We start from the raw sequence: 144,179 nt of genomic DNA, 5'->3' as shown, positions 1-144,179 counted from the left end.
TCTGAGCTTGCACCTTGGAAGGTGACTCTGGCTTGTCTGTTTTGCATGTATCCTTTGACCCATGCTAACAGGTTACCCTTAACTCTTTTGTCCACCAAGGTAGCAAGGATGATGGCGGCGCTGGCTAGTTCGTAGGCTTTTTCTAAATCGAGAAAGACTACAATTGATTTTCTGTTGTTTATTGTTGCCATTACATCTGCTAGGCATTCTTGTGTGCCTATTCCTTCTTTGTAACCATATAGGCGATGATGTAGTGGTCCTGTTTTATCCAGGCAGTTTATATAGCGGCCCACTGACGCCGGCCCGCGAGAGACAATGGAATTGACTGTGACCTGAGGTCGAAACAATAAACAATAATATGCAGTGAACGAGTACAAATTACAATACAAAACATACAGAACTACAATATGGATACAGTCTTGATGCCTGTGAATGAAGAAACATGTGATACACAATGTGTGACATTCGTATAAATACGCATAAAGTAAAAATGGTTAAAAATGCGTGACCTGGCACGTTTTAGGCGTGACTAATTGAGTTTGAAGAAAATGGGAAGTCACCAAAGAAAACATGCTCAGCGGAAACTTAATTAATGGCGCCGCCGAAACACTATGCTGGCGCCGATGTGGTGACTTTACGTCCATGCTCGCTCCTTTGACCCCTTACTGGAGTGGGGTACTCGCGTCAGTACGCACTTTCGTGCGCCGTGTGGTTCCGCTAGTGACGTTGGTGGGGTACGCCGACGAGAGTCAGCACGCTCAAACGCTGGTTACAGTGCCGTGTTTAGGCCGCTAAGAGCGTTTTGGAGAAATCCTGGAGCCAAGACTAAGTCGCCGTGTCGGTCCGTTAATGGCTCCGGGATACTCGGGGGGTCACCACTGTAAGGTGTCAAAGAAACGAGCAGGTAAAAGTTACTGCTACTTTATTACAGATCCAGGCAGTTTATATAGCGGCCCACTGACGCCGGCCCGCGAGAGACGATGGAATTGACTGTGACCTGAGGTCGAAACAATAAACAATAATATGCAGTGAACGAGTACAAATTACAATACAAAACATACAGAACTACAATATGGATACAGTCTTGATGCCTGTGAATGAAGAAACATGTGATACACAATGTGTGACATTCGTATAAATACGCATAAAGTAAAAATGGTTAAAAATGCGTGACCTGGCACGTTTTAGGCGTGACTAATTGAGTTTGAAGAAAATGGGAAGTCACCAAAGAAAACATGCTCAGCGGAGACTTAATTAATGGCGCCGCCGAAACACTACGCTGGCGCCGATGTGGTGACTTTACACCTACCCTGTCAAATACGCCTCTAAACTAAACTTTCTACCTCCTCTTCTGACGGTTGGTGCTTTTGGAAAAACAACCCTGTTCGCTTGCTTCCCTCCCTAGAATGCTTTACAAAGAGAAAGCTTTGGTTTTTTCTTTTTATATTTCAAGTTAACTGATGAAAAATTACATAACGCTGATTGTGTGAGAAAGATATTGATTCTAACCAAATCATTAACGCTGATATTTAGCATTAAAATAGTAGATTTGCATTTGATAAAATAAGTTATAAAATCCTAATAATGTAGCCTGTTGAAATTAAAATACTTCTTGTCATAGGTGATGCTGCCAAGTTTTGAAGATCATCCGAAATGTCTGTATTTTTCTCTCAGTTATTACATTTAAATGGCAGTTGTGGACATTTGGCAATTATATATATTTGCTTATATATATTGGCCTCCATGAATTCATAAATGTAACTGATTTCTCCTCCAGTGAGAAACACGATTATCCTGTAAAGGGCAGTTAGCCCCTTCTCCTCACTGTCTATACAGTATATTAGCATTTTCAAATTTCTGCTGGGTCGCTCCCATTCTTACAAAATATGTGCCCAACCATGGAAATTGTCATTTCGGACGGTGCTCACTCAGTGCTCTAAGTTACGGTCGCGAGACCTCTTCGATGCCCTTCAGGCTTACGACCTTTGACTCTTCTCATGCGATCATACTTGCATCGTTAGTCAGCTGGCCTTCCATTTTCAGCAGACGATATAAACGATGGCTGCTCTGTTTGCAGCCTGTCTCTTCCTCAGAATTAATATATATATATATATATATATATATATATATATATATATATATATATATATATATATATATATCACAAAAGACCCACACGACTTTACTGTGTACAAATATTCATACTACCTAATGAGGAAGACTGATGTCCTCGAAAGCTAGTACTTTGTAAATTAAGGAATCTGGCATCTAAACCATCCCGTCTTAGTGAAGCCTAAAACGAGTAAATATATATATATATATATATATATATATATATATATATATATATATATATATATATATATATATATATATATACAATATATATATATATATATATATATATATATATATATATATATATATATATATATATGTATGTGTGTGTGTAATATAGTCTAACAGTTTCCTCTGACGAGTTGGCCAAGACTATCTTCGCCAGAAGTGTGTTGCACCACTGGAAACACACACACACACACACACACACACACACACACACACACACACACACACACACACACACTCTCTGCATCATTGACCTCTTATCTTGCCAGCACTCTCTTGCTTCCTGGTTGAGGTCCTTTCTTTCCAATTTCTCTTCCACGCCATCAGTCCACCACTTTCTGGGTCTTTCTTTCCAACTTCCTCCTTCCGCAAAACTTCTGAAAATACTATGATCCTTTAACCATTCCACGGTTCTCGACATTTTTCACCCATTTAATTCTTCTCTTTACACATTTACTAGGCAACAGTATGATTCTTCTCTGCAGCTTCAGCTTCTGTTCTTTCAGTCGTATTCAACATCTACACTTCCCTTCCATGAAGGAGGGGTGGCTCAATAATTCATTCATACATTCTAACTTTGGCTTCCTCAAACACACATCCTGCTACCTTTCTTGATTTACCTATTCCGTGACGCCTTTTCTCTCATCTTGCCGTTATCCAATATATTTTCTACCAAATACATACACTGATTAATTGCTTCTGTGTTTCCATTCTTCCATTGTCCGTAACTTTTATTGCTTCATCTTCTTGGGTTCCATTTACCCTCATAACCTCTCTCTCTCTCTCTCTCTCTCTCTCTCTCTCTCTCTCTCTCTCTCTCTCTCTCTCTCTATATATATATATATATATATATATATATATATATATATATATATATATATATATATATATATATAGATTGATAGATATAAATACTGTTGACCAATCCAATGGTCTGCTGTGTCGTTAGCATTAATCACTTTCGGAATTTGATAAAAAATATGATGAATAAATAATCTAAAAGCGAAGTATGTGAGGTGACAGCATAGATGTCCCACGCGTTTCGTAATCGTGGTTTTCCGTCCATCTAAAAATACTCACATTTTATAAGATGTGCTCATAATATATTCACACAGGCGTTTTCAGCTATGTAAGGTGATGTAACTATTTTCCTGTTGGAATGATACCTGAATTACAATTTATGTACAGAGAAAGATTCGAATGAAGTAACGTATCGTTACTTTAAGTAGTGTGGAACAGTGATTACGTATTGTTACTTTAAGTAGTGTGGAACTGTGATTCTACTTTACTTTTAAAGGGACTCAAACTTTCAAAATAAGACACGACTGACGATGTCTTTACCAATTTGGGAGAGAGGAATTGTAGTTGCATGGGAAATTACCGTTTCTCTCTCTCTCTCTCTCTCTCTCTCATTTGCCTATCGTTATCTCCTTCATCTACTTAACTAGGTAAATACGAAAAGAAATTGTATCATTTTTTCCAAGGGAAAGAATGCTTGGAAAGAACCGATTAAGAAATCAATTATTCTCCAGCCACGAGTTGAATTTGTCAAGTGGAAAGTTGCACGTCTGACAACAGAAATGAAAAAACTTCCTGCGAAAAAAGGGGGAGGAGCGTATCTCGTGGGATGAGATAAATCATCTTCATTTTAATGAATGAAAATCGAGTTTCATATGATCGTGATGAAAGGGTTTTCGGTAAAGGAAAGTCAGGCCACCTTTTCTTTCTTCCTTTTCATTTTTTTTTTTTTTTTTGCTCTTAAGGAATTAGTATAAATTCAGTCAAATGGAAAATGCATAGGTTTTCACAACACCAGTATTGAATCGCGTCATCAGCCCTGCATCTGTCAGCATTATTAGTCTTTTGAGCTTGGTCAACAATGTCATAATTAATGAACTAATAATGGATATTGACACTGAATAATAAAGCTGGATTATGTAATGGGTGCCTGCGACCCTTAATTATTATGCGGATTAATTGTCATGCTAATAATTGGTGAGATTCTTATCGGTGATTTTTCTGTTGATTCATATTTATTCATTTCGTGGTCTCACTATACCTGCTTGGGAAATCGTGAATTTGTACACATTGGTGTTCATTCATGCAACCTTCTAATATTGATCATAATTTTCCAATAAATTTCAAACAAACCTTCCAATACATTCATATACATCATTTTGATATTAGTCTTACATTCTTAGTACCGTCCTTTAGAAACACTTTAACTGCAAGGTTTCAGCAGAACTTAATAGAGACCTTTCATTGCTTTTAGCTAATGGACAGGAAACAAACAAAATGTCTCCAAGGGAGGGAGGAAGGAAGGAAAGAATCCTTCCGCAGAAAAAAAAAGAAAAAACAGGCGTTGTCAAAATAAGAGGCGGGAGGAGTGGGTGAATCCGAAGAGAGAACGCAGCGCAAAACTGACAAGGGCCTTTCTTTTCTTGCAGCAGCTTACCGCCTCACCAGCTGTCTTCCAGCGCTCTGATACCGGACACCCCCGAGACAGAGCCTGGTCTGGGAAGCATGGATATGTCAGCGGCCGACCTCATGAGAGCACGCCAGCCTCCTCCTTCTGTCTGGGACTGTTTGGTCACCTGCCACAACAGATTAGGACAGAGGCTTGCCAGGAAGCGGGTAAGTTTCTCCGCCGCTCTCTGGAATTCCGTCATTCTTTTTCGTTAGGGCCATTCCGCCAGGGTTGCACTGCGGTCTGGTCAAACATCAAGGTTTACTATTTACTTTTATTTATTTTATTATTATTATTATTATTATTATTATTATTATTATTATTATTATTATTATTGGTGGTTGATTGTTACAGCTATGTCTCTTGAATTAATTTTATGAAGATTCTTTCTACTACTAAGGTATTATTATTATTATTATTATTATTATTATTATTATTATTATTATTATTATTATTATTATTAATGTGTCCATGTTATTTTGTAATTGCAAGTACATTTTCCAGTATTTTTTTTCAATGTAACTTTAGGTACGATTTTCATGCTTACGTAACCGTATCTATTCTGACTACAGATGCTGTTTTTGAAGTGTTGTTGGTATTGTTCAACTTGTTATTTTAGTTTGAATTGCTCCAGTCCAGGTCGTTTATTTCTGTTTTTTATTTGTTCTTTAGCAGCTTATTAATAACCTTATACGTCAGTTTATCGTGATGTCATCGTATTGGGTTTATGAGTATTATTCATATTTATTTTACTAAACTTCTCTTTGGTGATTTTCTTTTTCTAAATATGCTCATTTTCTTCTGTGGTATGCATGAGGGAATGTTACGTAAACACTTTAGTTACATTAAGTAATAATATTTACAGAAAAGAATCCAAAGGAAAATGGTTAAATGAATTATTAGGAGGCTTGCAACGCCTGAAGGTTTGATTTTTTTTTTTTTTTTTTGGCTTGCTTATTCCTTATGAATATTCTTAATTTTTTTCCTTTTTAAGTCATTACTTATGTCCAATTCGCTACTGTAGTACAATTTCAGACGGAAAATTCAGCTCCAAGTAACAGCTTCAATACCATGGTGATTTTGTCATTATTTTGACGCTATTGATTTTTTTTAACAATTCGCACGTACTCTTTATCCTCAACTTTCTATTCCCCGAAGATGTGTTTTATTAAGCTTACGGCATTTAATGGTGTTACCGTCTTAATTTTTTAACGGACATTGTCATTTTACTTTCACACTTTTCATATACCGTATTTCCCTTTCTTGACAACATGAAATAATCCTTAGCATTTCATATTTTTGTATTAAAAAGATGGTAATATCATTTCGATTTCTAGCATAAAATTTCTCCCCATTTTCTTTACCAATAAAAAGATTTCGTGTTTACCTGTCATTATACAGCAATCTTAGTTCCAGTGAAGCATCTCATTTTTTAGACTAAGGTTGGTGCTTCGCTGTTCTTGAAATTACTACCTTAACGCGTTTGTAAATATCGTGGATTTTATTTTCAACTTTATATTACAAATAAGAAAAATACTTTATTCTATAGTATTCATAACTTCATAAAGCGAACTCAAAATTAATGACAACAGAGTATACAGGTGTTTTAACGCCAATTTACAGAAATTATTCAGTTATCCAGTTGAATATAACCATTCTCCAGAATTCTCGATCCTTGAAAACGGTTCCACGGGAAAAAAGAAATGTAAGGAAAAGAAACTCAACGCGACGTCACTCATATGAATATCGTATATCCATAGCGCGTCGCCCGCTATGATAGGATCCAAATAATGTCATGGGGAAGAAAAGCGGCGGTGAAAATACAAGCGCCGGAATATGTGGAAGCGTGTGACAGCCTCTTGGAAGGCAGTAGCCGCCGAAAAAGCTTGCGTTCACGTACCAAACACTTTCATGCTATTGTCGAAGTGAATATAAGGAAATTGAAACACACAAGTGTTTGGGGACTGCAAAATGTGACATCTCTTTTTCCTCCTCTTTTGTGTCGGCGCTGCGTGAGTTCACACATACACACACGTCAACGAAGTGTGTTTATTCCTACAGTTGTTCCAGCTTTTTGGTTAGTTTTGTTTCGCATGATCCTTGGTATTTTTAAGCTCTTCGTTGGGAGAGTCGGTAGAGCTGTGGACTAGCACTCGCTAGGCCCGAGTTCGAGTCTCCGGCCGGCTGATGAAGTGTTAGAGAAATTTATTTCTGGTGATAGAAATTCATTTTTCGCTATAATGTGGTTCGGATTCCACAATAAGCTGTAGGTCCCGTTGCTAAGTAACCAATTGGTTCCTAGCCACGTAAAATAAGGCTAAGCCTTCGGGCCAGCCCTAGGAGAGCTGTTAATCAGCTCAGTGGTCTGATAAAACTAAGGTATACTCTCTCTCTTGTAGCGTTACAGGTTTTTATAGGAATGTTAGGGTACTTCATCTCTCTAATAAGAATTTCATTTTCATAATAGATGCATCTACAGTATATATTTTAATGGGTGGTTACATATTTTTTCATGTATATCGTCTATAATTTTAGAACTTGCTTTCGTTGTCAGGTGTGGCTTTTCTAATTTCTCACAAGAAATTCCTGCATTAAGAAGGCTCAAGTGCAGGTCAAAACGGTAACCGTCCTTGACAGTCACTTTTTCAGGTATACACTGTTTATGGTAGCCTGTCCAGTTAATTTTCTCCGACCTTCTTTGAATACACTATGTAAGATTTTTATTGGCAATTTGCAGTCGTTAATAGCGGAGTTGAGCTGTCTAAATTGAATGTTGAATATTCGTTCGAAGTTCATGTGTTACAGTTAGTATAATCATGAGTAGAATACCGTACTGCTTACTGGATGAATAATGTAGAATCGAGCCAGTCACTCAGTAAAAGTAAGGGAAAGTAATACTTGATGCGCAGAAAGAGCGGGTTAGTAGGTCGGGCCCAAAGTGGATGACGTGCTGACTGGTGCCGCTCCCTGCCAACGTTTGCTTGTCCCGTGGATCGCTTGCTGCCTACCACCTACTAGTCCATTCAGTTGTAAATGTGTATCAACATCTGCTAAGGTCAAGGAAATAGATTTTTTGAGAACCTGTAAGGCTTCACCTTCTGATGCCATCCCTCTCAAAGGAAAATGGCGTATGGTTAGGGAAAAATATATATATGTAATTCTTAGTGTGTAAAGGTACGTACATCCATTTGTATAATACACAAAAGACGCAGAAAAATGGTGCTTCCAAAAAATATCTGAAACTGCCCAATGGGAGAGGAATTAACGCCAGCAGATTTGTCATTTTATGTTACGATAAGTTTCGTCTTAAAATTATGCTAAAAAAAAAAGGAAAAAAAAACGCTCCATTAGAATTCAGCTTGAATTTCTGTCGCTGCGGCTGGCTCTCGTGACTCAGAATGGTTTACTCTTTGCGGCGTCTTTAGTAATAGGTCAAAAGAACGACTGACAAGTTGGGATGTCCATTTATTATTTGCCTATTATCAAGGCGTGATTTCGGGGAATTAATACGACCTCGCAGTTTGTTCAAATGAATGCAATTTTACGTGGATGATTTACTAAGAGAATTCTAGCTGTTCAATCTTTCCCTTTTGAAGGAAAATGCATATTTTGCCTTCGTGGCCAGTCATAATTGATGAAAGCGAAGAAATTTGATGTATTTTTTAATACTCTTTTGTTGTTCAATAATTTCCGGTGCCGAATCATAATTGACGTAAACTTAAAATGTTAAGGCATATATGAAGTTTACTTTAAAAATAATAGTCAAGAACGTTAGTCTGTTTCTTAAAATAGTACTCAAGAACATTAGTACAAATTGAAGTATCAAATATCCACCATCGCCGGGAGGTACTTTCTGATTTCAACATCTCCCAAGGAAAGAACAATCAAGAACACTAAGGTAAACCTCTAGCCAATCCTAGTCTTACCATTACACCAATCAACATATTCTTCCAAGACATCAAAATCTAATCTCCTATTCTACGTCAAATGCGCTTACGAAAATTCTCTTTTTAACACCACCTATTTATAGTAATGGAACTCACTCTATAGAAATGGTGGGTTTTGTAATGGATTTTGTAAGTTAAAGACAAACAGTTACATACTAAAAGGAAAGGAGTAGGAAAGTTAGGGAGAAACTGAAAGCCAGTTAAATGCTTTGGGGAAAATTGAGGCAAGTTTATTAGTGAAAGATAAGTTCCTCTCGAGGCTTGTGAATGAAAAGAGGAAGGCCATGAGTATATAAATAATCAGATGAAAGCTTCAAGTGAAGAGATACGACTCAGGGGAAATAAAGTTTTACATCGGTGAATGTGTCAGTCATTCTCTCTCTCTCTCTCTTTATGAAGTGAATTTAAAGATTTTGTCTAAAGAATATTGTTGGCTCCGAAGTAATGTTACTTTGTCTGTTTTTATTATTACTATATTCTCTCTCTCTCTCTTCTCTCTCTCTCTCTCTCTCTCTCTCTCTCTCTCTCTCTCTCTCTCTCTCTCTCTCTCTCTGTCAACACGGGAATGGCATTTCTAGAATTTAAAAATGTTTTCACATACCTGCTTGAATTCTGAAGGATGCTCACTTTCCTTTCATTTTCATTTGGGATTTTCGTGTGATGTCTATAAAACTCAAAAAAGTAGATATAGCTTTTCGTATCTTCTGCTCACTCTTCTAATATATTTCCGTACAGCACTCATCAGGTTCACAATCACAGAAAAACAGGTAAACATAATTTGATATTTTATCCCAAGAGTCAAACCGGAAATTACATCAGGAGTTTAAAATGTTTTATTTATTCAGACTGAATTGCAGATTGCCTCGTATTTTGTAGTAACTTTCATAATCAAGTCATAGCAGAGCTTGTCTTTTGCCAGAGGCATTGATAATAGTTACACTTAAAATTGTGTTCCGTATCAATCTGGACGGCCAGTTCGTGGAAACATCGTTCATTTTAAATGGGTCTTAAGCGAGGTAGCTGTTTCATCTTCATGGAAGACAAATGAAAATTTACCAGCTTTGTCGGATGAAACATACATACATGAAGAGAGAGAGGGAGATGATGTTCCTCGCATGCTGCCTGGAGGGAGAGCAAGCGAGAATTATTCTCACAACAGTCGAGAGATATCTTGCGTTTTTCAGTTAGCAATTATTCTTGCAATGCTCTCCCCATTTTTGATGAAAGATGATAAGAATATTAACTTACCGTTTTCTTCCGTCATAATGGATATCGTTTTGCCAGGCTATATAACTTGTGGAATGTAGTTCTGGTATTTGTTTAATAAATTTGCCGTTTTGTGATATTTTTAGTCTATTCTGTGTTTTAATTTACACCACCGAAAATCATTTAGTCACTTTATAATTAGCAATCGATTACAGTGGACTAAAATTTTATTACACGTCCAAATACGTAAAATTAAAGTCAAAACTGGACATAATAACATGTGGAAAATCCTTTAATATGAACTGAATGTTTGGCCACTAGTAAAAATTAGCTAATGATGGTCTGGGATCCTTTTTATATCTTAAATATTGTCAGAGCAACTAATGTTGTCAGATAAAATGAAAAAGTTAAGTATATCTTAGTTTAACCAGACCACTGAGCTGATTAACAGCTCTCCTAAGGCTGGCCCGGAGGATTAAATTTATTTTACGTGGCTAAGAACCAACTGGTTACCTAGCAACGGGACCTACAGGTTATTGTGGAATCCGAACCACATTATGACGAGAAATGAATTTCTATCACCAGAAATAAATTCCTCTAATTCTTCATTGGCCGATCGGGGAGTCGAACGCTGGGCCAACAGCGTGCTAGCCGAGAGCTCTACCCATCCCTCCAATGAAGAACTACAAAGCCATATCTTTCTACAATATGGGAGGTAAAGGTTATCAGTTGAAAGGTTCAGCTACGTTTGGTGTTTAGATAACCCTATTACTTTGAGTGTCTTTTTTGTTTTTGTTTTTATTCCTTCAGTTTTTTCAAAGGAATACGGTAACTCATGGGATTCACCGTATGCCGACAAATTCTTTGGTTGAGAACATTGTCGAAAATTATATTTTTTATTCAGATGTTGAGTATAATTTTTTTTATATATAAAATGCTATTGTATCTGAAAAAACACACCAGCAGTTATGTATGGGGTATGTGTATTAAAGCAGCAAGCTTTCTCTTCTACACATACAGTACTTTCCAGTTAAAGATTCTAGAGATTCTATCATTTATTTTATCTCATGTTGCCTTCTGGTGGATGTAGTATATCTTTTCTCGAAATAATGAAGTATTTAGCCGAGGTTTTTTAGAATCATTTTCTTTTCTTTCTCTATTCTTATAATGAACGCAACTCAATTATCTTGGCATAATTGCTATAATTGCTCATTTTCTTACAAGATGCCCCCATTTTGAGGAAATTCTCACAATGTTGTGTCTGCTGTTAATGACACAGTTGTCCTTGCTCTTTTATTTTCTGTTGAAGCAGGTGTATTGATTTCTGTGGCTTGTAATTTTTGGAACTGCTGTTACTTGATTCAGTACGAATAACAACACTTTTTAAGATAATTAGGTCCCTTGTGCCATTTTTTACAAAAAAAAATAAACTCTCTATGTAGAATCAAACAATACAAGAGGAATATTTTTAATTTCTACTTAGAGTCAAACAAGGTCAATATTATCTGGTTTTAGTGATTTCAGAAAATATCTCCGCACTCTCGGGTTTTACACGTATTTTGACCTACCCATCCCCTATCCCTCCCCAGCCACAAATAATGAAAGAGGAAAGCGTATATTTTGAACTATTGCAGAGAAAATTACGCCCCTGGAAGGAAGCAATGGCCTGGGAAAAATGTAAGAATTTGCGAACGGGTCTGCAGCTGCGACAGCTGTGTAAGACACGTAAGCGATTATTTTTAAAACAGAATTCACTTAAACATTTTCAAAGTAGTAGCTCTCTCTCTCTCTCTCTCTCTCTCTCTCTCTCTCTCTCTCTCTCTCTCTCTCTCTCTCATTTACAAGATATCCTCGTAAATCAACCTCATACATTAACTTCAACTTATGTGAGCAGAGCAGAATGATAAATTGGGAAAGCTGTGTTCAAGTTATAACCTGTACGAAGATGATTTTGAATTTCGACTTGATTATATAATCATTATAACGCATTATGAAGTGTAATGATGAAGAAATGCGGCAGAGAGAGTGACTGACCCATAATTAAATGCGTAAATGACAGTTATTAGAAATTTACCTTAAGTACAAATAGGTATATGAACAGAAGAGGAATGAAATGGGGAATGAAGAAGCATTACTGATAGTAAACGAACGACGACGAGTCTTTCTGTGTAGCGTTGCTCCAATACTGGCTTTGTTTATCGCTGTGAGTAATTTGATAAGAACCGTAACATAATGAGAGACGTACTGTAGCTCCCCTCATTCTAAAACCAATATTCGAGAAAGGGGACTCTCCGTCCGCTTTCCCCCTCATTAATAACAAAGAGGAAATTCTGTAATCTTAGTCTATACTAATTGGAATGCGATGAAATTGCCCTCTTTTTTTTCATACCCTCCAGTTTCATTGTGGAGTTTGGGAGTATTATCTAGTGTAATTATTATTTCTATTGAATTTAAGTTGGATGTAAGTTACATCATGAATTGCGTCTGAATTTCTACGTGCGCTCTCTCTCTCTCTCTCTCTCTCTCTCTCTCTCTCTCTCTCTCTCTCTCTCTCTCTCTCTCCTTCTTCTTCTTCTTCTTCTTCTTCTTCACCTAAATGGAGGCCATATATACAGTATATAAATATACAGTGTATATATGTGTGTATACATGTGTATGCATATATACATATATTGCTACGAATGTCCGAGGGATACTTACTTGATTCTGGGCGGCAACAGATGAACGCAGGGAGTTCCTTACATTATCAAGAAATCTACTGGACTTATTACACATGTGACTCAATATTAGGACAACTTCGTAGACAAACAAAGGAAAACCTGTGGCTTGGGCCTTCTTCATGTGAGGGAAAATTATGTAAACTCAAGGGTTCTCTTAACTAGTTATATTTACATAACAAACACAGAGCAGAGGAATGACGAATTACTGGGCAGGTAATAATAAGGACCTGCTAAATGAATGAATCCTACACAGAATAAATATTCTATGCCGATGATGTCTTCATAACAGGAAACATTGCAGTGGGGTAGAAGGGGGACTGCACATGAATAGAGCCGACTGGTTCCACAGTCGAGGCCTATCTGCAAGATGTATGCACGATGGTTACTTGCAAGAGTAATAAGATGCTCAAAGGGGACTGAGGGATGCACAGATGGTGCCAAATAACTCAGTTCACCACTAAATGCATAATTACATTAACACCGAATGCTCCAACACAAATTACTGAAGGTGATCGCACATTACCTTCGTCAATCTGACGGTGTCCTCGTTCGATAGGGTGCTGGGGATGGAGGAGCGAATTAAAATGCCACTACAAAGGTATACTGGTTCGAACCTCGGGGTCGAACATGTGGAAGTTCGAGGGTCAGGCAAGGTTAAGGACATCTGTCCTGGGTGGTGTTCTGAGCGCTTCTCTCTCTTGATTTCTGTTGCATCGTCTGTAAATAACCTGTGGAGATTACGCATGGCGTCTAACATAGGGGGTGCAAAGGTCAATCTTTGCCATGTTTCCTATATAGGCCACATGGCAGCAGTCAACCTCGTGGAGGGTTAACATAGCAGGCGGCGCCGGCTTTCTCTCTCTCTTTTTTTTTTTTTTTTCCCCCTGGTCGCTGCTTGATGCCAAGAAGGTACGACAGTCATCTGGAAGCAAGGCCTTAGGCAGTCATTTTGAACAGAGAGAAGGGTTAGGCTTAACCATTTTGGGGAATGAAGGCTGAGAGTTTATGAAGGGGCGAGTGGAAACCCACAGTTCTAGTAATTAAAAAAATTTAAATTCATTTTATTTCTTTCTCTGCTATGTTACAGATGTAAAAACAGACACAGGCTTGGAAAGAGGTTCCATCCGTCAATAATATATATATATATATATATATATATATATATATATATATATATATATATATATATATATATATATATGTGTGTGTGTGTGTGTGTGTGTGTGTAATATATATATATATATATATATATATATATATATATATATATATATATATATATTGTATATATATATATATATATTGTATGTATATATATATATATATGTATATTTATAAATATTTATATATATATATATATATATATATATATATATATATATATATATATATATATATATAATAGATGAAATGGTAGTGTGAGTACGGGTGTACAAAGAGGGAAGAACAAAGAAGTCTTGAGACGAAGGTAGCTGGAACGTATAATGTTAAAGAAGTATAGCACTTGCAGTGTATGGAAGACTATTTGAACCTGTGAAATAATACTTTAGTTCAAGGATTGTACGGATAGATTGAGTGTGGCAGGAATAAAAGTTGTGATAGTGTATGTGGTCCAGAAATGGAAAATAGTGAAAATGAGATAGGATGTTTTCATGAGTCTGAATTTGGATATGAAGAATATGAAAAGATGGCTGCACTAGATGGTTTAAATGCAAAAGTAGAGGACAGGGAAGATATATTATTGTTGAATGTGGGGATTTCTTGGAGTATATAACGGAGAGTCGTGTGGAAATATTTTTGGAAATTGTAAGTGTAATGTTTCCGGAGAACACGTGCCATAAGAACAATTAGGAAAGAGTATGCGGAGTTAGTGCAGCGTACCTTGAAAATGTGGAAAGTACTCGGTACTTAGTTTTTCATTTTTTCCTCCTTGTGGCAAACCTGCAAATTTGATATCAAAGTACAGTATTATGATTCTTCTGCAGTACATAGTATATGAAAGGACAAGATGATGGATGTGATGGTGAGAAGAGGAGTGGCCGGAGGTTTTGTGACCATTATTTTTTGCAATTGGTAGCACGAAAGGTATATTAAAAAATCGTACATTAACTCTTAAAGTATGGCAGTATACTATATCTCCAACACCATTATAGTACGACATAGCGTTTGACCTTTAGACTGCTGCGCATTTTCTGGATTAAGCTCAAATGAATTTGTCGGATATAATTAATTTGGACGTTTTTTCCCTTATAAGAGGTTTACTTTAGAGGACCATGTAGATTCAAGTGTGCATTAGAGGTTCACACGAATTTATATGTTTTTCTTGCTTTTGTTAAATTTTTTCGATAGTCACGAAATTTGGGTTTTTGGCAGTCTTTCTCAGGAACTCTTTGAATCTTCTTTTATTGCAGCTGCATATAATTTGGCCAAGTGGCCCATGCAGAAAAAGCTCTGCTTCCGTTTTTCTTTAAGCGCTCAGGGTCGCTTTTATTCCAAAATATATTTCTACTTTTCTAAAATCTTAAAACAGACGCTTTTGAGTCATCTCAATATAAATGCAAGAAAGATTTTCGATTTTATGGCTGAAAAGGGATGAGGCTTTTCACAGTCAGATTACGTATCGCATTATTATTCAGTAGATGAAACCTATTCATATGGAACAAGCCTACCAAAGAGGCCATTGTCTTGAAATTCAAGCTTCCAAAGAATATGGTTTTCATTAGGAAGAAGTAAAGAGGAAGTAAAGGGAAATACAGAAAGAAGAGATCCCACTTATTAAAAAAGAAAAAAAATTAATAAATAGATAGATAGATAAAAATGTATTAAACTGCAAGAAGAATAGCATTAGGGTAGCAATACATTGCATTTTTGCTTGAACTTCTGAAATTCCAACTGTACGACATTCTCTGGGAGGCGGTTCCACAGTCCAACGGTGTGAGGAATAAAGGACCTCTGGAACTGAGAAGTTCGACATCGGGGCACATTTACTGTATATAGGTGCTACTATTCAGAGAATATGGTTGCTCTCGGCAGATAAAGGGGATCGGGGATTAATTGCGAATGTGAAAGATCTCTGTTGCAGTGCAGCTTATAAAAAAGCGACAAACAAGAGACCGTCCGCCGATGGTCCAAGTCATAACTGCTATTATTAGGAAACAGAAACCTACCACCACGAACCACAATATCTAAAAGAGATAAATCACCGGCAGAAGCAGACATCCACACCGGAGAACAGTATTCCAGTGAAGGAAGTACAAATGACCTAAAACAGGTTGCATTTATTTCATCAATGTTATAACATTTAACATTCTAAACGTAAGGTATATTTGATCAATGTTTGGTTGAAGAAACATTCGAGGGATATATATATATATATATATATATATATATATATATATATATATATATATATATATATATATATATATTATATATATACATAACATAATTCTAGTGAGTTAGTCTAGGCTACCCCAAGGGCTAAGACAAAGCTTTTCTTAATTCCAAAGGTAGCTCCAAAAATAACTAGGCAAATTGAGACCTAATAATTATAAATATACTTGTACACAGATGTTCATCCATGGTGTCAAAAGTAGGCATGTAAATCAGTGAATTTAAGACATTTATAGCCGATTATAGCTTTTTACTTTTGCAAGTATAATCACTCTAAATCGTCATTTTCAAGTGCCACTGCAAATACGTATGATCTTTATATAACGAATTATCATCATGAAATTTAATTCCATTTCACTGAGGTTCATTATAGTGAATTATTCAGAATTAAAACAGTGGGTGAATGAAGTGGATAATTATTAATTAAATTATGCGAACTGGGCAGCGCCCTGTGTCCAGAGCTCATCTACCATAATTGCATTCGTTCGGTCATGAATGGAATACGGCGTTTTGATGATAAAAATAAGCATAATGTCATGAGGAGAAATATGTCATTCTTCACCGCGTTCCATCATATTTCGTGTAGTTCATGTCCGTCAGACTTACACTACAGCAGAGTAAAATGTAGAGGGTTACAAACGAACACATTTATAAATGCAGGTGATCTTACTTAAGTATCGTACAATAATTTATCCTTTGTCTGTCATACCATGCATATTTATGCACGTATGCATGCACGAATATAAGACACATTTTATGCTATAATGGCGTCTACGCCAAAAGATAGAGAAGCATTCCTTTGTAATTGCTTCGTTTTGCTAACCATCCATCACAAGAGGGAAGGAAAGATGTGGCACGAAATTGAGATTAAAGATGATGTATTCAGTCAAGCATTTGTTGTAAGAATCCTCCCTCCTCCAGGTCGCCGCCGTCCTCTTATGTTTTCGGTACCGAGACTCAAATGACCGAGATATGTTCCACCACTCCCAGTGAGAATGTTGAACGGCTTGCCTTCACAGCATAATGACAAATTCCTTCGTACCAACAGTGGATTTCTTTTATCTCTTTCTTTTTGTGCTTCGTCTTGTATATGCGTGTTTTCTGCTAAACATCATAACTGGAATGATCCCTCAGTTCCTGCATTACTAACTACTGTAGATACTGGGAATGACGATGGTTATTGCTATTAATAACTAACCAAAGAAATTATGTATAAATGCATAAATCTGTGGCTGGGATTAGAACATAGCCAAACAAGTAGTTGAAAAAGCAACTCGCTTGCATCCACGTATTTTTAGGTAGCCCAATCCTTGAAAGGTTAGCTTGCATTTGTTGGCTGTAATTCTAATTATTTGTCATCATGCACAAAACTTACAGAATTGCAGGGGAAAGAAGATGCCCTCAATTCGAATTCTGGCAAGAAATGGGTAGTATGGGAATGCTCTGTTGAAATCAGGTCTGTAGGTTGTCCTTAGCAATGAATTATATATGTGGTTGTTTGTCGACTGTTGTGGGTTGCAGCCAGGTTGGAGAATGGCATGGGGATTGCAACCTCATTCTAAAATATTACCTGAAAACGGGAAGGGAAACCCTGTCTAAGTGGGAAAGATATATATATATATATATATATATATATATATATATATATATATATATATATATATATATATATATATATATATATACATTATATATAGGTTTGTGGTGTGTGCGTTCATTATGATCTTTCATACGTGAGAATATACGTGCGTAAACAACTCGTACATTTGTGACGGCTTTTGCCAGTGCCTATATGTTAATTTTGTCTGAGAAATCGTATGCTAAACCTGTAGTTCTTGAAAATTCAAAGCCATTTCCATGAATACGACAAAGAATAGAGCTACAGCAAATAGATTAATATAGAAAATTATACGATCGGTTGCCTCAATAAAGGCCAGCACGGGTTCACGAAAACTTAAACCTACTTAACCAAAGTTATCTGTCATAAATTCTGAGAAATTCATGCACAGATGCGTCTAACGAGTACTTTTATGTTGGTTTTTGTATGCTTGTAATATTCCTCTCTCTCTCTCTCTCTCTCTCTCTCTCTCTCTCTCTCTCTCTCTCTCTCTCTCTCTCTCTCTCTCTCTCTCTCTCAGGACATGCGTGTGTGTGTGTGTATATATATATATATATATATATATATATATATATATATATATATATATATATATATATATATATATATATATATATATATATATATATATATATATATATATATATATATATATATATATAGTGTGAGTGCATTTGTGTCGGGTTCAGTATGTATCAGTGTAGTCTCGGAAACGAGCTTATATGATAATAGTAATAAAGGTAACTGTGACGATAAGTTTATTATAACGAAGCGCGTGAAACAAGAATCTGTCTGCAACTGATATGCCTAATGTTTCAGTACAAGCATTTACATAAAGAAAAACAAGAAATTAAAAAGTTTCCAAAACAAATGTCAACCTACTAATAAAACTTTAGAAAGGTTCCGCGCATGAAACCGAGAAGCGGAGGTAGGAGGAGGAAGTCATTGTATTAAAGTGTCAGTCCAGTAATTCATTTATGATTACAAAGACAGTCACCTAGCCTCGTAATCGATGAATTTTAGTACTCACTGCACTCCTCTCAAATGTGGTTGTTAGTATTTCCCTATGTGTAAAGGACTCTTGTACAGTTTTCGTGTAATTTTGAGTAATAATTGTCCTGATATACTGCTTAACTATTTTAGCGATGCACAAGAGAGATCAGTAGATAGCTTACCTCAGCAAGGTTACATAATGAGCATATTTAATACCCTGCTTCACTACGTTTCTTTCTCAAATGCTAGAAAATTCCCACCTTCCTTATATCCATATCAGTGGCAATAACTTAAAAGATTGTTTCCACTGAGACAACCGGTTAAAGTTTTATTGATGCCCACCAGAAGTTAATCATCCGGAGCTGGTACTTGGACAAATATTTCCTCCCACTTTCATCAGAATCTGTGCATCCGTTCTCATATTCAGCTAATAGACCTATTACATACACACTGGTGAAAACATATTTCCCCTGAGTTTCGTAGGTAGAGCTAATAAACGATGATGTATGGCAAGCCATAAGCGAGTTAAATTATTTTTTTTGTGTGTTTTGTTTACCAGCCTAAATTCATATCTAAGAAAGCCACCTCGTAGATCTATAATATAATATCCCAATGGCTTATTTTGTTTCACCGACATACTGGAAAACTTTAGCACCTTCATGGTACTACCAGCATGATATTTGTTAGCGTTGCTTTAAAGTTTCGTCATCTTTGTTTTAAAAAATCGGAAAATGTTTTCGTCACCGTTTCCAGGACATTTTCATTTTGCAGATTTTCCAAGCATTTTAGGAACGGTGCTGGGGACTCCTAAAAATCCAAAAGATAAGTTCGAAGCGTATGTAAATGTTCTTTCTTAGTGTGTTTGTCCGCTATTAGAAATCCACCCTCGTCTTTTCCTCTCCTTGCTTATAGCTCACCTCTTCTCTGCCACACTTCTTTTCACCACACGAGACGGAACTCTGGTAGACATTAATATTAGACGCGCATGAAAATTTTCGGGTCCGCCGTTTTGCCTGCTAAGATATTGGTTCTTTTTTCCACCGCGCGACCGCGTTATGAACTTCGACAGTTTTCCCTTGTTAGTTACATATATATATATATATATATATATATATATATATATATATATATATATATATATATATATATATATATATATATATCTATATATACACACACACACACACATATATATATATATATATATAGCTTAATGATAAATAATATTGCCAAGACCAGGAAGAACATTCTTTATTGTACAAGCTTTTATAAAACCTCATCATCAGGCTGAAAAGACCGACAAGGATGAGAATCAATAAAATTACAATAAAATGAATTGTCATAATAAATCTTCAGCAAAAATACTAACGAAATATATAAAATGAACAAGTAAATACAAACTAAAAGGGTGAGACGTAAAATAACGAAAAATTAAAAACACAAACATAAAAATATGAAAATAAAACTAAAGTGAAATGTAAACAAACTACCACTCACAAAGTAAAATATTTAACGACCTAATTGAGTACCTACTATGAAATTACACGATAGCTAGTTGAATACCAGACGAGTTGTTGTTCAATTCCGGCTTCATCTTTTAATAGTCAGCGACTCCGAAATTAAAGGTCCAGTCTATTTGAACAAAAAGACAGTACCCGAAAATCCAGGTCAGTGAAAGGATGGTCTTGTGTTAAACTGTGTTCTCTAATGGCAGAAAAGGGTGGTTTGGAAGGGGAAACCTAGTTCTAATAGAAAGACCTCTGTGTTCCAAAATTCTGTGTTTAGATCCCACGTATCAGACCACACTGCGAACAAGTGAACAAGTAAACGACACAGGAATTAAGGTCCACAGGCAGAGTAGGCTTCTCTCTCAAAAGTGATCTTATTGTAAAGGATTACAGAAAACAAACCGGAAACTGATCTGAGGGAAACAACGCTTAAGTATTTCTTGCAACTTTTTCGGACCATATAGCTACTATGACCAAGGTAAGGCAATTTAATGTACTTTACATCTTTACTAGCAGTACTGTACACCGGTCTGGGACAAAACTTTTCATTTAAAAAATTTTTCAGAACTTTGTAAAATACAAAAAATGGGATATGAGTTTTCAGAAAAATAATTCTGGAGGAAAACCATATCTTGATGAAATAAATTAAAATCACAACAAACATTGTAGGCTCTATTAATCAAAGTGCGTATTGAGTTCACATGTGTGTGTATATATATGGTAAAAGAATTAATATGGGCTAAAGACTGGACCAGAGCTTTTTAACAATATTTACTGTCTTTTGTTTTCTCAGGAGCTGCGCTTTGTTAGAGGAAACAGCTTCATTATGCGCGCATGCACACATATATATAACCATATCTATCTACACATACTCACATTGAGAAAACAAAAGACAGTAAATATTGTTAAAGAGCTCTGGTCCAGTCTTTAGCCCATATTAATTCTTTTACTACTCCTACATTTCACAGCATTGCTCACCCTTTCATGTCTTCTTTTGCCCCATTTACTACATAAACAATTCATCGCTACAGCTTACGCATTTTTTCTTTATTTGTATTCAACATTCATACTTTATTTCCTTAGAGGAGAACTGGCTCAAAGATCCTTTTCTACATTCCAACATTGGCGTCCATAGACACAAGTTTCCTCCCAGTAAAAATTTATTTGTCAAAAAGAAGTGATCAGAGATTGTGTGTTTGCATAACGTATATGAAAAGTGTGTATTTGTGTAATTAACATATAATTTTGTAATCTTTAGGTGATTTGGGATGAGAGGGAAATTCGGAAAATATGTATTTTGGAGTATCGAAGGTGGCAGAGAGAAAGCGCCTCCATATAAAAATACAGTACTAGTGTATGCAGCTGACAAGAGTTAAAGCCGGTGGGATATTGGTGCAAGTTCATGAAGCTACTTTTAAACCAAAGAAAATCAGAGTCCATGATTTTATACTTGCCTTAGCATTTAGGTAATAAGTATGGTAAACATTTCTGGCCATACTCTTTTCCCCAAGTCCCAATCTTACCCCTTTTCCGTGAGGTCATTACTTGAAAAATTAAGTCTGTGTAAAATAATGCTAGGAAACCTCTCTTCTTTTCCACAGGTCGAACAGGGAGTGCGATTATATAATCAGCAAAAGCACTTGGCAGCCGTGAAAAAGTGGAAGCAAGCACTTAGGCGCATTAACAAGGACAACGATCGATTCATCACTTTGGGTTATCTCAGTCAAGCCCATCTCGATTGGGGCCGGTACAGGTATGGCAATTAGACTTCACTCTCTCCTAGTTTTGTGCTTGTTCCTATCAGCCCAGAGAAGAAAAGGACATTTGGTTGTATTCCTAGCAAATACCAGAGATGACATATATTCTGTAATGAAATGAATGTCGATGAAAATGCTTGTTTCTTAGTGCATGAAAATTGCAGTTGCAGGTTGTAACTAGATTTGGCATCTATAAATTCCTAAGTTTAAATATTACACTTTCTAATTTAGTTATGGAATATACACGATAGATTTCTTCCACTTACTTTTTTAGCTTTTCTGTTAATACCCCTTTGTGGTAAAATTCGACCGTTATCACGTGCCTGTAACAAGCATAACCTGTGCATTACCTGGATCAACATTAAAACTATTTCCTTTCCTCCTTTATTTGTTGCTTGTTTTATCTTCTCAGTGCATGTTACTGCGGTAAGGCAATAAAACTTGGTCCCTTTGGGCGTACCCAAGAACTCGTTGCATCCTCTTTCTCTCGACGTACCCATGCAGAATCGTCGTCCTTCCTCTCAACGTACCTTGCTTTGTACCCCATCTTTCTAGGCTAACGGCCTCATCTCTCTCTCTCTCTCTCTCTTTCCCTCTCCCTCTCCCTCCCTTTCTCTCTCAACACCCTTTCCCCCCGCTCTCTCGCTTGACCCAGATATTCGGAAGCAAAATGGCACCCAGAGTTGGCCCACTGCCAGCTTTGATTTACATCTTCTCGATGTGGTGTAAATATCTCAAATTTACACCCCCTTCCGGATCATGTTCCTTTTACATAAAAGAGATGAGCAGTGATGCTCCGGACGGAAGCCGCGAAAGAATTGCCTTTTTTTTTCCTTGTTAGATTTACGACGCAAAAACCTAATCAACTAAGTCCTTTTTCCTTTTAGTAATTGTAAATTAATCCTAACGTGCATGTTTTTCATTATGATTATTTTTCTGTCTCATTAGTAAAGAATTCTCTCACGGAAAGGTTAAAGGATTATGTTACCGTGGTTGACACATGCAAATAAATTGTAAGGTTTTTAGGCATGGACCTTAAAGATGGCAGGTGAGTTTGTCAGACTTTTTCATTTCTGTTGTATTTAATTTTCTTCTTGCCATGCTCTCTCTCTAAATATTTGGTTACGCATTAAAAAAAACTATTCTCAAAAGAGATCTTTAATCTAATGAATTAAGAAAATAGATTGGTTTTATTTGCTTGTGACCCAGCTGTGCATTACAGCGAGGAGCTTCTGAACAGGGGAACTGTCTGTGAATTAGGGTATAAAAGAATGAACATTTTGCGGTCTTAATTTATTTTACATTTAATTATTAGATAAAATATTCAGAGAATGCTTAAATATGCATGCATAATAAATGATAGTGTTAGTCATCAATATAACAAAAGTACGTATATATATTCATATTTAATGTGGGTGCATTTACTCAACACCGATGTAATCATTAAACAGTTATAATCAGATATATGTGCGTGTATGTATATGTATGTATGTATGTATATATATGTATATATATATATATATATATATATATATATATATATATATATATGTGTGTGTGTGTGTGTGTGTGTGTATGTATATAGGCTATAATGTGTGTGTATAAGTTCATTATATTAGTGAAAACTGGAAGACTGGAAAAAGAGCAAAGAGACAGAAGAAAGGAAACTATAATTATGAGCAAATAGAAAAGAAGTGTACCAAAAGAAAAAAAAAATTACATCCAAAAAACTTCAAATTTTCATAATGTAAAAACATCAGAATTCTCTTTAGCTACATATTCATAAACCTGGCTTAACTACTTCATCTTTTATTTATTTAGAATTTTTCCATGATAAGAACCGCTAGTAGTGGCCGTGCAACGTACGTTTCTCCAGATATCTTGAGGCATTTTGGAGTTAATATTGTATGAAGAATGCTTGTGTATCGGCAACGGTGGAATTATGCAACGCGGGCTTCAAATGCAAATGTAAGTCAACTTTTACGTGAAGAGAATGAAGCTGAGGGCCATTCAAGCGAGAAGACGAGCATCATCTGTGCCGTTGAAGATGTCTTTTCTTAAAGAAGGGAGATGAGTGTCGTTTAGAGAAAAAGCGTCCGTGTTATTTTTAGACTCGAACATGTTTGCTGTTTTGCTTTGGGAGCTACGAGGCAATGAACACAAACGTATTATTTGTACAAAGTAAAAAAAAAAAAAAAAAAAACAGTAGCATCTTAAATTTCGCAGTTACATTTGTAACAAAATCAACATACAGTGTACTATTAAAAAAAGAGCAAATGTTTTCATGCTTGCAATGAATCCCTCGCCCCCCTCCCCCCAACACTTGATCTTCGTGCAGTTACAGTAAAGGCTGACGTTTTCCAATTTTTTTTTCTTGTTTCTGAAGTGTACGTTCTTATTGTCTCTGAAATTGCTTAGGTATTCTTTGGTTCTTTCAAAACACCGTAATGTAATTTCATTTTCCAAGGCCCAAACGTCCTCACGACATTCACATAACGATCCATTATTTTTTTTTATAAAAAATGTGAGGATCTTATCGACCAATGTTTTTTTGTTTTGTTTAATGCGAATAATATAGTATGCCGTCAAATTCGTACCAGATTCGCTTACAAAAAATACATATGAATCCCTAGATGTGCGGTGTTAGCACTCACGTTTTTTTCTGTTTTCCAGTGGTTGCACTTAATGCATTTTATATCATAGTCGTTTTCCTTGTCCGTTTTGTCTATCGACCATCGGCTCCAATTGTTATTATTCAATGAGAAACAATATTATTTATGTACGTGTTACTTTTTTTCCTGGTATAGTTTACCTAATGTCCTTTCTGTGGTTGGAGATAAACCGTTCTAAAAAAATGGAAAAATTGTAAATCTTTAACACATTCTTTTTGAAAACGCAGGCTGTATTTATTTTGGAATTCTTCATTTAGGCCTACTGACCTCACCATATTTTACAGAGAGATGCTAGACTTCGGCTTCCAGCAGCTAGACATTGCTAACGAAATGGATTCGCCCATGTTACGCGCCGAAGCCTACTTAACACTGGCTCGTGGCAATGAGCGGTTAGGCAACCTTGAAAAGGCTGTTTCCTACTGTCGTCATTCTCTGTACAACCAGTGTGATCAGTCGCGTACTACAGGGTATGTCCATCTCACTCTAGGCAACACCTACCTCGTTTACTCCAGCTTCAGCAAGTCGATCGAACATTACGAGCTAGCCCTGAAAGTCTCTAGAAGCATCCACGACACAGCCCTGGAACTCCAGGTGTACTGTGGCCTTGGGAGCACCTTCTGTCTCCTGCAGGATTATGAAAAATCCCTCTCGTTTAGTGCCAAGGCCTTTGAGCTCTCGAAAAGCTTTCATATTGCAGATCTGAATGCCAGGTTTCAAAGGCTCTCTTTAGTTACTCTCGCTACACCCCTTAGGAAGCTCGGGAGACTTCACGAAGCAAAGGACTGCTGCCAGGTAAGCTATTTCGAAAGAAAATTCATTTGTAGAATATTCAATTAATAACTTTATTGGTGACATTATCAGTCGGTAACTATATGTTATAAATGTATGGTAAGCATTTCCTTGATACATTTTAGTTAATAATGCTTCATTGCATATTGTTATTGCCAAAGGTACTATAACACTGAGCCAAGCTCCAGTATTGACTAATTAAGTTCTTCAAACCTGTTTGATTTTGCCAGAAAAGTTATTCAAATTTCGAATGTGGGCAATGGAAAGCAAACGGAAACTCATGGTATTTTGTGTGATATTTGCAGGATGCTCTGAAAATGGCTCTAACAGCAGGAGACCGGCCCACCCAGGCAAGATGCATGACCATCCTTGCCGATATACATCGCCAGTGTCTAGATGTTCAGGTAAATTAAGAACGGGCAATTATCTGTTTTAGTTACTGCAGATCATAGTAAAGACGTCTATTATTCTTATGGAACCAACTTTCTTTAACTCATTTCGTTTACCAGCGTGTCACTATCATTTTATACAAATTTCCATCAGAATACAAAGGTATTGATATGACTTTAAGCAATCAGCAATCATTGGGTAACATCAAAGTTTTGGGTGTTGCTGCATTAAGTAAATGCTGAAAAAGTTGGTTTAGTTTATCGACAGTTGATGTGTAGAGACAATATTACAGTTAAATCTTCTGAAGGCCGGTTCTCTGAATGTTTTTTAGCCATTTTATTTTGACCACATAAACTCCTGTCTTCAGTAGATGACCACATAAGACGCATTAAAAAAGTATTTTAATAAAATTTAATGCAGAAAGCATTTTGTTTTTAAAAAAAAGAGCATTTTGTTTTGAAAAAAGTTTAAAAAGCAATTTTAAATATACATATCTAGATTTGTTGAGCAATCGCTGTCAGTTCATGAGTTCTTTAGCCCCTTTTAATGTGGTTACAAATAAGTTTTTAAAATATTTCTTAAAGTCTGAGCCCAAGATCTAAAGACTGACATGGCAAACCATCATCTCTCAGCGTGAAATTCTGAGTAAAATGTCCATAAGTATGCATACTTTTTAGTTCTTGTTTCGAAACGATCCTGTAATTTGGTTGATCTTCACTGGTATGAGGAGCTATGTCGAGATTAATCAAACTGCCGTTTAAAAGCAAAGTCGTCCTTATACTTTTAAATATTTCTGTTCTTGTGGGCAGTCTCCTCAGTATCTTGCCAGTAGGAAATTTCTGGTCTTAAATACAAGATACATATACCTTTGACATAGATAATTAGTGAGAAGTTCAGGTGCCTGAAGCTGACCAGTATTGTATTATACCATAATATTAATTGTTTTGAAGAATTAAAGCACAGTGTTAGCTGATGGTGGCAAAATAAAATTTTGTGTGAGAGAGAGAGAGAGAGAGAGAGAGAGAGAGAGAGAGAGAGAGAGAGAGAGAGAGAGAGAGAGAGAGAGAGAGAGAGAGCTGTTTTATGAAAATTTTCCACATCTCAAACATTGCAGAGAGCTTACAAGCGTTATGAAGCAAGTATGCAACTGATGGCCCATCTGGAAGACCGTTATGGGCAACTTATTGCCCTTAATGGTATGGCCAAGACCCTCGGACTGATGAGGAGGCAGTCCAAAATATGTGACTGTCGGCCTCTGGAGATCAACAACAAGGTCATCGACCTGGCTTCTACCCTTGGATGCAAAGTAAGACCACATAAGTCTTGGTGTCATTTGGATATCATTTACCTGCAGTTTGTTAATTACAGGCAATTCCAAATGGTTTTCTGCTATTTAGCCTCTTTCATGTTAGTTTTGTATTCCTTAGAGTACTAGCCAAGAATATATGTGTTTCGACATACAGCCACTTCCCCCAATAGGAGATGGCCCAAAGAAAACAAATAGCACAATGGTCAGTGAATGAACTGTGATTGAACCTCTTGTGTGGTAACATTTCTCAGAATTAGCCAGTTTATACCTACACAAAAGGCAAATGATTTACATGTACTGTTCCATTCATTTCCATCTGTCATGCACTCTAGTGCCTGCATGGATATTAAGGCCATTCCATAGCAGTACTTCATAACTCCATCTACCTATCACTTTCTAGGTCATCCTCTTCCTTCTTGCTCTTATTGAATGGATTGGAATATAAAATTTATGCAAAAGGCCAAGTGGTGGGACCTAGAGGGTCATTCATAGCTGAAAGGAAAATGGGGGGAGACAGGTTTTAAAGGTGTAATAGGAGGAAAATCTCGTAGTTACTTGAAACAATTTTTATGGAAGGGTGGAAAGTAAGAACCTTCCTCTTTTCCAGGTTATGCACTTTTCATCAACCCATCCTCCTCCATTCTTTCAACAAGACCAAAACAACCTCAAAACAAGCCATTCTTTAACCTGCACTAACCTTTCACCATTTTTAATTATTTTCACATTTCTCATCCTTTCAATTTTCTTGCACTACATATACTGCACAAATAATTCATCTTGGTCGCATCAAGTTTTGTGCACAGGGGTTTCATCCTTGATTCAGCAGTTAGTGTCAGTAACATCATGAGATTAATTGCTCTGGAACACCTTCCATCCCATTCGGAAGGTTTATTGTTGGAAAAGAGGCTTTATAAATACCTCAACTGTTTAGATATGCCTCTTGTCTGTACTTGAACTTCATAACCTCTTCACAATTTCTTTCCATTCACGAAGGACTGAATTATCTTCTGACAGCTTCTCTCCATTTGGACTTTTTATTTCAAGTGTTATTTGCTTATTAATTTTTTCTGCAATTACTTCCCTTCAGTACAACTGTACTCTATTGCAAATACAGTCTATATATTTATTTTAACAATTAATTTGAAAAATTTACACTATATACAGTAAATACAGGTGATGTTTGGTGCAACAAGTTGACATTTTCCAGCTTGTTGAGCTAATGATAGGATATTGTTGACCAAACCTAAGGACAAAGCAGAGCTACTCTGTAATGCCTTGGAGGCTAAACAATCTTTTAACATAAACATTTTATTTTAGGGATATTAACACGAACCTGAATAACCTAGTATTGCTGTTTGCCCTTCTCACAGGATTAAATTACCTACAGAAGCAAGATTTCATATTAAGTCTAATACTATTTTTATTACCATGTAGACATGAGTCATGGTAAAACCAGGAGACTCCTGCCTATCTAAAAGATTTTGTTGATTTTACATAAGCTTTAAGTACATAGGAGCCAGAAGCCAGGATAGTTTGAAATTATAATGTAATGGAATTACAGAAGTTCCATATGTAGATGAAGTGGAATGGAGTGGAATATAAAATTTTGCTAAAGATCTAGTGTAAGCAGTGATCAAGGAACTGATCGATCCATTCGGGGGTGTTGCCATCAGTGTCCCTCATCAGGTGCACTGTAGGCACTACTAAAGAGTTTTTGCTGGGTCCCTTTGTTCGAGTTGCATCCACTTTTTACCCTTTACTTTACCTTCATTTCTGCTTCCTTTCCTCAGTTTTCTTGTCCAATACCTTTAACTGTTACTTCTTAGTGCAACTGTGGGTTTTCTCCCAGTTCCACCCTTAGAACCTCGTACTTCATTCCCTATATTTTCAGGATCTCTGTATCTTGCTGTCCAACCACTCCAACTCCCTCTTTTCACTGTTTTAAGTGCTGAATGGCTGAGAGTACCCTACAGCTTCTTGATAGCCTAAATTTCATAAATCAGTTGAAATCATAGAACTGGTCATAGGTTGAGATGAAGGAAGACAAGAGACTATAGGTGAAAGAAGACAGGAGACTATAGGCTTACATGTCTCACAGAGACTAGGGGAGGACCATTGGGCAAACAGCTCAAGAATTTTAAGTAAAATTTGAGTGGCCAAGATAGCAGACCCATGAGAAGTCAAGTTTTGGGGCTTATAGGTACAGACTTTGCAGGCAGAGGTATTACTGGAAAGATGAGCCACAGCATGTGGAGATACCAGTAGAGACGTAGGAACTGAGGGCAAGGAAGTTGGGGTCATTGTGGCATAGACACCAAAGTGACTGCAGTACTTAGTGAAGGTAAGGGAACTGAAGCTGAATACAACAGGACAGGGCAATGGGCAAGGCTGGGGAAGCTGCACTGTTTGAGGAAACAAGATTATACGTGTAAAACAGACTGACAAAATTACCTTGAAAAAATGAAGAGAAAGGAGGCAAGAATATAGAGTTGCTGAAGTTTAAGGGTTGTCCACAGAAGCTGGAAGACTGAGTACACAAGAACAGTTAAAAACTCAGGAACACTAGGGTACATGGAGGCAGTCAAGCACAAGGGCAAACTGTCGTATGCAGTGGTGTAGAAAACACACGAGCATTTGATGATGTCTAGTATGCTGAAATGACTAAGGCCATGGGAGCTCCAGCATTCCTAACATAGCAGCAGCAGGTGTGAGAACAATAAGTTGAGACCACAAGTACAGTGATGCTTGTGGCAGGGACTAACTCTTGAACCTTTGAGTCAATGGGGGAAAGGATTGTCCCTGAAGATCAGTAACGTGAGACCGTAACCTCAGCCAAAGGCCTGAAAGTTGAGGTGGAAGAGGGGGTGACTTGCGCAAGAGGAGAGAGTAGGTAGATGGGTGGCATGAAGGCAGAGGCAACAAAGACACCAAACAAAGAATCTAGCTGGTCCCTACCAGTGACAGTCAGGAAGCCATGTGGTTAGGGGGACATCAGTGGAGGGAAAACTCATATGGAGAGTAAACAGTCCTGAGTACACAAGTGATAGTTGACAAGGGCAAGAAAGTCCATAAACAGTTGTATGTAGAAGGAGGAAGCCTTGTTTAGAAGACACCTGTAGTCTTAGAGCAGTGAGCTTGCCCTGATGACATACCAGCAGAGGAATAAGAATACCATATTGCTGGTAGAAATGGTGTTGCCCAAATTACCATCTTTGTTCTTCAGGCCCATATGCACATTGCACATGTAAAAGCCAACACTTGGCCCATGAGTCTTTCTCCATAGACAACATAAAAGTGCTGCAGGACTTGCCATCAGCACTAGTGTTTGAAGCATAATGCCAATGGGAATAAAATACCAAAAAACACATAAATAAAATTAAATACAAACAAAACCACACCATACCCTGAGTACAAATGTTGAAAAAGAGGTAACTGTTACTGTGAAAGAGGCAAAAAGGAAGTGATTGCACAAAGCAAACATTTCTGTGAAAACATAAGGGTAGGGGAAAAAAGTTTGGTAACATCCCCAAAAACAAAAATACAGTAAGCAGAACTCAACAGGAGCTGTAACAGAACAAGGAACTGAGATGGTGGTCACGGTAAAACTCAAAGCAGCAGCTAGTTAGAACATTTGATTTGATAATGGCAAAATTGCCCCTGAAGATTGCACCTTGACAATAACCATGCCAAAACATCCTTATCCATGGGTGAGAAAGAGGATTTGGAAGAAAAAGGGCCAACTGGAGAAGGTGGGGAGGTCATACAGAGAGATAGCATAAAGATGGAAACAGCAGATGAAGGCTCTGGCAGATCACTCCCAGGGGTACGCATGAAGCCTTAGGGTGAAGGAGGTATCAGTGAAGAGAACGCATCTAAAGAATAAACAGTCAAAAAAGACATGGACATTGGTCTACAAGGGCAAAATGATTTAGTAGTAGTACAAGGCAGCACGGAAGAGGAGGAAGCCTTGTTCAAAGACAATAGTGATTTGCCCCTCGCAGTCAGGAGGCAATGAGTCAAGCATGATGACTCATCAACAGAGAAGGAGGAACATTGATTTCTTGTTGACATGACATTGCCCAAAATTGTTCTTTAGGCCAGACCTTGCAAACTGCAAAGATAAGGGTAGGAGAATGGCATCTATAAGAAGGGCATTGCAAAAGGGTCCTTCCCAAGGACAATATAGGTGTTGCAAGATTTACCATTTCTTGTGGCACAAGTATGTTGAGGTATGATGACTAGGGAATGAAATGACACACTCGCCATTAAACAAAGAAAATCATGTAATAAGCTGAAAAAAAAGTACAGAACAAGAGGTAACTCTTATCGGGAAAAGGGAAAAAAGGAAATGAATAGACTTTGCAAATACTTGAACCATGATCTGAACAAGGCAAGGGAAAAAGTTAAGACAAGAACCCCAAAAACTACTAAAATTATTTGAACATTATCAGCCAGTGATAAAACACCAAAAACTAAGTTGCCAAAAGTTATATGGCTTAGGAAAGACTGTCAAAAACAAAATTGAAGAGCACGAAGCTACTTAAAGTAACAATGGGGTAACACATCAGTTGCCAGCTGAGAGGTAATGCACTTAGACAAAACACTAAGTATTATAAGCACATCACACAAAACAAAAATGAAATGTCAAAACTGAAATTGAAATCCTGCCAATGACACTTTGGTAAACAGTAAAAAAAAAAAAATCACTGGCAAACCGTGAAGCAAACCAAGGTACTGTACTCGGAAGAGTAAGTATTAGTAGACTACATACAAGGATCCAGGAGTTAACTGGAATCATTGCCTTAGAAATCCTTTGCTTGTTCACCAGGATGCATTCTGTGTAGTGAGTTTTTATAAAAACATGAATGTAAAATCAGAAATTCAGTAAAAATGAATGAAAAATACAAAAAACATAAATGAAATGGCTTTATAGATATTATCAAGTAGCTTAACCTTTCGCTGTGAGCCTGTTATCGTCACTAGTGACAAGATCAGTGGCCTGCTAATTGTGTAACTGGCTGATTTTCCCCCTTTTATATTTATACTCCAATGCTTTGTTAGTTTTATGACATAATATTTCACTGTCATATTATTATAATGTTTTATTATACAGTGATAATACTGTATATGCAAATATGTAGGTAATTATTCAAATACTGAATCATGTAGCTTTTATTGGTGATTCATTTCAGTGTGATACCTCTCAAAGCATGGAGTAAAGTAATGCCATTTTTGTTATTTGGTTTGAAAATCTTTATCACAAACCTTGAACACTTGCTCTTGGACAAAAATTTCACATGGGGAACCTCACAAAAAAAATAAAGAGACTTGACATTCTGTAGAAAATGTGAATATATCTCCAATAAAAGTTTCAGGGCACTGATTTTTTACGAACTGAATTTTCAGTAGTCTTCCATTCACAAATTTTATCACGATTCTTTGTTTACTCACACACCACCACTGGTGCTTGACAAATCTGTCTGTCTTCCTCTCTGATTCATGATCATCTGTCATTCCCTCTGATTCATGATCATCTTTGATAAAACCTCAAGTCTAAAAATTATCTACCTAAGGTAGGTTTGTGTATAACTACAATGTAATAAACATCACCATGTTCACTACTGTTAATATCAGAAGTATCTGGTAGTTCAGGTCTACTACTGTCAATGTCATTTCCAAACAAAATCCATCAAGTGAAAACCCCTCCCTCTATGGCATTTTGACGGTTACTGAAGGTCCCTTGTCTCAAGATTATCCTGTAAGTTGGAAATCAAATATTGCCATTTGTTGCTAGAATATAGACAATAGCTCATTAAAATGATGAGGGGAAATGGGCCACCTATTACAAGCTGCCTAACTAGAACCAAAAGCATGACTGAGGAGATCAGTCCCATGCAGTGAAAGGGGTAACTAAGTCCCCAATCACACTAGATGAAGATGAATGCTTATATGTAATGTATACAGGTCAAAAAGTTTTTATAGAACAGTATAGTCTCACAATTTAAAATTAAGAAATTGATCTAATGTCATGTTCATTGGTTGTCACTTTGAAAGATCTCATGACACAACAGGGAATGTTTGAGATAAATGTACTTCACAGTCATATTTTAAAATGCTATAAATCTTGTTTGTACTTGTATTCTTGTTACATGGGTTTGATTATGAAGCAGGAATTTTGTCCAAGCACTTCTTGTTACTAGTAATCTTGATAAAAGCAGATTGTGAAATTTGTAAAAGTTGTCTTCATTGATAAATAATTTACTGTACTTTTAATAGTTCCCACAATTGACTGAGGTATGCATGAGCTTTAAATTTGTGTTTCCTTTAGCATTGTGAAACATTATTAAACTTAAACCAGATTTTCTCCTTTCATGTTACTCCATAATTTTGACAACATGCTTTCCCCATAGGATACTGTTATTACAACAAATATAAAAACCGTACATGTTCTCATGAATTTTTCTATACTTTCTATGAAATATTTGGTTACACAGTAAGTAGGTGTTGTCTTCTAAGTTGTCAGAAATCATCAATTTATGCTCAATAATACAAGTAATTTGGTTGGTAATACAGACTTGTATGCATGTAAAGAAATTTTTTACTTTAAATATTAAAGGTATCTCATCATGCTCTGTCTGTACAGCTATTACATAAATCTTCAGACATTACATTCATTTTCACATTGTTTTCAATTTTTGTATAGCTTATCATGCGATCAGCACATGTGCGTCTTGGTGAATTGTATCGTGTTTTGAATGACGAGGAAAACCACTCCCTCCAAGAGCGTCTCGCCAGCTGCTTGACAGATGAAATGGAGCTAGTGTGTGGCGTCTGCAAGGAGCGCTATGGTGATCAAGGTGGCAACTCCCTCGATGCTTTACCCTGCTCCCACATCTTCCATGCCAAGTAGGTTCCCTTTACCCCACCACACCTCGGAGACCGTTCCATCAATATTGGAGAATTTTACGTAGTCTTCATCTATTGCCTCTCCTGTGGACCTTTTACTAAGTGTAACACACCTTTTTGCCCAAAGAACTAGGGCAATTCCCCTTGGATGTTTATGCACTAAGTAGAATTCTTTAGAAAGTATCCAGGTGCTTCATAATAGAAATACATATCATTAAAAGTGTGAATTGAAACTCATTTTTGTTTTCCACCTTGAGGAGTATTGTACCCTTGTTCTCATTTCAGATGTGTTAGGGACCTGATGGCATCTGGAGATCGCAAAAAGAAAAAACGTATCTGCCCAGACTGTCGCAAATCGCTCAATTCCCGTCTGATGCTCATATGCTATGATGAGTTGAAGGCAGCTTATAATGATGGTCGGGCCCCAACTTTTCCACGCTACCAACCATCCCCCTCTTCAGATGACCAGCCCCTCTGATATTCAACCATTTACTCTCCTCTTACATTGAAAGATGACATATGCTTTTGGCTCATTTGTTGTACATGAGGACTTCAGTCACACAACCACTGTTTTAAATTTATTCTTCAAGAGGTGAAAAAATAACAGCATTTGAAGTGAGTTGGCTCACTTTCAGGAAAGCTGGCATCAGTATAACTTACATAGTATAGCAAAGTGGTAACAATGATGCAATCAAGGTGCAAATCTGATCTCTGTTTTGAGCTTCAGTTATTCCCAGGTGCCCACAAGTACTGAAACCATGTTATTGAAGACTAAATGGCCCTTCTTATTTCCTTTTGATCCCTCCAAAGTTAGTCATAATTGTTGCTGCAAGTACAGTACTCCTTCCTCTAATGAGGATAATTGATTGTATGTTCATAAGTAGCACATTTCCTAAGTGAAAATCTGATAGTAAGTTGGATGGTGCCATTGTGCTGGCAGTCATTGTGAGGTCACTTTTGGAACTGAAGGCATTTGGCTGGCATTTAGTAGAATGTAGACATATCGCTCCATGCCACTCACCATAGATTGATGGTCAAAGGCAGAAATAAAATAGGATGAAAATCCCAAATAGCCCAGCCCACTGAATGCAACACGGGCTGACTAGTACTCGCAAACATGATTTTGTTCTTTTGGATGTTTTTGTAACAATACAGTATCTTAACATTAAACATTCAATAGATTCAGAAAATATAAGGGTACAGAACCTGTATTGATAATGATTACTGCCACAAGTCACAGCTGTGTGATAAATAGGAATTTGATACTTCCTGACTATCCAGTGTCTTTCACTGTGGTATTACTATCACATACCCCTGGACACGTGAACAGTACTGTATCATTCATTTTTCTTCACCTGCCAAGGTCTGTTAGTGTTATTTATGATGGTATACAAAGGAAAAGTCTATTGAAATTGTATACTAACTTTAGTGATGATTTTAATAATTAACTGTGACCATTATTGGAACTCAGTATAGTACAGTATTTGGGTGTATCAATACAAGGGTTGAAAATTACTGTACTTTGTAAATAAAAAGTTAAAAAAATATCGTGAAATGTTGTTACATACTGTTATGGCTACCAACAGTGAAAAAACAATACTGTTATAGTGAACTTTGTAAGTCATTTTATACTTTGGTGATTACTCTGAAAAAATGAATACATTACATTGTAAAATAATAAATCCAGAAAAGCACCTTATAAAATAGTATATTCATTGGATGCTCAGTCAGTACAGCAATGACAATCACAAATTTTTATCATTTAACAGGAAAAATTTCACTAATAGACTACCATTTTCGTCTGGAAAAAATTATTTAATATTAAACTTATAAAAACCAGAAGCTTTCAAAATGTAGAGCTTAGGAATGGAGACAGTTTCGATAAGGATCATAATACAATACAGTACTTGAAAATATTTTTCAGTAATCCATTGTGAGTGTGGAACCATCTATTAGTAAGGAAATAATATATCCTGAGCTTCTAAACATTTTTTGTGCATGTTTACCTGCTTATCTTAACATATTCTTGGACCCTTTAAGTTGAAGTTAGGGGTCAAGCCTAATCAATTCATCATCTTTTGTATTCCACTGCTGTCAGTGGGTTTTGTAAACTGCTCTTTCAACTTATACCAATGAAAGAATTTATGTATGACTGTAAATTATTTAACATAATTTTAGGAGTTCAAGGTGTCTTTGTCAATCTGTCTAATTGTAAAAACACTGAATACGACTCAAATATCAGCTCCTTGTAAGGTAGGGTAGGGTACATTATCAAGGTGCCAGATATTTTTTTACATGCATAGCTAAAAGTAGTGATTTTTTGTTTAACAAATTAGTGATATAAATGCCACATATTCAAATAAATTCAGACACAAATATTCACATCATACAAACTTCATTGTATGAGGCAGAAAAAAAAATACTTTGGTACTAAGAAGTAGCTTCTGATTTAGAGTGAAATAAAGTATTTCATTTTCCACTGTGTTGATAATTTATTCTAAACATCAGAATAACTCATCAACACAAACTTCTTACAAACAGCTTTAACAGAAATAACCTATTAAATATTTTTTCAGTGAAGTTGACAAGTTTTCATGAAAACCTATAACAGAAAACAAAGGACTAAAATTTTAACACTTAAATTCTACCATGTGTTCCTTTGAATTAATACATAAACTTAGAATGTTTTCTACAACAGTGAACTGGTTAATGTAAGAAAAGATTTTAAATCTAATAGCAAATGTTACCATCTTTAAAAAATTAATAACCCTGCATGCAATTGTAGTCAAAATTTATTGAGAATTTTTTTTTTTTTTTATCAAAATCATACTTACTAAATATAGACAGATTTTCTAAGGCCATTACATAGTAGTTGATCAACAAAACTCTGGCAGTTAAATATAATGTCATATCATTTCATGTAAACATTAGCAAATTAGCAGAATTGTGAAACAAACACTCCAGTGATCATTACTACTGGTATATGAGATGAAAATGGGAAGTCCCAAAACAAAACTAAAATACCTTAATATCTTCTTTTATCATAGATTTTGTTTAGAAACTTTTATCAATACAGGCAGTCCCCGGTTATCGGCGATCCGGTTTTTCGGTGCTTGTCTAGCAGTTAAAAAAAAAGGCTATTTTCAGTGTCGATATGTGCCAATTTCCACTTATCGGCGCTGATACATACCTAACAGAGGCGCCGATCTCCGGTTATTGGCACCGATACTCGGTTATCAGTGCCGATAATCGCCGATCTTCGGTTATTGGCAATTTTTGCTTATCGTCACGCCATCAGAACGGAACCCCCACCAATAACCAAGGACTACCTGTACTAATTTCAGTATCTAGAAATTTACCTAATATATGAGATTACTTATCAGTATTAAAAACTTAAAGAATTCCAAGATATACAGATCGGACATCAAACAGGATATCTTTTCTTTAAAAATAACAGATCACTAATACATCTAGAAGTGATGATATGCAAGTCTTCCATCCATATGGTTAATTAAAAATTGACAAAATAATTACAAATACAAAACTTCATCTTAAATTTACTATTAGTAATGTTAATTTTTCATGTTTGCAAAATGTAACAAGATCATGTGGCAGTGCAGTATATGGTGTATTAAAATCAAATCTGTTTAACATACAATTACCATGACATCCAAGCTTATTAGTAGAGGTAGCATGTAGAACTAACTATTTTTTTATAATCCAGCTGATATCATTATCCAACATTCCATGGTCACGCCTTTTTAAAATATCTCTATTTTCCTTGTCAGTGCCCTTGTTTCTGCTGCATAGAGTAGTACAAGTGTTTTGTACCAATAGTAAGTCTTTTTCTTCTCTACTTACGGGACTTTTTATTTACCAATAGTCTAGCAAAGCATTTCATCCATGCAGCAGCTACTCTCTTAGTGTTCCTTTTAAAATCCAGTGTAGTACACAGTTTAGAGTTCAACCCCACACCTTTACCACAACAACTACTTGGCCATTTTCCTGACTGTACTTTTTCATTTTCCCTTGGCTTCCTTTCCAGTCACCAAAGGCTTGGTTTAATTACACTGATTTTCAATCCTCTCCACTTCACTTCACTTCAATCCTACACTTTAAACACCACCTCTGCCTCAGGTTCTGCTATTAGCACTACAGCATTTCCATGCAGCAGCTACCAAGAACCTCCTTTTTTGAACTCCCTAGTAGCTTCTTCCATTACTAAGATAAACAGCAAAGGGCTCAGTGTTGATCTCTGAGGGACACCAAGAGTTATCTCAAATTCTTCTGATGCACCTGCCACTGTCTTCACTCTAGAGCTGCTGCTATGGTTAGAGGTACATCACTAGCTTAAGGGTATCGGCGGGGTTGGGGATTAATTTTGAGTGACGGTGTTCAAACTTCCACAGGTGTTACCTCTAGTTTGACCGAAGATGCATACAAAATTTCAGGTGTATTGGATGAAAACTTTTTTTTTAATGAATATTTTTCTTTTAAACATAACATTTTTTGTGTTTTTTTAAAGTACATCTCCTTCTTTATTTATCATTCAATTTAAAAACACAAGTAACAGCAGAAAGTTTATTCCTATCAAATAAAACGGCAAACTCAAAAATCTAATATGCGATGTATGCTATTTTAAAAAAAATATTTTAAAAAGTGCAATAAAAAATACCATAAAATTATATATTAAATCTTGGTAAAAAAATTTTTTTAGAGAAAAAAGAAAAATAAATTTGCCGATGTGTTCTCTCACTATCTTTGTTCAAATTGCTTTTTAGATTTTTAAAATCCATTCATAAATAAGGGAGTTTTTGGAATTTGAATGTAGAAAAAATAAGTTTTGAGAAAAATGCAGTTAAAGTTTTGCTAACCATTTATTTTGCTTTTAGAAGCATATAAAGTTTCTTGGAAAAGCCTACATGGCACTTGTTCCCCTCTCTTTTATAAGAGATATATTATTCCCTTTAAAAAAAAACATTTATCACTTAAAGAAAATAGTTTATATTATTTTTGGGGATAATCATAGAATGCCATTCGACTCTTGTGCTGCCAGGTTTTTAAGAGGCTAATGAGCCCCTCCTTCATATCCTCCTTTTGATGTTCTTTGCTTCTTTTGCTTTCTTGAATGCATAGCATACATTCGTTTCCTAGTCTTCTCTTTCATCTGAAGGCCTTTCAGGCTTTCTCCTGTCATTTTTCTCATACTAGGCAGCAATGAACTTGCTGCACAGCTGATATCATGTTCCAGTCTTTATGACTGTGCTATCACTCAATTTACTGAGTCCTCCAAGCTCACTCCTAAACATAACTTTGTTTGTTGCTGTTACATATTTCGAAACATATTGTGTATCTTTTTCAAGGCCATAAGACAAAAGACAATCCTCTTCCGAACGTGGTTTATGCATTCCTCCTTGAGCACTGGATATGGAGTGCCTTAAGGACCAGTGCCCTCATTCAAACTACATACTCCTTTATATGCTGTCGAATCCCCTTCACCAACAAATACTTTATAATATATGAATTCCCTGTCTAGTGATCTTTGCCACAATGCGAGAGCACCAGCAGCTTCAATATCTCCAGAAGCTATGTCAGGGACAGCAATTACATCTTGAAAATGCTCATTCTCTTCCTCCTCCCTCTCCTCATCATCAGATAACTTCAAAACAAAGTCGTCGGTGCCATCATCATCATCATCTTGATATATTTTTGCAAGGGAATAATAGATTTCACTCGGAGCGGGCTTAGTAATAGGAAGTACTTGGCATCTCCTCAGCACACGTGGTTGGTGGCAACTTGTGAGAAGCCACAACATTAGCTGTGTCTATACTTTTAGCTTCAAGATAAGTTTTGATATTGTGAGAGCTTGCTTCCCTTTGGTTACTAAACTTCTTTTTTGGCATGTTGGTAATATATATAATACACAATTGACGTCGAAAAGTCCGAGGAAGTGTTGCAATGGATTGAAAATAACAAATTCACGATTACAACAACGAAATATAAGAATTCTCTCTCGGGACAACTGGCTCGCGTTATTCAGTCCTGGGAAGCATTGCCATCTCTGTCAGGAAAACATATTGTACGGCGTACGAAAGAATACGCAATGAAAAGAAATACAAATACCTGAAGAATGAATGCAAAATGAAATAATAAAACCACCCCTAACCAGACCTTTAATTCTCTACTTGGGTGTGGCCTTTAAATTGGCCTTTAAACCGTTTAAAAGGCTTCATATTGATATTATCTTACGCGTGGCAATGGCTGGGACCCAGATCTGTGGAAATATGACGATAACTAATTTTCACGAATTTGAGCCAATATCACCAAAATCGCAGGCCACCGATACCCTTAATGAATCTCTCTGGTACCCTCTGCCTTTGTGATGCACTTTCAATTACTTGTCTCTGTAGTCCATCAAATGTCTTTCCAAGGTCCACAAATACACCGTACACTTATTTCTTCTTTGTGTGGCACTAGTAAAACTTGTGCTTGACATTTCAGTGATCAATTTGAGCTAGTACATAAAAAGATAACATATTAACAAAACCACATGTAGAAATACAATAAAATAAAATTTTTTTCAATGATTGTTATGAATCAGACTCATGTCTTACAGTTTGTAAACTGGAATTTCTTTTCAAAGAAAGTTTCGCTTTGTAGATCGAAACCATTGTCAAACTAGAGCACACAGCCTAGGAGGGCAATGATTTTGACGTTCAAGTACACCTAGTACATCTGATCTGTAACAGATATGTTCCTACCCTGCTTGCTATTTAAAAAATGAATAAACTAAGCCTTGTTAATATCTGGTACACATTAGTTATGAACAGTTTTACCACTTACTCTGCTATTTAATGTTTCAATACCATGAGATGATTTAGCATAAAATTAAGTGATCTGTGAGCTTATATAACAAACTTATATGTATACATGCTTCATGAAATTATGTTGAAGAATGGGAGCACTTTACATAAAAAAGATGCATTAATCTTCATGAGCAACCATCAAGGAAAATATTCCTAAGCAAAATTAGTAGATTCTTATTGTAGAATCTGAGACATTGACAGAGACACCAAATGCTTCTTTAGGATCTTTATAGGATAGTTTGCTTCTGTAGCTTATTTAGTAGAGTATGGTAATGAGTCAATATCTTTTAATCATATTTAAAGTCTTTTAAAAATTCTACTTTAATAATTAAGACTGTTTGTTAATCAACATAGCTGATCAGTCCTGTGAAAGACCTAGAAACATTTTATGGCAAGTTGTATTATTATAATTTGTACTGCTGAAGTATTTAACATTAACAATGTAAGTCAACTTTTTACTAATTGAGTCACAATACACTCACAAAGTCTCAGCCCTTATTTCTTTAAGGTAAAAAAAGGCTTGTAACAATACAACTTTCAGTAGTTTGAATGTGAAAAGAGAACAAAAATTTAATAATGGATTTGTGAGAGATACTCACAAGTGACTAATGAGTGAATTTGTTCCTATTGCACCTGTAGATGACAGGCTTTTAAATATACTGTAATACAGTTTTCCAAGTATGGATGGAAGGTAGCCTCATATTTAGGGTTCCAGGTATGTTGAGTTGTCAAACATAAAATTATTCCAGAGCTGCAGGGAACAAATTTTTTTATTTTCTGCAGTGGCCTTAATATGAAGATATACCCTGAATTTGTAATGTTGCATCTTGAATGTATTTTCATATATTTTCATACACATTAAAAATCAGAACAATTTTAGAAGTCACACAATTACTGTAACTGCCAAATATCACCTTGTGCTGTCAATTCATACTTTATCTGGTAACTCTGTGTGAATGCTCATTTCCTCCATGCTGCAGCTCAATAGTAGGGGAAATACGTACATAGGGGCATTATATAGGGTTTTTGATGTAGGAAAAGGCATATTTGTAAACTCTTAGTTAAGAAAGCTCACCATATTTCCAAATTCCATTAATGGTCAGAATTTTTAAGATTTAGAAAATTCCTCATCCACGGAATATCTACACCTCATTAATATAAACTGTGACAATGTAACGCAACCAATAAACAAATTTAGTTTTGTTATTCAATGTCCATGAGTTCTCTGACATTGTTACTAATTGTACATAGTTATTTGTATAAAAAATATGAACATTTTTCTATAAATTATTCATATGCATTCAAATACAAACACAGGCTGCTATACTAGTCTCATAGGGCAAATTAAAATATTTTAAATACAATAAAATGCAAAAACAGTGGCATTTGTAGTTAAAAAACATTCCATAGAAACAAATTCTTATGGAACAATCAAGATTCAAACCAAAACTTGTCACCAAAGGAGGTAATTTTCTAAAGAGTACTTTTGATTTGGTCTTCTTTTGAGTATTCTCAACATTAATGTTTTGTGCTGCAATGGTGAGCCTTCAATTGATTATGAAGTCCTGTTCTACATCGAACTTCAAGTGCCGATGTGACTCCTAATCCTGTAAAGGAGGTTGTGGCAGCTACAGTGTTCTTATAAGACTATCCACAGAAAATGGAACAATGATATATTTTCTACATTCAGTTAAGGCAAGTAATTTTACAATGAAAACTGAAAATGTGCATAGAATATTACAGCTACTACATCAGTTATAGTACCAATTGTGTAATACCAGGTAATATAAAGAAACATGAAACTTTTGCACTGTACAGAGAATCATTTGATATTTTGCCAAGTTTTATAAAACCACATATGATTGCCAGAAAGTCTTGGTGATCAGCCAACAGTGCTCAAACTGCTGTGTTCAGCACTTTTGTATTGATAGAAGTAAATGGCTAAAATACCTCATGGTATGCATTCCCTATATATTCAATAATTTGTGATCAAGTTATATCAAAAAATTAAGAAAAATCAAGTTTTATACAGTACATGGACAGTTTATCAACTCTAAAAATTGGTTAGTTTAAAAATTAAAGATATAACACTGATTTCAGCTTTACCCAGCTTTTTTCTTGTGCTTTACAAAAATTCACAGGTATGAGGATTTAATTTTTTTTTTACTTATAACCATGGGAAAACTTTACACATTTACTGTTGACTGTCTTGTGCTTACTATAAATATTTCCGGTTCTTCAGAACACACACTACTAAACAGTACAACTAACATAATGTGTGAATAATGAACACTGTACTCAACAAGTAAGACTTTTCACCTGCCGAGAAGTAAATTTAAATCATTGCATATTTGTTCACAAGTTTGTTATTTCAAGATTTTAATCACCTTTTTATTATGAATATGCTAAGAAATTTTTTTAAAAGTATTTTAGACGATTGAAAGTCAACTGGGAGTCATATGAATATATAATACTTATAAAAATAACTTCTTTGATTTCACTGTCAAATATTAATTTCAATGAAATTTTAATTTGGCTGCTGTGATTATGAAGGGTGTACAACACAGCTCAAAACAATCCTAACACTAATCTTAAATTTTTTTTTTTTTTTTTTTGCACAAATCAATGTTCTTGGTGATTCTATATTTATGCAAACATTTGTTTTTATATTCAAGTTGTGTACCTTTCCTTCCTACACTTGCAATATTTAACAATATATTTACATAGCTAGGTACTACTCAACTGTGCTTACAAAGCAGTAAACAAGTAAAGTTTATCATGTGCTTTTTATGTCAACTACCAGTTAATGACAGAGGTTGTTTCTGAAGAATTCTTGATATGAAAAATTTTCTCAAAGGTGCTATTGGTTTTAACTGAAGGATAGTCAGACTTTATGATAATCTATTTAACATTCACAGTACTGTATGTTACATGAACTGAAGCTTTAAAATGGAACAAGACAATTACTTAATGAATGCAAATTCTGTGCAGTTAATACATTTAAATGCAGGCAAAAATTTTCATTTTTAACAAAATTATTTTAGATATTTTTATTATCTAGGTGCATAATAAACGCTGTACTAACACCTCTGTGTAACTATGTATGATCACCATATAATGGCAATTTTTTACCATACTAATAGTGTGATGGCTTGAGTATTTTCTATATAAATATATACTGTATATGCAACAGTTATCATCTCTAAATATTAATGTGTGGTGTATAAGAAAGGTCACTTCTCATAGTCACCGGCTGCTTTCTAGTCGATTCATGTCAAGCCTTTCTTATTCAGTAAGAGCTATAACAGGCATAAAACTATGTCTACTTAGTATGACAGTCTGTTACTGTTTGAAGTGACTGGCATTTCAGTGGTGATCTTTTCGTACAGAAGAGTACGCGACATCACACAGCTGCAGCTATTACTTTAAGTCATAGGGTACTAATTTATTAGTATACCGGAGAGACTACGGGTGAAGTTTCTGACACATTTGTAGGCAATGACTTCATGAAATGCAATTTATAGCTTCATGGAAATCTTACTTTTAAGATTTACCATGAATGTTTTCAAAACTTTGTCTTATAACATGTGTCCCAATAATGGTTTTGTAAGTTAATTGTATCTAATAATTAAGCTGAAACAGTATAAATGTGAAGTCATGCATAACTGTAGTTACAATAATAACTAACTTAAAACCACAGGACACTATTCAGTAATGTAAGGAAAGTCAGGCTCCTAAAATAAATCCACATGAAAAACATATACACTACAATTTGAGAACTGATCATGAAAATTAAGCAATATACTTCAGCCTATTTACCAGCCCTTTACTAGTCACATGAATAGCGAACTCATATATTTACTTTTTACTCATATATGAGTAAGATCTTTGTGAAAATAATTTTGAATGAATTATAGGGGTCTTCATCTGACATTCCTGAATGGATGCCTTGATGTGAGAGATTATATCTCACCACATATGCTTACCCAACTCACACCAATTGAGTTCTTTTGTGCACTGTCGGCGTACAATCAAATATTCCCTGCATATCATATCTTTCGTTAAGGGTAATGCTCCTGTCTGCCAAGTCATTCAGGTTAGTTTGTTCCTGCATGCAGGTGTGCTTAGGGTTGAATAACCCATATGGAAAGCCTCTGTGTCTGTGATCTACCTTTAGTTATAAAACAAAATAAAAAGAGGTAAAGTATTGTGTGTTTGCTCAAAGCAAGCATAATTAATGGTTTTATGGCATGGAAAAATGACTAAGGTTTTACGTTTGCTGTTGTTAAATTGCCTCTAGACGGATCACCAAGTTGAGCATACCCCTCCCTGATGCCTTTGTAAATTCTCACACAGTTTATGTCCTATATTAGAAATCCCTGCTCTGCCATTTACTCTGGTATAGAACTTATCTCGGAAATATTTTCTAAATCTTCAGGAGTTTTCCTGAATATTATGTGCACATTTTGAATCTGTGAAAATGGATATCCTGTAATCTTCAGCCTTTCATATGTTCAAGGGTGTAGCTTTATAGAAAAAAAATTATGGGTAATACACGAGTTTTCTTTAACCTCATGCAATTTCAGATTGAACAAGATAAATAAAATGACATTTTCATAATAAAATTAAGTTTTATATATACTTACAAAGCTAATGTATCTACCTTGCATGGCAACTTCTTTGAATTTAGCAGTAGCACTTCTTTTGTTTACATGTAGGTGAACCCATCCCCCTGCCCACTACTGGGGGAAGTAGTAACAACTTGGCAGCCATTAACCAATTTGGTTGTGGCCTTATGTCCATAAGGGGGGAGGAGGGTGGGCTCTGATTCTGTAATTACTTGGTAAGTATACATAAAACTTAATTTTATTATGAAAATGTCATTTTCATATAAGTAACTTACCAAGTAATTACATAGCTGAATCCCACATTGAATGGAGTTGGGACACATGGACACAGTCTACTCCAAAACATTACAGCATGATAATGAATTTGAAACAGAAAATTCTGCCAGCAGTGTATGCAATGCTTGTTGTTTCCTTATGTGGTGAGAGCTACTGCATGTGGATACTGCCTCTGGTTGGTGCTCATCTTAACCTGTAGTAGCTTGGCTGTTGAGCTGTGGAGCACCTCCTCTTAAGTGGAGCTTTGTAGCGGAAGGTATGCCTGATGGCTAACAAATATAATAAGGTGCCCTTTCCCTGGGTGCATTACCAACATTAAAAAAACCAGACAATGCTGTCACTTACTCTGAAAAAACTTATTAAAAACCACAACCTATCCACTAAGACTGGTGGATACTCCAAGTATCCTGTACACCCAGGCTCCCCAAAAATCGAAAAAGAGTGCTTCCCTATGATTTTTCACCTTATGCCATGCCAGCCACCAAGAAGAGACCCAAGGTACTACAAGCATTAAACACTGTTTCTACTTCCTTTAAATAGTGAGAAGCAAAAATGGACTTGCACCTCCAGTAGGTAGACTGGGTAATGGAGGTCAAATACATGTTATGTCTAAAAGCCAAGGAAGTAGACACTACTCTGATATCGTGCACTCTCACTTTAAAGTTTGGTAAAATGTCCCCCTGGATCTGGGAAAGTGCTTTTTTTTTAATTAAATCTCTTAGGAAGAACAACATGGCATTCTTTGAAAGAGGACAAGATGGGTTCTTTAATGAACGCCAAAGATTACTGGATGGGCCCCTGATGTTTTCTGTCCTATTCAGGTAGTATCTCAATGCTCTGACCGGACACACTACTCTCCCTTCTTCCCCTTGACTAAGAAATTTCATTAAGTTCTTCACAGTAAATGAGCGAGGCCATTGGACAGGTCCTCGTTCTTGGCCAGTAAGCCTAGGGTGAAGGAGCAAACGGCATCTCCCTGAGAAAAAACCCACTCTTTTGTCGATAGTTTGCATTTCGCTGATGTGCTTGGCCACAGCTAAGGCAAAGAGTTTACGCATCAGATTCCGAAGAGCAGAGTGAAGGGGCTCAAAAGATGGGCTCGTCAACCATTTCAGGACCACATCCAGATTCCACAAGACCAAAGTGTTCCATCGTATCACACGACTTTACCAGGTCTTTAATGTCTGAGATCGATGAGAGATCCAGGTCTCTATGCTTGAAAATGGAGCAAAGCATTACCCAATAGCCTTTAATGCTAGAGAAAGACAAGTTCTTGGTATTCCTCAGAAAAAAGAGAAAATCTGCAACTTGTGCCAAATTGGTCTCAGAAGATGAGACACTGTGGTTGTGGCACCACCGTCGGTGGACTGACCATTGGCATGATAGACGAGGCTAGAAGACTTCCTTCTGCACTTTGCAATAGCCTCTGAAGCTTCCCATGAAAAACACTTCTCTCTGACAAGCTTATGGACAGACTGGAGCCTGTCTCAGCGAGAGTGGGCAACCAGTCTTGGGTAGTCCACCAACAGACGTAGGAGGTCCAGGAACCACTCCCCCAGAGGCCAAAACAGGGCTATGAGGGTCAAGGTCGCATTGTGGTGCATCTTCAACTTGTTCAATACTTCCCTGACCATGCTGAAGGGTGGGAAGGCGTAATGGTCCAGGTTTGACCAATCCTGTAACATGGCGTCCTTGGCCCATGTAAGAGGATCCGGGGCTGGCGAGCAAAACAGTGAAAGATGATGGTTTCTGGAGGTGGTAAACAGGTCTATTATTGGCTTGCCTTGCAACTTCCACAGGTCTAGACATACCAGGGGATCCAGGGTCCACTTGGTGGGAAGGACCTGCTTTGACGGCTCAGCTCATCCACCATCATATTCAACTTTTATTGGATAAAGCAAGTAACAAGAGTAACTCGTTTTGGTTTGCTCACAGCAGTAATTCTCTTGTGGCTTGATACAGAGGGAAGGAATGGGTAACACCTTGTTGCAGGCTAGGTACAGTAAACCCCACGATTCGCGGGGAATGTGTACCGCAACCCCCCATGAATAGCTAAGATCCGCGAATACTTAAAACCCCTCTAAAAACACTTAGAACTGCCCATTAAGATAGTTTAAACAAACGAAAAACCCTCTAAAAATGCTTATAACTAAGTATTTTAATAGTTTTATCACAAAAAGTGCATTTAGTCATGAAAATTATATGAAAATACAGTAATTAGTGAATATATCTCAGTGAAAAATACCAGGAATGGGCGAATTTTCCACGAATAATGGGTAGATACGTTCCACTGAGAAATCCACAAATACGGGGGGTTTACTTTATAAAATTGTGAAGGCCAAGCTGAACTGCCTTCAGTTCTCTTACATTGATATGTAAGTTGTGTTGTTCTGGAGTCCATGTCCCCGAGTCCTCTTTACCGTTTAGAAGGGCTCCTCAGCCTATATCTGAGGCATCGGAAGAGAAGTCTGGGTCAGGGTTCAGTAGATGAAGGGCCTTCCTTTTCGACAGCTTTTCTTCTCATAGCCACCACTGCAAGTCATATTTTATCTCCGGGGTGATCGGAAAAACATACCTGTCTGGCTGTGTCTTCTTTCATTCTGCCAAGGCTGATGAACATTTCCATGGAAGCCAGAGGACCCAGTAGACTCATCCATTGTTGAGCCGAACAAGACGATAATGTTAGAAAACTCCAGGACTGTTTGAAAGTAGCTAGATATCCTCTTGGGGGACAGAAAAACCGAAAAACCCCAAGAGTTCAGTGTCATCCCCAGATAGAGGATTTCTCGAGAAGGGCTCCACTGGGACTTCTGGCGATTTATAAGAGGGCTCAGATCCTGGACCAGAAGAATCTTGCGTGTGTCCTCCATGCACTTGTCCTTCAACGGGGATCGGAGAAGCCAGTTATGTTGCTACTTCCTTCATCTAAGTAATGACTGACACTGATTCCCACTAAGTGGAGCTATTTTGATAATGGAGGCAGGACTCAAGTGAACACTTGAGGGACTGCTGAAAGACCAAAGCAAAGAGTCCGAAACTGGTAAATATTGTCTTGGAAGACAAACCTTGATACTTTCTAGCACTTGGATGAATGGGGATACGAAAGTAAGCATCTTGCATATCTAAGGTTACCATCCAGTCGCCTTGGTGAATACATGCCAGGACTGAGTGGTTTGTCTCCATCTTGAACTCTGTCTTCAAGACAAAGTGATTGAGGGCACTTACATCGAGGACTGGTCTCCAACCTCCCGATGCCTTTGGTGCCACAACGAGACGACTGTAAACATCCCTCTGAGCTGGTGTCCTGAAGCTCTTCTGCGGCCCTTTTGTGTATGAGGGAGGTGACTTCCTCCCATAGGGCTGAATGTATCTCGGAGCCTACTGAGTAAGCTGTGGATGTGATGGGAGAGGTAACTGGGGGGGGCTCTTTGAGAATGGAATGATGTAGCCCTCCTTTAAAACACTGGTAATCCAGGGCTCCGCTTCTCTTATCAGCCACCTCTCCCAAAACTCTAGTAAGCTGGCTCTTACAGGCGCATGACAGACTTCTGTCCCCCTTCGTATGTGGTTTGGAAGAGCTTTTCTTGATGGCTCCGGATGAAAAGCAGACAATAATGGGACTTGAATGGCATCCAAGATCTCCCTCCACAAAAAGGCTGTTGCTGGATGGGAGAGGTGGTCCTAGCTTGAAAAGGATAAGAGTCCGTGGGACGCCTAGATGACCATATCAGCAAGTCTTGAGTCATACTCTTCTAAAAGTTCGATGCTATCTCTTTCTTGAAGCAAGATCTTGATGATCCTCAATTTTCTTGACCAATGCACCCACAACCCAATCAAGGAAACTGAAGACTTCAAATACTCTGAATATGTCCTTAACCAGATGATTCAATCCTGCAGACATATACATGATTTTGACTGATGAAAAAACAGATCAAGATGAGCCAATAAAACTGGAGAAATCCCCTTGGGGGGAGGCAGCTACTCCCAAAGAGGGAACCTACTCAGTGACATAGGACAAGTGCCTCCTCCATACAAAACAAGAAAGAGGAAAAGTTAAAGACACTTTATGCTGCTCTCCTTTAGTGGAAAGCCAGTCTTCTATGAAAGGACCATCTTGGGGAGGCGTGTCCTGTCATCCAGCTGGTTCCTTACTAGAATGTTGAGGCAGGCAAAGAAGGAGTAGCTGGGGCGAAAAAGGGAGGAAAATTTGCCATCAAGCACTGCAGCAGGGCAGCATATGCCAAAGGAGAAGCAAGCTCAGGGTGAATCTCCTATACACGAAAAAAGGAGACAGTGGTCATCCTGAAGCAGAAGGAGCTTTCATAAGCACGTACATAATCAGGGCCAGCTGTTGTTTTTATATGAAATACAATAATTTATCATAATATAACTTATAACATAAGTAATAGGACGAAAAAAAGCAATGGGCACTCAGGAGCAGACGCCGGGTCTCAGGTGGGGGCACCGGGCACTTGGAAGCAGGCACCGAGTGCTTAGGTAAGATGGTCTCCGGACTGTTCCAGGGGGAGACAGGTGGGCGGTGATGGATGGGCAGGAACAGAATGGAAAAGGAGAGGCTACAAGATAGTCTGGGACAGAATGTCTGGATGCCAACCATGGTCTTCAGAATGGTACTTAGGGGCCAGGAAAAGTCTAGATAATGTTTGTGGTGTTTCTTGTCCTTACCATAGTTGTCTGAAAAGCTGAAGGACAACAAAAGTATCTCCTTGGACAAGCCTTTCCAGTTATAATAGGCAACTACCTATGGGCAAACCCCATCGGCCTCCTTTGGAACGGGGTATGTCTTCTCCCAGGTTTGGGGGAGCAGGACAGGGACCTTGGCCTCGGCAAACTGACAGAACGGATAGTGATTCCTTCACTTGCACACCTTGGACAAGTCTTTCCAGTGGCTGTCTGCCGACACCTGGGAGTGGACAACAGGTATGGCTAAGGGGGCAACTATCCGTGGGTAAACCCCATCGGCCTCCCTTGGACCTTTGGTACACCTTCTCCCAGGTTTGGGGGAGCAATACAGGGACCTCAGTCTAAGAGAACTGACAGGACGGGTAGCCACCTCCTCCACTTGCACTGCATTATCACTTTGCACTTTCTCTGCAAACATTCTCTTTATAACCATTCCAGTCTTCAAATCAGCAACAGTACTTACTAGTAGATTAAACTTTTTATCAAATCTAGACTTAAGACTGGGAATGGCATTGGGATCGGAAGCATGGGAGCCAGGCAAGGGATGAGAAGGTTGTCTAGTACGAGGGCAAGCACAGTAGTAATAGGAGTAGAAGGGAGAGCAACAGAGATAACCTCTAAACTAGCTTTTGGTGTAGGCTAGCCTCTAAACTATAGGAGTGTTTTTCAGCTTTAGAAGCTGCTTTCCTCTTTCTATCTCTCTCTTTACATGTTTGTGAACATTACATTCTTGGCTCCTATACTTAGCACAGATTGTATGATGAACACAACAAGCTTTAGTAAGCCTCGACTTGCAGCCTAACTCGGCACAGTAGTGAATACTAGAATTCTGACAGTTCTAATAATTCACTGAAAACCAGTAAAAACTGCAAAAAAAATAAATTGCCTAAGCACTGTCTAGCATTACAGCAACCAAAACAAAACAACTGTACTTCACAAAACACGAATGAGCTACAGGTAATACAAAAAAAGCTGCTGCAAATGGCATGATGTTTATATAATGACCAGCAGAAACAAACTGGTTAATGGCCGCCAAGTTGTTCCTACTTCCCCCGGTAGTGGGCAGAGGGTCACCTACATGTAAGCAAAAGAAGCGCTACCGCTAAATTAAAAAAAGCTGCTGTGCGAGGTAGACACATTAGCTATGTAATTATTAGGTAAGTTACTTATATGAAACTGTAATTTTAAAAATTCTGCTTATCTTCTTCTAAATGACTGTTCTGCCAGTTAAAATCTATGCCTAATACAGTATTAAGAGCGAGAAAAGTTTATAAGAACTTTTTACAACTTCATTTGAATGACTGGACATAGAAGAAAAATAGGAGCTGGAAGGATTTGGTGGCATCACCAGGGGAGTGCTACCCCCAGAGAAACTGGTGGATGTTTCTCATTCTTCTTCCTCCTCTTACCTTACTTTTCCTATTGAAAGCAGACCGGGATGCACGTTCCAGGGTAAGGCTCACGTATGATCCTTACTCCTACAATAAGAAACAAATCTCATGGGTCTACTGACTTGGGAGACACGAAGCAATCAAATGGTCGCCAACAACTCCTGCACTAGCATTGGTAATGTTTCTTCTCCACAACACAACCAAGAACAAACACGACAAAGAGACTTAATAATGCAATGTAAAGCCACAAAGCATAAAAAGAAGCAAACAAGGTTGCAAATGAACAAGGGCAGCAAGCTACTTATCCAAAATCCAATGAGCAAAAGGTAAGAAAGAATAGGTAAGTCTTCTTCTAATGGCCAAAAAAAAAAAAATGTGTGACAAGGTTGGGCAACTGAAGGATATACCCCCCTCTCACACCCTCAATTTCCACCAGTTAACTACCTTATTACCAAGATACTGATATATCTAAAAGGCAATGTTTGTATCCCTGTAGGAACAAATAATGTTTACATCAGGGATGTCAGGCATTATTTTCCCATATATATTTTAATATTCAAATGAAATTTCACATTTCTATCATGTTTTTTCTTTTAATCATGTACAATTAAACGTCCACAATGGCCTCACTCATTCAAACCAAAGTGTAACTTAACATACATCCATTTGTTAAAGAGTAAACGTGCAGTAGACACAGGGAAGGACTAATTTTTTTTTTTAGAGGAGTCTAAGAATTTTGTGATACTAAAAAATGGTGAATATGATTTGGAAGTCAGACACTAAAACTTCACATGAATGTCAGACTAAACATAATTCTAGTATGACTTGTAATGCTATACAGACATGAATCATATTACAAAAATGTAACCAGATCTGACAAATTTTGATGATTTCAGAATAAGCTGTAAAAGGAATATTATGGCTTAGATGGCATAACTGAGTCAGAAAAGATACCATGAGGGAAAATAGGACAGTTCCCTATGTCCATGAGACAATGATGCAAGGGAGATGGAGACGGCCTGGACATGTCCTTTGCACAATCTCTGGGAGAACAGTACATGATGGTGTCAGCTGGGTTCCTTTGGGCACCAGAAGAGTTAAAAGACCCAAACCTACTTGGATGAGAATTCTGAGAAGGGAATTGCAACTTGAGTGGAGATTTTAGAGTGATAAAGCACAGGAAAGACATGAGTAGCAGAATTCCATAGAGGCCCCTGTATCCTGAGAGGGGTTGGAAGTAATGATGATGGCTGCAATATAAAGCAGAACAGTATGCTGTAATTTCCAAGTTCATACATCAACAAAAGTGTGGAAAATGTGAAATTCTCAAAGAAATTTATAAATCTTGGGAAATGTGAGATTCTCAAAGAAATTTAATCTTGGGAAATGTGAAATTCTCAGAAATTTATAAATCTAAAATAATTTTGATCTATAAATAAAAACTTTTACTTACATCATCCTTCCAGAAACAGGAATTGCCATCAACACGGTATCAAAGAACAGAGCCTAAATTTGTCAAGTCTTGCCACACAAATCTGCAAAACTGCCTGTATAGATTGTAAAACAAATGCTGCACATGTTTGGGAGCCAAAGATCAGCATCTCCACTTATGTGGATTGAAGTGCAAAAAACTGTCCAATACCTTCTCCAAATGACAGCAATACAAAAGAAACCAACACAATGGAAGAATTATTAATCTTCAAATGCTGATATTTATAATAATTTTTTTCATAAGAGTCCTACAATCATATACTGCCTGAATAAGACAATGTATCAGGAGGCCAAACTGCTGCTTGCCCACATTATACATATATGTGTAAGATCCATGAGAGAACCTGGGACCTGTTAAGAATCAAATACCAAAGCTATGTTGTTCATAGTAAGGATGAAACCATAAAAGTATATATCAATTCATGTGAAATTTGGATAGTTTCTTTAGGATTAGCATACAATCATAATTATAAAGCATGTGAGATGTATATGCTATCAATCCATTAAGTCTATGTCTCTACTTAACAAGAGAATAAATGAAGGTACAAGGAATAAATGATGAGGAATCCCATACATATAATATTTAAGTGCAAAACAAATGGTACCAGTGAATATATACAACTAATTGCTCCCGATATCTCTTAAATGGTCTATCTTTAAAAGCAACAAAAGAAACAGAGGGCTCTAATTTTGTGGACTAGTACTCTTACCGCCTGTGCTTTGCCATCTGACATGTCATAGACTCTCAAGATAACATGTCTTAGCCAATGATGGATAATACTGCGGTCCCCGGTATTACTCATAAACCGAAAATCTTGAAGCCGGAACATCCTTCAGCATAATCATAAGAAAACCTTACTTTTAATGCCTGGGTGCATTGAAAACGATGTAAAAATATGGTTTTAATCAAAAACCTTCAAATTATGATTATTCTAACCTACTACCTTCAGGAAATAATTTCTGATGAATATATTGTTCTCGAACTTGGAAGGAACAACCTGAATTCATTGTTCTACTTGGAGGAACAACCTGAATTGTTGCCTGTGTAACCTTTGTTTCTTCGCAGGTAATGTTAAATTGCTCCACTGCAGTACCAATGTATATAAAGCATCTTAATATATAATCACTACATGTTTGGTTTCAGATTAATGGAGATATAGGCCAATAGTCTGATAACTCACAGGTACTTAGTGGGGAAATAGGTACAGAAAGAACCCTTGCATAGACTGTAATTTAACTTCCCAAGTGCTTTAATTATTAAAGATGAAAGTTAATTACAGAAAGAACTGCGTCTTTTACAAAATTACATCCCTAAAAGAGCCAAGAGGCCTAAATTTATTCACTGAAAAAGAAAACAAAAAATTCATATCTTGATTTATTTATCTGCATTTCTGATGTATAAGAATACATACTCTCGTACAATTGGAATCTTCTTTTAGTACTATTCTGTTTACAGTTTTTCAAAATTTAACACAGCAGTTTGTTAATAAAATATAAGATCCCTTATTAATGATTCTACTTAATACCAATCTTAAAAATTGGGAAAACAAGCATATCTCAGAAATTACAAAGATAAAGATGTAACTCGTTAATTAGAAATTAGATATATCTACATAAATTTAATACTTAAAGTGAAAAAGGTATCATACTGTACCTGATATCATCATTTCTGGTCATTTATTTTGACTGTTGCCTTCTGCATCTCATAAATCTGAAAAAAAAAAAAAAAAAACATAAAAAGAAATTTTTTTTAATTACAACCACATTTTCATACACTGTGTTACCATATTCCACACCATTAAAGATGAGTTTTTCCCATAAAATCACCCTGCATCTGTTACCCCAATGGTGAGGTTTGGGTATGCCTCAGATGATTGAACTATACTCTTGTAATCATCCAATCTTGCGTAATAGGCAATCCTTAAAACTGTATCCTCAAAAAATTATTCCTCCAAACTTTTCATGTATCATGTGAGTTCCATTTTCAGTAAATTACACTAGGCTACGTTTAATCTGCTAGTTTCAATTTTAGGTTACACTATGCTGAGCTTACTATGCCTGTCTCAGTTTTGGCTGATTTCACTGATAATGCATATTAGATCTAAGTTACCTTTCGACTGATTAATAGATGTAGAAGCATACATTCAATAATCTAAAACCATGCAAAATACTGGCAGAAACAACAGCAAGTAATGACAAACAACTGATTTGAGAAACAACTGTATGCCAATGTCAGTTACCTTAACTATTACACATTTACTAACAGCTGCATTACAGTTACCAACTTACTGAAAACATGGTAACTCTCAATGGTGACCTACTTTGGTAAAAATTAAATAAATTTCTATTCATTCTTCACCCAGTGGAGAAGTAAGGGCTTAAGAGAGCATTCCATTACATTTAAGCTGCAGGTGAAGAAATGAATAACATGCAGGCTGCAAAACAATTTGGAAGAGGCAAAAGCAACATCCAAAATTGGCAAAATTACATTTTTCCTTCATTTAAAATTTATTGTACAGTAGTACCTCGGACTTCAAACTTAATCCGTTCCAGAAGGCTGCTCGAAATGCAATTTTTTTGAAGTATGAAACAAATTTCCCCATAAGAAATAAAGGGAATCAGGATAATTCGTTCCAGCCCACCAAAAAAGTCCCCCCTTTTAACATTTTTTCTATTACAGTATTAATGTGCTCAAAAGTTAAATTAAGAGTGTAAAGTAATAAAACTACATTATATAATGTAAAAGTTTCAAGAAATTTAGTGAAAATGGTGCATGGCGGGCTGGGGTTGAGGAAGGGGAGACGGGATCCCCTCGAGGAAACCGAAATGGTCACAGTAGGCAAAGGTTGATAACAAAATCAATTTTATTCACATTCTGCAAGGTTAATCAAAAGAATCAATAGTGTGTGTGTCTGATTCTGTCTGTGCACGTATGTCAGAGAGAAAGAGAGAGGGAGAGTAACCAGCGTCCAGCAGATATGAAACAATCCCTCGTGGGTGTATGACCGTCAACATGTTTTTTACATTTGGATCTTGAGTGCAAAGAGGAGATTAATTATGCCACAACACATCAACGTACTGTTGGCAAATGGCAGAATTTAAAATTGCAATCTAATAAACATGAGGATTTTGCAAACAAATAAGTAATAAGTAAAAAATGCAAGTGAGAAAATGAAAGAGAGATCAAATAAAGTAAGAAAAGGAGAGATCAAATAACTCTTCACAAGGAAATCGTTTAAACAAACAATCCAAGGTACACACAAGCTGGAAACGGCACCAGTGTGTTTCATGATGTGGGGATAAGTTACTTTTACAATACTAAAAAATCATAAAAAGCAAGAGTCACTCAATAGGTATTTCACTGCAACTAAAAGAAGTGATGCGGGTGAATCGAGTGTAAGTGAAAGAAACAGGCGGAATGTAGTGAATGAGAAAAATCATCCGAGCCCGGGAAGTCAGTGGGAAGAGGACCCCCGTCTCCCACCCAATAAGCCACCACCATCCCCTCCCTCTCCCCTCTACCATCTCACTCAGTGCTTCGAACATTCACTCAGTTTAAGACTCTCTTTCGATTTTTTATTGCTACTGTATTGCATTTGATTGCTTTTATACTACATCATAATGTTAAAATTGTGAAATTTCCTTCTCTTATTTTCTTGATGTGAATTGTTACTACTTTTATGTACAGTCACTCAAAAATGTTTTGCAACATGTTCCAGAAGTTTTTGTTCACCCAACAGTAATTTGTTTTTTTGATATTTACAAGGAAATGTAATTTTCTTATTCAACTTCGGTTATTAATCATACGGCTGACAATATAAAAAAGAACGGTGAGTGAAAAATTCATATTACGAAAAATGACGAAACATTTTGAAAAATTTCACTTCAGATGATTGGGCAATAGAGTCAAAGAAGAAATTATATTTCGAATCCAGATAAAAGTTTATTGACGAATAAAATAATATTGAATAGTCATCAATGAAATTATATATAAATAAAGAAAGAAAGAATTCAACCATTATTATTGTCAAAAACAAAAAAAAAAAATCTCAATGTTGTATGTTATCGTGTGACTCCACATTCGGGCAGGAAAGTTAAACTAAACTGTCTCGTCACTTGCACCGATAAGATAGGCAACAGACTCAGCCGCACCACAATCATTAGCTTGCATAAGACTAATGTCTCTAATGTGTCTATTGTAGATATTGCTCGGCAGCTTAGCGTAAATAAAACAACCATGTATAGAGGGATACAACAACAGAGAGAACGAGGAAATATGATAAATTCATTGTAAAAAGTGGAGGATGATGCCATTGTTGCACTACTGTTAAGGATCATCATCGGATGATCACTGAAGGAGCTCCGCCTAACTCCCCTGACAACCGGTGTTGCTGTAAAGAGAGAACATTATGCTTTCCCTTCAGGTTGCTGCTCAAACCATCCATAACAGGCTACATGAGGCCAAGATATTATTTCATCATACTCCTGCCAAGAAACACTTCATATCAGCAAAACACAAAGAACAGAGGCTAGGGTTTGCGTTATAATATAATCCAGTGGCCGATGATTTCTGTAAGAGTCATCTTTTGCGATGAGGAGGAGACATTCTCCACTGATGAGCATGGTAGTCTTCTTCACTGCTGGCATTTAGCATTAACCAAATTAATGTTGAACTTCTTGCTAATTTTACTTCTTTAGAAACTTAGATAATAAGAAATACAAAAATAGGCGTTAAATATTCAGTTAACTTCATAAGAGGCATCAAAATGATAGGCCTAAGTAGCAATGAAAGAAATGAGAAATTACACATGATAATGATTATATAATATATATATATATATATATATATATATATATATATATATATATATATATATATATATATATATATATATATATATATATATATACATACACGATGTAAAAACGATTATATTCTATGCACTACAAAAAACAGACGTGAAATCTGTTAGTCCAGTTCAGTATATTTTACATTAAGTTTCACTAGTTCACAATATACATAGGATTAGTCATTCAAAAATTTGATTAATAATAATGTGCAAGTAAATCTTTACAAAAGTCGTATTTGTTGATGTTAATAAATCTTTATAAAAGTCGTATTTGTTGATGTTAATAAGACTAATAGTTCAACTTATAACAGTCGTAGGCCTATGTCTACAAAGTTCACACATATGAAGGAGATAAAACAACGATAGTGATGGCAGTTGGAGATGAAAATATTAAAACATAAGAACAGCGATGACCTCTGAAGTATTATAGTAACATCCTTTAATTAAGTAAAGTATGACAACAGTAAGCAGTATCAGAAAAAGCCCTGTTTAAGGGAAACTGCAGGTAATTTCTCGGACCCACCACAAGTGTTCAGTTGTTTCATGCACTTACAACTGAGTTGCCAAATAGCGCCAGATGTCGCTATTATAAGCTGTTGTCTGAAAAGTTTTGAAGTATGTTGCAAAACATTTTTGAGTGATTGTACATACAGCAATGCATTTACTGTTCTCCTTTCCTTCTCTTCTCAACAGTATAAGCGCTCCCTCCCTCTATCTCAAGTTAGCTGTGCGTCACTGCGGTGACAAATGATTTTGCTCATCTTTTATGTTTTATTCTTTTATTTATTTTGCTGAATAAGGTTATCATTAAACTATATATTGTGCTTGCACATTGTGTACATACCTGTAAAGGAAAAAAAATGTTACAGGCAGTCCCCAGTTATTGGTGGGCTCAGTTATCGGTGATCTGGTTTTATGGGGCTTGTCCAGCAACAAAAATTGGCAATTTTCGGAGCCGTTACATACCTAACAGAGGTGACGATCTCCAGTTATCGGCCCCGATTTTTGGTTGTTGGCAATTTTCGCTTATCATCATGCTGTCGGAATGGAACCCCCATTGATGACCAGGGACTGCCTGTAATAGTTTTTCTTGTATGACGCAGTAGGAGTACAAGAACAAACAAGACGATCGGTCTGGTCGAAGTATGAGTATTTGTTCGACAAACGACGCGAAATTTTTTCGAAAATTTTGGTAAAAAAACGGAATGTTCAATGTAAGAAACGTTTGACAAAGGAGGTGCCACTGTATTTATAAATAAAAGTAAGCTGCATTTTCAATCCAGCACTGATAATTTACAAAGAATTTACTGTTTCAAGATAACAATTTTCACATTTTATATGATAATAGTACAGTACTGTACATGTATTATGTATGGAAACATTATGTAAAACAACAGTTTTAATAAATTATAATTACTTTAAATATGACTAATATTTGAATTTTGCAAAGGGATACTGCCCATGTAACAGCAAATCTGGGACCAACACATCACACACATATACATTTTGTTTCTCATGTATAATGCAATCCCCTAAATTATGATAAAAATGGCTTTGAAAGGTCACACGATGTGTGAGAATACATGGTAGACTAATGCCTAAACACCACTGTTTGTTACAATAGATCCCAGATGAATAAGTGTTTATACATTATTAGGTAACAATCAACACTCAAAATAATGCTACAATATAAAGACTGACTGCCATAATTCTGAAGCATATCAATGATGGCCTTATGTTATCTGTTTCCCAAAATGCAACTTATCTTACTACCGTAAGATTGGGTAAATTCGGACGCAGGGTGAGCTCGGATGTTTTTTAAAAAAATGTTATAGTAGAAGATATGTCGTAAAAAAAACAATGAATTAAAAATTGCTGGTTGTGATCCTAACCCTATTATTTTCCTCTTTTTATTATGGCAATGTCTTTTCCTAATGTTAAGTTTATGTACATAAAAAATATATTTGAACAGTATTACATTTTTTAAAAATTTTTTAATGTTGAAAAACTTCTCCTGTGAAAAAGAACCCAAAGCATGTAGAATGAATTGGGAGGTGTCATTTTGTTAAAAAATAAGTAGACTGGACATGCAAATCACGAATTTGCATCATCTGCTTGATAAGTATAATTAATTGGGCATTTAAATAATTCATAATTTTTTTCATTAAAAATGGTGTTGAGTTCGGACAGGTATAAAACATGGTTTGAGTTCGGACAGGTATAAAAGGTGGTTTGAGTTCGGACAGGAGCAAATACTCTGAATAAGTATTAATATGAACAAAATAAAATTGTTTAATCTTATGGGAATTTTCTAATGAGTGATATATGTTAACATTTTGCTTTTATTTATTTATTTTTACAGACAGATATGTACATCTATGGTACTTCATTGAGTGTAAATCATTGTGAAATTTTTTTTATTTTTACAGACAGATATGTACATCTATAGTACTTCATTGAGTGTAAATCATTGTGAAATTTAAAGATGTCAAAATCACAAAAGACAGTCGAAAGTGGTACAAAATCACACAAGACAATGAAAAGCGATAGTGGTAGAGGTTCTTATATGAAAGTAAGGCCAGAGACAAAATTTCAGAGGCGTGTGACGCCATTAGATAGGGCAATCTCAGTGTGCGACAAGCGGCATTCCAGTAAGGCTTCTCTAAAAGCACTCTACATGATGCTGTCACAAGAAAACACATAAAGAAATCTGGAGGACAAACTATATTAACAAATGAAGAAGAAGCCATCATAGTAGACCGTTTACTTACTCTTTCAAAGTGGGGCTTCCCTTTAGACATGTTTGAGTTGCGTGTGCTAATCAAGATGTATCAAGATAGGCGTGGTGTTACCATTAAAAGATTAAAGAATAATTTCCCTGGTTGTGATTGGGCACATTCATTTTTGAAGCATCACAAAGATGATCTGTTGCAGCGCATGAGCCAGATCATTAAAGTGGCCAGAGCAAAGGTCACTCCCAGTATCATTCGTTCATACTTTAGACATTTGGAAACAACCACTGAAAATATACCTCCTGATAACATCATCAATTTAGATGAACCAAATCTGTCAGATGACCCTGAAAGGAAAAAAGTTATTGTTCATGGAGGATGCAAATATCCTGAGAGGATAATGAATTCAACAAAGTCTTCAGCGTCACTAATGTTTGCTTGTACAGCATCTGGAAAAATGCTTCCTCCATACGTACTATACAAAGCAAAGCACCTCTATGACTCATGGACTGAAGGCGGACCTTCCAATACAAGATATAATAATACTGATAGTGGGTGGTTTGACAGTACAACACTTGAGGATTGGTTTTTCGAAGTAAGCCTCCCTAATGTAAGATCCAAAGAAGGAAAAAGTTATTATAGGTGACAATCTTGCCAGTCATGTGAGTTTGGCTGTGGTGAGTGCTTGTGAGATCACAATATTTCATTTGTTCTCCTCCCTCCAAATTCGACACACCTCACTCAACTCTTGGATGTGTCAGTATTTGGACCTATGAAGACACACTGGCAATCACTATTAAGTGAATTCAAAGCAGCTGCACTGAGTAGGAAATGTGCTGCCCTCCCTAAGACCGAATTCCCTAGACAACTGGCTAAACTCATGGAGAAACTTCAGAAAAACTAAGCAAAAAATATACAAAGTGGGTTCCAAAAATGTGGGATATATCCCTTGAGTGCGGAAGAGGTACTGTCTCGCCTCCCAGAAGTAGACAGGATAAATGCTATCAGTACTAGTGCAGGTACAGCTAATGAGCATAAGATTCAGCAGGTCATGCAACTCCACTGCAAAGGCCCCCCTCAAGCTGAACCCAACACCAGTGAAGCAAGTGGTGCCAGTACTAGTGCTAATTCAGAGGTGGTACCAGTACGTTCTGCTCTTGATGCATCCTTGGTTAACATGCTTTCAAATTATAGGTATGGTCCTTCTACTTCAACACCTGCTCATGGTAAAAAAAAAAAGCTGTCAGGTCCCCCTGGAAAAAGTGTGACATGTAAAAGACTTGGTCAGGTTAGCATCTCAAGTAACAGTAGCGATAGTGGCGATATTGATGATGTTATTTTCAATGATTCAAGCCCTGAACCTGAACCTATAATACTCGGATGTAACAAAAATAAAAAGTTGAACACTGGTATACAGCAGAGAAAACCAGTTCCATTAACCCTAGGATCAACTGCAAAACAAGACGGGATGACACGCAAGATGGATGAGAGAGAATTGACTGCATTAATAACTGATGGAGGAGACACTGAAATAATGCATGAAGATGAAGCAGATACAGATGTGATACCAGAAGATGAAGCAGATACTGATGTGATATGAGAAGATGAGGGAGACATCTCTCAGGAGGACTTTGAAGGAACGGAGGCCCAAGGACGGAGTGGAGATAAAATCAAAACCAAAAACAGTGACAATAATAATAAGGAATTTTCAGCAGCAAGAGAAACCACAGGAAATGAAAAAGGCCAGAATCCTAAACTACATGAGTGGGTGGTAGTTCAGGTGTGTAGCAAACGCAAGAAGCATTACTATATGTCGGTAATTACTGAGGTGATGCCGAATCTCAGTCAGGTTTTTGCAACATGTCAAAGGGACAAAAAATATCTTTGTTAATTCAAATATAACAGATGATGAAAGCTGTGAAATTGAAGAGAGAGATATTGTGATGCATGTATATGAACCCAAATTAGATAATACGAGAACGAATGATATTTGATGTAGATGTCAATAACTGGCCAAAATAATGTATACTAGCACTCAGGAAATGTCTTTCTATAGTTTTTCTTTTTCTTTTCTACACTGAAAATTGTCTGTGATAAGCAAGATGCCCTTATGTTTTTTTTTTTAGTACTGTAGATGGTGTATTTCAATGGCTGGTAGCTAAGCATTCAGGAATTTGTCTTTCCAAAGAGAATTATTTTTTATATCTAGGAATTTGTCTCCAAAAGATTTATTTTTTTAATTTCTAACTTACTTGTCATATGCTGGTGACCTTTAACCTTTAATAAGCAAAATGTCTTTATTTTATTGCGTTTGTGTTTTCTTTTATTTTCTTTCAGCATTGTCTGTGATAATGAAACCATTTCTTGTCATTAAGCATTAGAATAGTGTCAGGGTGTTTATTAGTTATATTAAATGGAGATTTAGTTAATTTGTTTTGCCAAAGAAATAAGGAACAAGTCTGATAGTCTAGCATTATATTACTTTAATTTTTGAGCCATTTTTTGCTGATCTAATTGTCATGTTAAAGTATCCACAAAGGAAGAAATATATTTTCTCATGTCAGTAATGTCTCGAATGTTACGGCACTTTGATCCAAATCAGCACCAAATTGCAGAGAACATTTTTTTTAAACTTTAAAGGTGTTCGAATTCACAATCGCTGTGTCCGGAAAAAAAGGAGAGGCATAGATGATCCATCTACAGCATATTTTGATGACTGTCCGAACTCTCCCTGTATGTGTCTGAACTCTCCCAAAATTAAAGTTGAATTCAGACACCAAATAATGTATTAATCACATAATGAAATTGCTTACAAATTTTTGTGTGTGTTATCATTTGAAAGTCTCATGGGCCAGCTATATATACAATTCTTAACATCTGCTTTACATAAAAAAACAAGAGTTAGGTATAAGAAAAACATAAAAAAGCGTCCGAACTCGCCCAATCTTACGGTACATAATTTGTTCTTCTCTTCTGAGTACGGATAGATCATCAGTTGAATATTAAAACCAAAATTTAACATAAAACTCTGCTAGATAATTGTACTGATTCTGTAGATACAAGACAGCTATTGTTGTTCTGGTGCTAACACTCTACACATATGAAACACAGCACTGTTGTCAACCTTGCATGTATACAAACTTTTACTGTTAAACACTAATGGCAATACAGTGACCCCTCGCTACTTCGTGATTCGATTATCGTGAATTTACAACTTCGCGGAGTTTTTAATACATATTAACCATTAAACGCCGAGCTTCTATTTACAAAAGTGTCTGTCGTATGCCGGCAGGGTTCGGGAGTTAGCGCTGAAGCGGAAAGAAAGTTTTTTTCAAAAAATCACAGCAAGCTTAGTTTTTAAGATTAAGAGTTCATTTTTGGCTCCTTTTTTTCTCATTGCCTGAAGTTTAGTATGCAACCATCAGAAATGAAAAAAAATATCATTATCATATATAAATATTGGAATATATGACAGCGCGAAAAAAAATTTCATATATAATTGTATACAAATCCCGCTGTGAGCAAAACAGTTAAAGCTAACGAGCTATTTTTTTTCGTTGTATTGTACACTAAACTGCAATGATTTTGGTATATAACAAATTGTAAAACGATCAAAGCAACACAGAGAAAATATTATCACAAGATGATGCATGAATTTGTAACGCGCAGACGTAAAAAAATTTTTTCAAAAATTCACCATAAATCGAAATATTGTGCTAGAGACTTCCCGTTTTTTGCAAAATGAAGGTAATTGATTGAATATTACTAGACTGTAAGTTTTTTAGCTTACAATTGCAGTTTTCGACCATTTCGGTCGAGTTAAAGTTGACCAAAAGTAGAATTTTTTCTATTTATCGTGATTTATATGAAAATATTTCAAAACTGATAAAAGCTACAACCATGAGTTATTTTTCGTTGTATTCTACATGAAATTGTGCACATTTCCTTATATAAAACTTTATGTAACGACTAAAATAAACGGTGCAAACATTACGACAAAGTGATAAAAGAATTTCAGAGATGTTCGGCCGAGATACCGCGCGACATAAGGAAAAAGTTTTTTTCAAAAATTCACCATAAATTGAAATATTGTGCTAGAGACTTCCAGTTTATTGCAAAATGAAGGTAAATGATTGAATATTACTAGAATGTAAGAGTTTTAGCTTACAATTGCGTTTTTCGATCATTTCGGTCGAGTTAAAGTTGACCGAAGGTTGAAATTTTGGCACTTATCATGATTTATATGAAAATATTTCAAAACTGATAAAAGATACAAGGACGTAAGGAAAGTTTTTTTTTTTTTAAATTCACCATAAATCGAAATATTGTGCTAGAGACTTCCAGTTTGTTGCAAAATGAAGGTACATGATTGAATATTACTAGAATGTAAGAGTTTTAGCTTACAATTGCGTTTTTCGACCATTTCGGTTGAGTTAAAGTTGACTGAAGGTTGAAATTTTGGCACTTATCGTGATTTATATGGAACTTTTCAAAACTGATAAAAGCTACAACCATGAGTTATTTTCTGTTGTATTCTACATGAAATTGCACACATTTCAATATATAAAACTTTATGTAACGACTAATATAAACTGGTGCAAACATTAAGACAAAATGACGAAAGAATTTCTGAAATTTTCGGCAGTGTTACCGCGCGGACGTAAGGAAAAAGTTTTTTTAAAAAATTCACCATAAATCGAAATATTGTGCTAGTGACTTCCAACTGTTGCAAAATGAAGGTAAATGATTGAATATTACTAGAATGTAAGAGTTTTAGCTTACAATTGCGTTTTTCGACCATTTCGGTCGAGTCAAAGTTGACCGAAGGTTGAAATTTTTTGTAGTCAACATACGGTACATCCACTCGGCACCCAACAAACAATTTTAGTCGACGTACGATACGTCCAGTTAAGGGTTAATAAATATGAGGGAGTAGAAAATAAAACTGATACACCTGAATTCAGATGTCAGCAAAAAGCAGGAAAGAATTTGCTCCTTGCTTAAATGTTTGGAGATCAGAAGATCACACAACTGCACTAGAGAAACTATTCCAAGTTTTAGTTGTAGCCAAGGTAAAACGCCTCCCAAAATGAGTAATATTAAACCTGATACTAGAAAACAACACGGCAGCAACCTGTCTAGTGTTGTGAGGAAAAAGAGCTAACTCGTGTAAAGAAGTGTGCAGAGGATGTTTGTTGTTGTAGTTCATTTTAAGCAACAAGCATAACGAGCTCACTCTACACCTATGCCACAATTAACTACAGTATTAAGAGTTGAAAAAATAAATTTGATTGATGACATAACTCTATCCAAGAGTTTGGCAGCAGCTCCCTCCATCCTACGTACCTATTCAGGCTATGTTAACACTTTCCTGTCCAATTGACGTAATATGACGCAATACCCCCCTACCCTACTTCTTTTCTGACTGACATAATTTTAAGTAAAATTTACCGACATTTTTCGTACGTGTGGTAGGGGTAAATTTTTTTTATTTTCAGACAGTTGGTGGTTTCCATAGACTAAAGCATACCTTGGACCATGTAACTCAGGCATCAATACGCCAGGCAAGCAGTTCCTATACTGCGCATGCGCAAATCCCTGGCATGGTAAATTTCTCACAATGAAATCAGCTGATCCTACCCACGCTTCTCTCTTGTATCTTACATTTTTTTTTATAAAATGCAGGATTACATTATTGGAAACACTCTGTTTCGTACCCTCTTTTTCTATAAATTTTTTAGTTCCTCTACTGTGCATGCGCAAATCCATGGCATAGTAAAATTCTCACAATGACATCAGCTGATCCCACCCACGCAGGCCTGACAGGCCACACTTCTGTCAGAGACCATGCGTACGAGGTTGGGTAAACACGTGTGGCTGTTTACATACAGTGACGTCAATCGAGAACAGTTTCCAACATGCTTTCGCAAAGTTTTTACGGTAAAACTAGCGGAAAACGCGTTAGTGCATCACATAAGAGACGTCTGGATTTTAGGCAGGGCTCTGAATCTCATTTTTCATTATTATATATATCGATATTCAGAGAATTTTGTTGGCTTTCTCATAAAAAATAATTCATTCGCCTAACTGTTATAGCTTTTGAGCTACAAACGATAATGTTAACAATGGTAACATTTTTTTTCGTTTCGAACAGCTTATAACGTCAAAATGAAACTGTTGCCGTTACCAAAGCCATTTTTCTTGACTCTCACTTTATTCCTCAACCTTTCCTCTACATTTTTGTATATTTACAAAGTAATTTCTATGAAAAATATCCGAGCTAGGGCTCTTAAAAAAAAATGTCTAGCGATAATTCTCACCGTATGCCGGGCAGCGCGCTCTGTTTCTTACCCTATTTTCTATCAATTTTTCGCCAACTGGACTTATTCGTTTTTCATTCTTTTATATGTCGATATTTAGAGAATTTTGTTGGCTTTCTCATAAAAAATAATTCATTCGCCTAACTGTTATAGTTTTTGAGCTATGAACAATAATGTTGACAACGGTAACTTTTTTTCGTTGATCAACTTATAACGTCAAAATGATACTGTTGCCACTACCAAAGCCATTTTTCTTAACTCTCCCTTTATTCTTCAACTTTTCCTCTACATTTTCGTATATTTACAAAGTAATTTCTATGAAAAATAACCGAGATAGGGCTCTTCAAAAAAGATTTTTTTGTAGCGATAATTCTCACCATACGCTGGGCAGAGCGCTGTTTCTTACCCTCTTTTCTATCAATTTTTTCACCAACTGGACTTATTAGTTTTTCATTGCTTTATATGTCAATATTTAGAGAATTGTGTTGGCTTTTTCATAAAAAATAATTCATTCGCCTAACTCTTATAGCTTTTGAGCTACGAACGATAATGTTGACAACGGTAACATTTTTTTTTCGTTTCGATCAATTTATAATGTCAAAATGAAACTCTTGCCGTTACCAAAGCCATTTTTCTTGACTTTCCCTTTATTCTTCAACTTTTCCTCTACATTTTCGTATATTTACAAAGTAATTTCTATGAAAAATAACCGAGATAGGGCTCTTCAAAAAAAATTTTTTCTAGCGATAATTCTCACCATAGGCCGGGCAGAGCGATCTGTTTCTCACCATCTTTTCTATCAATTTTTTCACCAACTGGACTTATTTGTTTTCCATTGTTTTATAAGTCAATATTTAGGGAATTTTGTTGACTTTCTCATAAAAAATAATTCATTCGTCTGACTTTCATAGTTTTTGGGTTACGAACAAAAATATAAAAATAAGTAAAGAATTTTTTTTTTTTTCATTAAATAACTCACATTTTTTCGTATTTAGAGGGCAGGGATTCTTATTCTGACTATTCCACCATAAAATATAATCATTTACAAAAAAAGGACAGCAAAATGAATGTTGTTGGCATAAAATTTCTATTTTTGCTGAATTTTCGAAATAATTATTTTTTCGCACTATCGAGCGCTCCCAGACACATTGGGACTCATGTACCCTCAGTGATGTGATAACTAAACAGATAGGAAAGGGTTAAAAGTAATGGGTCTAAGGAAACAAATGAAACTAATTCATACACACCCATTATTTTAACATACTGCCTTCCTCCCAACTTCACTATTCTATGCAGCTGCTTTAACCTGAGAAATGTGTCAATATCATTTTACAAGAGTCGTGTGTTGCGGCTATCTTGACAAAAATGGTACTCTTCAGAATCTAATACATATCTTTACCAATGCTTTCGTAATTATTTCGTGCATGTATCATCAAAATATTTTTTGCCTCTTTCTCTTTGTTATTTTGTTATAAACCAACAGAGTTAATTTTATTGCGCAACGTGGCATTTTGCCCGATGAATTGGTGGTGCGGCTGTACCACGGGGGGTGGGTCGGGTCGGTCTGCTGTCACCCATGGGTGGGGTGGTCGTTGGGGATAATGGAGCTTGTTGTTGGGCCTGGTAGAGGGTAGTGTAGTTTTACTTACTACACCTCCTGTCACGTTATGATGTTTCGGTCTACGTTTAACAAGTAACAATTACAACTTATTATACTGTACAATATCGGAGGGTGTAATGATAATAAAGATTACTGTATATTTTCAAATCCTGGCATATAGAATTGTTTCTCTTCTTGAAAAATGAATGATCTTTCAAGTTGCTATAGTAGCATTTACTGTTTACATATTTTTTTTATTTACTTCGTAGGTATTTTTTCTTTATCTATTCATATAGTAAATATTATTACCATTGTTATTATTGTAAAGTAAGTTAAAATTATATACTTAGAGAGCATATTCTATCTTTCTTACTCACAAGTTCAATAACAAAAACCTATCATATTTGAAGGAACAACGTGAGTAAAAATAATATATTCTCCCTGTCTTTTGCAAACATATATAATAACAGGTACACCAAAACCACAACAGCCACCACCTATTGCAAGAATATACAAAAAAATCTAGAAAATTCTTATGTAAATCATGAATATAGACATTAGGTAAAATATTACATAAAAAGATCATCTCTCTCTCTCTCTCTCTCTCTCTCTGTCTTCAATAATTCTTTTGAGTATGCCATGCACGAAAGCAGCCAGCTGGACACAGGGGCACGTCACATTCAGCACAGATAGTTGTAACCCTTGTTAGTTTCATTTGTCGCCTAGGAGTACTGGCGCAAACATAGCAGTTTAGTTGATTTTTTCTGTTTTGGGCCTCGTTGAATGCTGTGTGTTGGAGATGGTGATAACTTATATAAGCTGCTCCATGCAAGCAATCAGGTGCCTCTACGGGAGGATGTCCACAATGTCTGAGTCTACTGCTTGTCACGGTGCCATAATCCTCAAGAAGTTGGTCTGAAACATTGTATATGAATTCGCAAAATTTTAATTTCTTGCAAGTGGGGTCTGATGTCTTCATAAGCCAAATGTTGTACGAATTGAGCATAATGATGTCAATAAGATGGAGAACGATTTTGTGATACCACTTGAAGGATTTCCTCATGCACTCTGTCCCACTTAGCTGGCAGTCACTCTTATCTATGAAGCACATATTTCCGTTGTAATCGGCAACAACATCTGGCTTGTAGATTTTTTTTTTTAGTCCTGTAGTGGGCCTTGCCTGTGTCCACCATATCACCCTTTATGTAAGGTTGATAATAGGGTTACGGGCTTTCTATCTATCCACTTTACAGCCAATATCTTGTTAGTTGCTTCGCGTTGTATGGTTTTGGCCTTTGGCTTTCTCCTTTTTTTTAGCTTTATGGCTCGTTCTTGCAGTTTTAGTTTCGTCCTCATCAGGAGTATCACTGTGACTGGGGTGGAGGGGACATCAAATTTTGGGATATATTTCCTGTTTTCTCTCACAGTGCCATTATCATGAATGAATTGTGCCAATGTAGGGTAACTATACCAATTGTCTGTGTACAATATATATCCGTGACCCTTATATGGTGCCATCATTTTCTTGACTACTGCTCCCGAGAAACCCAAACCGCTACCTTGATCCTCTTTTGGTATATCACCATCTGTGACAGTATATACTATAATATCAAGCACTATTCCCATTTCACAGTCGAATAAATCGAACAGTTTAACGCCAAACCGATGACGCTTGCTTGGGATATATTGCTTGAAAACAAGACGGCCCTTGAAAAGTATTGGAGACTCATCAATTACAATTTTTTGGAAAGGATGAAAGACCCTTTTGAAGTTTCCTACAACTAAACTAAGGAATGGTCTTATTTTCCAAATTTGATCAGTAGAGTTGGATTCCTGTTGTCAGCAAAGTGCATGAAACGGGTCAACAGCAAGAATCTGTTGCGGGTCATGAATTTGGGAAAAACTGGGGTAGGAATCAAAGGGTCTTGTTTCCAGTAGTCTTGTAAGACATGTTTTTTCATTAGAGGCATCAGTAGTAATAATGCAAAATAAACATAAATTTCATGGGCATCCGCGTCCACCCATTTCTGAACTCATAATTTTTGTGTGAAAGAGAAATTTTCCATTACCCACCGGTAATACTTATTAGTCTAACAGACAATAAGGTCAACTAGTTCTTCAGTGAGAAGTGCAAGAAAATATTCACTTTCTCCTACAGTGTCATCACAAGGCCACTCACTTGTTACACCAGTACAATTACCATCAAAGGGATGAATATAAGGGATAAAGTTATTGACCAAATATAAGACTGAATACTTCCTTCTCGTATATCATGTACGTTACCCATTTCATTTTTGCTATCCTCTTCTTCACATTCTTCAATGTGCCCTCTATCTGAACTAAATAATCTTGCTTCAAAATCATCATCGCTGTCATCAGAAGTCCCTATCTCACCACTATCCCTATCTCCACAGTTGATGTCATCATCTACGTCTTTGTTTGTTTCGTCTTTGGTGAATAACATAGGTAAGAATTTGTTAGGGGTCAGATTTCGTGAACGATGATCTTGGGCAACGAATGGAGGAGTTGATGCACTTGGTATTGTATCACATGTGTTCCTTGATGGTGTCAGTGTGATGGAGGAAGAAGTACTTTGGTATTGCTTCTTTTCCTGGGGAACATATTTTCCACTAACACTTCTCTTCACAGCCCCCTTTCTTCCAACTTCCTTCTGTTGCTGTGCTTTGATTTTCCCTTGTGTCATTATATTTGTCTCTTCTGGGAAGCAGATTTTCCTTTTTGTCTTGGTGTTCTCGGAGCTAGAAGAGGCCATTGTCTCATTTTTCCGAAGATGTCCAGTCATGGCGACAAAAAGTGAAAAGTAACCAAAAACAGGAAACCAAGTGAAAGTCGCTTTCATTAACAAAATAAAGTAACCAAAAACAGGAAACCAAGTGAAAGTCGCTTTCATTAACAAAATAGAGCTTTAGACATAGGTAACACAAAATAAACACTTATTAACATGGTAACTAATACTTCTTGTTATGTTAATTACTGTTTATTTTAAACAACCACTCATCAGATACTCAAAAGAAAAACAAAAACATTTGGGAGTGTTGCCATAATTGACACTAGGCAACCGTGTGCTGACATAGGTTTTGGGAGTTGCCATGTCTTCTAATTCCCTTACTGAACAGTACATTACGTTGTGATGGTGTGTATATGTTTGTGTACATATACTGTTCTATATGTTTTTTTACTGTGCATCTTTCTAATATATTAACCCTTAAACGCCGAAGCCCTATTTACAAAAACGTCTCCCGTATGCCGGCGGCGTTAAAAAGCTAGCGCCGAAGCGGAAAAAAAGTTTTTTTCAAAAAATCACAGCAAGCTTAGTTTTTAAGATTAACAGTTCATTTTTGGCTCCTTTTTTTCTCACTGCCTGAAGTTTATTATGCAACCATCAGAAATGAAAAAAAATATCATTATTATATATAAATACTGGAATATATGACAGCAAAAAAAAAAAAACTTGTATATAATTGTATACAAATCGCGCTGTAAGCAAAACGGTTAAAGCTAATGAGTTAATTTTTTTTAGTTGTATTGTACACTAAATTGCAATGATTTTGGTATATAACAGATTGTAAAATGATTAAAGCAACAGAGAAAATATTATCACAAAATTATGCATGAATTAAGTAAAATGGACGAAAAAAAAGTTTTTTTCAAAAATTCACCATAAATCGAAATATTGTGCTAGAGACTTTCCAATTGTTTCAAAATGAAGGAAATTGATTGAATATTACTAGACTGTAAGTTTTTTAGCTTACAATTGCATTTTTTGGCCATTTCAATTGAGTAAAAGTTGACCGAAGGTTGATTTTTTTCTATTTATCGTTATTTATATGAAAATATTTCAAAAATAGTAAAAGCTAAAAGCATGATTTATTTTTTGTTGTATTCTACATGAAATTGCGCACATTTTGATGTATAACACTTTATGTAACGAATAATATAAAATGGCGAAAAAATTACAACAAGGTGACTCAAGAAATGCTAGGATTTTTAGCGGAGTTCGCGCACGCGGATGGAAGGAAAATGTTTTTTTCAAAAATTCACCATAAATCGAAATATTGTGCCAGAGATTTTACGTTTGTTGCAAAATGAAGGTAAAGGATTGATTGTTACTAGAATGTAAGAATTTTGGCTTACGATTGCGTTTTTCGAGCATTTTGATCGAGTTAAAGTTGACCGAAGGTTGATTTTTTTCTATTTATTGTTATTTATATGAAAATATTTCAAAAATGGTAAAAGCTAAAAGCATGATTTATTTTTTGTTGTATTCTACATGAAATTGCGCACATTTTGGTGTATAACACTTTATGTAACAAATAATATAAAATGGCAAAAAAATTATGACAATGTGACTCAAGAAATGCTAGGATTTTTTGCGGAGCGAAGGAAAAAGTTTTTTCAAAACTTCACCATAATTCGAAATATTGTGCTGGAGACTTTCCATTTGTTGCAGAATAAAGGTAAATGATTGATTGTTACTAGAATGTAAGAATTTTGGCTTACAATTGCATTTTTCGAGCATTTCGGTCAAGTCAAAATTGACCGAATGTTAAAATTTTGTCAGTTATCTTGATTTAAATGAAAATATTTCAAAACTGTTAAAAGCTAAAAGAATGATTTATTTTTTGTTGTATTCTACATCAAATTGCGCACATTTTGATGTATAACAATTTATGTAACGAATAATATCAAATGGCGAAAAAATTACAACAAGGTGACTCAAGAAATGCCAGGATTTTCAGCGAAGGAAAAAAGTTTTTTCAAAATTTACGGATGCCCCTCAGGACACCCCGATGCTTCCTAGGGGTCGAAAAGGCACGGGATGTGGTCCTTGGTCGCCGGTCACACGTGGGGCGAACAACACGGCGCTGAGAAGCTGGGTCACTTTGGCTGCTGGGTCCTTCTCCAGCATCCCAGTCTAAAACTCGTCTTACACGCTCACTACCGACAGGCAGTATGCGCCTTTCACGGTCCTGACGGCTTTGAGACATCTCTGCAAACGTCCTGTTGCAGCACAAATACGCAAACACTCGCCAAAGTTCTGCAGAACGCGGATGCGTCAAAAAATCGCTCTAGCACGGTCCGACGCTGATGCTGTCTGGTGCGAGAAGGAGGGAATTCGCGCATGCGCGTCTGGGTGACGCTTATAAACAAAACAACAGCTTGATCCGTGAACTCCCAGCATCCCTCAAGGCGCGTGATTTGAAACCTTCCGCAAACTAGGCCTATAATTATTTTTCCGCGAATATTTAAAAAAAGCATTTTTAGTCGATGTATGGTACGTCCACTTGACATCCAACAGACAATTTTCGTCGACGTATGGTACGTCCATTAAGCGTTTAAGGGTTAATATAAGACAAGTTTTGACTGAAAAGAACTACTTTTCACTTTTTTCCTTTGCAAAAAAGTTAGATTTGAATCTATGGGGAAATTGTTATATTATACATAATATATATAGGTAAAATGACATTTTTATTCTAAAATAATGTTTAACACATACTTACCTGTTAGTTACATATAGCTTTAGTCTTTGACGTCACGGCAAAATTTCAAACGCATGGGCAGCGCCAGTCCGAATATCGGGTGATCGCCCTTACCTGCCCTCTGTCGGGGTACTAGGAACTATTCCAACATGCTTCAGAATAATTTGCCTACCTGTCCCCGTGGGGAGGAGGGTGGGCTTTTAGATATGTAACTAACAGGTAAGTATGTGTTAAACATTATTTTAGAATAAAAATGTCATTTTAACACATACAACTTACCTGTTAGTTACATATAGCTGATTGACACCTTTAGGAGGTGGGGCAATGACAGCTAAAAAGAGTTTTTGAAACATTAAGGTTATTAATGTAGAAAATTTCTTAGTTCCTCACCTGCTAAGGTAGCTGATTCCACAGTTACTGCCTCAGTAACCTGCTATCCTTAGAGCAACCGCGGGTATAATGACCTGGTCGCAGATTGCTTAAGCTGGGTATCAGTCACCTAGGACATGGCCGTGACAATACCACAAGTATGCCCCTGCTCAGGCGCAGCACAAACATCATGAATTACAAAAGGGGTCACCCAACACCAAAGAAAAAGCATAACCATAAAAACCAAAACCAACTGTGGGGTAAAACTATCCAACACTTACCCTCACAGACAACCGTAAAAACCTTCACACTCCAAAAAACAAGTAAGTAAAGGTAGGTTAATCCTCCTTTACCCCTTTACCCATTACCGTGCCAGATACAACAAAGGGCCCTAACGTGCTGCACTCATCAAACACTGTCTGCACTTGCGAGAGATAATGCAAAGCAAATACAGACTTACATCTCCAGTAGGTTGCTTGCACAATATCTTGAAGGAGAGGTTCCTTTTATAAGCGAGAGAAGTAGAGATAGCCCTCACTTCGTGAGCCTTCACTTTACACATTTTCAAATCATTCTCTGAAATATTGGAGTGAGCTTCAGAAATCAGATCTCTAATAAAAAAGGACATGGCATTCTTGGACATCGGTCTAAGAGGGTTCCTGACCGAACACCATAAGGAATCTGAAGGACCCTAATATCTTTAGTCCTTCGCAAATAATATTTCAAGGCTCTGACTGGGCAGAGGAACCTCTCCTGCTCCTTACCTACCAATTCCGACAGACTCGGAATCTCAAAAGAGCGAGGCCACGGGTGCGAAGGGGTCTCGTTCTTGGCCATAAAAACAGTTTGAAAGAACAAATTGCTTTTGAAGCAGAGAATCCTACTCTCTTATCCAAGGCGTGGATCTCACTGATTCTCTTAGCTGTAGCTAACAAAACTAAAAGAGGGTTTTCCTCGTAAGATCTCTTAAAGAAGCAGAATCCATAGGTTCAAATTTCTCAGACATAAGCCACTTCAGGACTACATCAAGATTCCACGAAACAACTTTAGCATCTGACCTCTTAGAGGTACCGAAGGATTTAATAAGGTCCGTTATATCTTGGTTATTAGAGATATCCAAACCTCTGTGACGAAAAACAGTAGCCAGCATGCTACGATAACCTTTAAGTGTGGATACAGAAAGGTTCTTATTCCCGAGGAACAAAAGAAAATCCGCAATCTGCGTCACCGAGGTTCTGGAAGAGGAAATGTCATGATCTTTGCACCATGAACGAAACATATTCCACTTGGACTCATAGACCTTGATCGAAGATGGTCTTCTGGCTCTAGCGATGGATTGAGCCGCTTTCTTCGAAAATCCTTTGCTTCTGAGTAGACGCGTTCGATAGTCTGAACGCAGTTAGCCGCAGACTTGACAGGTTTTCGTGAAATCTCCTGAAGTGGGGCTGTCTGAGTAAATCTACTCTGTTTGGAAGGCTCCTCGGGAAGTCGATCAAGAGATCCATGAGAACTGGGAACCAATCCCTGGAAGGCCAGAAGGGGGCTATCAACGTCATCCTGGTGTTGGAGTGGTGCTGAAATTTCCTCAACACCGCACCTAACATCTTGAACGGCGGGAAGGCGTAAAGGTCCAGACCCGACCAATTCAGTAGCATTGCGTCCGTCTGGAAGGCTGCTTGGTCCGGGACAGGAGAGCAGAAGATTGGGAGCCTGTTCGACTTGTTCGTCGCGAACAGGTCTACCAGAGGTTGACCCCAAAGTCTCCACAGCGACTTGCACACTTCTTCGTGCAAAATCCACTCTGTGGACAGAACCTGGTGCTTCCTGCTCAAGGAGTCCGCTCTCACGTTGAGGGCTCCCTGAATGAATCTTGTTAGGAGCAGAATCTTGTGCTTCTCTGCCCACAAAAGGAGGTCTCTTGCTACCTCGCTGAGGGAGTAAGAATGAGTGCCCCCCTGTTTTTTTATGTAAGACAACGCTGTGGTGCTGTCTGAATGAACCAGAACTGTTTGTCCCTGTACGAATGGTAGGAAGTGTACGAGACTCAGGTGGATTGCTTTCAACTCCTCCTTGTTGATGTGCCATTCTTTTCTGTCGCATTCCACAAACCTGAAATTTCTTTTACACCCAACGTCGCTCCCCATCCTACTTCTGACGAGTCTGCAAACAGTTCGTGGTTGGGTTCGACGGAAATAGAGAGAGACCTTTCTCTAATTTTCTTCGATCTAACCACCACCTTAGATCTTCCTTGATAAGGTCCGAGATTGGAAAGGAGAAGGAGTCTGGAAGCGTTTTCCTGTTCCATTGCTCCCTGAGGTAGAATTGAAGGGGCTCATGTGAAGTCTCCCCAGGGAGACAAACTTTTCTATTGACGCCAGAGTTCCCAGGAGGCTCATCCAAGCCTTTATGAACAGGTATCCATATCCAGAAAGTTCTGGACTTTTTGAGACAGTCCGAGATTCTTTGATCTGACGGAAAAGCCAGAAAAGGAACTGTTTCCAGTCTCATTCCTAAATAGATCCTGGATTGTGAGGGAGATAGGTGAGACTTCTTCCAATTGATTAGAAGTCCTAGCTTCTGTGTCAAGTCGAGAGTTACTTTCAAATCCTCCAAGCACTGAGACTGAGACTGGGAACGAAGGAGCCAATCGTCGAGATAGAGAGAGATCTTTATTCCTCTGAGATGAAGAGCTTTGGCAACAGTGGACATAACTCTTGTGAATACTTGAGGGCTGTGGACAGACCGAAGCACAGAGTCCTGAACTGATAAGTCTTCTCCTGGAAAACGGCGAAGAAACTTCCTGGACGCGGGATGGATCGGAATGTGAAAGTAAGCGTCCTGCAGATCTATTGAGACCATCCAATCCCCCGGACGAAGAGAATTGAGGACGGATTGCGTCGTCTCCATCGAGAAACTGGTTTTCTCCACGAAAAGGTTGAGAGAACTCACGTCCAGGACTGGTCTCCAGCCGCCTGAGGCCTTTGGAACAAGAAAAAGGCGGTTGTAAAAGCCTGGAGAGTTGACTTCTTCCACGATCTCTATCGCTCTCTTTTAAAAGCATGGAGTCTACTTCCGCACTCAGAACCGAGCATTTTTCTAAGTTGCTGGAATATGCTGTCAAAGCTAAAGGTTCTGTTGCAAGAGGGGGCCTCTTGAGGAAGGGGATAGAATATCCTTCCTTTAGCACGGACGTGGTCCACTGGTCCGCTCCGATCTCCTCCCAAATTTGCCAGAACTGCTGAAGTCTGGCTCGACTAGTGCATGGAGGACATGCAGATCACTTTTTAATTGAGGGTTTGATAGTCTTGGAGACAAATCTTGCTTTGCCCCGAAACGAGATACTGTACGGGTGAGGGGCCTGCCACGAAAGGGCCTATCTTGATTAACTAGAGGACGAGTTTGCGCTGGCAGAGAAGGTTGAAGAGCTTTTGGTTTCCGAGTGGATTGCGCCAAAAAGGTCCTGTGTGGACTTCTGAGTAAGGGATTTCGACACTTCGGCCACAAGTTCTTGAGGGAAAAGGTACTTCTTATCCAGAGGTGCGAAAAGAAGAGCCGATCTTTGAGTCCTAGAAACTCCACGGCGACAAAAAGAGCACCAAAGTTGTCGCTTCTTAAGAACTCCTAACGTGAAGATGGAGGCTAACTCAGACGCACCGTCACGTAATCCCTTTATCTAAGCAGGACATAACAGAAGAGAAATCATCGAAATGCGCTTCTCGAAAGACCAAAAGACTTTACCTTCCTACCCAAAGCGCCAATAGTCCAGTCCATAAAACTGATGACTTCCAAAACTCTGAAAACGTTCTTCAAAAGGTGGTCCAACTCTGAAGGAGAGAAGAAAATCCGAGCCGAGTTCATCGCAGAACGACGAGTAGAGTCAACGAGACTGGAGAAGTCTCCTGAGAGGAGGCAGAAGCTCCCAGAGAGAAAACTTCCCCAGTGTCGTAGCAAGCCTTCGTCTTAGTAGAAAGCTTGGAAGGAGGAAGCAGAAAGTGGTTTTCCCCTGATCACGCTTGTCTTCCAACCAGGAGTTCATTTTCTTTAATGCCTTTTTGGCTGAAATAGAAAGCACTAACTTCATAAAGGAAGAGGTAGGAGGCTTCAGTCTCTTGCGTGCACTGAGAGAGAGGGAAGCCGGGCCGCAGGTGCAAAATCCTCAGGAAAATTATCAATAAAGAAGCGAAGAAGCTTCTTATAATCCGAGCGAGAGGAGTCTGGTTCGTCTACAGGAAACTCTTCCACAACTTCTTCCTCAGACGAAATAGGAGAAAAACCTTCCGCTTGCACATACACAACTTGTGAAGGAGGAGTAGGAGCCTGAATAAGAGCTTGAGGAGGAGCCTGAGCCTGAGTAGGCGCCACAAGAGGAGCCTGAACTGGCGCCACAAGAGGAGCCTGAACTGGCGCCACAAGAGGAGCCTGAACTGGCGCCACAAAAGGAGCCTGGGATGGCGCCTCACCTGGCGCTACCTGAGGCGCTTGAGCCTGAGAGAGCGCTAAATCTTGAGGGAGCGCCTGAGCCTGACTAGGCGCACGAGCCTGATCCTGAGCCTGAACCAAAGGAGGATCAAGAGACACAGATCGAGGAGGAGGTGACTGGGCGCCCGAGAGCTCGAGACGAAGGAGGAGGCATCAAATACACTTCAGAAGGCTTTGCTGGAGAAGAACCAGGCCTTCCGAGCCCGCCAAGAATGCTTCCAATTTTCTTGTGCATCGTCAAGAAAGTCATGAGTAGACGAGGATCCAACTGGGGAACGATGATCAGTAGAGCCAGGATCGTGATGAGGAAGAGGCGCAGAAGCCACAATAGGCTTACGTGAAACCAAAGGAGAAACACCGGGAATGCTGGGCAACACCGAATGGGAAGTCTTATACCTCTTGCGCACATGAGCCTTGCGCCTGGGAGAAGACTCTTCTGACGACGAAAATCTCTCCGGACTCTCCCAAAACTACAGGAAGGCTGTGATAAGTTTTAAATGGCTTCTTCTGAACCGCTGAAGGCTAAAGATTCCTGGACCTCTTCAATGGTCTAGACTCGTCAGGAAATCTCCAGCCTCTGTCGAGGCGAATCACTGGAGCTTGAAGAAAGACACTTCCTTGAGTCGCCTTTCCAACGGCGCCTGAAACAGCCTGGGAAACAACAGGACTGTTCGAGGGGGCGGCTGCTCGTGAGCAGACCCCACTCGCCTCCCTTGGACTTTCAGCATGTCTTCTCCCAGGAGCAGGGGAGCTTGACAGAGGCTTAGGTCTAGGAGAACTCGCTATAAAAGGAACCTCTCCTTCAAGTAGGCCGAGCAACCACCTCCTCCACCACACTAACACTTTGCACTGCACTTAAATTATTCACAATATCTTGGAAAGAATCCATACGCTCATGAAGGGATTTCACATTAACGCCAATATCCTCCATGGCGCCCACAATAAGGTTAAATCTGGCGTCCATCTGGACTTGATACTCAGACACGGTAACGGGTTCAGGGATATCAGAGTCAGGAATAGGAATATTAGTAGCCACGGGATATTAATAGAAGTTTCCTGCATAGCTAAGGGAGATTCGGTTTCTGAGAGAGAGAAGAAGAACTTCTAGCTAAAGCTTTCTGGCTCTATCTTTCTCAAGCTTCTTTACATACTTAGATAGAGCCTTCCAATCTTTTCAGTCATACTGACACATTCATCACACTTCCTCTCATATGAACATTCCTGACCTCTACAAGCCACACAAATTGAATGAGGATCAAGACTAGCCTTGACCAACCTCGTCTTACAGCCTTTGCTGCATACCCTAAAGGTATAAGACCCAGAATCTGACATAATTATCAGAAAACCTGACTAAATAGGTGACAAAAATAACTGGCAAAGCCGCAAACCAACAAAGAGTACTTCACCAAGTGAAAACAGCTCGATGTAGGCAGATACAATGAAATTTCGCCGAGTACCGACAACAATGTCGCCGGCGTGACGGCAAAATTATTCTGAAGCATGTTGAATAGTTCCTAGTACCCCGACAGAGGGCAGGTAAGGGCGATCACCCGATATTCGGACTGGCGCTGCCCTGCGTTTTTGAAATTTTGCCGTGACGTCAAAGACTAAAGCTATATGTAACTAACAGGTAAGTTGTATGTGTTAAAATAAAGTTCTAAACATTAAAACTTCTACCATACAAATAGTTTTGCCATGAAAAAATAACACAAGTTAAATAACGTCAAGAGGGAACTTGTGAGAAGAGATAAAAAATGGCGCTCTGAAGAGGCTTATAGCAGCCACCCATACAGCCGCTCAAGAGGCTTGTAGCAGTTCTCGGGTTAAACTGCAGATACATGAGACTATGACATGTAGCCACTGAAATGAGGAAGACCTACAGGTGCACATGTTCACAATCTGCAGCAGTAGACTTCCTTCTTTTTATTTCATTAACACTTGGCATATGGGTTTTGCACCACATAATAAGCCTAGATTCGAAGTAATGGGTTTGTATGAAAAAAAATTCATTTTGATTTTAGAAAGTATTTTACAGAATTAAAAGACCTGAGTATCATCCAATTATCACAGAAAAATTACTCAAAATAATTGCTTGAAAAAATACACAATAATTTACCTGAATGTATGACTCAGTTAATGTCAACATTTGAGGTTCAATTTCTTTCCAATGAAGATCCTGCAGCTCATACCAGTTTCCTGTTCCCTTTAATGGGAAGAAAGGGAAGATGAAAAGAATAGGAAAACTATAACATTTTAAAAAACAAATATTTCTTCAACTAACAGTGGTATAATTTCTTCCATACAATTTCTGCAACACTATGAAGCTCAATTTAAAGAACATTCTATCAGTCAATATGCATCTGAAATTGATTGATAAATAGTACTTGAGAAAGGTTACATAACCTATACAGATGGATCTTGATTTTCACAATGATCTGGCATAAAAATAATGTCATACTACACCTCTTACGTAATTATTATTATTATGTACAATTTTCAGTAAGTATAACGACAGTTATAGGACTGAGGCTATATGATGATTAGATTGAAACTTGGAAGCGAGGTTGTAAAACCCAGGAAAGGCTGGCTGATGATAATAATAACTGCATATTTACTATTTCAGCTAATCATGAATCTCAAGATGTGACCCAGTTGTCCTGTTTAACTAACTTAAAAAATAAAATACTGAATATCGCTATTCTGAGTAAAATGAGTAAAAATGCAAGTGAGTCACTGTGATATGCAATACATTACATATTTTCAAATCAAGCTCTATTAATCCTGTGCACAATTTGAACAATTTTTAACTTTTAACTTTCTATAAAAAAAAATAGTTCTCTGAACACACTGGATAAGATACCTTACATTAATAAGTCATAATTATATCTATTACTATTCGCCAAAAAGTGGCAAACTACAAATATACTAGAACTGGATTACCTACCCTGTGAAGAATGTGACACCTGTATGTCCCAGTGTCAGGTTCTCCATCATGCACAATATTGGCCACAAGATCGTAAATTGGCTCTGGATGCTTCTTCTTGACCTAAAGAGAAGCAGAATAGATGAAATATGAAAATTATGTAATGCATTATCTGCTATATTTACATATTTCAGCTTAAACTGCACAACTGAAAAATGTATTACTGGTATGTGATAGTAACCTACTGGACTTGCCAGAAATGTGTTACTAACTCATTGGGGGCATTGAAGGATATCCTCAACATTGCTGTCCTTGTCCTCATCAAAACCCAAGGTGATGCAAGAGGCTCCCTGAATGTGTTCTTCCTAAAGACTTGTCAAATTGACTTCTTACTTTCTGTACTGTATGACCATGTCAGTCCAGATACTCGATACTGCTACCTTACTATTAATCTCAGTCTAAGTCCACTTTACATTATCAGTGTTGACACAATGATAGGCTTCAATCCTGATAATACTGTACATCATTATGATGTTTAAGATCCCCCACCATTAGCATAACCTTAATAATCAGCTATAAACTGGCCTTCATTCCAGTCTGAAGTTGGTTCTTCAAACCCTATCTGCAACCAAAGCTAGAAAGTCACTTCAAACCCTATCTGCAACCAAAGCTAGAAAGTCACCAGTGACTTGGACTCATCAGTCTAATGGGGGTCTTGATGGCCCCATAATCATTATTACTCTCCTTCAAAACTTTTCCATCACTAGAATATCCTTCCATTGGGTCTCAATCTTAGTCACTCTTCTGTCATTCCCCTCTGGACTATAAACATCTTAAAAGTGGTTCTCTCTGATACAAATGTTTCTGTGTCTTAGTAATTCTGACAAGACAACAGCACAAGGAGTAACAAATCAGGGTTCTTTTTTAAAGATTCCTTTCCCTCCTGGCTTATTTCCTGCAACAATATCCAGGCAGAGAGAGTGATGATGATTGTGCACTTGATAAAACCTTTTACTAGCACTAGTATGCTAGCATTACACAAAATCAATACAACCTGAAGCTGCTGAAACCTTCTGCCAGAACCTCTGCAATGGTGGGAAATCCGTGTCAGGTGAGAAGCAGAAACAGTACTAGAAGACACTTTGGCAACAGCGTTATGAAAGTAGCAACAAAAGTGGTATGTAGAGTGCAGACACTGGAGCTTCAGTAGCTATGAGTGAAGAAAAGGCAGCAGAACTGCAGAAGAATCAGGAGGAAACAGCAGTTATACCAAAAAGAAAAATGACCAACCTAAGGGACAGCAGCATCAGAAAAATACAGTACCTTGACCACTGCTTATAACACAGTCTAGCTGAAAACCTTTTTAAGTTGGTAAATTACTTGCTTGAATATACATAACAATCTGTATTGTTAGTAGGTCATAGTAACTACTCCAGTGAAGACTCAGTCTTTCATTGTGAAATGGATCTAAAATTTTTAAAGCCGAGTCTGAGGCTGAATCATATATCTAGCTTCCACAACATAAATCAGATATAACTGTTGCTTTGTATGATGTCATGGCTGATCTGTAAGCTCACCCAGTAATAAGATTTTGTATCACATTTAAATCATTTAGCTTTTGATGTTTATGAATACAATGTGTGCTTTCTAAAGCACTAAAAAGATTACACCTAAACACTACAGTTTGGCTGAGAGGTGTAAGATTTCTCATTTTTAGTTCCTCATCATAATTCTACTTCCATCTGATACCTTAACAAAAAATTACAGTTTTTGGAATTTTTTTTCTACAAGACAGTGGCTATTCTTTCTTAATGACAATGTCACAAATATGATGGGCATGTCATATGTGTGAGAGTTTAGAATATGGCAAAGTTATCCAAATACAAACTATGTTTAATTCTATTTGGCAACTAATTTGTGATATTGTTTACTGCAAGGAAGAATGTGTCAATCAAAAAACTTGCTTGAGGGATACAATTTTAGCAATGCTACAAACTGCTTCAAAGGCAATGAAAAATACCTTTGATTTCAGAGAAACCTACAACATCTGTTCTTGGCAAGTTCAGAAAGACTTGCTTGGCAAACCTCAAGATGATATCAAAGGTACCGTATTTGACGGCGTATAAGACGCACTTTTTTAACAAAAAAAATGGCCTAAAAAATCCCCCTGCGTCCTATGTACATAATGTAGGCTCAAAATTTAAGAATTTTGGCCGAAATTATACATGAAACGTCACGTAGATGTTGTAGCCTAGCATAACATTCGGTGTTATCCTAATAACCTATTAAAAAACAAAGTTTATTATAATTATTTATCATTATCACCTTTACCATCACCGCAATTACTACTGCTAGTATTATAATCAATATCTACGTTGTTATTATGGATATTTTCATTAAAATGTGTTAATATCATTATCGTCGTCTACAGCGGATCGCCGCATTCCAAATCTACAGACTTACAGTACGTGTGCTGCCACCTATTGGTGATTATCTCGAGAGCTTTATGGATAACAAGGCTTCGTTCAGTTGGTAGTTGGCAATTCCTGCTAACATTCTCTTTAGGCATAATAACAAGGCTTCGTTGAGTTGATACTTTGTAACTCGTGCTAGCATTCTCTTTTAAGAATAATAACATGGCTTTGTTCAGTTGCTCACGAGACTCGAGCCGTTACATAGGAAACATTTTTATTTATTGGATTTTACCCCTTGATTGCATACTTTTATAATATATAATGGATATATATAACATATATTACCGTAGGTTACATCTTTATTAATGTTTTTGTTGATTCTGCCGGTAAGAAACAATGTTTACAAATGAATGTGTTGCAATCTATTGGTAAACCTATGAGGTAGCTTTCAGCAGCAGACGAAAAATTCGATCGTAGTAAATGGCTGATTGTATAATACACATTTTGATAAATATAAATATGGTAAATAACTTCTTTATTAATGTTTTTGTTGATTCTGTTGGTAAGAAACAATATGCATATGATAACCTAATACTACAGTTTTTACTTACCAAAATCATATGAGCATAGGCTAGGAAACCTTATTTTTTTTCCCTTAATGTCCTGCTGAAATTGGGGTGAGTCCTATGCAGACATGCGTCTTATAAGCCATCAAATACGGTAAGTTAAATTTTAACTTCTGTTTGGTATGTGAAAATCCCCAAGATATTCATTACTGAGCAACACCACCAGTGCTAATTGCTACTAAAATTGCAAAAGCAATTCTCACACAACCCTCATGAAAGAAATAAGTGAATAAAAAGTAACACTAACTCTCAAATTATATAACTTAGGCAGTGAATAAAAATGTGATGACTGAAATTCAAGAAACTATGTCAAGGAGCAGCCAGAGTAAATCAAACTTTAACCAAATCAAGTTAAAATGCACTGAGCTTCCAGTAAGGAGAGTAACTTCTATTAATCAATGCCACAACTACTGAATAAGTTATTTGTAATGCAACTGAATGTATGCTTATGTGAACAAAGAGGGGCCATAAGTAACAAGAATATGCAGATGAATTATACTATACTAAATTATAGTAGCAATATAAAGCATAGATAAAAAAGAAAAGCAAATGCAAAGAAACAAGAGTGTCAGCAACTCATCCAGTCCAAGGACCACACACAGAGAGACGAGAAGCCTGACCACACTGTATGATGGCTGAAGAAAAAGTGGCAAGTGTTGGTAGGTTAATAAGAGGTACTCCCACACCCACCTTTCCCACCAGTAAACTACCTTGTTACCAAGTTCAACAATCATCCAAGTTCATGTTGAAGGATATCTCCTGTTGTAAAAGATTTGTATTTTCATAGGAAAAAATTAAGCTTGCACTTGAAGTGCATTCAAATCAACTGCTGGCATAACTCTACAAAACCAAAAGGTAACAACAAGTAAAGACAGAAACTGTGAAAGATAATTATTTCTCATATTAAACTGCTTAAACAAACAAAGATTCTGTTAAATATCTGACTGGAAATCAACACTGAAGTCAGTAAGCTTTCTTTCACACACATACAGAAATGACAATAATTTCAATCATAGAATTCATGTCTGACTTACAAACATAATGTTACTTACATCTTCAGTCAAGTATTCTGAGAGGTCAATGTTTTTCACTGGGAAATTGACAATTGTAGGATTTTTTTCTATAAAAAAGGTGTTCTTGGTAAACCGCTGAAATAGAAAAAGGACATAAAATTAAGCTCAACTAAGACTTCACACTTTAAACTAACAATCAACATACATACATACAGCCTCCAACTAATACAGATGGATCATTCAATAGAAGACAAAAGTATTTCAAACAATACATACATCACAATTTAATCCATATGTGGCAGCAAATACAAAAACAAAGCAAGTTACACTAAAGAATGCACATTCTTTTAAATTGTAATGCTGTATCTAACGCTGCAGTTGTACACTGAAGTCTTATAAAAAATAAAAATAATGTACACCTATCAAATACAGTTCAGGGCACTTATTAATAATAATAATACAGTCTGACCTAACCCATATGTAAACAAAGCCTTGCCAGCTCATTCCACATACATATTGCTGTATTATCAGAAATAAAACAGAGCTCATGGATGATCACTTTCATTTGTTAGGTTTAGTTCCTTATGAAAATTCTGGCCTGCTCCATAAGTATCTCCCTGGAGATGCTTACATCTTCAATTCATCATAGCTTAAACCATTTTAACAGCACATTGTTGAGTTCTGATCTCCTGTCACTTTTCAACGTTTTTTGGTACTTCAAACATTTCTGGCTTTCATTTTCAGCAAAAACCTAAAAATCTGCTGCTTTTGTTTCTTTAAACCTGCGCATGAGAGTGAGTTTGTTTCTTTAAACCTGCGCATGAGAGAGAGAGAGAGAGAGAGAGAGAGAGAGAGAGAGAGAGAGAGAGAGAGAGAGAGAGAGAGAGAGAGAGAGAGACCTGACCCTGTCAAGGCTGTTAAACAGAAAGATTGCAAAATTCAAATAACAGTTGTACTGTACCAAGAATGATCATTTAGACAAAAATCGTTTTACATACGGTATGCAGTTATATTTCATGCATTACTGTCATATTACTATCGTATTATAATTTATGAACATAGCGTTCATGCGACATTTGCATTCTGATAATGTTTACATTCCTAAAATCATCAGCTGACTGCATTTCACTGACATCATTACAGCAATTAGTTGCTCAATGAAACGCATTTCGGAGATCTGTTTTTTTTTCGTAAATTATCAAAGCTGGGTTTCAAAATGCAACTTACTTTATTTATAAATGCAATTAAATGAAGTTAAGGTGTGATTTTGCCAGTATTGGCTATTGCTTTTGCCTCTTCCAAACCATTTTGTGGCCTGCTCATTATTTGTTTCTTTGGCCACAGCAACAACCTTATAAATTTAGTGGCATACTTTCATGACACTTTTCTCTCCATTGCATGAATGGCTAAATAAAGATTTATTTTATTTTTATTTGTGGAAGTCATCATTGAAAATTAGCATATTTTTAAGGAGTCAACAACTGCAATGCAAACTCTTAATAAACATGCTAGTTATGGTAACTGACATCCGCAAACAGTTGTTTCTCGATTTGATTGTTTATGTCAGTACTTGCTGTTGTTTATGCCAATGTCTTACATGCAGTAGTAAGTGGCTGTTAATTATAAGATACAGTAATGAATTCTTAGACTGGTCACAAGGATGGTAAGCTTGATTTAATGTATAAAGATTCCCATTCAACCTAATGAACTTTTGCTTCTAAGCCTATTTCTTAGTTAAAAGCTAACTCAAGATATAATAGCCTATGCATTATCAGTGGTATCTACCAAAACTGAGACAAGCATAGAAAACCTAACCTAGAGTAATATACTGAAAATACATATCGCACTATACACGATGTATATGATGAGATCGTGTTTTTGGACGAAATTTTGATAGCATGGTACTGTATGAGTTTGGATGACACACAAGTATACTGTATATGGAAATTACGGTTCTTTTGTATGCTGTATATTTTTGAGTTTCACATAATGTTTCTATTGGGAATAAACTACTTGTATATTTAAGCCACTATATAAATATGTTGAATCTAAAGGATTGTTAGCTGATAGTCAATATGCATATAGGAAGCAGCTAGGTGCCTGCGATGCTCTTTTAGACTTGACATGCTATTTGCAAGGGAACCTTGATAAGGATTTTGAGTAATTCAGATCGACTTTAACACTGCTTTTGATTTAGTAAATCACAAGGCACTTATTTATAAACTTCAAAATCTTGGAATGGGTGGATATGTTTTAGGATTACTTCAAGATTTCCTTACAGGTAGGCAGCAGAGAGTTGCTGTGGATGGGATCTTTAGTGAACCAAGACCTATTGTGACTGAGAGTTACACAGGGCAGTGTACTTGGTCCACTGTTATTTTTAGTGTATACAAGTGACATGGCTGCTGGCCTGGAAAACAAGATTGTTCAGTATGCTGATGATGCAACACTTGTAAGTGTAATAAAGTCGCCACTTTTGAGAAATGAAGTTGCCCTCAGCCTTAATCGGGACATGGATCAGACCAGGGAATGGTGTAGTCGGTGGGGTATGAGGTTGAACTCCACTAAAACAAAAACACTATTGATTGGCAGATCTCATACAATTTCCCACCCCATCCTCCCCTTCAGGTAGATGGAACTTTGCTGAACAAGCAACCTTTGACTCACATCTCACTTTTGTGAAACATCTAATGAAAGTTTCAGCAAATGCCACACAAAAGTTAGATAATGTTCGTAAGGTCTCATATATTTAAAAGTGATAAAATCAATGCAACCTGTTTTAGATCATCTGCACTCCCTTTACTAGAATACTGTTCTCCGGTGTGGATGCCTGCTTTTGCCAGAGATTTATCTCTTTTAGACAGAGTGGTTCGTGGTGGTAGGTTTCTGTTTCCTAATAGTAGTAGTTATGACTTGGACCACTGACAGATGGTCTCTTGTTTGTCACTTTTTCATAAGTTGTATTTCAACAGAGCTCTTTCACATTCACGATTGATCCCTGATCCCCTTTATCTGCCAAGAGCAACTAGATTCACTGAAAAGCAGCACCAATATGCAGTAAATGTGCCTCGCTGTTGAACTTCTCAGTTCCAGAGGTCCTTTATTCCTCACAGTGTTGGACTGTGGAACAGCCTCCCAGAGGAAGTCGTGCAATTGGTACTCCAGAAGTTCGAGCGAAGGTGCAATATATTACTACCCTAATACTATTCTCCTTACATTTTAATACATTTTTACCTATTTGTTAATTCATTTTTTTTCTCTTTGTTACGAAGTGGGTCTCTTCTTTACATATTTCCCTTTACCTTGTCTTACTTCTTCCTAATGAACACCACATTCTTTGGAAGACTGAATTTCAAGTCAGTGGCCTCTGTGGGGTTATTCCATATGAAGAGGTTTCATTTTCTGAATAATAAAAATAATGGTTCTTGGCTTCAACTCAAATTGCTGATGTAGATGATTTGACAAGAAGAATGTCTTCCAAATAAGGACTGTGACCAGCTGGAGAAGACAAAAGCTAACAGAAGACACCAGGACAGAGCTGGAATCAAAGATTCCCAATGTAGCAATGGTCAAAGTTACGGTGCACAATGAAAAAAATGCCTCAGATGCTGAAAATATGAACAAACAGGTCAAGAAATGATTGTGAAATGAAAATACCCTCTTCTTCAATCAGTCCACCATAGTAAGTTACAAGTGACAATGACAGAGGATGTGGCGAAGCTGGAAGACAAGCCAGTGGCACTAAGCCAGACACCAAGGAAAAAGTAGCATGGATGCAGGAGAAAATATAGTAGGAGTCAAAACAACTGTCTTGCACTTCCTACCCTTGTGGAGGTACAAAGGAAACAGAAGCCTCATCCGAAGAAGCATCAGCTGGGGCCTCCTCTGGATAAAGAGAAACCCAAAGGTAAGCAGAGCACTCGCACATTGTAATGAAAAATTACATACAGTACATGTAACACAGGCAGTCCCTGGTTATCGGCGGGCTGGGTTATTGGCGATCTAGTTTTATGGGGGTTGTCTATCTACGAAAATCTGCAATTTTTGGCACCGAAAATCACCGATTTCTGCTTACTGGCGCCGATAATTGGGTATTGGCACTGATACATACCTAACAAAGGCACCGATAACCGAAAATCATAATGGCGATTTTTGGTTATTGTCACGCCGTCAGAACGGAACCCCGCCGATAACCGGGGACTGCCTGCATATTTATACGTGTAATATATATTCATACATAGTATAAATCACAACAAAATTAAAAATTAATAAATTTTCATGAATAATGAAAGGATGATAATATTACACTGTCCAAACAATACAGTGAACCCCCCGTATTCACGGGAGATGCGTCCCACACCCCCCAGAGAATAGGTCAAATCCAAGAATGCTTAAAAGCCCTCTAAAAACACTTAGAAATGCCCATTTTGATAGCTTAAACCAAGAAAAACCCTGTAAAAATGCTTATACCTGAGTATTTTAATAGTTTTATCACAAAAGTGCATTTATTCATGAAAATTATATGAAAATACAGTAATTAGTGAATATTTCTCAATGAAAAATACCGTGAATGGGCGAATTTTCCGCGAATGATGGCTAGATATGTTCCACAGAGAAACCCGCGAATGCATGAGTCCACAAACCATGAGAACGCGAATACGGGGGGTTTACTGTACACTTAAAAGTAATTACTTAGCTATAAGATTGACAGATAGATACTTGAACTGGCATAATGTAGACTGCTCTGTTCCAGAGTTAACAAAATCAGTACTCAACTCACCAGTGCCTTTGAGGTATTATAAACTTGTGTAAAATAAAGATGCTTGTCTCTTGAATGCAGTAATGCAAATTATAAATGGAGAAGCAAATACAGAATATCCACCACTAAGGAAAAATAAAAAAATACTTCACTTACCTTGTGATATAATATAAGGTAAGGTGGCAATCTTGTTAACTGGAACCGTTTGAGTATGTTTTCCTTATAAGTCTGATATTCTTTGCCTTGCTTCCCATCAAACTTACTTAACAGGACATACAAACTGACCTAAAAACAAAAATATTTGTTAAAATACCTAAAAAAATTCATATTTATTAAGAAGCATGTTGGAAGTGAAGTCATTTCTTCTATATAGCATGTACATGCTTCAAACATAATGTAATAAAGTTGATAAATATAAAATAGGAAAATTTTCAAGAAAACTCTGACATACATATTGTTTCAAGTAGGCCTCTACTTCAGACCAAAGACTAAATTCATTTACTCAATAGTGTATATAACTAAACTGAGCCTTGTGCACGGTGAAAAGCTTTCATTTTCCTGCTAGAACATCAAAGATCACTGCATATTTTTAAAACTTACCTAACGCTACACAAAGTTATACATAAAAAATTAAAGCCTTTACAAAAAATAGCATTATCAGCTCCTGTCAATTTGAGTGCTAAGGATGATCAAAATATGGGTTTCCTTGAAAAATGACAAATTTTTAATCAATTTATAATCAATTTGTATTTTTCATAACTTGCAAACCTGAGGTCTTTATGTATGGGGAAAATCTCAAAGTGCAAGATGGATCTGGTTTAAAAATCGAACAAGGTTGGTGGTAAGAGAGCGTTAGCCAATGAGGAGAGAGAGTAGGCGGAGCCTGATCTCTCTCCCCTTCGCATACACCGAGATGCATTAGTTATCTGCCAGCCCAGGTAACTGTATGAGGGGTGGCTTGAAGTGGGCCACTTACGTAAAGACCTCAGGTTTGTAAGTTATGAAAATAAAAATTAATAAAAAATTTGTCATTTGTTCATACACGCAACAAACCCTCGGTCTTTACAGGTGGGGACACTTACTTTTGGTGGAAGGATAAAGTAAGCTTTAGAACTGACTGGTGGTTCGGCTCACCTGGGCTCACTTCTTGGTCAATTGTTAGAGCATAGGAAGGCATCATATGCCTCTAATCTGTTAAGTGAAAGATTACTCAACAGCCAGACATCCGGGCTTTGACACAATGGGAACTCCAGTCTACATTGTGTCTAGGAAGAAAGGAAAGGAACCTGTAATTGTTGGCGACAACAAAGCTAATGGTAGCTATCGACCTTGTTCTATTGTCAATTCCTCTCTCCCCTTGTAAGAAAGAAGGTAGGACTTGCTTCTGCTTTCTAGAATTTATATTGTGTAGGAACTATCATAGTGTAGGAACTATCATACAGAAAATAGAATGGGAGCTCACTCACCTGTATCTAGCCAGTTCCAACAAATGGTGACTCAATTCACTCCCCTACCCAAAGGAAGAGAAGAAAGAGAAAGGAAGAAGGCCAGCAACCCCATTCAGTCTCACTTTCACAATCAACATCTTAGGCAAGATACAACTGGTCCCACTAGGGGCACTGGATGAGCTACACAAGTTGTTGAGTAGCCACCACCAGACCCAAGAAAAAAATGTCCAAGGACCTATGGGCAACGTCCCGTAGGTAGGAGGAGGTGATGATCGTTTGACGAACCCATGTACCGGCCTTCAATACCCTTTGAACTGAAAGCGATGGAAGGGCCAAAGCCCCTAACATCATAAGATCTTGCATGCACTGTCTTGGCATCTGCATTTGAAGAAGTACTGTATGCTCGTCTAATTACTTCACATAGCCAAAAGGATATCGTAATCAAATCGATTAATCTTCTTATGCGATACATCTACTGAGCAAGTTTCTAATAATGAAGGATCCTACTGAGCCAACTTCTATTTACTAAGGATCCTACTGAGTCAATGAAAGTTTCTCATGCAGTGCATGGGGAAGAAAAGAAGAAAGTTTCATGTAGTCTGGAATGTGCCTTTCACGACAGAATATATTATAATAGCATATGCCTGAAATGATTCTACTTAATTAATAACAAAAGAATCTAGCATTATCTAAAGTAATGTCAGAGAAACACAAAGAAAGGAATTCAGAAATATTCCTTGTTTTGTTTCTCTATGCTTAACCAACATTACTTTTTCAAGAAATCCCAGTACATGAAAAACCTAATTGAAAAAAATCTTTTTCTTCTCTACAGCAGTATATTAACTTTAGCCACTATATGACAGCTACTACTGAATTTATGATTAAAACTGAGAGAAAGACATTTGAAGTTTTTTAGTGCAAATATGAAGAATAGGAAACTAAGCAATAGGAAAAGGATGAAGAGAAGGAAGAATTTCATGAGCTCAAATATTTATCAACCAATGATTCTACAATAAACGATTTTGCACTCTTACCACACTTGGTTCCCACATAAAATGGTAACAGGCACTTGATGATAGGACATGGAATGATGCACTATTTGGGAGACAAGCTTCCATAATCTTACTACAATTCTTTCAAGTGAACTAAATCATCATTATTGAAATTCTGCAATCTTAGATCTTTCCTTATAATACATATACAGCAGCTCACACAGATAACAGACCATGGCATATCGTACTTCCGGATGTATTGGTGGGAAATGGAAATACTGATTTGAGGGTTTTCACCTCTCAATCGAGCCTAAGCCAATTTCATTCATCTTTATTATTTTACTAAAAATTTTTTCCATGTTTAATGTACAGCTAGGTAAAATCTTATACTGTACTATTACTATTTCTTTATTAATTTACAATGCTTTCAATTCTAAAAATAATACTAAAGATTTTACTCTCCTGCAGTTTATATTAATAATAAGGCTTTTATCTTACTTAATGGGTACTGTTTGTTTATATAAATATACACTTTATAGCGAAAAAGAAACGGAACGGTACTATGACAGAAAACGACTATGCGGTGTAGGCTCGGACGCTTTAATCCATTATCTCGGTGAGCTACTGTACCTTTCATTAATGAGCCCCATGTTGGATATAAAAACTATGACAGAAAACGACTATGCTTATGTACACAGGGGTAACTTGATTAGTTGTCATACTTCTGTAAGACATTTATTTAATTTGTATTATATAGATACTTTGCTGTGTTTACATTAATATTAATATTTTAAAATTTGTAAATTATTGTTAAAAACATTTTAGGGGTGTATATATACGAAGAGTAACAGTTGTAGGAATGTAATGTAAGATGACTTTGGGTGCTTTGGGATGATGGTTTGGGGTGTATTTTTGTTTGAAATTATATTAAATTTTTTAGTATGATAATTTATAGTATATTTTTGCTTTAACTATTAAATTAGGCAGTGAACTATTAAAACAGGTAGTTATAAGAGTTTTACAGTAGTTTAAGGGGTACAAGGTATAAATATACCTGTACTTTATAGCAAAAACATGCATTCACATATATATACAACAATATACAGGCAGTCCCCGGTTTAAGACGGGAGTTCCATTTTTACGCCACGTCGTAAACCAAAAATTGTCATAAACCAAAAAATCTTCAAAAATCATAAAAAATCCTAAGAAAACCTTACTTTTAATGCTTTCGGTATATTGAAAATTATGTAAACTACATTTTTATTGAGTTTTTCATCAAAAAAACTTCCAAATTTTGATTATTCTGCTGTTTTGGAGCCATATTTCTTCCGCCGGATTGGCGTACGACGCGTCGTAACCCCAGAACATGCGTCGTAAACCAGGAAATAATTTCTGATGAATATATTTGAAAAGCATCGTAACCTAGGAACGTCGTAAGCCGGACCCGTCGTAAACCGGGGACTGCCTGTACTGTATTGGAGTTTCTTTTATAGCGGTGTAGGCTCGGACGCTTTAATCCGTTATCTCGGTGAGCTACTGTAACTTTCATTAATAAGCCCCATATTGGATATAAAAACAATGCAGAAAGGACATCAATTTCATTTACATGTGTACAGTACTCTAATTATCATAATAAAATGTCCCATGTGTATTAATGCAATGGAAATATATCAAGAAATAAAATTTGTGGTTTAGTCGTTTGGGCCTCGATTATCACCTTTAACTTTTTGCCTACAACATTACTGAAAAGCAATCAACAACCACAATTTCATTTCACCTTACGAATTCACACATACAATAATGCGCTACGTAAAGCTCATTCACCCCCTTTTGGGAACCTCCAGTAACAAGACAATTTCAAAATTACCTGTGGGATGATGTTTTCCTTTTTCTCATCTTTGAACAATGGTGGCTGGGGAAGATCACAAGTAAGAAAAAGAAAAGGACTCTCTTCCATTTTTTCAGAATACTCTTCTGACTCCAGCAATCTGCTTCGCTCTCTCTCATCTATTTCTACTGGAAGAATCTAAAAAACATACAAAAGTTTCATAACATCCCTCTCAAATCTCTCAACTGCTTTTGTTAACTTATAAATTTACTGCCAGCTGTAAGAAACAAGTTTATATTTTACATGAAAAAATATATGAACAAAGCAATGGATAAGGTACAGAGCAAAGACCTCAAGGGCTGTCACTATAATTTTTACTTGTACAAGGGCGTTCAATAAGTAATGCAATATAATTTTTTTTCTCGGCCAATTTTCATTAAAAAAATTTTTAATTTTATGTGCGACATTCCTAAAAACACTAAAACATTGGGCAAAGTGTCTATCATCAGAAGAAGAAGGACAAGGAACTTCGCCGGCCACACACAGCTGTGACACCTGCAATGGTAGAACTTGCAGAGGAACCCAGCAGGCATAAACCTTTGATGACCCTAAATTATCGACAATTGTATCAGCACTACCAACTAAGATGTCAAGTTCAGCAGCGACTTATTTGATTGTGATTCCCTGATCACCTCGAATTAGTGTCAGCACACTTCACAGTTGTGTGCAGCCAGCCAGGGCACTGGAGATCATACAGATTTCATTGTCATTCTTCTTCTGCTGATAGACACTTTACCCAATGATTCACAGTGCTTTTATTCACTGCCAGGTCGCTGTAGACACTCTGCAAGCGTCTGTCAATATTTGTGACGGTCTCTTTTTCTGCCAAAAGGAAGTCTATCACTGCTTTGTTTGAAACATACCTCAGTCACATACCCCCTTTTGATAGCTGATTTTACTACAGCTGTCTATCAGAAATGAATGAAAATACATGAAATGACATGGGAATGGTTAAGGATGTCTCAAACAAAAATTGGCCGAAAAAAACATTTTGTTGCACTTACTGAATGTGCCCCTTGTATATACCTGTACATAACTTAAAAAGCAGGTGAAACCTACTGCAAAACAAAGATTTGATGTATATGGGTAGATGACTGACTTACCTAGAATGACTATCCTAATACTGATAGCAAAATAAAAAACATTTTACAAAGTACTTTACGTTTTATCATATGAACCTGTTTGGAAATGCAATTAGTAAATTAATATTGATACTAAGTAAAATAACTTCCTGATTAATTCAAGCAAGAATCACTTCTTAGCATACTGCTTAGTTTTATCACACTGCACAACACTAAGATATAATCACCTTCTGGGAAAATATATTCATGGTGCCTCTGAAACATCTATAGAGGATTGTACTCTTCCCTTTTTTTGTTTTCAGGCCAAGGTGCATCGAGTTTAGAATCCACGATAAGAGATGAATGGCATCTCCTTGTACTGTAAACTGAAATTTCTTCCTACTGCACGACACAACTGCCTTTAAAGAGAAAAACAAGGTAGCAGAAAATATAGACCTGTTCCAATGCTATAAGCATTTCAAAATATGCCACTAGTCTCAAACACACAAAAATTTTTTCACAGGATTCAGTGGAGTTTGGCATTTGCAATATTTTTTTGTGCAACAAAAATCTTAAATAGAAGTCAATTTTGTCCAAATGTGGTTCATTGTCTCCTGAAATCTAAAATTCGTATTCTCAAAATGAAAACAGGAAATACATGACATAAACTTGAGCTCTCCTACATTTTTAAAAGGGTTCTGGATAAATATGAAAAGAATTCTCCTATGTTAAATTGCATTCTGGTCCTAAAGCACATGTGTATAATATCTTCAGTAAAAAGAATTAGAAAAATGGAAGTAAACAATTTAATTGGTTTTACTAGAGAACTGAAAACCTAGTACTACCATATTTTCCATTTGAATTGTAAGGAATAAATCAGGTTAGACTAATTTTCAAAATAGTTCTATACATGTAAAAAACCTATTCTCATCTCCAAAGTTTGTATGTAACACCTGATTTATGTTTTCATGATGGGATGACAAGATCATCACTCTCTACTGATGGTATCTGCAATGATACTTAACCTCCTTGACAACACTCTATCGATGGCATCTGCAACGATCTTTAACCTCCTTGACAACAACCTCCAAACACTTCAGACCTCTCCTCTGACCGGCATAAAACAAAACCTTGCAGTCCATACTTACCCTTTATTCTGGGAACCTGTCATTATAGGCTTTGGTTGGCTTTGGAAGATACTGGCTCAGAAGCTTGGGTCCTCAAAGTGTTTCAAGAGAGTTATAATCTCCCTTTTCATGGTTACAATACTTCCACCAATGACTGACCTGTCACCTATGAGTCCTACGATTTCAAACCACAGAAAATGCATGTTCTACTAAGCAAGTGGTCTGTATATTGGAGAAAGGAGCCATCAAATAAACACTGTTAGATAAGGTGATATTCTACACCTATCTCTTCCATGTCCCCAAGGATTGGGGAGTTTGGAATCCAATTATAAGACAAGAAGATTCTATCCAGGTGCACAAACCAAAGCATTTACAAGAAAAAGACTCTAGTGCAAATGCTTAGTCAACTCCGAGGCCCTTGAGAATACTGTACTAAAAGCCATTCTTCTTTTTGTTTCAGAAGCAATTAAACATGCTATTGTTCACTACAAGATTCACTAGTGTTTATATTTCATTTAGCAATTGTACCATTGGTAACACTTCATTTTCAGTAATGTGTCTACTTGCTTCACGAGTTTTTTAGTGGTTTAATTTTCAGCGGACAACAAATATGTTACCCTGTTATTGCAGTGAGTAGCATATTTGCACTTCTGTTTTGTTTCTTACAGTTTTTCCTCAGTCATGGAATTCTGTCACCACACTTTTCAGTGTTTTTAATTAACTGCTTAAGAGTGCATACTTCCAAATGTGGTTTTCCTTATCATAATTTTTACTTCGGGGCTGTTAATCCAACTTTACCCTTGCCTTGTCGCCTTATTCAGAAAGGGGTTCAATGTTTGCATAGTAATGTTTGCTTAGGCAATTCAATTTCTTTACCTTTTGTTCTCCATTTTTCTCAGCCAATTATATGATTTTGTTTATGTCTGATGTTGTGTGCATGTTCTTAGCATTTCATTCCTACTGTCATTATGCATCAACAAATCTATACTGGCATGAATGATAACTTCATGTAATCCTTGGTGAAGGACACATTTGTGGTGTACTTCCTGTAAGAGTCAAGTGCATTCTCCTACCATCATAAGTGCAGTTTATAAGAACTGATCTAAAGAACAATAACATCATTAAGGGCAACATCATGTCTACAAGCAAAGTTCTTTCTCTGCTGGTGGGTCATCATTTTCGGCTTGTTGCTCCACAAATTAAAGGGTTAAGGCACAGGTATCTTTGGGCAAGGTTTCCTCCTCTTCCACGCTTCCTCCTGCTGTTACTAGATCTTCTCATCCCTTGCAGACCATTGCCCACATCTACTCTAAATGTTCATTTTCAAGATAGGTTTTCTCTGCTGATGTCTCCATTACCCGAGGGCCTGCTTATTCCTTGTAGGGATCTGCTAGATCTTTTGACTGCTGTCCCCTCTGTCTCTGCCTTTATGCCAACCATCAGTTTGCCCTCATCTTCTTTCTGGTTCATGGGTGAGGGTGGTCTCAGTTTCTTGATTTTCAGGAACAAATGCTTGCCATCATCAACTTTATGATTCATGAGTTTGCCACTGCTTCAGGTATTGCTGTGCCAGTGGTCTCGACTCCTTGTTTTGTTACCGGTCCTGTTGCCGCCTCTTCTAGTAATACATCCAGGCCCTTGGCCTCTTCAGTGTATTCAAATCCATCAGTTGCCTAAGTGTGTTTATATGTTATGATAGGAAGTTCATGTATTTGGCTGTTCCTGTGTACTCGCCTCTTTCAGCTTGTTTCTAGTTCCATGACCATGAGCAACAGTACACTTTCTACCCCTTTCTCTTCATCTTCTCAAGTTTATTCTGGCATTCTGCCTTATTTGTACAATCCTCCTACCTCCAACAGTGTTGTATTCCCAGCCACAACTGTTCATCCAACTATGTTATACAGCACTCATTTTGGATTCCCTTACTGACCAGGACTTCGGCTATCGCTTCTTCCCTGGGTACTGTTATCACTTCCCCATCTATGGCAACAATGTCCTTGACTTCCTTGCCTCTAGAGATGCATTTCACTGCAGAGTCTGCATCTGCAAGACCCTTGGCCTAGGATTATCATGGGTCTGGTGTCTTGCCCTCTCGTCTTACCTAACATTTCCGAGATCCTCTGCCCTGTGGCCCCCGTCACTGTGAGACCAATAGGTACCCAAGAGCCATGATATAAGTTTTTCCATCCCCTGAGCCTCCAGTCTCTAAGTATGGTTTGTCTTAACCTTTGACCCATTATACTTTAACATTTATACTTCTTCTTCTTCTTCTTTGTTTAATGTGCTTTTTTTCCCATTTTTCATATGGGGTAAGCATGATGCCTTCTTTTGAAGGACTTTGATTTGGCGTTGGGTTAGGCTGTAGCCTCTATCGGCTGCCCTGCCTGACATCGCTTAGACCCCGGTAGCACGTGGATATGTATCGTACCAAATCCCCAGCTCCCTTTCTCCCAGCAGCGAAGAGACGTGAGCGGTTTAGGCCAACAGTTCGAGACGTGTAAGGCGTCTGTTATGATTTTAGAAGATGTTGGAGTGGCTTTGTTTGTGTGTGTATCAGTCTGTAATACCCATCTGCTTTCAGCAAACCTATCCGTTGATTACATACATAATCCCGGAGTGTCTACACGGATAGCAAAGTGTCCGCCCTCTGACCGGCCGGCTGCGGATTGAAGCCAGTATAACTTTAACATTTATACTGGCTTCATGTAAATGGTGTAATGAAAACTTGATCCAGTACACAAAGGGATATTTTGCTAATCATTTTGAGTATTGCAGACATTCTATTTCAGGGATACCTCGCTATCACTCAGTAACTATTGCTCAGCCCTAGGAGAGCTGTTAACCAGCTCAGTGGTCTGGTTAAACTAAAATATACTTAACTTTTTACAAATCAAGCAGCTAGTTTATGTCAAATTTGAACAAGGTACTAAATCTACATCCAATACGATTCGCAAACATTAAATTATAAGTGTCTGCACAAGCCTCAGAGCATATATTGGTGTGTGTGTTCACCATGAAGGCTAGCTGAAGACTGACTGAACAGCAGAGAAACAAGAATTCCCTGGGGAATCTCCATTAACTTGCCTGATGTCAGTGGTTTTGTAAGAAAGAAAATTCATCTACCTTCTGTTTACATATTATTACACTACTGTTTTCTGAATATTCTCATTACCAAAAGCTTTCTGAAACACTCAGCCACCTCTAAAACAAAATTCAAAAATTAGATTAATTCATCAATCTTTCTTTTATAAAATCAAAGAATATAATGTATCATCATCATTATTAAAATTTGTAAATATAGTTTTCCACTTGCTTATTTGGTTACACATTTAGTGTGTCTTCTGTTCACTCCTTGCATATCTGCCTGAATCCTTAGGCAGTATTGTAACTTTGTTCAAACTTGGAAAAAACATAAAGATGACCTGACACGAGAGAAACAAAAGCTTCACTACCTGCAACATTTCATGAGGAGAGACATGAGCCTTGAAATTCCGAGGATTCCACAGTTTCCGAACCAATTCTCCAAATCTTGTAATGAGTGGGAACATAGCTAGGCCCTGAGTGCCTGGCGCATGATGTATATGACTGTAGTTACTCGGATCTAAGAAATAATTCCTTAGTGGTGTGATATTCGACAGCCTAGAAAAAGAAAAAGTTTGATTTTAATAAAAAAGATGTACTGAAACAAAAAATTAAAATGATATTTTAATGATAAAATAAAGTTTGTTCATACTTACCTGGCAGATATATATATAGCTGTATTCTCCGAAGTCCGACAGAATTTCAAAATTCGCAGCACTGCGCGATGCCGGGCAGAGTGGTTAGTACCCATTCCGCCGCTGGAGGCGGTATCAGGAACCATTCCATTTTCTGTTGGATTTTCTAACACCACTGACTCCTGAGGAGGAGGGAGGGCAATATGAATATATATCTGCCAGGTAAGTATGAACAAACTTTATTTTATCATTAAAATATCATTTTGTTCATGAGACTTACCTGCCAGATATATATATAGCTGAATACCACCTTTGGAGGGGGGTAGAGACAGCCAAGAATTAGGGAAAAAACCAATTATTGGTAAAATTATTTTGGTTCCCTATCTGATAGCGTAGCTGACTGAGTGGTTACTGTCACTCTAGTCTGCTTCTGCTTTACTAAGACCCAGCGAGGTAGTGACCTATATAATGGCGACTTCTAGATGGTCTGTCAGCAGGTAGCGACCACAATGTGACTAGATCATAGACCATCTGAAAGAGGACAAAGAGCATTACTAACCACCTAACCAGCACCTAAAGCGTTAGTTTGCAGGAATGGAAGACTGCCTCCAGTAGTCGACCCAACAACCTTAAAAACACAATTAAAAAGGGGATAGGATCAGAGTTACCCCCTGTCCCCAAGGTTGCTGAAGCAGCAATGTATGGTCCCAGCGAAAAGCAATTTTCGTATGCTACCTAAACATCTCGCCAAGAGTGTGAGGCAAACATCGAATTGACTTCGCCAAAATGTGGCACTGAGAATGTCACTGAGTACCATATTTTTCTGAAACACCATGGAGGTAGCAACTGCCCTCACCTCGTGAGCGTTAACTCTCAACAACTTGAAGTTGGAGTCATCACAACTAGAGTGTGCGTCCTTAATGACGTCCCTAATGAAGAATGCCAGTGCATTCTTCGACATAGGTTTAACTGGTTGCCTCACAGAACACCCTAAACTATACGAGGGCCACGAGTGTGTCCTGTGTTCTTTTAAGGTAGTACTTGAGAGCTCCTAACTGGACATGAACCTCAGGTTCCTGGTCAATAAGGTCTGCTAAACCTTTAATTTCAAGTGTCTAGGCCAAGGGTTAGAGGCCTTTCATTCTTAGCCAAGAACCAGGGCTTAAGAATAGACAACTTGCTCGAGTTCATGAAGCCCATGGCGACCTCGAACCGGCTCACTCTCTTCGCCGTTGCCAGAGCGCAGAATGCCGGTTCCGAGTAACATCCTTAAGAGATGCAGAGTGGAGGCTCAAAGGACTAAACATCAAACTTGAGCACTACGTCCAGTTCAAGCAGGAGGAATTAGCTACGAAGACAGCGGACGTCTAGAAGAGCTAGTAGAGCGTGGAGGTCCTTGTCGAGACGTCTAATCCTCTGTGTCCAGAAAACAGTCGAAAGCATGCTCCGATAACACTTGATAGTCGGAACTGCTATATCGAGTTTTTCTCTTAAGTAAAGGAGAAAATCCACAACCTGGCTCACAGTGATAGAGGAAGAGGAAAAGCCCTTCTTTCTACACCAACTCTTGAAGGTTGCTCACTTCGCTAGATATATCCTGTTAGATGAAGAACTTCTGGCTCTAGCGATGGCCCGTGCCACCTGGCCAGAAAACCCCCTCGCTCTGACCAATTTTCGATAGTCTGAAAGCAGTCAGGTTCAGAGCGAGAAATTGAAAGATATCTGAGGGTTAGTATGAGCAGGTCTGCTCTCATGGAAGGATCTCAGGTGTCTACCAACCAGAAGAGAAAGCTCGAGAACCAGGTGGTTGAAGGCCAAAGCGTGGGATGAGAGTCATCCTGGTCCTTGTGAACCCAGCGAATATATGACTTCTCCAGAATTTTGAGCGGGGAAAGAGCGTAAACATCTATTCGATCCAATCCCAGAAGAGCATCTGCTCGCCTTTGCCCCGAATTAAGTACAGATGAGCTTTATAGAGGGGCCTCGCTGTTCTTGAGAATTGAAGTGAAAAGATCCTGAGATGTCGACCCCAAAGTTTTCTCCAAAAATCTTGGCAAACCTCCTGATGAAGGGTCCATTCCTTCGGCAGGAGTTGATGGCATCGACGAGCAGGTCTGCTCGAACACTTTTCGACCCCTGCAACAAAACTTGTGAGAATCGAAATGTTGTTGAACTCATAGGCTCAAGAATAATCTCTCTTGCAAGGCTGAACGGGAACAGAGAGTGTTCCTTCACTGTCTCTTGAGGTAATCCAAAGCCGTGATGTTGTCGAGTTTACTTGAACTGCGTTGCAAACTTGGACCTCGAAGAATTGAGCTAAAGATAGCCATGATCTTTGATGCTGAAATGCCAGGACACCTGTTCCTCTCTCCAGGTTCCTAACACTTCCTTTTCCCCTTAGTGTTTGCCCCCAACCTGTTGTGACCCGTCGGAAAAACAACACTAGGTGGGGGTTCAAGAAGCAGAAGGAGATCCCTTTCTGCAATTTCGTTGGATCGAGCCACCACTACAGATCCTCTTTTACAGAAGGAAGAATTCTCAATTCCTCTTTCAAGTCTTCCTTGCTTTGCCAGTTCTCCAACAGAAAGAACTGAAGAGGCCTGAGATGCAGACTCCCCAGGAAGCAAACTTCTCCAGCCTGAGGAAATGGTCCCACAGCAGACTCATTCATTCCTGCGAGCATGTTTCCTTCCCCAAGAAGGCGAGACTTTTTTCTCCGAACATAAGTTGCCGTTCTTCTTGACGGAGGCGCTATAAAAGCACTTCTGAATACATCTGAATTCCCAGACACAATGGACAGTGAGGGGATCAGCTGCGACTTTCCACATTGACCAGAAGTCCCAGGGACTTCCGTTGAGTTACAGAGTCAACTGAAGGTCCTCCCAGATACCTTAAGCCGGCAGGCTCGAATCAACCAGTCGTCAAGTAGAGAGAGATCTGACGTGCGACAGGTGCAACTGCATCATAGCGTTTTTCATGAGAAGTGTAAACACCCTCGGAGCAAAATGTGGCGCCAACAGCATCTGGTGTTCGGGCAATCCCACCCATCAGGACTGATCAGACCGCGTTGCTTAACCGCTGATCGGACGAGAAAGCGGTGCTTTCAACGTGGTATGGCGTTGTGCAGAGTCAAAGCAGAGAACACAAGCAGTCACGTCTAGTCCCCAAGACAACCTGAGATGCTTCATCGAGCGTGGATGAATTGGGGCGTGAAGATAAGTATCTTGGAGATCCAAAAGATACCATCAATCCCGGGAGGAAGGGCTCCTAGTTAGTCAAAAGATACCATCAATCCCGGGATGAGGGCTCTAGTATGAACTGCGAGGTCTCCATCCTTAACCTTTTCCTTCGGACCAGTTCGGCCTTGTCCAAAGCGGATCTCAGCCTACTGAAAGTTTGGGACTAGAAACAATCTGTAGTAAAATCGAGAACTGCACGTCAAGACCTGTTCCACTGATCTCGCTCGAGCATCTGTTCGAGCAGGTCAAGCAAATTTTCATTTGACAGGATAGCAGTGAAACAAAAAACAAAGGAGGAGGAGACAGGAAGGGAATCCAAGTAACCTCTCTCTAACAGTAGGAGGGACCAACGCCTGCGCCTCTCTCTTTCCAGGCTTGTGCAAAAAATGAAGCCCTGGTAGCTAATGGAGTCTGGAAGAAGAAAGGAGTCACTTGCTACCTCTTGGAAGTGACATTCCTTGGGGCAAAACTCTCGTGGAGTGCGGGTCTCGTGTTGTTTCCCATGGAAGCTCCTTTGTTTGTAAACGATTATTGCTTTCGTTTGCCTTTTGTTTCATTGAGATCGGTGCATTAGTTATGGAGAGATGCAGTTAGAATGTCGATAACTTTAGTTTGAGATATCTACGATATTTTGCTTCTCTGTGTGTTAATTGCTTGCTGTTACACAGATTGATGTTTTATGACATATTTGAAAAGCCAAAAAATTTAACAATAGACTTGCAAAAATAATATAACACATAAGAAATGAAAGCTAGATGAAGCGGTGTCAAAGAACACGACTCAGGTTGGGCAACGACTAGATGGCGAGTGTCAAAACACGGCTCAGGTTGGGCAGCGCGACGTCTTACTTAGTCAAACTCTCAGCTGCTACTGACTGACTGCCACTGACTGCCCTGCGGCATTCCTGGCTTTCGCTGATGCGTACTAGGTCCACAGGGTTGCCATATAACGCATTAGGTATTATTATTTCATAGCTAAAGTAGAATTACTACCGATATACTGACATTATCATTACATTATACGAAAAATGTAATTTTGTCTATGATAGGGTTACTGTTTTGTTTATAACTCCTAACTATGGCGAATTTTTTAATAAAACTTTCTGAGAAGATAGTCAGGATATGTATGATGCCATATAAAAATATCCCAGAAAATTTTGATATTTCGATTTTTTTCGTCAAACGCTCCCCTTAAGACAAAGACAACTGCGAAGGTGGAGAGAGAGGAGCTGAAGGTTGAAAAGTCTCCAGAAACAGATCCTTAAGTAAAATAGCCAGAGTCCGATAATCAGAGGAAGAAGAAAGCCAGTGTTTCTCTTCATCCAAAGGCTCGTGACGAAAGGATGTTCTTCCCCAGCTGGACGGGTCTTGAGTGAGTGGTGAAAGTAGTTCCGATTCGCCGAAACGTAAGCGGGAACTCCCGCGATCGAAGAAGTCGTGGCTAAATTAAGAAGGACATCAGATGTTGAAGTGGGTAGTTGTGCGTCATGATGTACAACTGGAGCGGCGTCAACACAAGACTTACAGGCTTCACTCTGGCAGCGCGGGCGTCATGGCGTGGCGAGCTCCTAGCAAGTGCGAGAGAATCATAGCGTGGCGCGCGACGTCATGGCTGAGCGCGTGCCCGGCGTCCAAGGTGGCCCGTGAGCGTGAGAAGCGTACGAAGAGAGCAAGACACGCGCTCCTGGCGAGTCAAGAAAGTCCAACACCTCAAATCGGGAAGAGCGATTAGGAAGCCACTAAACACTCTCTAGGCGACAGGCGAAGCTCCAAAACATCCTAGCAGACAAGGAGAGCGAAGCAGGAGGCAGGTGAAGAGTCTGTACCTCTTAACAGGCAGTTTCGAATCTTGAAAGTTCATGAGAGCATCAGTTGTTGTTGCAAACCCAACAAAATCTTGCAGCGATAGGAGCTTAACTCTCTCGGGAGAAGAGGCTGAACCTGAGAAAGGAAAGGGAGGCGAGAAGGCATTATACTTCCTTCTCACGAGGAAGAAGCTCTAACCCTTGCCTTGAAAAGCGCGACAGAAGTCAGTGGCGTCATCATCGAAAAACACTTTATTCTCTTCTGCGGGAGGAATATCCACGCAACTTTCGGGGAAAGAGCACAAACGTCTAGAGGAAGGGCATTAGGCGTCCTCTCCTCTAAACTTCTCTTAAGAGGCGAGAGTCCAGCCGAGGCTCAGCCGGCGGGGAGGGCGTGTCGGGGGCGAGAAGCAATCCTTCAGGATGCGTGCCTGTGCACGATCCCTGGCAGCCTGGAGTGGCGTCATCAGGACCTGCCGAGAAGGGACACCAGATCGATTGGGAAGCCCCGTAACCCTCATGCGGCTTCCGACATGCCCCCTCCTGATCCTGGGAGTTCGACCAGAGGTCAGGCCTACAGAGGCATTATAGGGCGATCTGGCGCCCCCTCCACAACACTAGGGGCACTAGCACTAACACTTTGCGTTTGAATTGCATTCACTTTGGTTTTCAGAGCACGCATTGACTCAACACGAGAGCCAGGGTATTACCTTCTGCAGCAACAAACTACAGGGTTAGTACTAAAATTTACTACAGGGTTACTAGTAGGAGAAAACCCTGACTGTCCATCTAAGGATGCACTCAAGGAGGAAGATCTCCTCAACCTATCACGCTCCAATTTAAGCATATAGGCTTCATATTTCTTCCACTCACCCTCAGATAATCCCTCACATTCATTATACTGATTATCATAGAGCATTGAACACCCTTACATATCATACATAAAGTGTGAGGAACTATCGAAGTCTTCGATAGCCTCACCTTACATTCACCCAAGCTACAGACTACGATAGAGAGGTAAGACATCTTAATTATAAGAAAAGTCAAAAGCAAAATCAAAAATGGTCCACAAAGAGCGTATGCCAAGTCACAGATCCAGTCGTATACCAAAAAAACAACCAAAATACTTAAGTGACAACAAATTTCGAAATCCAAATGGCGGAGGAACTGACAACAGGTGATGACAGTCCGGCAACAGAGAAAATCTGAATAGAAAATGGGAATGGTTCCTGATACCGCCTCCCAGCGGCGGGAATGGGTACTAACACCTGCCCGGAACCTGCGTGCAGCCGCGAATTTTGAAATTCTGTCGGACTTCGGAGAATACAGCTATATATATATCTGACAGGTAAGTCTCATGAACAAAACTACTTTTCACACCACTACAAGTGCATTATAGAGTACTACAATCACTTAAAAAGTAAAGCAAGAAGCACAACGTGGCCTATTCCAAATTTTCAAAGCCGTCTGCTTGTATCCAAAAATTATGATCAAACTTGAAGAACATACAAACGACAAACATCTAATGCCCTTACCTGCAGCACAACATTACAGTAATCATTAGCTTTAATGTTGTTAAGACCAACAATTCCCGGCAAGTAGAGTGTTCCATCATATGCACGACTCATTTTACTCTGATTAACTTTATGAAGAATGTACTCTCGACTAAACGTTGGATTTACAACAAAGATGATATCATTTAAGGACGAATCTGGAAAAGAAAATTTGCCAATGAATATCATTAACTTACAAGATAATAACAACTCACTATATGACTTCCAAAATTATGTATATTGCAACTGATAGAATTTTAAAATACATTAGAAAACTTTCATTTAAATGAACACAGCAACCTAATTCATATTTGTAAGAACATACTGTAAATATCTTCAGTCAATAAACTATACAAGTCAGTAACTAGTTTTATATGATCATAATATCAGATGCCTGACACAAGTAATAATCCAAATACAGCACATATAGTACAGCACTAGAAAAAAGCAAATTAAGAGGCTCCTCAGAGAAACATCCCAACTCCTCACCAAGCCAATACACTTACCAATTATTTCATAGTTATCAGGCAAGCAATAAAATCGAAGAGTTTGAAGGTTGAGGTAAACATGGTGTCCATCTGAAACACTGTGAGTGAATGCATGTGTATTGGGGCCACGCCCTGGAAGAAAAAAAAACAAAATAAGCATACTTTCACATACTAGCACAATAGTTTAAAATCACAATAGGGGATTAATACAGTTACCTCTAAGTAACAAAATTAACACAATCTTTCAATATCTATATGAACAATGTTTAAGTGGACAAGCAAAAAGAAAACAATCAGGTCTATCGACGGCTGCCCTCACAACTTCCACAGGTTCGGTGCACACCTGTGGATCTAGCGCCCATTCCGTGGGAAGGACCTGTTTGCACAGACTCAGTCTATCCACTATTACGTTTAGCTTCCCTTGAATGTACTTTGTCACCAGAACAGTGCAGTTCTTCTTCACCTATAAAAGGTCTTTGGTGGCCTCTTAAAGGGAGAATGAGTGGGTGCCTCCTTGGTTCTTTATGTAGGCCAAGGCTAAGATGTTGTCCGACATCACTGCTACTGTCTTGCTGAAGGTCACTTCTGCAAATGATTGAAGGGCCAGGTGTACTGCCTTCAATTCTCTCATGCTGATGTATAAGAACTTCTCTTTTGGAGACCAGACTCCTGAGACTTCCATGTCTCCCAGAAGAGCTCTCCAACCCAGATCTGAAGCGTCTGAGTACAATGAAAGGTTGGGGCTCAGTGGATGGAGAGACTTCCCTTCCAAAAGACGTTCTTCTGCAAGCCACCATCTCTAGTCTTCTTTGATTTCTGGAGTGATCGGGAAGAAGAACGGGTCCGGGTGGGTCTTCCTGTTTCAGTTGGCCTTCAGGAAGAACTGCGGTACCCTCATATGGAGCCTCCCCAGACTTACGAACTTCTCGATGGATGTGAGGGTTCCCAAAAGGCTCATCCAACTGTTGACCAAGCAGGACTTGAGAGCGAGGAAGTTGCGGACTGTTCAAAGACAAGACTGTACTCTTTTGGGGGACGGAAAAACCTGAAAATTCAGAGTCTATCATCATCCCCAAATAAAGAACCACTTGAGATGGAGACAACTGCAATTTCTTCTCCTTGGGCCAGAAGAAGGGTCTTCCGAAGGTCCTCCGTGCACTGTTTCTTCGATGGCGAATGTACGAGCCGGTCCACTAGATAGAGGGGTGTACTGATCCCTTATGAGGTGAAGCCATTTCGCAAGAGGGGCGAGAACGTGAGTCAATACTTGGGGAGCTGTAGAGAGGCCGAAACATAGAGCTCAAAATTGGAAGACTCTGTTCTGGAGCATAAATCTGAGTTACTTCTTGGTGTTTTGGTGTACCAGGATATGAAAGTAGGCGTCTTCCATGTCGATGGTCACCATCCAATCCCCCTGTTGGATGGATGTGAGAACTGACTGATTTGTTTTCATCTTGAATTTTGTCTTCTGAACGAAGACATTCAGGGCACTAATGTTCAGGACAGGTCTCCATCCCCCAGATGACTTGGGGACCACAAAAAGAGTTGTAAAACCCTGGAGTGTTGACATCTTCGACCAGCTCTGCTGCCCTTTTCGCAAGAAGAGCCGACATCTCTTCCACAAGCGCCGAAAACCTCTCGGAGCCTACCGAGTAGGCTGTCAATCCAATGGGCGTTGAAACTAAGGGAAGGTTCTCCTTGAATGGGATAGAGTACCACTCTTTGAGTACTATTGAGACCCACTGGTTTACTCCTCTGGCTTCACATTTCTCCAAAAAGTGTAGGAGTCTTGCGCCTACTGGCACCCGAAGGACTGGATTCTCATTTACGAGAGGAAAGCTTTGAGGGAGCCTTTTCGGCTGGGCATGTGGCACACAGATTGGAGCATGATCTACCGTAGAATCTTGTCTTGTTACCCTGAAAGGGCTGCTGCTGCAAAGGAGGGATCAACTATGCAGTGAAAGAAGGAAAGTCCTTGAAGCGTTTGGCTGACTGGGCTAACAAATCCTGTGTCAACTTTTTCTGAAGCTCCAACACTATTTCTTGGACTGTGGCTTAAGGGAAGAAGTTCATGCGGTCCAAAGGAGAAAAGAGAAGTACTGGCTTCTAAGATGTAGTCACACCTTTGGTGGTAAAAGAGCACCAAAGTTCACATTTCTTCAGGACACCCGTCGTAAATAAAGAAGCTAGTTCCATCAAGCCATCCCTGATAGCTTTATCTGTGCAGGATAAAATCCACAACCAGTCTGCAGACAAGTCCTCTGACATATCCTTGCAGTCTTCGATTTTCTTTGCCAGTGCTCCCCAGTCTAGTCCAAAAAGCTTAGGACCTTAAAAACCTTAAACATATTCTTGATGATGTGGTCAAGCTCTGTAGTTGAGAACATAACCTTAGCCGAAGAAAAGGCTGACCTCCTGTTAGAGTCAATCAGACAGAAGTCCCCCTTGGAGGAGGCAGTTACTCACAAGGAGGGAGCTTCTCCTGTAGCGTATGCTTGGTATCTCTTAGAAGGGAGACAGGTGGGTGGAGTGCAGAAGGCCGCTTTGCCCTGCTCTCTCTTGTCCGAGAGCCAGAAGTCCACATCCCTCAAGGCTTTCCTGGACGAAGAAGACAAGACCATCTTGGGAAGCCTGGAGATGTCAAAAGGTTGGTTCCTCATATAGCAGGAACAGGCAGGGGAAGCCAGGATTGCAGGTGAGAAAAAGGACGGAAAGGCGACCTAAAAATACCTAAGGAGGCTGGAGAAGGGTGTGGAAGGAGGAGACTGGTCTAACACCTCTTCCTCTGAAGAAGTCAGTGAAGATGCCAAGTCAGGAGGATCCTGTATTACTGCTTGATTTTTCTGCAAGAGGTTCATAATTTCATCCAAACGGCACTGAATAGGATCCGTCAATGAAGTATGCAGTACAGGGCTGATGGCGGATGAAGGAATCAACGGTAGAGAGGGCGCAGGGTGCTCGGGGCGCAATGCTGGAAGATTTGAGTTTGGTACCAGACAAACAGTTGTTGCCAGGCGCTCAGTGGCTGCTGAGCAGTCAGTTGGTGCTGGGCAGTCAATGGGCGCTGGGCACTCAGACGCAGCTAAACACGTAACTCCGAATCCATTGGGCACTTATCAGATGAGGATGGGAGCTTCCGTAAGAAGTTCGGGGCTTGGGCGGCGAATACTGTCGATGGGGCGAACATCGTTTAGGGCTAGCCCAAAAACTACAGGAAGGCCAAGAACTGCGCTCAATGTCCTTTGCACTCTTGCAAGGAGGCGGGGAAGCAAGGTCGGGGACTGTTACACGCTTGAGAGGACAAGAGATCTCGTAAAAGCACCCTCTGCGCCTCTTGTCCGAATTGGATTCCAAAGAACTAGAAAAAAGGTCGTGCACTTCCTTACGGACGCCTTTCCAGTGGCTGTCCACAGAGTCCTGGGACTGTTCAACAGGCTCGGTTGAGGGGGCACCTACCCGTGGGCAAACCCCACCAACCTCTCCTTGGACTACCAGTATGCCTTCTCCCTGGTGCATGGGAGCCTGGCAGTGACCTTGGTCTTGGAGTGCTGGCGGGGCAAGTAGACACCTCCACTAACACTTCACTAACACTTGCCCTTTTAACGCTGGCTTGATCCATAAGCACTTTAACCGACGCACTTAACTGTTCCATAGTCGAAACAATGAGCCCACACTTCACATCAACATGGGCTTCTAGGCTAGCAATGGTGTTAGGCTCGGAAGCATGGGGGCCAGGTGAAGGAGCAGGTTCGATAGGTAGAGGACTGGTTAAAGGTTGAAATAGGAGTAGGAGAGGGAGACAGAACAGATAAACTGGTATTTGCTGATTTAGGAGAACATTCTGCATCAGCTACATTCCTAGCCTTGGCTAGAATCTACGAGCCACTTTCCTCTTCCTGTTGCGTTCTAACTTTTTCCTCTTCCTGTTGCGTTCTAACTTTTTCCTCTTCCTGTTGCGTTCTAACTTATCTAAGTGAGGTTTTAAAGTTTTCCACCTACCTTGACCCCAGTCCCTGCATTCAATACATGTCAAATCAATAAAGTTTGTCCCCTACAATTAGTACAGATTGTTTGGGAGTCATAAGGTGCTTTCGTAAGTCTAGTTTTGCAGCCTTTGCTGCAAAACCAGATACTAGAAGAGCTAGTGTCAGACATCATCGTGGAAAGTCAGAATCGGGAAGTAATTCACTAATACAGTTTACTAATGAATCCTAGGCTATTTGAAAATAGCTTAAAGGCTACCAAAAGTTTGGAATATGTCACCAAATGGAGAACAAAAGCAACCATCTGGCGACCAGCCTCGAAACAATAGCTGCTGTGACAACTGAACTACAGTCACTGAGTGGCAGAAATGGATTGGAGCTATTCAGTGGTGCTGTACTCTTCCTCCCCTGAGAGAGGGTGGGACCTAATCACCTACACTAAAACAACTGAATACTACCGCGAATTTCAAATTTTTAGCTACTGCGCGAATTAGAAATATAGGCTATGTAATTACTTGGTAAGTTACATATATAAAACAAGAAAATAAAACTACTCTTTAAGTGTCAGCAATGGTTGAGTAAAGCTGAACCAACCCCTCGTAAAAGGTAATTCACAGCTTCTTATAATTGCAATGCTAATGATTATAAGATACAAACTGTACAAAATTTAAAGAGTTTATACAAATGTTACTACTGGCTCAGTTTCCTGAAGCAGTGCCAGAAAAATACAAACAGAAAGGCTGAAGAACCAACACTGAGTAAATGAAGTTTTGTATTCACTGAAATTAATAAATATAGTACTTACTCTTACACTTTGCACTAGTCCACCCAAGTTTGTAATAGGAGAAAATTTTTTTTCAGTTATATACACATTTTCACACACACTATTTACACAGTGTTGTCCATAGCTTACAATAACTCCCGCATCATTTTCAATATTCTCCTGACAGACTTTCAGTTTGGTGACATTCTCTTTATTTATCTACAAGCCCTTGGTCTCATCCACAGTTAGCTGTATTATTTCCATGGGGTACTCACTTTACCCTCTTTCAATCTAGGGGTTTTCATTAATTATCTCTTGGTCCTTATGATGCAGTTTAATCTTTTGACCAGATCTAATAAAACGTATGTATTGCTGATGTTGGCTAAGCCTAGAAAACATCAACAAGTTAGTTCTAACTGTTTGGTTATTTCAACAGTGAGCAATATTTGTAAATGCCCATTTGATTACTCTACATTTTGCATCATTACTTTTGTATATTAATTGTCTCAGCTCGAAGTCCACCCTATGATTTTTAGCCATTTCTGTCTTAATGTTTACTGCTCTTATTGTGATCTTTTTTACAAATATCCAGATTTCTCCCACTCCATCCCCCCAAAACATGGAATTATATAAACCTCCAAGCCCTTTCCTTCTTTGCTTTTACTACTGCATACAGGCAGTCCCCTGTTAACGGCGGGCTCAGTTAACAGCAATCCGGTTTTATGGGGCTTGTCTAGCGACGAAAATCCGCAATTTTTGGCACCGAAAATCGCCGATTTCTGCTTACTGGCGCCGATAACAAAAAATTGGCACTTTTTGGCGCCGATAACCCCCGAAAATCGCCAAAAAAGTGCTGAAATCGCCGATTTTCGGTTATCATCACACCCTCAGGAACGGAACCCCATCGATAACCAGGGACTGCCTGTACTTTCTTCCTAACTGTAGTGTGAAAGGAAAGATAGAATCTGCTTCCTTCAAGAGACCAGCTCTCTCTAAAAGATCTACTTCCTCAAACAGACATACTTTCTCTAATGACATTTTTTGCCCTAGGCCAGTGAATTGGCATATCCTACATAACCAAGTAACAGTGTAAATAACTTTTTTGTGGACTTATAAGTACCAGACTCTACTGCACTGTAAACTTGTAAAGCAACTAGATTATTTATAAATAATTATTGTACATACTTCTTTAAAATGATCAGAAATCATTGCAAGAGCTGAGTGCAGCCAATGAATATGTGAGAATTTTTTGAAGTGATGCATTAGTTATCATAAAAGTAATTCACCAAAATTTTAAATTCTTTGGTTGATGTTCATTGAATAATTTTTAAAACGTTGTTTCCAAGCAGATAAGCCTAACAAAAACTACACAAATATGAAGTTCTCATAATAAAACTAATATTGTAATACTTACCTGAACGCCTGAATTAGCCTTGGTCACCTATCAGCCCGAACTACATCCCCAATAGCTTTTACCCAATAAGTGGCTAATTAACTGTTGGCATTACCAACACTTACAGGAAAATCCTGTCAAATGAGTTACCTGAAGTACCATTGGCAACACTGCTGCAAGTCCCGGCCGAGTGAGGCCGAGATCCCCAATTGCGTTATTCACTATTCAAATTGAAATGGGGAGGAGGGTGGGAATCATTCAGGTGTTCAGGTAAGTACAGTATTACAATACTGTATTAGTTTTATTATGAAAACTTCATATTGCAATACACTCCCTGAACACTTGAATTAGCCCGATTAACAGGGAAAACAGGTAGCTCAATATTCGCCTACTCTGTATAAATGAATGTATCCTCACCTGGTTATCCCATTCGGCAGGTGAGAATGTTTGTAGAGAGAGTACCCCCGACGTCAGTCTCATGTCTAGGTACTGTCTGAGTCGAGCTACCTCTCGTGGTATTCAAACCTCCTCATGGATAGAGAGTAGCAAAATAAAAACCAACCTACCATGTGGCTAATCACAGCCTCCCATGATTAGTGGAGAATGACAAACCTCCCATGTGGCTAATCAAAGCACTCTCATGTATGGAGGGGTACGATGAACCTCCCATGTGGCTAATCAAAGCACTCTCATGTATGGAGGGGTACGAAGAACCCCATGTGGCTATTGTAGCCTCTCATGTATGGAGGAGAAGTTGAGTGTGCAGGATCTTCGAGTTCTTCGCCGCCCGTTGCCACCGATGTCTGCGCAGAATAGGTTGAAGAAACCAAACCTGTCAACTGGATCTGCCTAACTTCACAGTACTAACGTCAAACTTAATACTCTCACTATGAACCCCGACTAACAGAGAATCCAAAGTTCCTTAGACTACATTCATTACCTAGAGTTCCTCCCACCCTTGACATTACTATGCAATTATAAGATCGAGTTGGTCAGCACAAGGGGACCAAGCGAGTAACTTCTTCGAAGAAAACTGAATGTCTCTGAGGTAGAAAGTCATGAAAACCGACACCGACTCCCAAGTGGCCACCTCTAAGAACATCTGCACTAAGAGAGTACCCCCTTAGTTAAATGAATGCACCCACGATAAAAGAGTTAGCCACTACACACGGACTAAGAGAATAACTTTCATGTAAAAAGGAGAGCAATGAATCTCCGAAGTGGCTATTCAGAGCCTAGCCAGTAAGGAGGGAATGAGGTAGTGTGCCGAGCTGATGACCCTCCGCCCTGCAGGTTGCGGCAAAGGCCGACGAGCAAAGAAGTATCCCAGCGCCGACAAAACAGCCTGGGCTAGCCTACGGGAGCACCTCTTTGGACTCTCGTAGGGAAACTATCAAAGACTAGGATACTTAAAACGTACTAAACTTAGGTTCATGTGATTATACTATCACTTTTGCTTAAGATTCTAAAGCCTAAAAGGAATTCCTCTATCTGGTTAAACTAATAACCACCGCACTACATGAATACTACCTTAGCTAAATGAGCACACCCTAGATAATAAACTTCGCCGTTAAACATGGACTAAGAGAATAACCTTCCTAGTCTTCGCACTAAGAGAATACCACCTCCTAACTGAACGCCCCCTAGATAGGAGAATTTGCCGTTATACGTGGTGGGGTGAATTGAACGTCTCTTAAGTAAAGGAAGAAAACGCAGACGGACTTGCAAGTAAACTACCTCCAGAATAGAAGACTCTGAACTATTCCTTAGAAAGGAAGATGAAGTGGACATACTCCGAATACTGTGTGGTAATGAAAAAAAAACTGTTAAATGCTGAATACAGTATAATGTAATGTCAAATTAAATCGTGTTCAAGGGCATAAAGCTCACACCACACGAGAATCGTGAAGTGTGCCCGCAACTGTGTTTGTGGAGTGAGCGCTTATGAACCAGGAACCAGGAACCCTCTCTCCGAAAGTAACTAATCGCATCCTTGACAGCAGACGGGAAGGATTCCACGGTGAGACAAGAAATGTACACAGAAGTGGACGGAGTTTCTCAACCTTTGATAAATAGACTCTAATATTCGCATCGGACATAAAGACATCCCCGCTTGATGCCAGAACCGAACACTTGCAGATGAAGAACCTTAAACGTACGAAGCAGAGTTTTAGCCTCCAACTCTGCCTTCTGCCTTCGCCATGAATTCCGGAAGAAGAGAAATACTTATCATTTCCTGCCTAGGAAACTTCCCGAAGCTCGCCCACCTTTTTATCTGCAGCTAAAGCAGAAAGAAAGAAAACACCTAATCAGTTATCTTAACATTAGAACTTCCGACAAATCTCACGAAGGAGCCCAAGTTGGCAAGACCAGACATTAAACTTAAAGGAACATAATAAATCAAAGATGATCTTACTACTAGAAATTTTCGGGAAGATGGAAAATTGTACTGCTAAGTGCTGAGCGGTAGCCAGCAATAGCCAAAATGGAAGAATCTTGACTTTCCGAAGGAATAAGAGAAAACCAGCTATTTCGGTTATGGCAGGCCTAAAGATGGAATGACCTTCCTTACGACACAGACTTCCCCATGTCAAGCTGACCTGGTATAGCTTACAGGTTGACTTTCTCAAGCTGAAAGAAACACTGTCTAGACATAGCTTTAGCGTGTCTGGATTGTCTAGTTGTTCGCTCGGCAGTCGCCTGCAACTAGGTTTATCACGAAAGTGTCTGGATGATAATGGTGAAAATTTGGTTGTCTAAAAGATCTTCCACATAAGGAGGAACAACAGAACTTCCGTAAAGAGCATTATGAATTCCAGAAACTGAGGGCGTTAGGGCCAGCAAGGAGCTAGAGTCATGGATGTCTTGACACTCCTGCAATTCCTGATTACCTGATGAATGAGACCGAATGGCGGAAAACATACACCTCTAAGTTCTAATGATCTTGTTCCCCCACGAGTTCTCAGATATGACATGGCAGTTACGATGTCGCAAAGCAGACCCACTACAATGTCGCGCAATAGGACTGAAAAACACCTGAGGGCTTCCTTTACAGCCCTGAGGTTCGCGAAGGTTATGACTCCTCTCATTCCCGATCCCTTCAGAGGCCCGAAGCCCGGGTTCCTCTAAGGTTGCTCCCCAACTTTAATAAGAAGCATCTGAGTACAGATGAACGTCGGGAAGAGGGGAGACTATAGACCTTCCAGATGTCAGATGAGCCTCTTCTGACTATCACAGATGATCCGACAAGCAAGAATCGTTCCAGATTATACCTGCATTCTCGATGTGGAAGTCCCAGCTATTCCTGAGACATACCTGACAAGAAAAATCCACGAACATTCTCCCTAAGAGGCTTCTCCAAGTGGGTACCAGCTGTTCCCTGTTGGACAGGAACACCTCTACTTCAACATTTTGTACCCTCGACGATGCATAATTGCCGACACTGGAGACATGAGTTAGAAGCAACAAGTTCGTTGTACTGGCCACATCACCTGAACCCAGAGCAGCCACACTAATCATAGCTTGCTGTGACACTACTGCTGACGACGGCTACACAAAATTCACCATGGAGGAGATATCCTCCTCCCTAAAAGACTGTTGCAGAGCGCAAAAGGCGCCCTCAACAGAACCCTCTCCGAATGTCCGGATAGTGAGGCGGAAGCTTTAAAAGAAGTCCCTCCTCTCTGCCAAAGAACGTTGTACAGTCAGGCGAAATGTAAACCTGATATGCCAGCCCCACTGACACCGAAGTGATGAGATGTCAGGCAGTACCAGACCGGAGGGAGTACATCCATCTTGTTTGAGAAAACCCTATCAACCCGGACACATCCACATAGAGTGGGACAAGGCCTCCGAATGGCTGCAAAAGGTGTCCTCCAAGATACAAGCCTCCCTAGATGAAACTGAGACCAAACAATTGACGAAGGAACCTGAGAGAGAAGAGCCTCAACAGATACATTGAGAGGAACCCTGACAACCGCAGAAGGGTTATCCGCTACCTTGTTAAAACCCCTCCTTACTCGACCCTATCAAAGCCACTAACCTACGTCTGCCTCCCTCGATGCCTGCCCGACACGGCCAAAGCAGACCAGATTCTTTGATGAATAAGCGACTCGAACATCATTTGATTCGGTACTGTAGGCTCCTCCGGAATCTTGGATTGAGGATAAGTGAGGATGAAGTCTACCATCCGCTTATACTCATTCTCATTAGCTGAAGGAGAACTAATATCCGGTACCGGATCCTCTTCTTCAAATGAACAATCCTTGTCGGACTGGTCCGACCGAGCCAGAATAGGAAAGAGGCAGGCCGACCCCTAGCAAACGCTGAACACGAAAACCCGGAACTCACTACACCTGGGTGCGTGAGACGGACACCTGACGTATCAATTGCGAACATACTGGAGGCACCAAAGTAGGTTGCGCAAACCCTGCACCAACCAACGAGGATGACACAACACCTGGGCCAGCCACACCTGGGCGGACAACGCCCACTCCTGAGACCGAAGAGGCCGCAACACCCAAACCACTCAAATCCAGATGTATCAAAACTGCATGAGAATGGGAATCCGGAACTGAAGACCTTGAAGACCCGGAATCAACCCCGAACCTACATGGATGCCTAGACAGAGGGACAGAGAAACCTGCAGGAAAGTTGAGAGAGAAGAAGCTGAAGGAGGGAAGAAGGACGAAGCCACACTCGGAGTAACCACCTAACACCGACATTGGACAGATGGAGAAGGTCCCAACCAAACCGAACTCAAAGGAGTTTCGAAGGGGAAGTAACGAGGTACCGAACCGAAGGTAACAGAGGAAGGCAAATTACCAACTATCCTGGAGAATGGAAAGGCTGCGGAAACTATCCGTGCTGATACACTGAATGTTGGTGCAGGCGAACCACCGACGGCCATAGCATCCACAAGAATCGCGGAGGATACATTACAGTTAGGAACCTGTCAAGAATGAAAATAAGGAATTGCTGATGCCTCCGCAAACACCTGAGAAGCAACTAGATGCCTGAGAACTACAGGATTCGCAAAAGGTGATAAAGACGACGGATCCGTTAAAAGTACCCCTTCCCTTAACCCCAAAGAGAGAGAGGGAGCCACTGAAGCTCTAATATACAGGCAATCCTCGGTTATCGGCGGGGGTTCTGTTCTGGGGGTGTGATGATACCCAAAAATCGCCACTAACTGGAAATTGGCGATTTCCGGCGCTTTTTCGGGGCTTATCAGCGCTGAAAAGTGCCGATTTTCGGTTATCGATGCCTCTGTTAGGTATGTATCGGTGCCATACCCAATTATCGGCGCCGCTAAGCGAAAATTGGCAATTTTTGGCGCCGAAAATTGCCGATTTTCATCCCTGGACAAGCGCCGTAAAACCGGATCGCCATTAACCAAGCCCGCTGTTAACCGGGGACTGCCTGTACAGGGTTGAACCAAGAAAGCCTTTGCTCTGCTGAGTTAAAAGCCAAGAAAACAGGATGAGCAACAAAGACCCCGAAGAGCCCTCCAAAGAGCGGACTGAAAAAGAAGATTGAGAAGGGCAATGGAAGAAGGCTTAGAAGAAAATGGGGAAACGGGGAAAATTCCGTAGCGGCTAGGCTGGTTCTGTTCCCCCCGCCCCTGATAATCTTGACAGACATTATCAAAATCAGAAAATCCTTTAAGACATGATCATGAATATTGGAAAACTCGATCGCTAGAACCGAAAATTGCCAATTTTCGTCCCTACACAAGCGCCATAAAACCGGATCGCCATTAACCGGGGACTGCCTGTTCAGGGTTGAACCAAGAAAGCCTTTGCTCTGCTGAGTTAAAAGCCAAGAAAACAGGATGAGCAACAAAGACCCCGAAGAACCCTCCAAAGAGCGGACTGAAAAAGAAGATTGAGAAGGGCAATGGAAGAAGGCTTAGAAGAAAATGGGGAAATGGGGAAAATTCCATAGTGGCTAGGCTGGTTCTGTTTCCCCCCGTCCCTGATGATCTTGACAGACATTATCAAAATCAGAAAATCCTTTGAGACATGATCATGAATATTGGAAAACTCGATCGCTAGAATTACCACCATCGCAAGACGAAAGAAATTTTAACCACTGAAGGAAAAGAAACCTTTGAAGGAGTAATCAAGGAAAAACAAAAATTCAGAACCGGATACATCAGAAACCAAATCTGAACGACCCTCCACAGATCTGGAAACCTTTGTTGCACAGAGCACGAAGCAGGAAATAAGACCGACGGTTGATCTAATGAGAGACCTAAATATTAGCGACCCCACCCAAACCTGAACCCAAAGAAGACTGCACATTCAACTACTCTTCCTGAATACTTCCTAAATTAGAATTCCTACTCTTCTGAGTGATTCCTAATACTAAATCCACCTTAGACCTTACGCTTTTAGAGGGAAGGGGAAATCTGCTGCCAACACTGCCTGCTCCACGCCAGGGGGCCGCATATCCTACCTTCAAGGTTTGCGGTTCTCCATGACCCCGGCACCCGTTAGGGCTGGTTCTGGAACAGGCAGGGGGCCTGAAAAAGAACGATTAGTATCTACAACACTATTACTACTATTCTTATCTCTAGTTTCCGTTAATTTAGTCATAAAGCTAGAAAAATAGTCTACACATACTCAGCTAGTAACTTGTCCTCTAACTTTTTGAATAATTCTTCCATCTGATCTACCGACCAAGACTCGCCGCCTACCTGACTGATACTACACTGCATCTTCCTACATAAAATACAAACAGAATGTTGATCGTGTTTGAGGGTACTCATCCTACGCTTGCAGGACGTGTAGGGCCGATGAGCGTCAGCATCTCCAGCAGTAGGCTCTGTCATCGAAGATGTACACGAAGTGGAAGTATCGGCGCTAGCAGACGGCGACGTCTTCTTGTTTGACTTATCCAATCGAGTCCAAAGTACCGATCCCAAAGTCAAAATCGGGAGAGAGGTTCCAAATCCCATCAATAAAGTATCCATCCAAGAGAAAATGTGTTGAAAACAGTCCAAATCGTGATCTGGTGTCCAATTTCTTAAATGGGGGTCGGGCTACATGACCAAAAGTTTGCCTGATGTGGGACACACCCACACAGCATGGCGAACAAAAAGCAATTGGGGATCTCTGCCTCACTCGGCTGGGACTTGCAGCAGTGTTGCCAACAGTTTGACAAGATTTTTCCTGTAGCATTGGTAATGCTGACAGTTAATTACCCACTTAGTGGGTAAAACCTATGGGGATGTAGTTCGGGCTGGTGGGTGACCAGGCTAATTCAGGTGTTCAGGGAGTGTATTGCAATACATACTTTCATACTGACATGCACCCAAAGCCACAGATTTCAGAAGAAAGCGACCTTTCAGTGTAAGAACCAGATATAGTGGTTTAGGGAACTGGTTTCTAACCCAAAATCTTCCACACCAAGGGAAGGCCACATCTTCCAATTATTTCATCTACTAAACCACAAAGACAAATCTTTCCTTGGATTAACCACTTGCATAAGAGTATTAATACATGTTAAGGCTGATAAACCTCTTAAACCATAAACATTAACACAAGACAGACACACAAACATAGCATAAAGACTACGGCATCAATTGCTACAAACTGCAGTATTGTATTCAAAATAAAAACTTGGCTTTCATCCAATAAACTACTGCACCTGGCTTACCTTGAAAATACTTTCCACACACTAAACACGCATAAACATTGATACGGGATAGAGAGACACTGCAGAGCTTCTCAAAGTCAAAATCCAGCATATGACGATTTATGGTATCTAGGTACGGGCACAGACGTGATTGCTTTTCTGAAAAAAAAAGTAACCATGTGTAATTTGTTTTTGGCATAACAACTAAAACCAGTAGTCTAGGAGCACTAAAATCAAGCATACAGCTGATTTCAACTGAATGCACTTCTAGGGGAAAACAACTTGGCATGGTAATGAGCAAATCTGGTTTTAAATGTAACAGTAAATCTTTCAAGAGACTACAGTACTTCATTTAAAAAAATTAAAGTCTTACAGTACTGATATCTGCTTCACCAGATACTTATAGTCAAAGAACAAAGTTCATATCAACAGCTGTAACTATCAGTACACTCAGCACAGCAAACAATGCTTTCTAAGCATTTACATCAGAAAATAATGCTGTTCTACATGCAAAGAAAATGACATATTTACGATAAAATAAGATTTTATATATACTTACCAAGTAATTACACAGCTAACAGTTTCTATTAACCAGCAGCTAAAATTTTAAATCCGCGGTAGTGATTCTTTTGTTTACGTTACAGTGTAAGTAAATGACCCCGCCCACTTTCGGGAAAAGAAGGAACAACTGAGCAGAGGGCTTCAATATGTTTATCCCTACGCCCATGTGAGAGGAGGCGGGTGGGCTCCCACTCTGTAATTACTTGGTAAGTATATGGGCTCCCACTCTGTAATTACTTGGTAAGTATAAAATTTTATCTTATCATAAAAATGTAATTTTTATATAAGTAACTTACCAAGTAATTACATAACTGATTCCCACATTGACAGGAGGTGGGATGCATGGGCTGTTCTTCCCAAAACATTAAAAATGCAATGAATTAAGGGAATTAATGCCTGCTAGCATTACTAAAAATGCTTGTTGTTTCCTCACCTGGTAAGAGAGTCACAGCAGGAAGTTATATACTGCCTCTGGTTGTGTGTTCACCTTAACCGTAGAGACGTGGCTGTATGGCCAATGGTTGTCTGCTACAACAGTGGGAGCTTCAAACCGGAGGACATTTTCAAACGCTAAATTTTGCCCCTGCCCAGGGTGCAGTACCATAAAAAACCAGATACTGTAAATACAACACCATTACCTACACCATAAAACATTAAAACACCACCACCTATCACTAAAAAGACTGGTGGGTATCCAAGCATTATGTACCCCCCAACTCCCCCAGAACTTGACACCATTAACCAAGGCAAAGAGAAGAGGAAGGAAGGAATGCTTCCTATGCTCCCTCCCCCAATACCATGTAGGTAGCTGTTGATAAAGGTCCTAGGGTACTGCAATCATTAAAAGTCCTTTCCACATCTCGGAGGTAATGTGAGGCAAATACGAACACCTGTTCCTGAAACACAAAACTCAGATATTTCCGAGTCTGGGTGTACTGTAATGGGATGTGGAAGCTTCTTGTAGGTCTATCGAGACCGTCTAGTCTCCTTGCCAAATGAATGAAAGGATTGAACGGGTTGTCTCCATTCGGAATTTTGTCTTCTAAATAAAGACATTTAAGGCACCTACATCCAGGGGTGGATCAAATACAATTGTATTTGTATTTGAATTGTATTTAAATACAATTTTAATGTATTTGTATTTGTATTTTAGCATCCAGAGAAAAAGTATTTTGTATTTGTATTTGTATCATGGCACCCAGAAAAAAAGTATTTTGTATTTGTATTTATATTTGTGAATATTGCTACAGCATATGAGGATATAGTCACTAAATTCGGAATTCGTGGCAAGGTGAGGAAGGTGGTTGCAGACAATGCTTCGTCTATGGTGAGAGCATTTGATGTCTGTCTACCAGGATTATATGGAAATGAAGTGAGCAAAGAAAGTATCGATGAAAATGGAGACACCGATAACCTTGATATTTTGGAAGAAGAACTTGATTTGAATGAGGTCCTTGCCCTTCTTCCACCGGATCGGTCCAGTTGCTTTGCACACACACAACTACTCTGCATACGAGATGCCTTCAATGATCCCTGTGTCAGAAACAGCGCAATTGCAACTGTGATACACAAGTGCTGTAGTATTGTAGCTGCAGTACGTCGATCTACTGTGGCAGCACCATTCTTGGAAAAGATTGGGGTTTCACTGCAGGCTGCCAATGCTACTAGATGGAACTCTCAACTGACTATGCTTAAGTCAGTTCTCAAAGATGTCAATGGTGTCAACTCAGCTATTCGTCTCCTAGGATCATGCAAGACCGTAGAAGAATTGAAGGGAATGGAAATAGCAATGCTAAAAGAAGTGATAAAAGTTTTGGAACCATTCCAAGAGGCGACATTGCAAGTAGAAGGAGAAAACATGGTGACACTTTCTTGCAATGCACCAGTTGTATTTGGCCTTGAGCACAGCCTCAAACTATTCACGGAAAGTAAACCAATCTACTGCTTAAACTTGGCTAATGCACTACAGTCTTCTATCAAAAAAAGGTTGCATCCGTTTCTTGAGAAGACTGACGTCATTGCCGCAGCTGTCATGGACCCCAGGTTTAAGCTGGCATGGCTGCCATGTGAGGAAATAAAAAAGGAAAAGATTTCGAAGATTGTGGACCTAATTATTTCAGAGTCAACTCAGTCATCTTTGAAGAACACAATTCCAGAGAGGGAGCCTTTCATCACCATAAGCACCAATCAAGACAAGGCTGACATGAGTGCAAAATGCCCTCGTCTTTTTGCCTACATGCCACCAGCTGGGAAAATAAATGTAAGCGCATCAACAAGCGACACTACAGTGGTAAAGGCAGAACTTGAGTCGTACCTAGAAGAAGGTGTTCTGGCTTTTGACGTGAATCCACTGAGGTACTGGCGTGAAAACAAGAGCTTCAGCATTTTGAAGCCTTTTGCAAGAAATATTCTAGGGTGCTGTGCCACGTCGGCACCATCTGAAAGAGTCTTTAGTAAGGCCGGTAATTTTTACACTCCTGAGCGAGCAAAACTTGGCCCAGAAACCTTCCGGGCATTAATGATGATTAAATGCAATTATGATATATAGAATGCAGATATAAACTTGTGTGAAAAAATGTTATATAGTTTGCAAATTTTCAGGAGGATTTTTTATTAGTAGCTTTGAAATCTGAAATAAGAGTACTTGTATTTTCATTTGTATTTTCTGAACCAGTGATTTATTTTTATTTGTATTTTTAGATTTAGGAAGAAAAGTATTTGTATTTGTATTTGTATTTCTAGATTTAGGAATAAAAGTATTTGTATTTGTATTTGTATTTGTATTTTTGGATTCCGAAACAAAAGTATTTGTATTTGTATTTTGTATTTTTGGAATCCCAAACGAAAGTATTTGTATTTGTATTTCAATTGTAAAAAGTCAGTATTTGATCCAACCCTGCTCACATCCAGAACCAGCCTCCATCCTCTTGAGGCCTTCGGGACCACAAAAAGCTGATTGTAGAACCCTTCTGAGTTTATGTTTGGAACTACCTCTATCACCTTCTTTTCGAGGAGAGATGATACTTCTCTTGCAAGGGCCAAAAATCTCCTCGAGCTCTTGGAGTAGGCAGTTAAGGCAACTGGCGTCTTGACTAAGGGAAGTCTTCCTAGGAAGGGGATCCCGTAGCAGTTCCTTAACACTTGCACAACCCACTGCTCCACCCATCTCTTGCTCCATTTCTCCCAAAATTGAAAGAGCCTGGCACCTACTGGAGGACACTCAATTCACTTTCTTGAGGAAGGTTTAGAGGAGGACTTCTTAATAGTGCGAGACTGGAATCGTATGGTTGGTCTTGCTCTTGAGGAGGATCTCTGCCTACTACCACGAAAGGGAATGGGTTGTAGAGGAGATGATGATTTAAAACCCCCAGAAAGAGTTTCTTTAGGTGCCTTAATGACTTCGCTAGGAGATCATGTGTAGATTCTTCTGTAAAGCAGAAGAAATTTCATTGACAACTGAAGGAGGGAACAAACCTGCTCTCGACGGGAGAAAAAAAAGAGTGCCGACCTCTGAAAGTTACTCCTTTAGAGGTGTATAGACACCATAACTCCCTCTTCTTTAACACTCCCAAGGCAAACAGTGAAGCCAACTCCTGTGCTCCATCCCTTATTCCTTTATCCATACATGAAAGGACTCTGAAGATTTCTGAAGAAAGTTCCGTAGGCAAGGAATCGTATTCCTATGCTTTACGTGTGAGGGCGCCTACCGACCAGTCCAAAAAACTTACGATCTCAAATACTTTGAAAAGATTCTCCATCATGTGATCTATCCCCTCTTAACTCTGGCCGCAGAAAAGGCTGACCTACAGACCAAATCAATGAGGCTCGAGAAGTCCCCTTGGGATGAGGCAGCCATACCCAAGGAAGGAGCTTCTCCGGTCGCGTAGGAAGGAGGGTAACTAAAATTGTATTTTCCTTGCTCCCTCTTATCAGTGAGCCAGGTCTCGACCTCATTAAGTGCCTTCCTGGCCGAAGTTGAAAGTTCCATATTAGGCAGTCCTGAAGATTCAATAGCGACATTACTCATTTGAAAGGTGGATGCAGGAGAAGCGGGTGCAGCCAGATAGAAAAAAAGAAGGGAAACTTCGAAGCAGAAAATTATGCAGCGATGCATAAGCTGAGGGAGGGGATTCTGCTTCCTCATCTTTGCCACCTTCCTCATCCGTCACGGATACGGGCAAAAAAGACAAGTCCTTAGACGTAGAGGGGTTTGAAGGTTTCTTCCAAATGCCTAGAATATTATCTAGGCGTCGCTGTATAGGCGTAAGCATTGGATCCACATCTGAAGTTGTTGTCGTTCGTTGCAAGGGGGATGGCGCCAAGGCAAACTTCTAGAAGAATGTACAGACGAATCTGTACCAGCGGGCACAAATGGGCGCTTGGCAGCTACTAGGCGCTCGTGTGCTACTGGCTGCTCAGGAGCAACTGGGCGCTTGTCACTTGAAGAGGACTCAGGCACAAGAGAATGCTCAATAGTGACTGCACTACTGGACTGTGTGCTTTGGCGCCAATAAGCTCTCGTCGACTACTGGCTGATCGGGGCCAAAGGAGGTTCATTCATTGAGATGTGCACTGACATAAAGAACGCTTACTCTTAGATATGGTTCTCAAAACCAACACTTGCCTTTCTCCCTCTACATGCACTTGGGAGAACTTTTCTGGACTACCCCAGAAACTATAGGAAGGCATTGCCTCCTTAATTCTTTTCACTGGCACCTGAGGGGTGCGAAACTCATCAACTGCAGACCTTTTCAATGGTCTTGATTTATCACTGCTATGCCACTTGTGCCTCTGTTCAGGGCTGGATGCATCTGAACTAGAAGAAAGGTTATGTACACCATGGAAGACACCTTCCCACTGACTATCTGACGCAACCCGGGAACTGGTGCCAGGAACGACTGAGGGGCCAACTACAGTAAAACCCCCTCTGTATTCACGGGGGATGCGTTCCAGACCCCGCGCGAATAATTAAAATCTGCGAATACTTGCTAACCGTAACCCCCCTCTTGAAAGTTCAAATACCAAATGTATGCTTAAAGTATCATCCAACATCAAATATAGCTTAAATTATTATCCTATTACTGTATTAATCTTTGAAATTATATTATTAATATAATTTCAAAGTCATCTTAAACATTAGTACCTTAAAAATATATACATACGTACTTCTAAGCCTTCCAGCCAAAGCAGAGAGAAAGAAAGTTACCACTTCGACTTGTATTCAACAAGGCTGTCTGGGGTGAAAGAGAGAGAGAGAGAGAGAGAGAGAGAGAGAGAGAGAGAGAGAGAGAGAGAGAGAGAGAGAGAGAGAGAGAGAGAGAGAGAGAGTTTATCTCTTTAATCTCCCTGACAACAAAAAATCTATATTTGTTTTTTGTCTTCCAAAGATGCAATACCTTTACTACACATTTTTATAACACTATGAACACACACATAATTTGTCTTTTCCTGAGAGAGAGAGAGAGAGAGAGAGAGAGAGAGAGAATAACTCCTACATTTTGAAAGATTAAAATACTTGAGCTTCTGAGGGCACACAAATGCATGGAAAATATTATTATTATATTAATCTGAATATTTGAAAATGAGTACACAAATTATGGAAAATCTTTATTTATCTTACAATTAATCTGAATATTTGAAAATTAGTACTTATTAGGTAAATCTTTATTTATCTTACAAAAGAAACACACGTACATATTACATGTCGGAAAAATTCTCTCATCTAAATACAAGAGAGAGAGAGAGAGAGAGAGAGAGAATTATTATTTTTATTTAATGTTATTATTTAAACTTAATAAAGTTGACATTAATATTTGAAAATTAGTACGTACCATAAATCATTATTTTATTATAAAATGTACCCTCTAAAAATGCTTACACTATCATCCTGAAACACTTACATATCATTTTCATATTTCAATAGTGCTTTAATATAATTTTCATATTTCAATAGTATCAATTCTAAGCATCTATCTTCACTTTAATGAGGTTGGGTCTGTCCTGAATGGAGGGGAGAAAACCAGTTTCTCTCCCTATCTTTGAGCTATTATTATTATTAATATTATTATTATTATTATTATTAATCTTAATAATATCTGAAAATTAGTAAATCATTTTTTTTATCATACAAAATGTATTTAGTCAGGAAAATAACATCAAAATACACTAGTTAGTGAATATTTCCCAATGAAAAAGTCCCCAAATTGTCGAATTTTTCGCGAATAATTTATAGATACATTCCACAGAAAATCCTGCAAGTCAGTGAGTCGGGGGGGGGGGGAAGCATATTCCCCAAATGTATTATGGTTCAGCCAGACAAGTGGGCGCCTCAGTTTTTTCTTGCCATGCCTCTAGGTTAGGTTGGGTTAGGTTAGGATAGTTCAAGGATATTGCTTATGTAATTTGGGCGTGGGAAACATATAGAGATTATTTTCAAGAAGATTCTACGGTTAGTTTTTAAGATATGGCATCCCGCTTTTTTCAGGGAAGGTCCATACGTCCAGGAATAGTGAAAATGCAAATACGGGGGGTTTGCTGTACCTGGGCAGACCCCACCAACCTCCTTTGAGCTTCTGGTATAGCTTCTACCTGGAGTGGGGGAGTACGCCAGTGATCTTTGCCAAGGAAAATCGGCAGGCTGAGTAACCAGCTCCTCCACCAACACTGCACTCTCATTTGCTCCTTTCTTATTTTCCGAGGAGAGGCCCCCAAGAGGATGTTCTGGTTGTCCGTTCCCCAGTGGCCTTCAACACCCGATGAAGCAAGTGAAGAACATGAAGGGGAGTCCTCACCCAAAGGAGAGGCAGCAAGAAAGGGAAGCTTGCCGGGAGGGAGAAACAATCCCAACGGGTCAGCCACCAAGGGAGTCATCAGGGGTATGTAACCCTCGGATGAAGCCTTGGCGGACTTCATTCGGTACTGTCTCCTCCCCTCAAACTTCACCCACTGCTCAGCAGACCAGGAACAACACTCAGAACACGAAGTATGTGAACACACATGCCCCCTGCAAGAAGAGCAAAGGGCATGTGGGTCCATGTCAATACTACAGGCAGTCCCCGGTTATTGGTGGGGTTCCGTTCCCGACAGCGTGACGATAACCGAAAATCGCCAATAATAGCACCGATTCCTGGTTATTGGTACCAATAACTGGTGATCAGCGCCGCTGATAACCGGCGATCAGCGCCGATAACCGGTTATCAGCGATGATAACCAGGAATCGGTGTCGAAAATCTAGTTATCGTCGTCACTAGACAAGCATTGTAAAACCGGATCGCCGATAACCAGGGACTGCCTGTAGAACAAAAGCTATTACACTTCTTACCACCCACCCCAGGGCACATGCTGGGGAAGGTGGGCTTACAGGGTTTATCAAAGGCTTTCACCATAAAAGAACAAGAAAAGATCACACCGGGAAAAAACAGCTCAATGGAAGTCCAGGCAGGAGGGACCCCCGTCTCCCAGACGCAACTGCCGTTAACTACCTTGTTCAAAAGTTCAATGGCCATTTCCAGCTTCACTGAAAGTAATTCCTAATGTAAAGGACCGACGGTTTGTATATGTCAGAACAAACAAACTTTTATGATCCACCCAAACAAACAAATTAAACCCTAGTTGAACCAATCTGCAAGTGGATCCTTTCCAACACTATAATTTATAGTATATATCTATGGTTAGTATATACATTTGTTTGTTAAAATATGGAAGAATTGGCAGACTTGAGGGAGTGGCAAAGTCCACTCACCAAGTCATGACACATTAGGTTAAAGGGAGTAAAGGCAGGAATACTGCAGAATGGTTGCGCACTTCATCCTACCCCAGGCCAGGCAAGGGCATGGCAGTCTAAGATAAATTAGGTTACATGAAGGTTAGGTTGGGATGCATCCATGTATTAGCATATTTTATTATTTGCAAAGCAAGGCACAGCCAATGGAAATTTGCCTGGGCCTAATGCACACAATACTTCTGCTATTTTGCCAGGTAGGTTAGCATGTATGTTTTAAAACATGGAAGGATAAGGGGGTTCCATTGGGACAAGACCACCCAGCCAAGACAGGGGACACCCTAGCTCAGGTTAGGTTAAGGGAAGTTAAGCTAGGATGCATCCCAGGTGAAATGTGATTTCCTTGGCTGTAAATTTGCCAAAATTTTCCTACCAATTTTGGCAGCTGGCAAGTAGCAGAAAACAGTCCACTTTAGGCTAACTTAGCATAGACTGAAGCTGAGATGTTCGTATATCCGAGGGACGTGCATACAGCTCATTAACAATAAATCCAACAAAAAATTGCATAGAATAAAAGATGTTCAGCATGCCTCAATCTACCCAAAAAGTAACTTACCTGGCCAACTTATGTCAATTTGCCGATTGACAATTTTTTTTGCGGAATGAATGAGTGAATGATTTTTAGTTATCAGGCGACGTGACTTCTATGGTGCAGAACGTAACTTTTTTAAATACCCAGTTGACGTGAATGGTGCCATGCAGCACCATTATCCAATAGTTCTTAAGATGGCCATAGTTCGGCACTTCTCTTACCCTGTGGTTCCTAAGGCTGCCATTCTGCGTCATCCTGACCCAGCTGCAGGAAAATAAATCCATCTAATCATATGCCCATTTGACCCAAGTCCTTCCCTAGGGCCATGGAATAAATAAATCTAACCAATCAGAATGTGTCTGATCGGTATGATTCACAGACCTATGCCTTGACCCACAGTCACCGTTTATTTCCGTTTTTAACCACTGAGATGAAGGGTCACGATAATATTTTGTTCCCTGAATTATTGACCACTCACGATATCTAGAATGTACTCCGTGTACATTTTGGGCGTTTCCGAATTAAATTAAATGTCTATCTACTCAAAAGCCACCCGACATCCCCCAACTTGGACCAAGTATTGCCAATTCATGTGAACTCCCTATCGCTGCAAAGAAGCCAAGGCTGGTACCTTCATGGTCAGACAGCAGTGATTTTGGTATTTCTAAGTATGAACTCTGCACCTGTTTTACCTTGGAAATTTGTTTCTTCTATACTTCTAGGGATGCTGATATAGGAGACGTGTCTGTTTGTTGTCGTCAGCCTAGTGTTATTTGCCTCCTATCTCTACAGAACAGTAAATGGAAACTGCGGGAATTCGGGGTTTTGGGTGGGGGGAGAACACACACAAACAAAGCAGACATGTTTACATTATGGAAGCATACTCCGGACATGTAAAACACCAGGGAGCCATTCATTGCAGAGAGGGGGCGGCTGAGGGAAGGGGAGGAAAGTGGGGGAAGGCAGGGAGAGAGCAGGGGGAAGGTGAGAAGCGGCAGTCGGGGTAGGCAGAAGGTTCTGCACAGACACAGAACATACTGGCACCTAGTGAGGGAAGTGAGGAAACAGTAGGGAAGGGGGGGTTAGGTAGGAACGCATTAGGAAGGCAAGAAACTCTACCAAGCAACAAGCAGAGGCTTAGAAAATAACAGGCCAGTACAAAATAAAATGTCATCTCCTTTACCAACAGCCCCTAAAGTATAGGGAAAATCAATTTCCAAGGCACAATTCAGTCCACAGCAGTTCCAAACTCACAAAATAAACTTAAGAAAAAAAACACCATTCGATATACTAAGAAACCGTAAAGCCCCAAGAAACTTACCTTAGGGACTTCGAGCCTGTTTCCCGGGAGGAGAGTGCGTTTTGTCGCACCTGAATGCTTTTTTTCTGTAAATCCAGTCTGCACCCACTACTGCACTTGGGGCTAAGACTATTTTTTTTAAAAGGTCTTGGTCTTGACGCAGATGAATTAACATCTCGTAATTGCTGTAATAATATACGTTAAATTCCCGGTAATCGATGTAACAGTTCTCACAGGTAACAGGCAAAGAGTGGCAAGTTATAGGCTTAAAGTAACTTGGAGTGTGAATCCACCCGTTGTTTCACCCATTCCTAACCATCCATTTGGGGTGAAGTACGAAGAATTTGGAGGGTTTTCCTGAACGTAGAGTTAACGGTGTAATGTGATTGGCTGGATAAGACCACCTTGCCTTTTCCTCAGTAAGAAGTCAGGCTGTGTACCAAAAGCTCCCTTATAAGAGTGCGCATGCGTGGCAGCATTTGAAATAGCAGTAGCAGTGAAAGAATTTATTTTTGTAATGGCTACCTCTGTCGTCTTGTTCCTCCTGCGTTTGTGTAAGGGTTTTTCATCTCTGTAATGCTGTATACAGTAAAATCTGATTGCCTTCTCACACCCCCATGGTCTACCCCACCCATAACCCAGCTTTCCTTAAGTGTCCCCTAAATTGTAGGACAATAACAAGCAGGGGAGCAAATCACCCTGTTCTGGAGGTATACCCCATCCATAACCCCACTTTCCCATCGGGTCCCCTAGCTTGTTGGGTGAAGTCCTGTGGTTAATTACTGGTTAATTACAATTGTGTGACAAAAAAATTGAAGGTAAATCCTTAATTAGCAACAAAATACTGTAGAAAAAGTTAATTTACAAGGAATTCCCCGCTGTGGAGTTAATACTTAGTTCTACTGCGATTTTGAGTAAGGTAAGCCGTGCAATTATATTTCTTAGTATTTATAAACTCATTGCATGATGGATAATTATGGTATGGACCAACTACCATTAAAGGGTAGCCTAGGCCAGTCCACATGTTTGATGTTCAGTGTTACAAGAGTTGGGGAGTTGGGGTGGCAAAGCCCCCACCAAGTCAGGGGATGGCACCCTACATAAGGTTAGGTTAAGTTGGGTTTGGTCAGGATGCGATATTCTAGGTTAGGTTAGGTTTTGGTTTGTGGTAATTCTGTACATTAGCTCTGCACCTGTTTTTACCTTTTCAACTAGTTTTTTCTACACTTTTTGGGGTTCTGATACTGGCGGTGCATCAGTTCATTGTCGGCCAAATGGAATGTCCCTTCGCCATGTTTAGTACTGGCCCGGGGGGGTACCCATATGTCAATAAGTTATTGCACTTGCCGGATGGGATATGAACCGTTCGAAACAGACATACCCGTGCTCTGTCTTGTGAAGATCGCGTATGGAAACCCCTTGCTGGATGGACTTCTGGGGTTAATTACACTCGAGCGCCAAAAATTAAAGGTAAATTCATAATTAGCAACCAAAAAACTGTAGAAAAAGTCAAGTTATAGTGCCATCACCACCACGAAGCTACTAGATAGTTCCCCCTGGTTTGTTTGTTTGGGTCGTAGTCAGTGCCAAAGTACGTGTCTGAATGGAAACAGTCCCGCCAATTGGAACGATGGGACAAAATTACCATAAAATTTTACGTTATTTGAGGCACGATTAGTAAATACTGGGTCAGAAAAGAAATTAGTTAAATATCAAGGATTACATTCCTGGAAACAATACAACAAAGTATGTCTCCTCTAATTTTGACTTTTATTTTTTATGGAAAATTGGCAGCCTGCAGTCATTAACTGGTCCCTTAAGGTTAAAGGCTAGTAAACCTGATAATACATTCACTACCTGGCTTATTTTTCCCATGGTTGGGCAAACAGCCAATCGGAAACTAAATTAAGAAAAATTACGCTAGCCTATCCTTAACTTACCTAGGGTATGCCTAGACTATCTTGGCTAGCCTTTAATATCGGTAAGGGAGGCTAGCCTAGCCTCCCTGTTAAGGTACGTTAGCACATCAGCAAAACTATCGCTGTACTTACTGACATCTGATCTTCCTACACCAGAACAGTGGCTTAAGGACCTTTTCACTCCAGTGCCGGGTCGAGACACGTACTTAGGGTTAGCCGTCTGTCTTTTGGTCTCCGTGGGTCGACTAGGTTCTGAGGTAACTGGCTTCGCCTCTTCGTCTTCAGTTTTAACTGTTGCAATTTCAGCTGTATCTGGAGGTTTTGCATTTGCGCTCTCATCTTCAACTGACTGCAAGGAAAACTGTCCATCTTCACCTTCTGAATTCATTTTCGCCGTCGGCATTTTCGACTTTCAGTTTCCTTAAACATAAACACAGATTGAAGTTTGGTTGTCAACGTTTCACGCTGAGGCAGCAAACATCTTTATAGTAAGCGACGTTTTCTTTAATCGCGAAAATTGAGGAAAAAATTTGTTTCTATCATGATGATGATTACCACATTTATCCGTAAAACATTATAAATCTCACTGGAATGGTAAATGTTCGTCAACGCGCTTATATATACTCATTTATAATGAGTAATGAAGGTGAATTCAATTTTGTGTGTGACAATGCTATATGCTAGCTAACATTGGTTAATCATCAGCCGATTCGCAAGGGGATGAATCGTTTTTGTAACTGCACCTCTGATTTACCGTAATTCCACAAAGCGCTTACCTTTTCCCTTTTTTATCCAAGTTTTTCATATCGTTAATATCCATTTAGTTCATTATTTATTTGATACACGACAGATTTTGTTTTACTATGTCTTCAATAAGCAATTTGTGGAGATCTTTCTCTTTACAACTCCCTGCCAGGACCCATTTCATCATTAGAGGCGATTTGCCTTCACGTTGTTCGTTTGATTCTAGAGTCCTAGACCTATAGCTGGATGTGTCGGGACTCAGAAGTTTAGCTTAGTATGCTGTTGCACCTGGGCTTCTTGAACCAAACGATACACAACTGTACTATGTTATTCTTCTGTGGCCATCTGGTTCAATCTTTCGTCGTTAGTGCACCTCATGTGGTGCCACGCAGGCATTACTAAAGGTGTTTGCTGGGTCCCATCGGACCCTAGCTGCACCCGTTTGGCCTTTTGCTTTACCTCCATCCCCACTTCCTTTCTTTAATATGGCTGTCCAACTTCTCTAATTATTATTTCTTATCGCAACTGTGGGTTTTTTCCCGTTTCACCTTTATATCTTTGTACGGACGTTGTAAAGATCCGCAACCCCAGAGTACCCATGTAAAGATTGGCTATCCTCAGAATGAACTTGTTAACATCAGCCAGCCACCCTCTACTGAACACGGCGAAGGGACATTCCATTTGGCCGACAACAAACAGATGCACCGCCAGTATTAGAATGAGCTTGTTAACATCAGCCACCCCAAATATTAGCTTGTTAAGATAAACAACCCTCAGGTACTCTGGGGTTGCTGTTCTTTACAACGTCCCTTTGTACTTCATCTCTTTTATTTTCTGGATCTCTTGAGCTTGCTGTCTAACCACTGCATCTCCCTCTTTTCACTGTCCTAATTGCTGAATGGGCTAAAAGAGCGCCAATGCTTGACTTGGCAGTCTACATTTAAAATTAACACTATACAAATGAGGTCCAATGCTGGCCCCTCCTAAAATAAAACTGAAAGACGACCATCATGTTAAACGGGAAACTGCATAATTTTTCACTTTTTTTTATTCTATATATGGCCATTTAAAATTAATTTTCTTTTTCGAAGTAATGTTATTGGGAGAAGGAATGCTGGATGTAGGCCAATCAGTTCCAGCTAATGAATGAAGTGCTTCAGGTGTGTCCTTGAGACATGAGAGGGCACCTTTGTTAGTGGTCTTTCTGAAGGTCTTCACAACCTTTCTACTGTATATTATTTGGTGGGTTTTTCACTTTCCCTTAAGTTAGCGAAATCAAGGTGCCATCCACCCTTCCCACTGCAGCTTTGTCTCCTCCACAGAATTCTTTATCTTGTCTGTAGCAGTATCAACAAAGGTAACACAGCCTCTCTTGACACTGAATCCATATCCACAAGCGTGCTAGTTAACAGAACCATTAACTACATCATCTGAAACGTGTACAAAGATGACTCCCTATCTCCTATCAGCATCCCAAAGGAGACCATGGAGTGTCTTCTTGGCATTTGTACCAAGAAGTCCACTTCACATGCCCAGTGGGCAAGACGTATTAATAGACAAGTGGTACTGCAGTGGGTTCCCCCTTAGGTGTACTCTGCAAACATCTTCATGGGTTGCATGAAGAAGTCTTCCAGGAAATTGGAAACCCCATCATATAATACCGATATGTCAATGACACATTATTGAACGTTGCCGACGATCATGCCCACGAATGTCTTGAAGACATCTTTGAAGAGAGGGGTGATAATGACCAGCTCCTCCTCTTGGACGTCCTGAATCTCCGTACCAGTTCCATCAACACTGCGATGTAAGTCAAAGCCACCAACTTGAGCCTTCTGGTACTTTTTGCCTTACTAATGGCCATGACATCGTCTCAGTACTCTGGCAAATGCCCTTTCAAGATATACAATTACATGGTGTAATCTTATCCTCTTTGAGTGATACTTTTCCCACAGATGTTGTCGGCTTCTCTGGCATGAGGCCAAGAGAAATTAACTGATTTTAACAGTTTTTCTTAGCCTTCGGCACTGCACCTCATAAACCTCCCATTGTGTGGAAGATGGAAGATGACTGAATGGATGGGTATCCGCTGTTCAACCACACAATGGCAAATACCTTTGCATAAAAAGCAGTTTTGTTTTTATAAGTATATCAACTAGTATGAACTGCAGCTCTAGTTGCTGTGCTAAAGGAGAGGAAATGAAAAGCTATAAATATTAAAACAAATTGTATTTTCTATACTGTACAAGTAAACAAATATTCATCACAGTTGCAAGTGAAACATTAAATAGTTATATATTCTGCAAAGCAAAATAAACAATTATACAGTATACTCCTTCTCGCTATGTTCTAGATAATCTGACAAAGATATCTAATCCTAGAGGGCAAATGCACTGACTTCTATCATACAGTACTAGATGCTTCACTTCCAATGAAAACTTGAAAAAACATAACTCCACATCAGAAACTAGGAAGGTATGACTATTCTAAAAAAATTGAAGTCATGCCAAGGTAATATTACCCCTATCGAGATACAAGCCATTCTGTACAAGCAGAGCCACAATTCTTAGGAGAGGATCTGATCTGAACACAGCAACTCCCTTGATGCAAGGGAGGTCATCATTCATCATCATCATTGAAATTACATTAGGGCTGCTGGTAGAATAAAATTCTTTTTCTCCAACATAGTCATTTACAACTTCATACAATCCTCTCTTTGCAGGGTGTTTTAAGTGCAATCTTTTACAGCTCTTCGAAGTTAATAATTCTTCTAACCTCAAAATGTCACACTTCCCAAATCTAATTTACAGCCCTTGGGGCTTTTAGTCAACTTTTATGAAAAATTACCAAAGTATATCAAAGAAATGTTTGAATTACAGCACAGAATTTACATGCTCAGAAAACTGTCCTCTTCAACACTGTTTTCTTTTGTAGTTTAGCATAAAACAAACTTCAGCTTTCATCTATTCAAGATAATTCTATCTCACACTGGCTTGTAGCTTAAAATGTTTGAATATGACACAAAATCCCAAAATACGAAACTTCTGATATACTAATTCTAGCCCTACTAGATTTTAATGAAGATTAACATAGCTACCGATCTTATGCACGAATCTTACGTGACATTTAAAAAAAAAGGAGGGACTTTACAGCTGTCAATGCTGTACCATTCCTTTGTCAGCTAATAAAAGCTTCTTTGCATGTGTCCCCTAACTGACATCCAACTTCAATTTTAAACAGATGTTAGTTTCTTACACATAATTTTGGAGGCTCGAGAAGAGGAAGGGGATTTTAAGTTCTAAATACTCATGCACCTGTATTTCCTTCCTAAACCATAGCACCAAAAAAACTATGCATTTGTAGTTTTACCATTGTCAAGATTTCTCAGATCATAGCATGGAAATACTATAAAAATTCCTAAAATATTATTGAACCAAAATAGAAAAAATATATAATCCTCAACTCAATCAAATATACAACTACAAAACCTTGAATTTTGTGCCCAGCAAACACATTAAAAAAAAACACTCATCACTAACAATAAAAACTGAATCTGCAGTAAAATGCATCCTTCTTTCTGTATTTACATTTACACTAAAAGTATATTAAACCACTTATGTTAACATCATGGCTACTTAAATTTTCAGTTCAAGTATAAGCAACAACTTTCACAGTACAGCTTAAAATCCTTCTCACAATGCTTCACTATCATCATCAAAGGGTAGACTACGCTGTAATTAGATACTACTTACTACTTTTCAGTGGGAAATAAACTGAACCGGATGAGATTTTGAGAGCTTCACAGTGACAAAATACTAATGAACAAAATAACATGTTAATTCAGACTTCCAAAAATAGGAATAAAATCTGACTTATCTAACTGAAGAAAGAAGATAATCAATTTCAAAAACTTTTTTGCCTTGAAATTTATGCAACTGTAAAACAATCAATGAACGTGACTGAGCAATGAACAATGTAACATACATATTCAAGGCAAAACAAAAGCACTTTCAGTTTCTTTTTTTTTATGCTAAATTCAGGCATAACATCAGGTCTATTAATGAAAGCTAAGAAATCCAAATTCTGGTGATTGATACCTAATTTATTAGCATAACAATGTCTAGATACTGGAGTCCAGAAATAAATAATGCTAAACTGCTTTACTTCTCAAAATTAATCCAGTTGTGAAGCTACATGATAGAGCCAAATCTATGTGCAAAATAAAGCATATCACACATTAGTGGAGGTATAATAACAGTACATACTTAAAACAGTTTTAATTTCTGTGTAAAAAGCCTATTAGATTAGTTCATAGTATATTTCGAAGAAAATTCTTAGACTTTCTCTGATAAATTTAATTGCCCTAGTACTAGCTTAAAGGAATACCAAAGAAACTGTCAGTTAATGCCATGTTTCACAACTACCAACCAGTTAACATGAAGTACTAATACCCTTAATTGTTCCTGCATTTACAGAAATACTTTACCATAACCCAAAAGTAATGAGAAGGCAGCGAATTATCAAAAATTGGTCTTAAGTTGTAAATCTTTATGCTTTACAATTTCTCCATTCATGGTCCATTTGAAACTTGAGCCAGTTTACAGACTTGGTCACCCCAATTTTCCAGGTAAACCATATTCTGTAATAAAAAATTCTGAAAAGGAAGAATGAGTAATAGCTGCCTTTAAATAAACAGAAACTTAAATTACAGAATCTGGCAGAACCCTGTGTTCTGGGTTAATTTTGCCCTCTCTTTAACTCTTATTCCTTATTTGTGCTGGGCATCGTTGTAAACTTAACAATACTGAAAAGCGGAAGCACATGTAAATACATTCCATGTCTTTTTTGAGTTTTACATTTCATGTTCATCTCATATCACAATCATCATTCAAGCATACAATATAAAATTTTCTTATTCACTTATTCAGTCATTTTTCATTCCAAAACTTTCCCAGTTGGAAGAAGAAAACATCTTTGGTTCACAAACACTGCTTAACATTACAACTTCTATGAAGCATGAATAATCATAATCATCATCAATATAAAACAATAATAGTCTTTCCAAAAACATGTATATGAAGAGAGAATTCCATTCAAACCAAGAAAAAGAGAATATTTATATTAGAATACAATTTACTGTCAGTTACAGTTACATATATCTTAAGTTACATGGCATTTATATCCTACCAACCAACACTCATGTTTTAGCTTTATACAAATTCTGATTATCCAAAAGGAAATGAAGACATAATCAGATAAGGATATAACATACCAATACTGTCAAAAATTACTTTATGTAGTAAACCTCATATTTTAGTACTGTATTTATCTTGCTGCATAATGACTACACTGCACAGGTCTGCATACTTGAAAGGGATATTATGACTGACAAAGATTTTAATGATCCATGGACTATACCATCATTAATATGTATGGAGAATAGTATGGAGGGAGACATATATGGCAAAGCAACAAACCTCTAATTCACTGTACATCCAATCTCAGATTTTTTTCACATGCCTAAGCAGTGGTCCCATCAAAATGATCTATATTAATTGTAATTACCTGCCTAAAGTTGGATATAAATTGACAACCTTCTGCATCAAGTGAACAATGCATCAGTGCACTGAGCCACCAGCAACAAATAACACACACCAGAAGAATGGCTTTATACAGATGGGCTTTATTCCTTGATAAACCGTGACTAGCAGAAACACTACGTTTAGCGAGAACACTGTTAAGGAATACAGTTTTTTACTTCAACTATTCCAATGGTGCCATATTATTTTGTATATATTGTATCATGCATGTTCAGAAAGTACCAAATTTACAAAGCTTTCTTGCTATTAACGGTATCATCTCTTACGCCTGTGTAGAACTCCATAACACATTCACATATGCGGAACCTGCACCCACGAGTGTATGGGGTCACGAGTAACTGGAGGCACGACTCACGAGCCGAATTATGTGTTATCACAAACTTAGGAAAAATTTCTTACGATACGTCGGCAGTTAGCGGCTTGTTCTCAATATTTTCTTATTTATCTATAATAAAATACATATTGAAAACAAGCCGAATTATCAGTCTGTTATCACACACGCAAAATTGCTTACGATACGTGGGCAGTTAGCCTGTCAGCCACTTGCAATGAGTGGAAGTAAACAAATTCATGGCGCCGCCGTGGTGGCCTGTCGCGGTAACACATAAACGTTGTTTATTCATGGTAAATTTCATTTAGTTTCCTTTAAAGGTGAATGTAAATTTACATATGATTTCATACTTTATTCCAGTCACACACTTTACTGTAATGATTACCATATCTTTCCATGTATAAGACAACCTTTAGATAAGACCAGGTAAAAAATTATGGCAATTTTCATTAATGTAACTCATTTCTGTGCGTATAAGACGACTGCTCAATTACATACCAAGTGTGTATAGTCTAGTTTTTGCAACAACAGGTATCTCATGAAATACTCGTTATGTAAAGATGATGTTATTACAAATGCTGTTTTATTTACTGTATCCTTAGAAATTCAAAATAAACGAAATAACAAAGCCGATGCTATATCATGTTTTTCCTACAAATGTCGCCTAAAAGGGAAACCATTGTTTTGTTTACGTTTCATCGCCAATCACAAACAACCCCTAATAACAATACGATAATGTACGATAATTATCGTACACAATTATCGTTCGTATGACTGAAATTGTGCTATTTACCATCAGAATTATAATGAATTTTTAATGAAAAAATGAATGTTATTCTAAATGTTATTATTAACGTAATAACACTACCATTAAAATTACTGAAGGTTACAGAAAGACAAAGGTTGCTGTGAGCGCAACCATAACTCGATGTTTACATTTTCTGATACAAGTTGATTCCATTGATAAAAAGTAGAACTATTCCTCGAATGGGGTATTTATTATGAAGATATGCCAATAATATATAAGGTAAAAATGGTTTTATTATCTTTATTATCAATTTATTTCACAATGTGAATCTTTTCGCGTATGTCGGTGGTTATCGCACCGAGGCCTGGCCGAGTTATAATGACTGAGCCCACCGATACACACCACTTGGAACAATTTAAGGTTTGATTTTTAGAATCGTGGTACAAGACGACGTCTAATTTTTAGGAGTGAATTTTCGGATTCAAAGGTCGTCTTGCACGCGGAAATATACGGTGGGCTTGTTTTTCACTGTTTTATTATTAACAACACACCAGTATGCTGGCCGCAGGCTAGGCGCTCGGTCTAACATCCGTTATACGGTCGCATTGGAAGCTGGGCAGTTTTTTGATACATTTGAAAAAAAAAAAGTGCGTCTAATACGCCAGCAAATACGGTATCTTTCAATCAGTACTACTTACATAGCCACCAAAAGCCCTATTATTGTGTCTAAAAATGTTTTTTTTTTTATGGGGGTATTTTGGGGCAGGAAAACCAATTAATTCCTTATGGGGAAATGCGTTAGTACCCCTGAGTTTTTGCACCCACCAGCTCTTCCCTCCAACCAATCATGCTCGTGGGTACAGGAGATATAATATATATATATATATATATATATATATATATATATATATATATATATATATATATATATATATATATATATATATATATATATATATATATATATATGAACTTTCTTGAATGTTGTGTGCTTCCTGAAGTGCTTCACAATAAAATACTGGAGGCATTTGTTACTGATTCATGTTCAGCAATACATCAGCCAAATAAAATTTGGTAATCTCTTAGGTTTGTAAATTTGTAGTTCGAGTTTCTACCTGTGCAGGTACTGAACTTCCTGTGGGTTCGCATCCCTACTTGGTGATGCATAGATCCATGTGAATATAAAGTGAATTAGGGTTTTTTATATTTAGATTACTATGTAGTTCTCCGCCTACACTGCAATTTGGAATATTTCCCCTGTACACTTTCAATGGTGGTTACATTTGCTACTTATTCACAAAAGCTGCTATACTTCAGTATTATAGGAGTTGAATATGATAAAGTTCAAAGCTCCTGGAGCTCAGTGGTAGAGCAATGCCATGTACTATACAGCAAAGTTCTTGGCTTTAAATCCCACTCATGCTACAAATACGAACTTTAATGCTGAATTTCATCTAGAGTACGCTGATGCACCACAAGGCAAAATGAACCTCTTGAGTGTGCATCCTGCCCAGTTTAGCTTTATTTTCCTAAGATATTTTTAAAAGGACTGATGCATAGTGGCAGATACAATATATATGCTGGAGTGACAGTAAAAATAAATATGCAAACATTATGGAAAATATTCACATCTGAAGGTAGAAAAAATATAATCTTGTTTACTTAAGTTGGTGGGCTCACAAGATTTGTAAATGGACCACTGACCTCTGTCACTAATGAATTTGCTGTTCCTCTCTTTTTTTCTACTAATCAGTGGTAAACATCTTTTCCCACTGTCTGTATCTTCGTTTCTCCTATCACTCTAACTCATAATTGTCAAGTTTCTACCACAATGTATCAGTGTCTTTTAACAATGTCTCAGAAAACTCAAGGGAAACCCAGTCAGGAATTATCCCAGTATTTCATTTTTCCCTGTGGTTCATCTGCACGTACATATATTATGTTTTCTGGTGATTTCAAGTGTGCATGTGTGTTTGTGTGTGTGAGCAATATATGTATGTGTGTATGTATCTGTATGTATGTGTATATACATATATATGTGTGTATGTATGTGTGTATATATATTATATATATATATATATATATATATATATATATATATATATATATATATATATATATATATATATATATATATATATATATAATGTAAATAGTACTCTGCACAGACCTTTGTTTATAAGTGTTCAAATTCTTCATGGCAGCACCAGCACAAGAAACATCAGAAAGGCATTATTTGTGAAGGTTGGAAATGGACTAGAATAACAGATGCTCACTAATAACTACAGTATTTACATTATTGTACAGCTCTATGATACAGTGGTCAACCAAGCAGTGTTGAATGCAGCACAGTGGATTGCTTACTACTTTCACATCATTGTAAGAGTTGCTTGTAGCAAGTCTAAAGTTCTGGGTACATACCTTCTATTCTATAATAACTACAATAGCCTCCTTATTGTTGAAGTACACCTCTTCATCTTAGGTAACAGTCTTACAGCCTTTTTCATTAGAGAAAAATAACAATCTTTCTGTGCATGTTTCCAGCTTGTATCTTAAGGAGCAGCCCTGGCCAGCAGTGCATAACTACTGTACAATAACTAAAAAT

General features: G+C 38.5%; 3 protein-coding genes and 1 pseudogene across 8 annotated transcripts in view; 1 reads left to right on the top strand and 3 right to left on the bottom strand.

Moving 5' to 3' along the window:
- The window catches only part of LOC136839138 (43 kDa receptor-associated protein of the synapse), a 555,854-nt gene extending 518,818 nt beyond the window's left edge, over positions 1 to 37,036 (top strand). For 2 of the 5 annotated variants that reach the window (XM_067104811.1, XM_067104809.1), the window contains 7 exons: positions 4,794 to 4,980; positions 21,800 to 21,951; positions 24,912 to 25,419; positions 25,722 to 25,820; positions 26,921 to 27,112; positions 33,819 to 34,021; positions 34,307 to 36,601. In XM_067104811.1, the coding sequence (XP_066960912.1) occupies positions 4,794 to 4,980; positions 21,800 to 21,951; positions 24,912 to 25,419; positions 25,722 to 25,820; positions 26,921 to 27,112; positions 33,819 to 34,021; positions 34,307 to 34,499 (1,534 nt within the window). In that variant the 3' untranslated portion in view covers positions 34,500 to 36,601. Of the gene's footprint in view, positions 1 to 4,793; positions 4,981 to 21,799; positions 21,952 to 24,911; positions 25,420 to 25,721; positions 25,821 to 26,920; positions 27,113 to 33,818; positions 34,022 to 34,306 lie in introns of all 5 variants that reach the window. The other 3 variants (XM_067104812.1, XM_067104813.1, XM_067104810.1) reach the window with 3 other exon arrangements.
- Positions 37,037 to 54,743: 17,707 nt separating this feature from the next.
- On the bottom strand, positions 54,744 to 134,634 carry Usp39 (ubiquitin specific protease 39). The gene is made up of 13 exons (XM_067104814.1): positions 134,284 to 134,634; positions 122,081 to 122,218; positions 108,298 to 108,411; positions 107,774 to 107,949; positions 104,786 to 104,787; positions 100,932 to 101,118; positions 96,601 to 96,771; positions 95,271 to 95,429; positions 91,120 to 91,248; positions 86,244 to 86,339; positions 82,173 to 82,274; positions 81,345 to 81,431; positions 54,744 to 55,088 (listed from the first exon to the last, which is right to left on the bottom strand). Exons 1-13 carry the CDS (start codon positions 134,552 to 134,554, stop codon positions 55,041 to 55,043), a joined length of 1,680 nt encoding a protein of 559 aa, XP_066960915.1. The 5' UTR covers positions 134,555 to 134,634; the 3' UTR covers positions 54,744 to 55,040.
- LOC136839675 (piggyBac transposable element-derived protein 4-like) lies at positions 69,488 to 71,682 on the bottom strand (annotated as a pseudogene).
- A 9,230-nt stretch (positions 134,635 to 143,864) lies between the features above and the next one.
- The window catches only part of Pgant2 (polypeptide N-acetylgalactosaminyltransferase 2), a 311,225-nt gene continuing 310,910 nt past the window's right edge, over positions 143,865 to 144,179 (bottom strand). For both annotated transcript variants that reach the window (XM_067104808.1, XM_067104807.1), the window contains one exon: positions 143,865 to 144,179. This exon is cut by the window's right edge and continues 918 nt beyond it. The gene's annotated coding sequence lies outside the window, so the exon portion shown is untranslated.

This window comes from Macrobrachium rosenbergii, chromosome 6 (assembly GCF_040412425.1).
Source record: "Macrobrachium rosenbergii isolate ZJJX-2024 chromosome 6, ASM4041242v1, whole genome shotgun sequence".
NCBI lineage: Eukaryota > Metazoa > Arthropoda > Malacostraca > Decapoda > Palaemonidae > Macrobrachium > Macrobrachium rosenbergii.
Note: the sequence above shows the minus strand (reverse complement) of the source record. Positions and strands in the feature narration are given on the sequence as shown.

Excerpts from the sequence above, each read along its gene's own strand:
- Usp39 (XM_067104814.1), bottom strand. The coding sequence starts at position 134,554 with ATGCCGACGGCGAAAATGAATTCAGAAGGTGAAGATGGACAGTTTTCC. Across the intron at positions 86,340-91,119 it reads ACCTTATATTATATCACAAG|CGGTTTACCAAGAACACCTT; the intron begins GTAAGTGAAGTA and ends TTTCTATTTCAG. Across the intron at positions 55,089-81,344 it reads TAACTGAGTCATACATTCAG|ATTTATGAGATGCAGAAGGC; the intron begins GTAAATTATTGT and ends TTTTTTTTTCAG.